General features: G+C 45.3%; 1 protein-coding gene across 1 annotated transcript; it reads right to left on the bottom strand.

Annotated features, from left to right (window-relative positions):
* Window positions 1-52974: 52974 nt before the first annotated feature.
* Window positions 52975-130147, bottom strand: FNDC1 (fibronectin type III domain containing 1). Its single transcript, XM_054822386.1, has 20 exons — window positions 129970-130147; window positions 100194-100403; window positions 98389-98487; window positions 96524-96638; window positions 95176-95363; window positions 94439-94546; window positions 90903-91091; window positions 87787-90162; window positions 85903-86024; window positions 83933-84044; window positions 82619-82987; window positions 77421-77486; window positions 75306-75467; window positions 73043-73273; window positions 71811-71919; window positions 62639-62718; window positions 59884-59913; window positions 57495-57656; window positions 56314-56436; window positions 52975-54840 (listed from the first exon to the last, which is right to left on the bottom strand). The coding sequence occupies exons 1-20, from the start codon at window positions 130055-130057 to the stop codon at window positions 54725-54727; spliced, it is 5055 nt and encodes a 1684-aa protein (XP_054678361.1). The 5' UTR covers window positions 130058-130147; the 3' UTR covers window positions 52975-54724.
* Between the last annotated feature and the right edge of the window lie 14032 nt (window positions 130148-144179).

Here is a 144179-nt window from a genome sequence, read left to right as displayed (position 1 = left end):
TTCTTGCCATTTGGAAGCCTGTCTATGGGGCTAGATTTATTTTCTTTCACCCTGGGGGCTGGAATCCCACTCCCATGTATGATCCTGCTTTAATACCTCAAAATATTCATGGAGATGATAGCCAAAGTATAATGATGATTTCTGAACTCTTGATCCCTCTCTGTTTCTTACTTTCAGGTTTTGGGGGTTTTTTAAAAAGTATTTTAGAATATTGTGATATTGCATCTCTGAATTCTGTTTTGAGTCATAATGCTCCAGTGCTCCTATCTGCTCTTTCAAGGTGCTTCAAGCATTTCTGCAGGCATCAATGCTTCATTCACTTCCTTGCTTTACTCACCCCATATAGGAGATAGAAAAGTGCTTGCCTTTCATTTTCTTTACCAGCCCCCCCCCCCGCAAAGTAAATTCAATAAGTAGACCCAAGTCTTGCTTTCACTGTGTTCATGCTTCATAATTTTTTTAATCTGGACAACCAGCTTTCTTGGTGGTCTGAGCATCTCATGCTGTCTATTCCCATCTGCCAGTTTGTTTGTCTATTAATCACACCCGCTTCCTTGCTGTGGGACTCACCAGGCTGACGGCTACCAGCATGTTCCATATACTGTCTGCTGGCAAACAGCACAAGGGAATTACAATCTTGCAACAGCTAAACTGGCTTTTTACTGACAGAAAAATTTTCCAGAGATGCTATGATCAAGCTAGCGCTCTGAGAAAGTACACGCAAGCTAACTTCCTTGTTTCCCAATAAACTAATCCCATCTCATCCCACCCTTGAAGATTCCATGCAAGCTGTTATGTTCAAGAATGGGGGAGTCCAGGAACCCTGCTCTGAGTGCCTTCCAGTCTGGGGTGGCCTCATGTTGATGTCCCTTGATTTGAACCAGCTCCTCTGGTATTTGATTTCCATTCTGTCCGTGGAGATGGTTGAGAGAGTTTGTGCATATGGACCTGAGACAGTTCTAATAAATCTTATTATTTGCTGTGGAAATACTTGGTGGCTTTAGAGCTGTATAGACAGCTATGAAGGAAGTCTATGGGTCTGATGCCTAAATAAATAGCCCTTTTAAATATTTCACTCAGTTTCTTGGGATGGCTCAGGTTCAGCAGTGAGCAGTTTTACAGCCACTTCATAAGGGAGGAGGGAGGAAAACAGTAATTAAACTATCTCCTTTTGGCAGCACAGGCCCTGTCGCTCAAATTAATAAGGAAATTTGGTGCCAGATGGGAAAGCGCACTGGGAGCACAGGGTTTGCAGCCCTCCCCTGGCATGCACAGTCTGCAGATACCGTCAAGGGACAGGCTGTACCTGAGCTGAGTTCAGCCCTACTTCTCCTCTCCTGCCAAGCCAGAGGAGGAAGCAGATGTTGGGGCTGCGAAGGGGATGAAAGTCTCTAACATGCATGCACACACACTTCCAGCTGTCAGGGAAAGAGCCGTGTAGCTATGGTTTTGGCCTGGCTCTCCAATTTCACATTTATTTTATATCATTTAGAAGATATTGAGCCTCAGAAATTTGTGTTTCTGTCAGAGAGTCACCAACAAGCTGAGAAATGTTGATCAGGTTTCCAAGTGCCGAAGTTTTACTTGCGTTCTTCTAGCCTCTTCGAGCCTGCTTCCAAATCACCCAGACCCTAGCCAGTTCCAGGTTACGGCAATGTTGTGGTGGCTACACAAGCCAGTAGATCTGGAGATATTTGAGTGGGACGCCAATGAAGCCAAACCCCTGCATGACCAGCCACTGGGGCTCTCCAGGGGCACAGGGCTGAAGGGTGTTTGTGTCCGGGCTGTGTGGGCCTGTGCCTGGGACTGCAACCAGCACCCGTCATGGTAATGCTGACAGCACTCCCATAGGAATTTCCCCTTGGACTTTCCTTCATTTACTAGCTGTCCCTAGAAAGCTTAGGCTTTCGTCTTCACCCAGGAGTGCTCACTGAGCTCAGGGCCGCTCTTTCCACTGACATAAGCCAACGCCATTTACCAGCAGAGGCTCGCTGTATTGTGTGCTTTCTGTTTGCGTTACCAGCCAAACCAGCACTGCTGCAACTCCAGCGAGGGAACCGAGCCGCTTCCTGCCACCCATGCCTCTCCTCTTTCTCCCGCTGCTGTGGCTTGTCCGAGCCTGCTGTGCAGCCAAGACCCAGTGCCCAGAAATTGTTGTCAGGTTAGTTTAGGAAATCATGGGATTTCAAAAATAATATATGTGGTAGTTAGGTGTTTTTTTTTCTTACCTCCAGGTTTTTGAGTCTTCAAGACTGTATTTTACCAGCTTGCGTTGTTCTGGATCATTTTTTAATGAAGATCAAGGTCAGCATTTCCTCACTGTCATGGAACTGCGTCTTGAAGAAACGACATTGGATACTGCACTGAAGTAGTGACTGCTCTTTCCGCTCCCTCCATTCATTTTCCACTGTGGAGTTGAGGGAGACATTTGTGGAAGGTTAGCCACATTCTTCTAGTCACCCGAGACCTCTGATATTTGTCATCATTAGCATAGTAGGAAACCTGAATAAAATTGGCAAAAAGGAAAATCTTTATTTTGAGATCTGCGCCCTGCAAACCTACCTAATTTATTGCATCTGGCTTTCCTACTCAAACAGAAGACAAAGACATTTCCAGCATTTCAGTAACAAGTTTATCCAAAAAGCACCAACTAGTTTTCACTCTTTGAGACATTAACTTGTGTGTGACTATTCCAACACACCCTATCATTCCAACAGTTTGTGCAGCCCGGTCAACACCCCTGGTTCCCAAATGACTCTTGTTTTAATCCTCACAGAGTGGGAATACTGGCTTTATTTCTTGGCTCCAGTCACAGGCTCTGTGGTTTTAGAGACATTTGAGTACCAATATTGGTTTTCTCTTTAGCTGTTGATGCTTTCCAAAGACTTTATATACAGTTAAACTGCCATTAAATGTAATATTTTGCAAATCTGTCTTGCTCATTACACTGTAAGATACAAGCTGAAACCATATTCTCTGTGAGAAGGCCGTGTGTCTTCTGGTATTGGGTAATGGAGCATGCTGAAGATATTTCCATGTTGCCAAAAACAACAATAAAACTAAGACAGTGTGTCGCATTTCCCTTACACACAGATCCAGCTGTTCTGAAATGCCTGGAAAATCACAAGGGTGAGCAGTCACAATAGTTCGTCAACACTACTCATTTGGCTGCCAGAAACAGCCTATATGAACCTTTGGTAGCTCCGTTTTGCAGGCAGGGAACTGAGGAGCAGTGGACTAAACTGTCTTGAGTGTTCACGCTTTATGTCCCACCTGACCTGGGTTTCTCTTGCATGAAAACAAGGGCAGGGAGGAACAGGTACCCATTCGTTTTGCCCCAGTCTGGCATTTGGCTATGGACAGCCCCTCTTGGGAAGTGCTTTGGACCTTCCTGGTGCAGAACGCCCTGTGGTGGGCTGAGACTTCGGGTGATCTCTGAGATCCACGGAGGCATGCAGTGTGTGCTGATGAGACCCTAGGTTCACACTCTTGGGGAAGAGTTTACATCACACAATGTTTTCAGGGCATATCCCATACTGCGATAGCAGTGATCAGTGTTCTCACCTCTAACCTGAATTTGAGGTTTAACCTGTATGCCAAATGACTTTCTTTTTTTGGGGCAGATCTTTCAAGGGGCTTCTCATGTCACGTTGCCATGAATTTTGGCAGCATACATGAACTGCAGAGTCCTTCTGCCCAAGGCTTTTGTTATCAGCAATGTTTTTTGGCTTGCAGTGGTTTAGCAGCCAGCCATCATCCTGACGTCTACAGCAGATTATTTCTGTTACGTGGCTGCAGTGGGACATGAGGTTTCTCCTTCCCAACACGAAGCAGCAACAGAGACTGAAGAAACGTGCCAGGGAAAGTAGGGTATCCCTGGATGGGTGACAGCTACTGCTGGCAGAGCAAGCGGTGCAGCCCACTGAGGAGCCCCAGCCAGGCTCCTGTTAGAGCAAAGCTTCCATGGAAAGGCACAAGGTGAGGATGCACCTTCTTAAACTGAGCACCCACTTTGCAACCAGCTGTGAATTGCTATGGTTTGGCAGACCTATGTGATATCATTAGCATTATTTGGACATGCTAAAATTTCCTGCTCTTACTAATTTCCTTCTTTCTTAAGTTTTAAGAGAGACTTCACCAAGAAGCTGTCAACTAGCACAGAAGGTCAAGAAAAGCAGCATGCTTACCACACCCTTGAGAAAAGACAAAGTTGAATAAACTCATGCATAGTTACCAATGCATCAAGAGGCATATGTGTTGGAGCTTTCTAAAAGTGCTACAACCCAGATTAGCTAGTTGTTCATTTAATTTCAGTTAGAGTTGGAAATCAATTCAGACTAAACATTTTAATTGATGAATATATTTCCTTCATGCCAGAAATTGCCTGTAAACAGACCATGACTTTTGCAAAAATACTATTAGCTGAATATTTTCCACAAGTAAACATCTGTCTGTGGCTTGCTCACAAGTTGTTCACCACAACTATTTGTTCACGTATCTAAGATCCAATATTTGAGCTACATGATTAATTAGCTAAAGCCATATGGTATTGCCTATCATCTTTTCAGTCACATCTGAATGCCTACAGGAGAAGCTTCAGCACAACACTTGTTGAAAATACCGTATTTACATGGTTATTCATCACTGCCTTGCCGCAAATGATAGTCAAAAATAAAAGCTTCCTCCTCCCCCACCCCCCATGACTTTAATATTTGCAAACGTAATAAAATCATAATAGATTTAGGATTGACAAAAGTCTTTGAAGAATTCTTCACTCAACTCTGATTTCAGCCTAATTTGCCATACGTTTAACCTGTGTTCATAAAGAACTGAGGTTTCTGTAATCACAATGTATAGGTGTATACCTTTTCATATGTATCTGTAATAACTATTAAATCCTCTAGCCTATTGTCCTCATATTTGACAGGAGACTTTTTTAAGCTTCATGTTGAAATCTGCTTTCCAGTTTTCCCAGTCTTCTTTAAATATTACCATGCTTTTTAACATGCCTGTGGTGCTAATAAAGTATATACATATTCAGATAGGACTTTTGGCAGTTTTTTTGAACTCTGTAGAACTGCCAGCACCACAGGCTTGGATTTGTGAGTGTATGTTCTGAAAATGAAACTTTGATTTGGTTTACAGGGGACAGAAATGTGCCTATTCCAACCCATTAAAGCTAATAGGACAGTTAATGATATAAATAAGAGAATAACTTGGCCCAGAATCTGTTTATTCAGCAAATTATTTCAGGAAGAAGGTAGCTTATATGTTTAAGACATTGTTACCCAAATTATATAGAGGCAGCATCTTCTAGGAACATTCTATTAGTTATGCAGGAAAATGTATATGCTGATGTTAACATTTGAGAGAAAAAGGTATTGCAAAACTTCCAGGGCAATGGTTTTAAAAATCTCTGATTACAAATTGGACTTCCAGTTCCTTGATGACAAAGTAATTAGGAGTGACCATTAATAAAATTACTGTTCGAAACATTAGCAAGTTTATTTTGGAAATTCTTCTCATTTTAGCATTCCTCTCAGAAAGCAACTAAGTTATCTACCTGGACTCGTGCAAAGCATTTGACACTGTCCTGTGCGACATCTTTGCCTCTAAATTGGAGAGACATGGATTTGACAGATGGACGACTCGGTGGATAAGGAATTGGCTGGGTGGTCACACTCAAAGAGCTGCGGTCAATGGCTCAATGTCCAAGTGGAGACCAGTGACAAGTGGTGTTCCTCAGGGGTCGGTATTGGGACCGGCACTGTTTAACAACTTTGTTTGTGACATGGACAGTGGGATCAAGTGCACCCTCAGCAAGTTTGCCGACGACACCAAGCTGTGTGGTGGGGTCGACACGCTGGAGGGAAGGGATGCCATCCAGAGGGACCTTGACAGGCTGGAGAGGTGGGCCCATGCGAACTGCATGAAGTTCAACAAGGCCAAGCGCAAGGTCCTGCACATGGGTTGGCGCAATCCCAAGCACAACTATAGGCTAGACGGAGAATGGATTGAAAGCAGCCCTGAGGAGAAGGACTTGGGGATATTGATTGATGAGAAGCTCAACATGAGCTGGCAGTGTGCGCTTGCAGCCCAGAAAGCCAACCGTGTCCTGGGCTGCATCAAAGGAAGCATGACCAGCAGGTCGAGGGAAGTGATCCTGCCCCTCTACTCCGCTCTTGTGAGACCCCACCTGGAGTACTGCGTCCAGCTCCGGGGGCCCCAACATAAGAAGGACATGGAGCTGTTGGAGTGAGTCCAGAGGAGGGCCATGAAGATGATCAGAGTGCTGGAGCACCTCTCCTGTGAAGACAGGCTGAGAGAGTTGGGGTTGTTCAGCCTGGAGAAGAGAAGGCTCTGGGGAGACCTTACAGCAGCCTTCCAGTACCTGAAGGAGGCCTACAGGAAAGCTGGAGAGGGACTGTTTACAAGGGCATGTAGTGATAGGACGAGGGGTAATGGCTTTAAGCTGAAGGAGGGGAGATTTACATTAGATACTAGAAAGAAATTCTTTACTGTGAGGGTGGTGAGGCACTGGAACAGGTTGCCCAGAGAGGCTGTGGATGCCCCCTCCCTGGCAGTGTTCAAGGCCAGGTTGGATGAGGCTTTGGGCAACCTGGTCTAGTGGAGGGTGTCCCTGCCCATGGCAGGGGGGTTGGAGCTAAATGGTCTTTAAGGTCCCTTCCAGCGCAAACCATTCTGTGATTCTATGATTCTATGATGAAGACGCTGGGTCAGTTGCATTTGCATTGGAGGATCATAGAAACATAGAATCATAGAATGATTTGTGTTGGAAAGGACCTTAAAGATCATGTGGAGCAAATCTTGGAGAACTCTGCAGAGACAAATCTCCAGAAGCCCACAGTAGCAGAACTTGACACTTTCCCCAGAGACATCATTTTTGTTTTGTGTTGTTTCTATTCTTTCTAGGTCCCCTTCCCATTTTCTCCACACCCATGAGGGTAGTTGCTTCTGAGTCATTTTGAGAAGTCTGGATTTCAGTTATTAGAAGTTTCTGTTCTTTATCCTCTGAGAGCTTTGCCAAGGTGCTGGCAGCCTGCAAGCCAGCGAATTTAACTCCACACTGCTGTTCAGGCTCAGCAAACTGCAAGTGTCAGAAAATATTTTCCACCTATAAGCCTATGGGAGTCCAAACCACTCATGGCAGGCAGCCAGCTGAGTTTAAGAAGAGCACAAAAGCAGGGAAATTGTGAGGACCAAGACAGCTTTTTGTCACATGGCATAAAAAAAGTGTTACAGATTGCTCATGTCTTTTGCTGACTTGAGTGGGAGAGCAGTTCCCTCCAGTGTGGGGTGTCCCCAAGGGATCCTGCCAAGGGGCATCTGTAATCCCAGTATTTACTGTTTCTGCTTTCCTCAGTCCAAGAGAAGGGCACAGGCAGGACCTGAGCAGCAACACATGGTCTCACAGCCCTGTTCACATGTGTTCAGTAGCTCCTGCTGCAGGAATCATCCCTCTGCTGCCCTGCCAGCTCCTCCAGGAGTCCCGGTGGGATGGGAAGGGAAAGTCACCTGAGGGACAGCCCGCCTGCCTGGGCTGAGTGGGCAGAGGGCAGCAGCTGCTCCTCACCTTCCTTCTCAGCATGGGAGCCACAAGCATGCCGAGTCTTCCCCACAGATCAATATGTACAGCACAACGGCTTTTGTGGTGAGCTGGGTAAGTACGTTGTACTCGGGTGACTCAGAACACGTCATCTGTGGCAGCAAAAATTGTGTTTACTGAGAGATGCTGCCCAAACCAGCATCTTTCTGGAGAGAAGTCGCTGGTTTGGAAGGACACTTGCAGTAAGCCTGAGATGCCACACAAGAATGCGTTAAGATCCTCTCTGATCTCCGTTTAAGTTGTGGCTTTCTGTTGAAGTGATGAAACAGGCTCTGGGTTTTATTAATTTTCTGGTGCTGGATACCACCACATGCATCATTCTATTCCCTCCTGCTCTTTTGGCAGGTGTTTCACTAGCATCTGTTGTCTTAGCCCCAGAGGACCCAGACCCCTTCATCAAAAGAGAGCAGCAGGAAGCAGACAGTCATATGCTCTTTTAATGACTCAGACATCAGCATGATGTCCATGGCACCATGGCTGTTAACAAAACAATTAATAAGGATTGAAAGAGAATGAGGGGATAAAAAAACATCAGCATGATCTTGTCAAGAACTGACTGCCTCAGACCAACCTAGTTTCTTCCTCTGAAGGGATAATTCACCTGGAGAATAATGGGGAAGCAAGCAAGTTTATCATGACTTGAGTTTTTTACACTCTCCACCCTGATTTTCTTTTGTGAAACAAAGTGAGAGAGTCTCTGTGGAACCACTGTGCACAACTGGTTGTATAACCACGTGCAAGGAGCAGTTATCTACGTGTCATGCTGTCCAGCCCAGCAGATATGACCAATGAGGAAATCCAAAGATCTGCTCCATATCTTTTTCTATTTACAATTTGGACCTGGGCATAGAGAGAATTCCTGCAGAATTTATTGACAAGACAGAAAAGAGCAGGCACCAAATCTAAAATTATTTAAATAAAACAGAGAGACAGTACCAAAATTGCATTATTGACTCATTTTTATTTTTGATTGTGTATAGCTATTTGACCTTTCACTGTAACATTCCTGTCTGACTGACTATTTTCCTCTTTATATCTGTGCCTTTCACTTCTGCCTTGTAGCACTTTTAATTTCTTTTTCATCAGCTTCCCTATGTAGCTTAAAGTAGAGGACAAGAAGAAATCCACTTAATTTGCAGCAAAGGAGGTTTCGGATCAATATGACGGAAGATTGTGTTGGAGAGACAGTGGGTTCTTGTCTACTGGAAGCTCTGAAAAGCAGATGTGATGAACATCTGTCAGGCCTGATCTCCCAGTGCTGAACCAGTCCTGCATTCCTATGGTTAACTTTAAGAGAGCAGCTGTGGAACCCACAGCTGCACCGAGGACATGTGTCTCTTGAAGACCCAGAGCTATTGACTATTTTATAAAATCTACAGCTGGGTTTTATTGAAAAAGACAACATTTCCCATCTCTCCCTACTCAGAGGCAAACAAGTCATTCTGCATCTGTTCTTTGGTCAAAGAGAAAAGCTTCTGCTACCGAAGACTGATTGTATTCACTTAGAAACTCTTCAAAGGCACAGCCATGTGTGTACCTTTGCTCTAGGTACCTCTGGTTGACATTTCAAGAGCAATGAAGAAAAGTAGACATTTTGGACACCCCATTGATCTTTTCACACAGGACAGCTGTAGAACTGGAGCAAATCAGGTCAGCCAGCATTTTCACTGGCTGAACTCGTCGTGCCAAAGCTCCTGCTGGGCTTCCCAGCAGTGGACAAAAATTGAAAGTGGCTGCCTCAAGAAGGAGGGGCAGGTCTGGAGCAATAAGGCCTTATCATGCCCGTCACAGAAGAGAAAAAGGGAGGGAGAAAGAAGAGCAAGTGATGATCCCCACAGCTGTCACCTTCCTGTACCTCCTGTCCCATCCCTCCAGAGGTGGCAGACCCAGCACAGAACAAATGCACAGTGGAGCTCTGGCCCTTTGGCTGTAAGCAGGTGTCTGTCGCCTTCCATAACTAGCTCTAGAGCAAGCCTGGAATCTTACTTGTCCTACGTTGCTTTGTCAGCAAATTATGAATTTATTTCAATTACACCTTGATAAAATCCTCCTGGCACACTTGCATGAGCAGAGCCCGACTGCAGTTAGAGTGTTGAGGGCTGGCTCTCAGGAGAGCCCTGCTGGGACAACCCAGCCCACACCAGCTGCGGGAGCTGGGAACTAATTCACCAAAAACAAGTGCTGCAGGTAGCATGATTCCCTGCATATGATGTGGTGCCTGGCTGAGTGGCTTTCAAATGCTGTATCATGCTCTGGAGGAACCGCGTTTCTGCATTGGGCTGTCAGCCTGTGCCTCACTGGTAGGGTGAGGTGGCCTCGAATAGGAAATCCTGGGAGCAGCAGGTTTTTGGCGACCTGTGTCCTGGGACCGGCAAGAACTCTGCTGTGCAGGAGAGATACCACGGCTTTAACCTCTCTGTAGAAATAAAGAATTCCTTTATTTCCTGACTTGGTTCCTACTCAGCCTGTCCGAGTGCCTGTGATGGCTATTTCAGAAGACATTAATACTGATCACTGTCATTTTACCACTCTTAATGGCAAACCATTCCCATGCTGCTAGGAGTGACGGCATATAAAATACCATAGAACTGAGTCATTGTCGCAACACAGATAAGGCTGTGAAGACCATGTTCAAGTATCTAGTTAAGTTTATAGCACAAGAAAATAGCCTTTAGAAGTATAAATCCTTGTATTCCTACAATTAACAAAAGCTTCATTTATGTCTTGGACTTTTATGGATCTGGCACTCCTTTAGTATCAATCCTTCCCTGTTTTTCTACATGAGCAAAATTCTCAAGAGGCTTTTTAAAACTGAGAGCAAACTGACTGAAGGAAAGCACATCAGGCCAATCTCACTTGTTAAAAATAAGTTTTCTTTAGAACATGGAAAGTCTCAAATTCTCCTATGCAATCCATTTTGGTATCTGAAAATGCTTGTTCATTCATTCAGATCTAAATTTTTCAATTTAATAAAAAGCTTGGCAGCACCTAAAATGATCTAATTTGATCGCATTTCTTTCCTGGTCTGCCATAATGAAATTTAAAGAGGCTGGTGTCTCCATGGCTGTGCCTGTGGGTGACTGGATGTCTCAAGGGACTTGTCAGCAGGTGACGAAAAATCATCATACCTAGATCTCAGCTCATTGCTGAGGTTGGAGTTATGGGAGGACCATTCAGTAGCTGTCACTGGCTGGAAGAGCACCAAAGATGTTGAAGGGATGTTTTGCAGGAGATTGTGTGGGGTTTGGCCATCTTCTGCTCACTATAAACTAAGCTGCCAGGGGAGATACTAATTACTGTTTACTCAGCCTCTTGGCACACTGGGCAGCCCGCTCTGAACCAATGCTGCGAGCTGGCAGCCCCTGACGGAGGCAGGGTGAGGCCAGTCTCAGCTGGTCACGGCGCTGCATGCGTCCCCTCCCTTTGAGACCACGCTGGTGCCTCTGCTCCTACCTAGCCAAGAGCCACCAGCGACGGAGATGGTGTTTTCTGTGCCCTGCTTGTCATCCACTGCTTTAGGTTTTGGAGCCCCACATGCTTGTCTCCCTCAGTCTCTGAGACTTTTGCAAGTTGAGACCAACAGGGACACTTGGAGGGAAAGCTGTACCCTGTGAGCCCTAGACAGGAGAGAGAATTGCACAGCTTTCTTCTGAAACAACTGTCATTTGCCTTTTCCTTTCACTCTGTGGTCCTTCGCATATGGACTGCAGGGGCTTATTACCAAAAGGAAGGCATTTCTCACATTCAGCTCAGCCACCTTCAGCACAGCTTTACACTCCACCCCAGCTGCATGCTTCCCCTCCGTTATTCTTCTGGTATCAGCAAATGGAAAGGTTTAGAGATGACTGCGGCTGGACCTGGCACACAAGCCAGCTTATTTTAGTGGGCTGCTATAGTTCTGTGGTTCAAGTCTGGCAGCCAGACGGGGAGACAAAAAATGAGAAGTATTATTTCCAAATGAATTCCCAAGAGCGCATTCAATTAGAGAGGTTGTTTTTTGACTTTTGCAGGCTTCATTAAAGCCCCTATCACTTTTCCAGAAAAAACAATTTTGAAAACAGATGGGAGTAAATGAAAAATTTATGCCTGCAATGCCACACAGCCCTAAATGAGCAGTCTTGAATGATCTCTGCTGAGTACCAGTGTGCAATTAAAAAGACGCTTATGAAGCCTTCGTACTGCGAAGTACAAATACTTGCCTATAACCTACTGGGAACTGCCTCATGAGAGAAAAAACATAACATACACTCTATTAACTCAGCTGGTATGGACTTTTGCATGTAGACTATAAGTGACTTAAAAAGGGGAGTTTATGGAGGCTGATATTAACCACAATGTGTTGATACAAAGCAGGAAAAATACAGGAAAGCATTATTCCTTAGAAACAGCTTCATAAAATACATAGGAAAACTCTGAGAAAAAGCAGCAAATAGGTTTGGGAAAGACCTGAAAATTTATTTCAGGGGCCTAAAATCTGAGAAGTGCTGGAGGAATAAGACAGTTGTCAGGTCAGTAGTGCAGGCCGGTACTCAGAAGAGGTGCCATTACTTACAAAAATTAAATACTCCTTAATAGGCATGCGTGATCCTGTGTTATTTTTTAGCCCATGTATGACTCTGCCTAAATCCCTTTTGGATCTAGCCTCGAGCTCCTTCTGATATCCAGAAGAGTTGTTTTCCAGCTCGCAGAGCCAGAATGTTTTATTGGAAGCACACTGCATCCCACCTGCGTGGTGCTGTGTGCTGCGCCTGTTACACACTCACGGCTGAGCAATGCTCTCCTGAGTGTATGTCACAACAAGCTGCCGTCACTGAAAGTGAGCTGTGGCCCATCTCTACTTCCTCACTTTGAGATGAACCTAAACTGAGCAGTTTAGACAGGGAATAAATTTAGGTTAGGTTCCTTTAACCCATTGTATCTCTATCCCTATCATATGCTCTACTTAATATATTGTTTGTCTAATAAGCTGTGGCAGAAAGAATTAAGGTAATTTGGACCAGCTCTGCTGAGAAAACTTTCTCTAAGCTACCTGAAATGTGAGAGAGTGAAAATGGTCACAGTCTGTTGCACTTCAGGTAACTACAGAAGAGCTTTTGGATGTCAGAGCAGGACCAAAATGCGCTTTTACTCCTTGTGAAAATCAGTGTAAACATACTGCTATAAAACCAGGCGAATACCGTGCAGTCAGGGCTCACTGAACAAGCTCAGAAGTTCGGTGCTCCCATTACATGGAAAGGCACTGCCTGAGCCGGCCCCGCTGGGACCCTCGCTCAGATTAGTTAATCTGTGGCTGACGACTGCACTGGAAGTATCTAACAGAGGCTGGAGTGAAGGCTGCGCATTTTGCTTGTATAGTCTTTGAGTCTGTGAAGGGTGCATACGTTTGTCTGGAGAACATATGAATCAATTTCCTTGTACCCAGCTGCTTTCTTTAGTTCTCTGCAAATATTATTTTGGAGTCATTAGTGCCCATATGATGGGAGGCTCAGCTAACAATATGACTAAACTGAGCTTCATTTGGAACAAGATTACAAGTGGTTATTTCATTATGCCAGTCGCACTCTATTTCTAATGGGTGAGATGAGTGTACTGATTCTTCTGTCATGACCAACGTTAGATCACGCAGTCCCATAACTCTTGACATTTTCAGCTGTGTCTATTTCTAAATGTCAATTCTAAATATAAATAAATAAACAAGCCCAAGACCATGCCTTCCTATGGAAAAAACCCACTTCTTAACATTTGGATTTTTAAAGATCTTCACTTTATTTAATGTGTGAACATTTGAAAATCATTCCCTGACCTATGATTTCCTCTGTGTACTTTTACAAATAGTTCTTAAGCAAATTTTAACAGCAACATTTTTAGGGGGGATAAGAGAATAGGGTTTAGAGCTGATCCTAGCACCTTCTTCTACTGCTTATTTGTGGCTGGTCTCACCAAATGGACATGCGCTCAGCTGTACATAAAAACAGTCACTTCTTCCTGAAGGGGAATGACAGGGAAGGTGGAAGGAGGAATATTCAAACCTGCTTGTGCCAGGCTGACACTTGCAAAAGGAGATTTCTTAAGCTCATAATAATTTCCTGCTGCTTCTTAATATCACTCTGTAGTCTATCTTTTAAAAGGAAACAAACAACAATAACAAACATAAGCTTATAATTGACAACACCAGTGAAATCTGCTGCTCTGGAGATGCCACAGGCATGTGCTCCCTTCCCCAGCTCTGCAAGTGCTCAGAAACTTTCTGCCCCTCTTATCCAGCTGCGTGGTGGTGATGGGGGGCTGCCCAGGCGCACGGGGAGCTCCTTCGGTCCCACACGGCTGGTTTGCAGAAGAAGAGATCAAGAGGGAGTCTGCCGAAGTCAGTGAGGTCCTCCCTCGCCAGGGGGAGAGGTACAGCCATAGGTGCTTTGTGTTGTACCCCAGACTAAATTCCCAAGAACTTCCTCAACAAGTGTTCATCAAGGAATCCATCTGGAGGCTTGGCACTTCTCTTCAAAACCTTTTCCAGCATATTCCTCATTAGGTGTTTGTGTGTCAGAAACCACTCAGCAGACAGGAAATTTGAAGAGAGGCATTAAAAAAGGTACCTGAAGCTTTAGAGGGTACCAGGCCAGTATTAAAATTTGCACTACTAAGTGCCTTCCTACGCCATCCCTGTTTCTGTTCAGAGCAATATGTGTTATAGTCTAAGAAGGGACACCAGCCACCGCAGACCAAGAAAAGGAAGCTGCTTGCTGTTAGCTGAAATTAGCAACTGAAATTGGGAGAAGATGGAATTTCCAGAAGAAACGTGAATTGCCTCTGGTGAGACCCAATCTCCCTTGGCTGCAGGGGGGTTCCCACTGAGGTGGGCAATGTACCCTGGCCCACAGCTGAAGCTAACTGCAGTGGCGTTCACTTCTGCAGGCTTTAGAAACTCTAGCCCAGTCTCTTCTCTTTGAGGAGAGCACGTGTAGCCAGCAGACTTCCAAAGTTATTTAAAGAAACACTGTACAATAAGGAGGAAAACATTTATTCTGTGCAGCTAGCCATCCAGCTTCGTCCGTTTACATTAGCCAAGACTTTGGGGAAATACCTAAAAATGGAGGTTTATAACTGCATTAAATCCAACAGTGTATCAGTGAGCAGCATAAAGTTATTAACACTTCATGCCAGTGTTTCCCCTCCTTTGCACGCTTCTTCCACATGATCCAGAAGCTTTGGGACAATAGCTATAATTCAGTTTTTCAAAGAGATGACAGGTTACATGGCAATGATATTGTACTTTTTATTAAATCACTGAAACTGGCACATTGCTTGCTGTTGATTCATTTACTAACTCTTGTCTTGAACTGAAACAGATGGAATTAGCACAAATATGGTGCTGTTAAGGTTCAGCACTTGGCGAACAAAGGTGCTTTGTTGCTAGGAGAGCAATTTCTAACAGCACATTTTTAAAACAGAAATTAATGTTTTACCCTTCACATGTTGCGATCCAATGTCATGTGTCTCTAGAAATCCACTTCTCTCCTCAGAGCAAAAAATTCCACTCCTGGAGTCCAAACTTTCCTGTCTGCTCGGGAGCTATGAGAATACAGAATACAGCAAAAAGTGAGGCTCATCCAGAAACCAGCCATTCCTCAATGTTAAGAGCTGGATATTGATTGTCTCCATGCTGAAACACCTCTGCAAAAACAAACATCCTTTGTTAGCGAAAAATCCAAGCCCTGTGTCTCTGATCCTTGGGTGTCTTGCTGGGATAACTATTGGCCCATAATTGAATGTGGCCAACAAAATGTGCTTGTGAGAAGAACTGGAAGAAGTCGTATTACTCCACACTGGAGTAATGAAAAATGCACAGCTCAAATCCGATTATGCTCTCCAGAGCTGAACACAATGAAGCTGCTGACAGGACACGATGGAGGCAGGAAAGTGCTCGATACGCACAAGCTATGTTGAGAAGAAATCAGGCTAAACAGACATACCTATGCATGAGATTTATCTCAGAAACTGGGCATCCAACCCCAACACGGCCACTGAAGGCGATGTGGTTATGCAGCACTGAGAGAGCGTATATGAGCGCCGTGGCAGGCTGCCTAAACAACATTGCTTTGTGATAAATGACTGTCACTAGGAGGCAAAGCTAGTCACTCAAACGCTTTCTGAAACAAGTCCTGATGACAGGTAACAAACATGTCTGTCAACAAATTCTATACAGAAGGAAAAAGCATGTCATAATACCCATTCAATAATGCCCAAGGAGCCGTGCAAGCCTGCAGAGCTGAGGTGTTCACTGGCCATGGCAGGTGGAGGTGCAGAGCATCTCACCGAACTGGGTTTTGGTATCAGCCACAGCTCAGTGTGGGAAGCTCCCATTTCCTGGTTCACTGGGGCTGGCTTTGCTCCCCTGCGCACCTCTTCCCCAGGAGCGCCTCAGCAGCTTGCGAATTGAAACTGGAGGAAACTTCTGCTGCCCCTCAAACTACGCCCCCCACCTCTGTTTTCTGGGAATATTAACGAGGTAACTGTTCAGAGGGAGAACTGCAAAAAAATCTGCTTGCCAGGGGCTGGCAAAACCAGGGCCCAGGGGTTTGCTCCAACCCTGCTGAGTATGGGGCAGCTCCAGCACACAGTGCCACTGCTGTGCATGCAAAGAGCATGGTCATGGTTTTAACATGTGGACAGGGGGTTTTCCTTAGCCACTGAAGCAAAAAAGGGAAAGTGTGCAAAGGCCTTATTTCCAGAAGTGTGGTCTGTTCCTGGTCTGCAGGATGACTGGCACTTCCAAACCGAGGCACCTCTGTGCACAGACAGTAGTGCCAGCCCGGGGACCCCCGTGAGCTTCAGAGGGACCAACAGAACATCCCAGAAACAGCCACTTTGTCACCTGCACAAGTTCTGCGTGGGATAGCAGCGAAATCCTGGCTGTCTTGTACCTCCAAGCTTGTGCATGACACTGCCCATAAAATGCCTTGCCAAGTGAGACAGCTTGTAAGCCCTCTTCCACACTCCCTCTTTCTCCCCGAATCACAGTTCATCTCCATTCTTTGAAGTCCCAGGGGTTTGAACAGCATTAACTCTGCACCTGCAGCTCAGCCAGCACCTTTCATCTCAAAGCCCCCATGGACCCACTTGCTCCAAAAGTGTGGGAACTGTGATGCAAAGAGCTTGCCGGGGGCTTGGACCACACAGGGATGTTGCCATTACACTGTCACAATATAAAAGGCCCAGAACAAAAAAACAAAATTAGGCACCCTGCACAAGCCCGGTAGACATGTTGGAGGTCTCTGCAGGCCTGTGGCGAGCAGTAACCTTCCAATGCATTTTCAGTCGTTATTGATGAGTTCAGTGTGCCTGAGCAAACCAACCAACAACGGGTCTCAGCACTGAGATTGCCAGGGCTTCATTTAACAAAGAAATCCACAGAATCCCTTAAAATGTCATCACATCCAGCAAACTACAACACTAGTCCCATGGGAAAGAAACAGACACCAGCACTTCCCAGATGAAAACAAGCAACAAGACCAGCAGCCCACTGCACCCCCGAAAGCTGCAGGTGCTTGCAGCCTCTGACAGCAGAGCAGACCCCCCTGCTCAGCTCTGCCTACCACCCCATGCCTTGGTGCTGCCCTGGCTGCTTTCCTTATGGCTTTTGATGCAAGACAGCCATGAACTTGGCATTGACCTGCTTTGTTTTGCCACCCAAGTACAGCTTGACAATTGGCCCTGCATGTGAAATTACCTTTTCTGCTCTGGTAACCTGCTTCAAACTGAATCAAAACTTGTCTTTCCTGTGAGGACCTCTCATTTATCAAATTCATCCCGAGGCAAGCAAACCCCATGAGGGAATGTGCTCAACATATAAACACATCGATATCAATAGTCATACATGCCTTGGTACTTCGCAGCTTTTCTCTGAGACTGTATCCAAGATGTCACAAGTTTTGTAAAAGAAAGTTGGCTCCATTTTGCTGAGACATCATTCTTTGCTGTCATGAAGTTGCAGAGTTTGAGGCTCTGAGACAGCAGAGTACTTAATCACTTCCCAAACTCAAAGTACCTGTGTAGTGCTGTACTGAGCCTTGGTAGGTGGCTTCACTGAGCTGAGACCATTTTCTGAACTCAGAAAGGCTCCTCGCCTTCCTTGGGCTGTTGCTTCCTTAACAGCATGAGTCTTCTCTACTATGGAGCTGTGCCCATGTAATTCAGTCAGATTTAAAAATGAAGGCAATTTAAAAATGCACTCAGCCTGACATCTCCCATTTGACTGACCAGTTGAACGCAGCCCCAGCAGGCTCTGCAGGCAGGGCCGTCAGCTGTGGTACAACCAGCACCCTGCCACCACTGCACGTCCCAGACTGGGGCTGTACTGGGAGGAGAGTGGACTGGGACAGGGAGAGAGATGGCATCTGGCACCACCTGGGAAAGGGAGAGGAGGAAAGCATTACAGGGAGGCAAACAAGGAGATGCCTGGAGCCAGTGAAGAGAGAAGTAGAATAAAATCACAATTGAGAAGCTGTGGGAGAAGAGAGGGTGTCTGAGAAAGGGAGGTCAATTTGGCAGGCAATATAAAGATCCTTTCTTTTCCTATCCAATTACTGTCTGCTTTTACAATCCAAAATTAACTACTGTAGTCCAAGACAATTACAAGCTTCATTAAAGCCATGGGAGAATGAGCTGTCAGACTGAGGAGCTGTCAAGCCCTTTAGTCTAAGGAAAAGAGCAGGAGGCTCAGGCTGCTGCGAGCCACGCTGCAGGCAGCCTCAGCAAACAGGCAGGGTTCTTCTCTGGCGATGGGCTGGGGGTGTGTATTGGAAAGGCAAAGCCAGGAGGATTTGTGCACATCATGGGGGGCAGCTTGAGCTTGACAAGCTGCTGGGCCGGCAGGTTTGGGAACAGCTGAGTTGGCAGGCACTGCTGCTGCCATTGCCTCCTTGGGAGATTGCACTGCCATACTTGCCTAGGGATGCATGGAGAGGCCATGTCAGATAGCCTCCATTTGTATAACTGGTTCTTACCCTGATGGAAACCGTCCTCCAAGTGAATTTCTCCAGTCATACCAGCTGGACAGTGTCACTGGTTGGGCAATGCAAGACAATGCCCTTTAGATGCATTTCAGCCTACAAGAATATCTTTATGTACCTTGGGGTGGGGAGGGGAAGGTTGGACTGATCACATATGCTATGCCAATAACTGAAATGTGCAAATAGATGGCTCTACATATTGGCACAGACACAGTCTGGTTTAGCCAGTCTCACATCAGCCAGAAGTGGGTCCCATGGCCTGCACCTGCCAGATAAGACGTTCAACAGCGTGTACTCAATATCTCTGATTACCCGGGGTGCAAAGAACTCCTTGCAACCAGTGTGCAAGTCACTAGTTCCATCTTCTCCCTCTTCCCAGCTTTTGGCCTGCATATACTTCCTCTTCTATGGGACATGGAATGGGATTTGAAGACTATTTAATGCTTAAAAAATCCATGCAGCCGTGTTCTACTTAACAGAGAAGTTTTACATGGAAAATGTGTTGTTTTTTCCATTATGTTAACTTCTCACAGCTCTGCCTGCCAGTTGTAGCTCCTTGCTTTCAAGCTACTGATGAGCCTCAGCATCTGTTCTTCTGGGCATCCAAGTCATTTGCAGATTCTTTAAAAGCAAAAGCTGTGAAAAACTGTTTTTGTAAAATGACTGGATGTCTTCCAGGGTTGGAGTCAATTAGTGAAATGGGCCCTCAACGTATTGCTGACATGATGTTGCAAGAAGAGTAGCTTGAGGGCTTGTCCATTCTCTCTAAGGCTACCATAGCCTTCTCCTGTGCTAACCCGAGCAGCAGAGTTCCCCCAGGCACTGAGAAGGGAGTGGAGAAGTCAGTCCTTCTAGTAAATGGCAAGTTGGAAAAATAGTTTTGAATACTGCAGACAGCCTAACTGCTCTTTGAACCTGCACTAGAACAAAGTCTCCCGACGTGGAAAACAAATCAAACTTTTAACAAGGCAAAACTGCAAGCAAAATCTCTGGATAAAACCCTGATGGCATTTTCCAGCTAGTAACTCTAGAACCTTAAATTTTATGGCTGGAAAGAAAAGTATTCAACAGATGTCTGGGAACTAAGCCAAAGTTTTGTGACAAAGATTGTCACTCCTTCGCTATCCAGCCAAGTTTTGCCTGTGGAGCTTTTCAATCGTATTGCTTTCAGTCTTTAGTGATTCTCACATAGGAAAGAGCATGCCTTAGCCACCGCTGTTAATATCCAGGTAGGCAGGAAAGCCCACACTGAGAGATTATCTACTGCTAAGCTTCTCCAAATGCACTCTCAGTATTTTTTGTGGACAGCGGAGTTGAGGGTTTTTCTCAAGCAATGCACACAGTTCTGCACTTTCATCACTGCTGAAGTGTAGCGGGGCATGCCAGTTTTTCACACTAATGACAATTCTGGGAAAGGCACAATACGATCCCTAAATGTGACTGCAAAGCAGTTTTTAGCTCATTGTTTGCTGTGGCATTGTCGCCTGTTCATCCTGGGCCACAGTCACTTCAGGGACACAAGGAAATGGAAACTAGTATGCCAGGTATGGAGACATAACCTTAAGGTCTGTCAAGGCCCCCTTCCCATCCCTGTGCAGATACCTTTTAAGAAAGCCAAGGGAGGAGGGACGGCAGAGCAACATGTGTCAGTGTAACCACCTTCTTGTCACCGCTGGCACTGCAGCTGTGTGCACATGGCATAAACCGGTCAAGCCCTTCCTCAGTGAAGTGAATGTGCATCAAAATGGGAAGTGAATAGGAATGAATCAAAGCACTTTTCAGTGTACCTGTCCCCTGGCCTGGATACGAATCCATTAATCAAGTTCTTTTTTGTTCTTCTTTTTTTCCCTTTTCATCAAGTTATTCTTCCTCAGACATTTTGTCTCTCTCCATTTTTCCCCTTTTAATCATGCTAGTGACAACAGCTCTAAGATAAATGTGTTTACAGACTAGAACTGGGCTGGTATCTTGAATTCCTCTCTGCTGCAGACAATTGCATGACTTCACCCACTGGCCACACAGCAGAAGGCCGAGGAGCTGCCAGCCAGTGACATCAGGCAGCGTGCAGGCAGTGGCAGCTCCCGCTTCACTTCTGACACCTGGAGAACTCAAATGCAGCAAGGGGCGCAGACATGACATGCCTCTGGTAAGCAGAAAGCCATGGGGAGCAGTCCGGGGATGAGCTGTGCATGTGCATGTCTTCACCTCCCAGTTCATCCAGCTGGGGGGACTCTGGGCAGGTTCAGGTGTGTGTGGCAAATTTACACCATACCTGGGTAGCCACAGCCTGGCATGCGTGCACACATGCTGTGTGTGCCATACCCTGCCCTGGGGTAGTCTAATGTGTAATAAAGTCTTATTCCTGGTCTCTGTGAGACAGCCCTGGCAACTATTTCTAACCTCTGAAGTGAAGAAAGAGAAATGAACCTCCTTCTGAACAGACCGGTGTGGCAGGCAGCTCTGTGAGCATCAGTAACACAGATTTCTTTCCTCCAGGTTTCAAACTTAAAGATGGCAGAAGGACAACAATCTAGAGCCAGGGGAAATGCCCATCTCTATTTTAACTTCATAAATTCTCTGCTGTTGCACAGACTGAGGACACTGATGGTACATTTGGTCTTGCCTTCTGCTTTCCTGAGGCACATCATCATTTTTTGGGCTTCTGGTTTCACCTGCTAAAGGCCTGCAGTCTGCTGTAAGGTGTTGGGCAGCATGCTGTGGCCGCCGGTGTGTGGCATGTGGGGTCTGCCAGCCCTCCCAGCACAAGCATCTCGGCCCTGGCCACCAGCTGGCCCCAGGGACAGGACCCAGCAGCCCAGGTGGTCTTTTTCTGACCCACTGTTGCCTGATTGTCTAAGCTAAGGGCAGATGCGGGTTTCACTGGTTCAGGGTGCCTCAGAGATTTAGCAAGGCAAATCAAGTTGACTATTGCCATCCCAGTTTGGGAAAAAGAAGACATTTTATAAAGGGCATTGTTTTTCTACCACAGCTTTCTTTATAAATGTCCTTTAAAGCAATTTCACATTTCAGGTAGTTTAGGAACATCCAGATTTCATCTCTCTGTTTTCAGACTGTTCTGCCTGCACTGGGGGAATATGATGAAGGTTGGTTTGCATTGAGCCAAACTCGGAGAGCTGAAGCAGGAATTTTTGCTGCCTCTAGTAGATTTCCCCCTTTGCTCTCCTACCTATTTCTAAGAAAATCTTCTCAATGAGAGATGATCTTGAGACAATTTTTTGCTTGGCTTTTCCCTGCTGACTTTGTGATCATTCACAGCCATGCCAGATGTGTGGTCTGGTAGCGTATTTCACCTCCGTCATTTAGTGTGAATTGCCACTTCGGAACATGTCACTGATAGTTGGTCCCCTCACCAGCTATATCTGACTTTCTGAATATATGTCTCTTCCTGGAGAGGAGTTGTGACTCTCACAGTGCCCACTGCTTGGACAGTGCTAGGCCAAATGCACCTTTTAACAGGTATCGCACAAATGCAGAAGATAAACCATGTTAAATTATCGGTGAAATGGGTCATTGTGTATTCTTTCCAGTCCTAGATCTAGTGCTGAATGTGGTGTGTGAAAATATGAAGCAACCACAGAAAGCAGAAACCAAAAGCTCCCAGCAGATGTATACTAATAAAAAGGCCAAATTTGAGATGCAGCTTTGCACATCCCTCTCTCTCAACTTCCCTTACAAGCTTTTAAATAATAAGAGAAACACCTGTGGTTTCACCTGATAAACTTCAGCTTGTCCTAGGGATTTAAAGTGGTCACAGTCTGCGTTGTAGAAGGACAGAACAGAGCACAATTAAAATCGGTATTATGAAAGAGATTTTTTTTTTCTAATCTGTTGTTTCCCCACAGAAAAGCCATTGCAAATGGGGAATAAAGAAAAAATGAAACTTTGCACAAATAGGTGAAGAAACAAATCTAATGGAAACAGATGTTTGGAGTCAAAGAGCCTTTCACAGGTCTGCGTGGCTTTTCATAGATCTTTCACCCACCAATGTGCAGAATCTCAGCTCCACCCATGAGAGCAACTAAAAGTGTTTACAAGACATTTCAGTACTAGGGAACGCAGAGCTCTCATGCAGAAGAGGTCAGAACTCAGCATGAAAATCCTTGATAGCACACTGTGATCAAAGTAAGTATCTATATAAAAATGTGCATAACTCTAAATTGTTGTACTTGTCAACAAATTATAGACACCCTGCTGATAATGTCTTTCCAGTGCCCGTGTAACAAAATGTAATTTGTAATTAATTAAAAAAAAGTGCTGTCATTTCCAATTCAATCTCGTCCAAGTTTTCTTTTCATACACAAAGCATAAAGTGAGAAGGATTTAAATCTAGGAAAGCTGAGTTTCTTTTGTGTACTTAACTTTCTCGTTTTTGCTTTAAAGACCCAAATCCTAACTGCTTTACAAATGGAGCTTCTTGTATCATTAAAACAAGGGGACCCATAGCTTAGTGAACTAAACGATGCTGTTTCTAATGTGAATGCCACAAAAATGAGAGATGACGAACAATATTCAAAAGTGCTTAAGTGACTTGATGATGTCAGCTTCACAGGAGAAAGCTTTAAGTCGCTGTTGACAAATGTTTCTCATAGCAGAAAATTTTTGATGGGTGTGAGCTTGAGTAAGACCTTTCCTTGCTCTGCATTTGAAAGTAAAGGACAGATATAAGCAAAATATTGCACAAACCCAGCAACTTGTGCCTAAAGTTCTAGGAGTAGCTGCTTGATTTGGCAATGGCTTTGAGTACTAACCAGGTTAGAAAGAGGTTAAGCCACAGATGTTTGGAGAAAAGAACTGGAACGTTGCAGTCTGCTCCATAGGTCTGATCTGCACGCTAAGGTGCTCCATTTAGACTGAATGGGACCAAGACTGTAATTCCAAGCTCAGTCTCTAACACTGTTTTAAACCTAGCTTGTTGTCAGTTTGAGTCCAGTAGAATTCCTGGCAGCCATGTAAGAAAAGATCCATGCAAAACACCACGTGGATTTAACTAAACTTGACTAGTATCATTTGCCTGTTTTACAACAGGTTTTTTTGTAGTCAGTTGACAGCTCTTCAAATCAAACATCTGAAGAGTATGGACATGGGCTTAGTGAGAAGGCACCATATTTCATCAGGGATGACTCTTCCCCCAAGAATCACCAAATATTAACAAAATTCCAGCTTGACATTATTGTCCTGTTTTCTGATTACTTCCTTGGTACCGGCACGTATTTTACAGTTACATCAGGACCCTGCTTCAACATCAGGTGAGCCTTCAGAAAGATCCAGCCTGGCCGATGAAAGGCCCCTAAATAATACAGTGCTTTGAAGGGGAATGAACAGTTCAGGGCAGCTGGAGTTTAGTGCAGATGAGCTGGTCAAAAGAGCAGTCCTAGCAGTAAGGAACTTGTCTGCTGTGCCTTTGCATCCTGTAATTACAACACTTCCCAGGAGCTGCAGACTTCATGTAAGGTCCCCAGGGACTTTTGCACAGAAAGGACTTATGTCCACATACTGGCCTCTGCTTTTAGGGAAAAGGCTGATGGGACTGAAGTAGAGTATGTTTGCCCCACAGCCTAGAGGGAAGGGGGAGACATCTCAGCTAGCTTCACCTCAGCTGAGCCACGCATCTGCAAAGCAGTTAATGGGGAACTTCACGCTGCAATGGTTGTACTGTTTCTGGTACTCAGGTCACCTTGCTCAAGGCAAGCTTATGTATCTCTTCACCATACTGTGGTCCATGTAGATGTTCCCCTGGAAATCTTATTTCCTGACATAGGAGAATAAAAACAAAAGCCAGACTAAAACTTTTTTTAAATTTGCTCCCTGGCTATATTTAGCTCTGCATTAGCTTTGCAAAATCTCAGTTGAAACTTCAATTACACACCACCATACCCCCCAAGGAAAAGAAACCAAACCAGAACCTTAAACTATCCTTTGAAATTTCTGTCCCCTTCAAAGGTTTGGCAGGGCTAGGTCTTGCTTGTGAAATGTAACAGTCTCCCAGTGGGAGCTCATTCATTACCACCTTCTCCTCTAGGACTGTGGAAAGTTTAAAGGATCAGGAAAGTTCAATCAATATCAAGAATTTTGTGTTATTTTTCAAGCATTAATTTCCTGTTCTCCCTTCATGTGGAAAGCTACCTGGAGAAAGCACAGTGCATGAGTGGCCTTGTGTGCCTTTCCACATTATTGAAAAATATAATCAGACCAGAAGTTATTCAGGGAGGATTAATACCAACCTAAAAGTAAGGTTTACTGTGGAGAGCATCCAATAGAAATTTCCTTTTTCTCACCACAATTTTATATGGAATTAGAATCATATTCATCAGCACTTTTGCAAATGTTTTTCACTGACATTGCGACTTATGTTTTCTCTTACTATTTTAAACAGCTTGATTGATTACCAAGCACAATAAGTTCTCCATAATTCCATCTGTGTTATAAGAAGGAAGGTGTTTTACCCAGGTTTGGAAATTTCTGTTTACCGCAGCCATCTGTTTGACACAGCCCTCGCAACTTTTGGAGCCACAGTGGCTCATTTTCTTCTTCCCTGGCAGGCTGCCTGCTCATAACCGAGGTTCCTTTGCTCATTGCCCTGTTGGTGCATGTGAGGACTAACACTGCTTGTACAGATTTGTGAAAAACCAAGGTTTGGAAAGGAATGAAAGAAGAGTGAGGCTCTGACTAAGGCTGCAGTACAGTTTGTGCCCTACACAGTCCTCCTGCACCAGGCAGTTGACACGCAAGGAGGTTTCCCTGCCTGGTCCATCCCGAGCAGTGCTATTCTCCGCAGATCATCCCTTCAGCATGGGCAGTAGTGCATTTCTTGCGGTGAAGTAGCATCTCAGAACTGATCCTGTAACGGGTGCAAAGCTCAACACATACCTTCTTTGCAAGGTCTGGAGCACACTCACTAGCTTTGAATTCTGCCTAGTGAATGAATGCTATAAAATGGAGTGAACAGCAAAAACAACCCCACTGGGTAACACTGGCCCTCCTGCCCCTCAATTCTGGATTTCACCCATCCATCCAGCACCCCTGAGCTGTCCTGGGCATTTGCACTTGCACCCTGGTCTCTAATACCCTCTGCAGGGTCTAGCCAGTCCAGCCTGCTGGTTTTTACACTGTGTCCCAAATCCACACGCAGCTGGTCATCATAGAGCTGCTCCACACTCAACAGCAAAAAACCCAGCTCTTAGATAACACGTTTTACTTTATCCAAGTCACAAGCCATACAGAGCTCAGCATGCTCTGCCTTCTCCCCGATAAAAAATGGTGCCAAACAGTGAATGATACTATTGGGGTTGAGGATTTCCTTCACTTACTCTGATCCTTTATTGCACGGATAATTCCCATACCAGTGACATAGCTTTAAGCATGTGTTGTGTGAGGATAGATGGTTTTATTGAGGCATCAAGGCAGATTTTATTGTCTTCTGGAAACTCTGTCAAGATACTCCTGTCTTATTTCTGGGTCGGATGCCCCAAGTTGGATAGTATGAACACCCTCCACGTCTCCCTTGCCCATGAAGCCCTGGGTTCCCCTCCTGTAATATTCCTGTGTAATTCCTCTGCCAGGTGCTGTTGGCTGCAGCTAAGGCCTGGCTCAAATCTGTCTTTAAATTAAGCCGTGACTTTAAGTCTTGACCCAGCATTCATGGCCTCACTATATACAATCCCACTGTGCTCTTTCTAGGCATTAAGTTCCCATAAGAGCTAAATCCTGGCATGAAAGAACTTTGTAATGTGGAAAAGAGACCATGGACCAACCTACTAAAATGAAGCACCTGTCTTAATGAATAACAGCTTAAACAGCCTTCCAGAGTAACTTTGAGAGCTTATGCTCCATATACTGGACTGAATGCAGAAATCCACATCAATTGCCACTACACCACCTCCTACTGCCACATCCACTGCAATTCCTGTTCCTAGTTTTGTGCCAATAGGTAGCACAGTTACTGTATAGTCTCTTCCAAACCCTGGGAAACATTGTCTCATCCTTGAGGTTTGGATAATTGTAGCAAGGAGAAGAAAAGGTAATGGTAACTAGGTTGTGACCACCAAATCCATGAGCAGTTTATTGTTTTCTGGTGTTATATATACAAATATGACCTCAAGCTGTTGACTGGTCAAACTAGAAGAATGGGAAAATGCTCAGGAATGTTACAAGAGCTGTCCAAAAGCAGTGAAGAAGGTTGTCATAAACAGCCCAGACCTGAGCAGAACCCCTCTCTGCTAACTATAATCACCTTCTCTAGGAGAAGTGCATTTGGCTTTCACTTCTTTTCATCTGCTTCTGGAGATACTTTTCCCCTCCGCAGCCTCACGGCTCTCTGTTACTTTGGTCAGTTTTCCAAACAATATTTTTCATATGAAAATAAGATGCATTTTTGATCTCTAAATATGAATCTTGAGAGGCATGGAACAAACAAACAGCCTGATAATATATCATAAACACGGATACGTATGAGTTCAAACAGCATGGAAGCAGCCAAAGACAGATGCAAGCCAGGCCCGACTCCTGGTCTCACCATGCTGGATACAGCACTTGGCATCCAAAGTGCTGTGTGTCTTCAAACCAGGGTACTGGGCAGCAGGCTGCAAGCTCAGGTCCGATCAGTCTTGCTACGAGCTTATTTGAAACCACCATGTGTTGTTATGGCCCTGTGCCCTGTGCTGACATCCTGCTATCCAGCAAAACCAGCTTCTCCATAAAATCAAATGGGAAAGGGTTAAAAGAAGATGTATGATCCTTAGTGTCCTTCACATTCCCATTGCTGGCCTGGCTTGATCTGAAACTGCTCAAAACAGGACAGCCTTCAGACCGCTCTCATTTACCTGCGTTTGCTAGTAGCCCTTCAGGCTGTTCTACAAGCTTGTGGCAGGGCACAGGCACAATGCAGCTCCATACTCTCTGCCCCTCATGATGCCCCACACCATTCACAAGTTTGTAACTGCAGCTTTGGATCTGGAGCGATGCAGGAATAAGCCCTGTGTGGCTTTAGAACAGCTGCTGTTCTTCTATTCTCCTGTGCCTCTGAAAGTCAGAGCCAAACCCTGACCCTCCTCCTTGACTGCTCATGCTTTGCCTTCCCCTTTCTGCCCTGTAAAGGCAGGAGACAAGGTGGACAGCGGCACAGAATGGCTGTGAAATTGGGCCGGAGATGACCATCTGATTCCCAGCACATGAGGGGCAGGATATATCTTCCCCCTTTGGAGTCAGACCCAGAGCAGAGGGGTTGTCCAGTACACCAGCACAGCCAAGGAGGCTTTGTATGAGTGATGGAGGCACTTTGCTGGCCTCGTTCATCTCTGTCCTGGTCACCAGCTCCTCACCTCCGGGGTACCTCCTCAAGCTGCTTTGAGGTAGAAGTGTCCATGGGGCACATAGACCTTTAGGCCTTGCCACTGCTGGGGAGCAGGAAACTGGGAGCAGTGGTGCTCAGATTGACTAACCATGGCCATGTTTAAGTATTCATGTCCTGACCTGCCTGTCCCCTGTCTTTCCCTGAGCCTGCTGCACACCGTCCAGTTGGTTGGAGGGACTCGTGGGAAGCCGGACACACTCTGAACAGGCAAAAAGCTTCACCCAAAGGTTTTTTGTTCTCTGATGTCATTTCCTGGAGCACAGGAGGAAGAACACCAGAAGCAGCTGCGTCTCCTACTGCTAGCAGGGAGACCCAGCCACGTGTTGTGTGGCCACCGATGCTCTGGGGTCTCTGGGCTACAAGGCACATTTAATGTCTCTGTGCCTGGTAAGAGCAGCCAAAATGAGCCGAAACAAGAGTTCCCTGTGCCCTGGCTGAGAGAAGGTCTCACCGCACCCCTGTGGGCTCACCAACCTTCCCCAGGGGCTGCTCGGAGCCAGGAGCAGCCCAAGCATCCTCCCGGCCTGGGCAGCACCAGGCTCCCCTGTGCTGTGGGTGGGCAGCTCCAGGATGGACTGTGGGGCAGGCTGGGTGGGACACGGCTGGGGTCTTGCCGAGGTCTGTGGGGCAGGCTGGGTGTGATGCACAGCCCCTGCACCAGCAGGAGTGCATTAGTGCTGCCATCACTGGGGCCAGGCCGCTTTGTGCTCAGCCTCTGACCGAAATCCCAAAGCCCTGTGCTTCAGGCATGCTCAGGGTTTGGTTTTTGATTCCCTTCTTTTCTTTTTAATCCAAATACCACAGGGTTAGTGAAGTATCGACTTACTGAGCACACTGCTGTAAAAACAACCTGACATTGCCGAGTCTCTGCAGGACTGTTATCAAAACATTTGACAGGATGCTGTGAAACAGCCTGCCTGGCCCGGCCTGCGCCTCTGCTTGGCGTCCTGCCAGGCTGTGCCCTGAGCCCTGCCTTGTGCTGTGCCCTGCTCGGCCGGTGGATGCAAACCTGGGGGGGCACAATCCTGCCCACTGCCCTCCCCAGCTGGGGGCAGGCCCTCAGGCTTTGCCTCTGCCCTGCCTCTCGTCCCGAAGGGCCTCCACTGAGCTGCAAGGCAAGGGTGTCGCATCCCCCACCCCAGCCACACAAGGCCAGTGCTCCTTTCTCATCCAGCTTGAAATCTGAAAACCTGTCTGTTGTTACGTGATGCACATCATTGCATTGCCTGTTAGCAGCAATCACAGTCAATGCATGGCTGCCAGGTGCTGTGCCACCTGCTCTGCACGGCCTACCTGCCTCCTGCCCATGCAGGAATGCATCCAGAAGCCCCTGTGGCATCAACATGGATGTCAGGTATTTTTTGAATCTTCTTTGACTCCTTGTGTATCTTTTGCATTTTTTGCTGACTGTATGTTGTGTCCTCCCCAGCCACACTGCATTCCCCTGCCTTGCCATTAACAGGAGACTTTGCTGCCTCTCTTGATGTTTCTGCTCGATGTTACACATCTCTGGTAGCCTACCAGTCTCTACAGTTCTGTGGCAAAGAAATGGCAGGAGCAACAGGGGCAATGTTTCCTGGAGAAAACAAGGCTTTTTGCCATGTAGAATAAGTGATAGTGCAAAATAATTCAGTTATCAATCAACTCACAGACAAAAGAAGAGATGTAAGTTCATATGGTTGCACCAACTTGAGCACAGTTAGGCCGGTTTACCACAGCTGAAGAAGATCAGTGCCCATAACCAATTGATCTGAGGCCCCAGGGTGGATCTGGATTTCAGACACCCCATACATACAGTGTATAGTGCACAGAGGGTGGGGTATCCCAGGAATGGATCCCAAACTGCCAGTAAGTCAGTCAAGCAAGGCATCCTCCGAGGGCAGTATTTGCAATGTTCACTGTACAGACCTAGACAGCCTCCTACCACTGAGCATTGTGATGGCTCATAAATATCAGAGCTTTTCTATGTGTAGGTCCTTCTGCTTTGAAAGACTGGAGTTGGGCTGAAAGACTAAATGAGATGAAAAGCAAGAAGAGACAGAGTATAAAGATTTAGAGGAATACACAGATGAAGTAGGGCCAAATCACAAGATCAGAGAAGAAACTCAGATGCTTGTACAGAAAAAGATAAGCATAATATAGAATTTCAGAGCAAAAAGTAAAAGAGAGAAAGAATATTTCTGAAAGCTGTAACACGTGCAGAATATCCCTTGATACATCCTAGGTCTATGTGTTTAACAGCCATAAGTGATCATTAGGAGCAGTGTGTCCGCTGCAGGAAAAGGGAGCAAGCACAGCTATTCTTTTCACACAAAAATGTGCTGGCCTTCCCCTGTAGAGCTTGTTTCCAAGTATCTGAAGTAGTCTGTTTGGGAGAGTTGCTTCTCAGTGGCCACATCAAGAGAATGTAAAAGTGTGTGATATTATATCCACTTACCACCAGCAGCAACAGGCAAATGCCTGGGTTCACTTCTGCTCCCCAGATGGAGGGATGGGAGCCAGGTTTACCCTCCATCTCTGTGCATCAGACAGTATGGCTAAGGCAGCCTGGTTATGCCGGGCGTCTGAAGGAGCAAGGTGGCTAGCTCTCCTCCCCTTCTTCCAGCTTGTGTAAGATGACACTCAGAGCTGGGTCAGGCTTCAGGACAACTTCAGTGTGAGACAAATTTATGAGAGCAGGTTTGAATGCATGCTGTGCTTCTGGCTTCCCACCACATTCTCTCGGATGTTGAAATATTTATGGGGAAAACAGTCTTACGAGTTGAAAGAAAGAGATAATGAGCTAAAAACCTACTGATTACCATAAGGACTCATCCTTCTTTGGCTGACTTGAGTTTCTGCCATTAACGTGCAGAGATAGGCTCAGTCCGTCTGGCATGGAAGTGTCTGCAGTCCAAGATTTCACTTGTTTGATGAAATGAGAATAAACACCTCTGAGTCAGTAGCTCTTGATGAAATTCATTTTGTCATTATTGTCCTTTCCAGTTCAGAAGGGTGGGGTATTGTGATAAAGACTGGGTGGGCTCTGCTTAAATGTTTAGGCTTGCTTTCCAAGTCACAAAACTTTCCAGACTTAACATGCCATATCCTCAATTTTTATTTTTTATTTTTTATTTTTTTTGTGGCAGGAAAATATTCCTTTGATTGATAGCAGAACTAAGGCTCCATCAAAATTCAAGCCATAAATTCCCTGTGGCAGCCAAAACCAGCAAGTAAGGGATCCTGCTTTGGAAGGATTTAGGGGAGAGAGGTTCTGGGAACTCAGATTTGGGATGCTTGGAAAATGCTGAGAATGTGATGCAACTCAGAAGAGGACTTTCAGGCTGTAATGAATTGTGTTCCAGAGGAGGAGAGCTGGAGAATCATTGTTTCTGATAGGCAGGTGGATAAAACTGATGAAATTGTTTTACATATCAGTCCAAGATGCAATCTTAAAGCTAAGGAATCCTGTCCTAGGATCAGTTCAGAAAGTCTTTCACATCATTAAAATCCATCAGCTGGCTACTTTTCCCCAAGAACCGAGAACCTTTCCATGGCAGCTCCACATGGTCCTGCAGGCCGATGGACCATCCATTACCAATGTGTTCTCAAATTATACAGCGGCAGGCAGCATGAGAGCAGAGAAGCCCCTGTCTCCACACTGGGTGAATATCTGGGTCATGGCTGTCCCTGAAAGGCACAGGAGGCAACACACGTCTTTTAAGAAGGGTTGATGTGATCAGAAGCAAACTGGAACAGGTCAGGCATGAAACAGGACTGTTGAGGACCATAAGTACCTCCAGCTCTCTCTGCTGATGCACAGCCACTGGAATGAAAATGAGTACATACGGCTTTAGGTCAAAACCTCACTCGCGCATACCTTCTGCATGGCATGGGAGACTGCTTGGGTAGGAGGTGCGGGTCCTGTTGGGTCTGGCCTCTGCAGGAGCAGCCAGTGCCAGCCTGGTGACCGGAGCCATGCCATGGCCAAAGACCCTGCCGCCCCCTGCCTCTAGCCATCCCCACGCCTCACCAAGGACCTGCCACAGCACAAAGCTCTCACATCCGTGCAGGTCCCAGTGCAAAAAGTTTGGGGATAGTTGGAATATTTGGACACTCTGGCATCCCCAGGATTCACTTTCTAACATTTGGAATGGCATTTCCTTTTGAAAGGTTTGGTAAGTTATTTGAGAAGAAGAAACATTTGGAAACATTTTTAAAAGGTCAAAATCAAAATAAACATTTGGAAAATAGAGAATCTGCTCACCCAGTCTGAAATGTTCATTTCCTTTGGATTTGCTGCACATAATTTTTTTTTTCCAAGGCTTCAACATTTCTTCTTTTCTGGTCAGAAAAGAATGTCAGATCCTGACAGTCCTTGTGGGGCTGGAGGAGCCTCTCCCACTCAGCCCTTCTGTGCATGCATCATTCATACTAGAAACGGGCCCTTGGACCGTGAACCAGTTGAGCAATTTGCTTCCAAAAGGAAACCACCACCAGAGTAGAAAAAGATGTTGAGAACAAAAGTTATTGTTTACTGTGATAAAGGAAATCAGTGTTGAAAACAGCTTCCACTGTATCCCATTTCCTACAGCTTTGCAATTTGAAAACTAAGATCCCACTCTCTCTCCTCTGCAGGCTTGACCTAAAGCTTATCTATCTCCCAGTTATGTGTCACTTCGATTCTACAAATTTTACACTCCCTGCAGTTTCTCTGACTTTTCTTGTCAGGTCCATGGGGCAGGGATACATTTGTTAGCTGCTTTCCAAAGCACAGCGGGCTACTGCTCCCTGATGCAGGCACTATACCAGTACAGATAATAAATAAAGAGGAATGTGCCAAGCCATACAAGAGTTATAACTTTGAAGTTTTCTCTCTTTCTGTTTTTCTCATTGCAATTTTAATGTAGTTATTTAGAAGTCAATATATTTCACCCTTGCTGCTCACTAAATATTCTCAGATCAGCAGAGATGTAGAGCTGCTGAACACACTTAAAGCAAGAAGGAGAAATTGTTTGCCAAACAGATGTAGAACATTATTACTAATTTCTTGTTTTTCATCATTCCTCTCCCAGTCAAAAAAAAAAATCAAATAATTGAAGTCTGAAACTGTAACAAACCTTACAGCATAATCTTACAGTACAAACTGTACATCTGCAGTCATCCTGCAATTTGTCCTTCAGCTTTAACATGTTTGTTGTCCTTGGCATTATTTTTAAAACATCTCTATCTCAAAAGTTATCTTCTGACAAGTAGGGATTTCTAAGGTATTGGTGGTGCCCTCTCTCTGACCCTGTGAAAGCAATAGCCTGAGAAGGCTGAGACATCTCCAGGTTTTACCCACAGGGCTACAAGTGAGTGCAGGCTCACTTACCCTGACTTTATTCTCACCGTGCATCTGATATCCTAAATGCAACACAGCCATAACAAATGCTTTGCTCCCACTACAGCACAGGTTTCCCACCAATGCTCCCTGTGCACTAGTGGTGCTCCTCAGACCCCTTGTTCTTTTACTTCTGCTAATATTACGAAACTTTCTGAATCTGTGCCATGTGGCAGGGTTTCAGTGCTTCACCAAATGCCCAGCATCCCTCCCCAGAGGCAGGTATCCTGTGTTCCCCCACTCTGATGGTTCAAAGGACCCTACAGGCTATTGGCCTTGCTCTGAATGCATGTTGGAGCAAGTCCAGAGGAGGGCCACAAAGCTGATCAGAGGGCTGGAGCACCTCTCCTATGAGGACAGGCTGAGAGAGTTGGGGTTGTTCAGCCTGGAGAAAAGGCGGCTCTGGGGAGACCTAATTGCGGCTTACCAGTACCTGAAGGGGGCCTACAGGAAAGCTGGAGAGGGACTGTTTATCAGGGAGTGTAGTGACAGGACAAGGGGTAATGGCTTTAAGCTGAAGGAGGGTCAATTTAGATTAGATGTTAGAAAGAAATTCTTTACTGTGAGGGTGGTGGGGCACTGGAACAGGTTGCCCAGAGAGGTTGTGGATGCCCCATCCCTGGCAGTGTTTAAGGCCAGGTTGAATGGGGCTTTGGGCAACGTGGTCTAGTGGAGGGTGTCCCTGCCCATGGCAGGGGGGTTGGAGCTAAATGGTCTTTAAGGTCCTTTCCAACCCAAACCATTCCATGATTCTATGATTCTGTGAACTCTTCTAAAAGAATACACACAAGGGTCTTTCTGCATGGCCAGCCTCTGATGCTGCAAGCAATTCACTTTGAATCACCAAGCTCTGATGCCCAAGCATGGGGGACTACACCCTTACTTGATTCTGAGGTGATGGCTAAGATTAAAAATAGACTGAAGAGAAGCCAACTGTGGGCTGTGTAGTGATGTTGCAGCAGCTGCTAAGAGGGGCCGTGCACAGGTTAGCTTGCAATTCCCAGGCTGCAGCCTGGACCTTTCCCCAGCTCTGGAAATGGGCTGAGGGCAAGGTGCCCCAGAAGAGCTACCTTCTCCATGTAGTCTGCATCACTCCAGGCCTGGATCAGGACCAGATATAGAAAGAGTTTGACCTCAGGTCTCCTCAAAAGACACTCATCTCACCTAACTTGAGCTATCTGTTACACTGCTGACTAAAAGTAATTTTGCACAACATAACTTCCCTGCACAGGGCAATAGAAAGCAGCAGAAAACCTTAGGATAAGCGCCATCTGACAAACTTAGGCATCTAAGGTGGGATTTATCTCCAAATATGGGCACGTAAATGTTTGTGTCCCCATGTAAGTGCCTGTGGTAACATTTAAAGCCTTGAGTGAAGAGCTACCCCTTGCAGCCAGCAGAGCCTACAGAGCCATGCAGTTCACCTTCATTCCCTTGCCTAAACATAGGTGTCTAAGGATAGGCACCCCATGGGGCCGGCAGGTACAACATAAGACCTGTGGGTGACCCACAGCCTTCCATAGTCGTGTCTGGAGACCACGCAAGATACGCTATTGCATATTGGGGAGAGGCCTGCATTTAGGCAACTAAGTCCCACCACTAGAGAGCATGTAGGCACCAACACTCAGGTGTTTGCCTAGAGCTAGATCCTCCCACCACTTCAGGGTGAGCTGAGTCTTCCCATAAAAGTGGATTTCAACACTGACTAGCATGCATTTCTTGCCCATTTCAGGTTTGAAGCCTATGGAAAACTTTGTGGTTGTACACTGGTCCTTCACAGTGATGTTAAAGGCAAGCAGCACTCTGGGATGAAATCTTGTCCAGCCAGAAATGATGGAAAGTCTCCTTTGAACTTCAGGAAGGGTAAGATTTTACCCCTAATTTTCATGGTCAGAGTATTTCCACGGGCTTTTGTTCTTCCCCAGCTGGAGTAGGTCAGGCCACCACAGGGAAAATTCAGACAAGTAGCTCTGAGATCTTGAAGTGGGGCAGAAATCCCCTCAAATTCTGTGCGCTTGCACAGAGATGCTACAAGGGGATTTGAAAGCAGCAGAACAATGAAGAGCCGGAGAAGGCTGTCAGGAGTGGAAGTGGCTTGGGAGGAGGTCAGAGGAAGGCAAGGTGAAGACTTTTCTTCAAACTGCATGAAAGTGCAGCTTGAAACTGGGTGAAAGTTCAGGGCTGTGCTGCCTTTATCCAAACCAGATTTCCTAGCTTCACTCTCTGTGTGCAGGGTTATTTTTTAGTTATTATTTCCTAGCTTTCCTGTTGCTGTGTGCAATCACTCTGAGGAATGTTTAGCTATTTTCAAAACTCAGCACTTCATAACTGAGGTGGATTTTGAGGGAGACCACGGTTTCATCTGCACTGACAAGTTGGAGCAGATCTGTGGAGTGGTCGGTACTGAGGACCTGCCTCACCTCCTTGGGGTTTTCTTCAGCACAGCTCCAGCCTGGTTTGGGTGCCCATGTAGGCGGCACACACTACGAGCACTCCAGGAGACCACCTTGACCCTGGTTTTGCCTGGCAGGAGCCCAGTTTGAGCTCCCCAGGACCACTCTGCTGTACAAATCCTTGCAGGTTGTGCATGGGGAAAGCAGATACTCACTTTAAAAGCACATTCCTGCTCTGACCTAGTGCTGGTGTCAGCACAGCCCCAGGTAGCTGGAATGCAGGGACAGCAGAATAATAGCTCCTGCCTTTGCTCCCATTAGAGCAACACCCTGCCTGAACCAGGGTGCTCCTAGCTACAGCAATACTGTTTGGGAAGTGCCAGTGTGGCACCAGATGGGAAATGAACCTGCAAGGCCAACCATGGCTGCAATCAAGGCATTAACTATAGGTAGCTCCAACTATTTTTCCTACAAGCCACAGCAAACCATGATGATCCATCCAGAGTGCCTGGGGGTACAGAACTTAGTCTTTAGAAAGTGGTTAATGAGGAGTTAAACACTAAGCTGGCACTATTAAGAAAGGGAGAGGGAGAAAGCTCCCTTCCACTAACCTCTCCCTAACTGGTGCTAACAAGCTGGGCTGAAACCCACCAGCTCAACTTGTGCTCAGGTGCTGACAGCTACCTGTTAGGATGTGAGTAACACCTGCCGGGCTGTTTGCAGTTCATCCAGCCTGTAAAAAACATAAATCACTTAATCTCTGGACTGCGCTTGAAGGGAGTCACTAGCTCAGGGTCATTTTAATTGTCATTTATATGATTATTCCTGCTTGGAGGAGCAGGCAGCAAAGAGGGAAAGCACTGAAAGTCCCTTGTCTCCGTGATTGCTGGCCCACCTCTAGTCCTACAAGGGTGACAGATGCAGTCAGCACAGAGCAACATCGAGCTGCTCTGTGAGAGCATGGTGCTGCCCAGATGCAGCACTGTCAGCTCTTAAGGGCAAATTTTCCCTCTTTGAGAGCAAATCTTGTGCTTGGTGTTCTGCTTGCCCTGTAACTTCTGAAATCAAGATAGCAGGAGTGTACCAGAGGTATTCTATTTCTTGAACCCAGCTTTTTGTGATCTCAGAGGAAACCTTGTGAGAGCAAAATGCTCCAACTCAAGAGTGGAAATGAAGAGAATTCTAAATTTGCTGTTTAAAAAAAATGCTTAATTGATACAGCTACCTTCGGGGTGAGAAGTACAGTGGCACACTTGGTGATTTTGTGTGAGTTGCAATAATTAGACAGCACGCTCTAAGGCTAAGGGCTAGCTAAACTCTTCTCTCTTTCCAACCTGTCTTCTAGATTACGTCAGTATCTCCCATGTGCTTGTTGCCTCCTTGTCCGGGAACAGATTCTCATCCCTGACAAGAGTTCAAAATATTAATCTTGAATGACCCAAAACCTTATCCTGGATCCATGAAGACATAACTCCTGGGCTTAAGTGGGAAATTTCTTGAATGCCAAACAAATATTTAATGATCTGATCCTGCAAATGCCCATGAGTCAGTAAATCTATGGAAGCTGCTCATGCACATAAGTGTTTGCAGAACTGGGTCCCCAAAAAGGCCCTTTTTAGCAATGATGAGCAAAATCCCTAATGGTTAGGGGTCCAGTGCAGAGATTTGGATGCTTATTACACTTATGTAAACTTTCTGGATCGGCAAGACTTGGCTGCAAATACAAGGAGTAAGACAGCAGAAAAAATTATAGCACTTCTACTATTAGTCAGACCCCTGAAGAGCAGAGAGCATCATGGAGAAGGAAAAACACTGGAAATGGAATTACCCAAATTTTGCTGAAATGGCAATAAAAGCTTGTTGCGGATGGAAAGAGTATGATACATTACCAGAAACGGCTAGCCTTTCCAGGTCCATTCCAGTCAACCCTTCAGCAGATTTGTAACTTGAATCTTCTTGTTTTCTGAAATGCAGCATGTCACCACTCCAGGCCCCTGATCACAGTAATGCCACTGTCAGTGTCCTGCTGGCTGGTGGCATCTGTCCTCCCAGGCCTCCAGGATGCTGTGGGCAGCTGACCTCAAGCTGGTGCAGATGTTTCACAGGGAGTACCATGACTATAAGTGCAAAGTATGTGAAGAAGGAATCACAGATCTAAACAGGCAGCTCAGCTTGACGAAGGAATACAAAGATTTTCCTTTGGCTCTCACCAACTTCGTAAAGCCAGCATTTCACTGCATCTCTGAATTTCCCTATCAGTTTCACCTTTTGCAATAATGGATACAGGTCCCCTGTGACCAGGGACTCTGTACAGTTGTGCATCCGGGGACATGACCCCCTTGCAAGGGAGCATGGATGCCCCATGGGGCAGTGCTTTAAAGGAAAATTAGAGGGGTAGTACAGGTCCCTTAAGCCTCAGCAAGCTCATGGCTGGTGGTGTGTGCGTTAGTCATATGGGTGTAGGAAAATGGATGAGCAGTTAAAGAGTCAGGCTGAACTTTGTGGACTTTGGTCTGGTGCTAGGTGGGAGGAGTTGCCTGCACAGCAAGGTCTTAGTGTATGGCTGGGAGATGGATTTAGCTGTGTGGATCAGGTAACTAGCAGTTTCCTCTACTTTCATCTCTTGAAGTTTTAGTAGTTAGCAGTTTAAAAATTCATTGGGTTTTGTGGTTCAATGTATTTTAGTTATTTTTAAAAATGGTTTCTGCATCCCTCTGTTGTTTTCCTCCTCAGCTCATGATGGGAGACAAAGCTCAAGTACTGAGGCTGAAAGCTATTTAGTTTGGTCCAAATTCTGCTCTCAGGTCCACCAGAATAAAATTAGTGACTAATTTAAGTATGAGCAAAGTTGGGACTGTTCTCTGTGCCCTTTCCATCCAAAGGCAGCAGAGAAGGCCAGCAGCTCCCTGGGCTACATGAGCAGGAGCACAGCCAGTAGATCGAGGGAAGCAACTGCTCATTCTACTCAGCACTCAGTAGACCACATCCAGAATGCTGTGTCCATTTTTTGGGTGCCCCAATACTAGGAAGACAACAATACACTGGAGAAATTTGAGCGGAGGGTCACCCATATGACCAGGGCTGAATCCCTTGCCTTGTGAGGAGAGGCTGAGGGAGCTGAGTCTGCTCAGCCTGGAGAAAAGACAGTTTCAGGGAGACCTGACAGCAGCCCCTACAGGGAGGGCACCCTCCATCGAGGACGGAGCCAGGTTCTTCACAGTGGTGTACAGTTGGAGGATGAGAGACAATGGGTGTACGTTGAAATAAAAGAGGTTCAGTTTGGATATAAGGAGAAGCTTTTTCACCCTGAAGACAGTCTGGGAGGTGAACAGGTTGCCCAGAGATGCTGTGCAGCCCAAAGCAGTTTGAGGACAGAGTGCATTCTGTCAATGGACCCACAGATCAATGGACTGGCAGACAGGCATATTGCTAAAGGATGGGACACAGGTGGAATCCTTCACTCCATGTCTGTGCAGTGCCTGTGCACTAAGGCAATGCCCGTCTCAGGTACAGCAGCAAAACCTTTATTAGCACTGCTTTTGTTCTGAATTAGGCTGCATAATTAATTAATAATGTGAAAAGTCAGCAGCTTCCACTGTTGTTCTAATGAGGTGGGTAAATAGGCAAACACTGTCCAGCTCTGTGTCTACACCAGTTTCATGTCTGTGAAACTTAAGCTTCAGTGGAAGAGGAAAGGAACATACCATGAGCCATTTGCATCTGATCATGTGCCCGTGGTCGACATATGGCACATAGATACATCACATACATCAGTGGTTTTGTTGCTCCTTTTGCAGATATTTCTTATCTGGCACTTGCATGATACATGCCTTCTCTCTCCATGGGAGCAAAGTCTTCTGACACAGACCTGAGTGCAGAGTAACACAAGCTTTGGGCCAGCAAATAGTTACAGAGTAAATAAAATGTTGCCTTCTGTTCACAAAAGGTTTTTTCCCCCAATTAATTTAATATAATTACATATCAGCAAATACTTTATAGACTAAGCTTTTAAAATTAGCCTGGTCCACATGATGCTGGGAAGCAGGGATAATATTTATCACTAGGGGAACAATGACAGCAGAGCCTTCTGGTCTAATTTGTGAAGGAGGGCATGGGTGACCAGGTTGCCCAGGGAACAATTATGACCTGTAATATCATTCTTATGGTCCCCAGCCATCTAACTTCCCTCCAGGCTCATGTTATAACATTACTGGATATCATCAAGGGACATGGCCTGCCAAAGTTCTAGGACCTATTTAGCTCTCAGCAAGGAAAATGTTCCTCACCTCTGCTCTAAAGGAAACATCACATTTCAAAAGTTTTCTGTTAGCTCAGCATTTCCCTGTCAGAAGATGCTGAATTCAGATCATGTCTTTGGTGAACAGTGGATTCATGGTGAAACTTGACAGAGAGGGGGGAGCTGGGGCTCTGCTGGTGGTCTCTGTGCTCCATGAAGATCTAAAGGGCTTATTATAGTACTTTGAAGTGCCAAACAGGGTATTTAATGTGGGTCTACATTACAATGGCATTCTAGTTTCTGCATTGTATTTCTAAAGTGGAAAATGAGCTGAAGTTGTAGAAACTGCTTACTTTGGAAAACCTACCTGTGGCTTCCAGGAGTCAAAGGAGACCTGGAATAGGATGTCTCAATCACAAAGGGAAATGATTGGGCTTGAAAAGTGTGGTGTTAGAGCTGCTGCATACCAGGCTGCATTGTACTGGCAGTACAGAGCAGACACAAACTCATCCTGGCCAGCCACGGTCTGGATGCAATGTGTAGGTACCTGCCTCAGAAATGTTCTGGCTCTGTTAGGTCTTCAGGTTTTCCACTCTTGGACTTCTGCTTCATGTTTGAGAAGAATCTTTAAAGCGTGGGTGAGGGAGCAATGCTCTGGCAGTGGTGTTAGCAGGAGCTGTGTATTTTGGAATGCCTTCTCAGCACAGGCCAAACAGTGAAACCGCTGAAACCCCAAACCAAGCTGATGACTTCATTTCTTGAGGGATCTCTGTCCCTGTCCCCAACATTCTGGAAATGGCAGGGCTTAGGAATGTAACATTTTTTTTTTTCAGTTTAAGATTTCCAGCGACTTCTGCAGTGTTCTTTAGAAAAAAAATATTTTGTCACTTCAGTGCTTCAAAAGCTTTATTGGTGGGGGGGTGAGGGGGAAAAAGCAAATATTAGCCTATTGAATAATGTGTGGATTACAAAAAGGGTAAATATAAATTGGGTTAAGTATTTTTTCTTATCTGCAGCTCACTGTACTTTTGTCCTCTTTCCAGCTCAGCAGAACTTTTAGACGGCTCAGATGTTTCCTCAGAGACCCATAAAAGCTCTACAGCCCAGAGCAAGCCCCATAAAATAAGTAAAACCTCCCAGTGTGATGTTCTGCCTCCTTCCCACTCAGCAATTAACTCTTCTTCCTCCCACTTACATACAAGTCAGCTTCCCACACACTGAATGCCAAGTTTTCTGCTACTCTTCTTTCACACCAACCTCAAGGACTGAAAGGGATTTTTAACCATTCTGTCCTGGGGCTCTGCTGGGTCCTTCTCATCTCCAGGTCTCTCCTGGGACAGCTGCAGTCTGCTATGAGCCTGTCTCAATTTTCTTGGCCATCAAAGGACAGTCAAATCTTCTTGCTTTCAACCATTTCTTATACAGGAACGTGCCTTATCTGTACCTATATGCCTTCATCTCTCTTACTACCATCTATACTACCGACTTAGAATCGCTCTGGCCCCTGAAAGCAAAGTTCCAGTGAAGGTCTTGGCATTTGGCAGCTCTTTTACCTTGCACCACTAGCATAGGGAGGTTACAGTAAAACAAAGCCCCGTGGCTGCAGGTAACTCCCACATCTCCCTGTGACACAACCCCAGCACTGTCCTAGCTCACATCCTTCCTTCTCTGTTGATGGCAAACCTTCAAAAGGTCTCTTTGAACACCCACATCAGCCTTCTTAATTCATTTTTTGCCCCTGTTATTTTCTGGAGGATAGAAATCACTTCTACCCTCCATTTCCTTCTCCTGCAACTGTAGATTATAATTACTTACTGTCTGAGCCTGTTTGCTCAGCAACTCTGGAAGTACAGTGCAGTTTGTTTTAAAGATCATTTGCAAGAGCAAAATATCAAATGTTGGTAACGGTGCCAACATTTATTATATGGAGTTCTTTCTGTAGCTAGTTTATACGAAGCATTCATCGTACAACATTGAAAAAGTATGTGATTGACTGTTTTCAGAAACAGGAAAGTCTCTTCTGTAGTTGACTTCCAGCCCCCCTACAGCTGGCTAGCTCCTGCTAGTTTCACAGGGACAAACTGGATAGGTAAATACATGTGCCTGAATGTGGCCTATTTAAGCTCTGTATAAAATGCTGAAAGCTCTGGAAGACAAGTCTAAGCAAGCAAGACATGTTCAGACGTGGATGCATCATTCCTTGAGATGCTTTCCAGAGTTCAGGAGCAAGTTAAAGTGTCCATGTTGACACAGCCAGCAGCTGGAGCATCCACACAGCAAGGCAGCCAAATGTAAACCTGGCACTGCTCTGCTGGCTTCTCTGAGGTTATTCTAGATATTAAGATACCCATTTCCTACCTAAGTGGAAGAATTTCAATTCATCTGGGGTTTGACTGTCTCTGTCAAACTACGTCTGTGTGTTCTGCTGTGTGTTATTTCCCATTAGATCTGCTCAGATCTTGGAGGAGAGCTACTTCCCAGTTCAACATCATAAAACACAAAGCAACAATAACAGTAGCCAGATAAACGTTTTTCATAAAATAGGGGCACACAGCAATAATATGCATGTAAAGAGAGCCGTATTTGCTGTGTGACTAGAACAGACTCCTAGAATCAGTCAGGAACAGGCGAAATGGCAAACAAGACCTTACACGGCACTGTTCATGCTTTCTAAAATACTATGATGTTTTCTATAGTCACTTCCAACCCTAAACGTACTGAGCTTCATGGGTGAAGCACAACAGAGACATCTCTGCTGACACACCGCGTGGGCATATTGTCATGGCTGCTCTGCCCCCCTGGCAGCACATGGAATCAGAAATGGCAAAGTGAGCCCAAACACAAGCATTTAGTTTATTGCATCTGTAAACAATTAGTTGTCCAATTTTATATACTAGTTCAAATCCAAGACCACTAAATCTTCTTCTCCTAAGGCTGACAACGATGTGAAACCATAACTTGTCTCCAACCCAGTACTGAGGCAATGAACTACTGCTAATTAATGTCTTTTTTATAGGAAACCTCAGCTTTCAGAAGGCAGATTTTGCATTTTCAAGAAGTGAAAAGGTTTTCTACTGAAATCTAGGGAAGGCAGTAGAGCATAATCAGTTGGTCTGGAGCCTCCAGCTCCAGCCTGGTTCCTTGCAGCTGTTAGCAGCTGGCTAACCCACACCCTGGATATCCAAATGACAGAGGAACCTGCAATTCTGGCTGTTAGTTGAGGCCCTGAACAAGGACTACAGACCCAGGTGTGTGAAATTGTGGATCCTGTACCAAAGTGGCTTTTCACAAAGTTTTTCAGGCTCAGTGACAACAACAGAAACAAAAGGTGGTGGAAAAGACACGAGATTGAAAACAAGGTCCCATACTGAGGAGTTTTCCCTATAACTGGGCTTCCTCAACAATGCACAAGTCTCCTAGGAGCACTGAACCTTGGAGAAACCCATGGCCAGATTTTGTCCCATGCTGAGGGATCCCCAAGGTATCTGAGTCCAGCCCTGTGAAGTATCAGGAGTCAGTGGGGATTCCAGAAGGTCCCTTTTATACGTCTGTAATTGCATAAAGCAACATTAAGACAAGGATAATATTTATCAGGGGATTCTCTGATACAGGAAAACCCTCAGAGATGGCTCCACTGACACTCGTTCTAGCTCCTTTCCTGTTATTCCTTGGCAGGGTGAGATCCAAGAGGACAGAAGCAGCCTTCGTTTGGTGTGGTGCTATTGAATGAAATGCCAAGTAAGACGACCTCAAGTTTAGTTGCATGCCAAAGACGTATATTATCATCATAAAGGAATAAATGAGGGAGACATGGCAAAGTCAGCAAAACCCCAGAGGACAACTGGCTATCATACCGATTCTTGCCTTTTTTTCTGTTTGGAAAACAAATGTGTTGTGTTTGATGTGGCTGACAGCAGTTGATAGATATAGAAGAATGAATGCACACCATGCAGAAGCACACTCCCCTCTACAATGACGGAGCCAGCAAATAAAGCCCTCAATGTGGAGTGGCAAATTAGGCAATATCTCACTTGTTTTACACAACAGCTATAAAAATCCCAATATTCTATATGCTGCAGAGATTAACCTACTTTACAATATTTTTACCTCCCAACTGATACATTACATGATTATTTCAAGAAAATGTTTTTCATAAGCCTGAAGCTCTTCTTTGGAGCTGCGAGCCGTCAGGTGCACAGAGTGTTTGTACAAATGAAAACTTGGATGACAGGAATGGAAAACTGCAGTTAGGCACCAGGATGATAGGAACACCCCTCAGTGTGGTGAAAGTACACACCTGCCTTCAGCAGCTTGCTTTTTCTGATGACAAAGATCCCCGAAGCAAATATGCTTGCATTGGCAGCCCGTGGTTCAGCCCTCCCTTTCTGCGAAGGAAGCCAAGGCCTGGGAATGTCAGAAGCTTGAAGGATCACAAGAAGTGCATCCCATTTTGATCACTCAGCTGAAGTGACCCCAAGCTGTTTGGGGTCATTGGCAGTAGCAAGGGACATTGCACAACCTCTTGAGAGTGCTGTGGCAGGTGGACCAGTGAAAGATTGCCAAATGTTTTCAGAATTTTCCAAGTTCTTGCAACTTGCATGCGGGTTTCACATCAGTCACTCTCCCACTGTTGGCACTGGTGAATCTTTCCCTTGTTTAAGGAGGATATTTTTCCTCCCGCTGCTGGGATTCTAAAGCAGGTTCAATAATCTTGCAAAGTCTGCAGAAGTACACTGTGGTGGGTCTTCAGCATGACAACAACCCCGTGCCCTCTCTCTGTCCTGGGACACAAACTCAGTCTTGGGCAAAATGCAGAAGCATCATAACTCCTCTAATATGTATGTAATCCACTTGTCAAAAACATTAGCATATCACTAAGACTAACTAAGAATTTTCTATACAGAAACATGCATTGTAAATGCACTCTATACTTCAGTGCCATACATTTTTCTCCTCAGATGCAATTCAGGCTATCCTTATAAAGCTTTTTGTCTCTATATCTTATATGATGGCTTTTTGAAGCAATCCTGTTTTCAATACAGGTTACTCAAATGTAATATTATATAATATATTGATCAATGTATCCATTATCATAATATACTCCAGATATACACAAGACTTCAATAACTGCATGAATAAATGGCATTTGAGTTATGCTGAGCAACAAGTTTTTTCTTGTTTACGAAAGCTTGGATTTTTAAAGAGAAAGAGTACAAGCAGATTTCTCAGCACACTCTCCAGAGTAATTTTCAAAATAAAATTTCAAAAGGAAGAAAACAAAGCAGATTTTTGTTTGTAACAAGAGATCTTATAGTATATTTCTAGCAGGAGAGCTGAAAATCCAGAAAAATAGTATAACTTAACATGTAAAATGAGAGCTACAGCAGCAGCAGCAAAGACAACTGGGAAATGTCTGGTCAGTTATAAGAAGCTCTGACCTAACCTAGACCATTTCTGTGCAAAAAAGCAAGTGGGAAAGCTGGGAATTAGCAGCTTTCCCCCCAGAGGAAGATTCCCCATCACCTTGAAAGTCATGCTGTGTTTGTCGGAAAGATCAGTTTTGAGCCTTTACAGACAGAGGACTAGCAGAGTCCGTGGCAGGAGACCTGGTGGGCTGCAGCATGACCATGGACACCCTGTGCAGGACCCCAGGCTGATGCAGTACGGCAGACAATCTTATCAGTGTGTGGTTTGAAAAAGTAAATATTCGGAGGAGGAAAGTACCAAAAAATTAACTGCAGAGATAATAATAACCCATAGGGCTACTTGAAATTAATGGACAAGTACTCATTCTGGTTAGTTACTCCTGTGTTTTGTTTAGGTTATGCTGTCTAAAGCTGGCCTTGTCGATACCATTCATTTTGTAGGTCCTGGGTTTTTGCACATTCAGGGAGAGGAAATGGTAACATATTCACAGCTTGGAATTGTTTTCTCTTGTTTGTTCACTGCTGATTAGCAGCATAAACTAAACACGACCTCAGCTGACTTGTATTTACATACTCTGCCGTTTGAGTAGAGAACAGAAAACCACATAGCGTATCTGCTCTTTGCAGCCTGTGGATCTCTCTCATCTGTGCCTGTAGGCAGCTCTGCCTGTACGGGTGACCATGTGTGGTGGGTTGACCCTGGCCAGGTGCCCACCAGAGCCGCTCTCTCACTCCCCTCATTCACTAGACAGGGGAGAAAAGGCATAATGAAATGCTTGTGGGTCAAGATAAGGACAGGGAGAGATCACTCACTAATTGTTGTCACGAGCAAAACAGACCGAACTTAGAGAGGGATTTCATCTAATTTATTACTAGGCAAAACAGAGTAGAGGAATGAGAAGTAAAATCAACTCTTAAAACACCTCCCCCTACCCCTCCCATCTTCCCGGGCTCAACTTCACTCCTGCCTTCAACCTTCCCCCCCTCAGCAGCACAGGGGGACGGGGAATGGGGGTACGGTCAGTTCATCACACGGTGTTTCTGCCGCTTCTTCATCCTCAGGGGGAGGACTCCTCTCATCGTTCCCCTGCTCCAGCATGGAGTCCCTCTCACAGGGTGCAGACCTTCAGGAGCAAACTGCTCCAGCGTGGGGTCCCTCCCACAGGGTCACAAGTCCTGCCAGCAAACCTGCCCTGGCGTGGGCTCCCCTCTTCATGGGTCCACCGGTCCGGCCAGGAACTTGCTCCAGCGTGGGCTTCCCACGGGCCGCAGCCTCCTTCAGGTGCCTCCACCTGCTCCGGCATGGGGTCTTCCACGGGCTGCAGGTGGAATCTCTACACCCCCTCATCCTTCCTCCATGGGCTGCAGGGGGACAGCCTGCTTCACCATGGCCTTCACCATGGGCTGCAGGGGGATCTCTGCTCCGACGCCTGGAGCACCTCCTCCCCCTCCATCTGCACTGACCTTGGTGTCTGCAGAGTTTCTCACATCTTCTCACTCCTCTCTCCGGCTGCAAAAGCTCTCTCTCTCTAACTGTTTTTCTTCTTCTTAAATATGTTATCACAGAGACGCTGATTGGCTTGGCCTTGGCCAGCAGTGGGCCTGTCTTAGAGCCGGCTGGCATTGGCTCTATCAGACACAGGGGAAGCTTCTAGCAGCTTCTCACAGAAGCCACCCCTGTAGCCCCCCCCACTACCAAAACCTTGCCACACAAACCCAACACACCATGTCACACAGGTTTTGCCTCTCACCCTGCCCTTTTCTGGGCATTGGGACGCCAGTGTCTGCCCAAGGAAGTCTGGTGGGAGGAGGGGTGCAGCTCTGCAGATGGCCTCTGCCTTTCTCAAGGCTCTCCCAACCAAAACCAACGCAGCCAGGATCCTTTGAGGAGCCACCTGGAGCAGCCCCTTCCCTCCTCTCCGCAGCTGGTCTATGAATACCAACCTTCCAAGGCTGGTCAAAATGGTCCTCATCACCCAGTGTGATGGCATGTGTAGCCTGGGGTAAGAAGGTGACTCAGGAGTGCCTGAGTTCAGCCCATGAGCTTGCTGCATGCAAGAGACATGATGGCAACACTCCTGCTCGGTAGGGACACCCATGGGCAGCACAAGAAGGGCTCATACAGGAGACATTTTGCAGCCTGGGACAGGCAGGACAGGGGCCAGCAGGAAGACAGAGATGCTGGGTGAGCTGCAGAAGTGGAGAAGATTCAGTCTGAGGTCCTCTCTTGTCTTTTATTGCCTCCATTTCATTCCCTCATTATGGTACTGTCCATAGGGAAGGGGAAAATGCTGCTACTGGGTGTTTTGGGGGGACTTACAGAGTTGTGGCATTAATATCTGCCCTGTTCATGCAGGAGAAATGTGTGGGCAAGGCACATTAAACATGTGCTAGAAGACATTGAGTGGGACAAGACAGATCATGCTCATGGGTGCCAGGAGGGACCACCAAGCTCTGAGTGCTCCATTGTGAAGCATTTTTGGACATAAGTTAGACCATAATTTCAGGACACAGTCAGTGCTTCATTCAGCTCCAAGAAAGACTCTCCAATTATAGAAGGGAAAAGGTCAATGAAGGGAAAAAATGGAGGCTAATGATGGAGAATCAATGAAGGCTCATGGGGATTTTATTAGCAGTTTAAAGAAACACAGCCCGTATTTTTAATGGCTGAAGAGGACCTGCAGCTCACAGGACAAAGACTCCCCTAAGGATGAAGTGTGGAAAGCAATTAGGTGGGCAGAAACTGTTGCAATTACATTCACGAAGATTTTGAAAGCCTCTGGGAAATGGTAATGCTTTTACTCCTACTGCAAGATAAACTGGTTCTTGCTGCCCACAGTACTCCAGGGAAAATCACAGTGCCTGCAATTTTAGAAGAAGTATCTCCTGAGAAAACACAGTAGGAGCACATTGTGTATTTGCACTTTGTTTCTACTTATAACCTTCCAAGCTGGAACATAGCAGACTGCAAGGTTTGCCTTCTGAGGGATGGACTCTTTCTTAGAGATTCTCTAAGAACTGGGAATTGATTTTGCTGCTTCTGAACCAAAACTGCACTCTCATTAAAACAAATTTCTTGCTACGCGGGTGCAACGCTGAATGTATGTGCTCGTGCCACTTATTCCTTGCTGTAGGGGCCTGCTGCAAGGCCTGGCCAAATAGCATCTCCTGCCATCTAGAGGCTTTTTGCATAAGCATGAGGGTATTGCCAGCACTCACGTGTGACCTGATCCCCAGATGCAGCTGTGAGCTTGCACAAGTCACATTTGGGAAGCATGTGCAGGAACTACTCGCAGCAAGAAGCCAAGGTCAGAAATTCTTCACAGGAGTCTAGGAGACTGGTCTCCTTCCCTCTCTTGCCCTCACAGCCTTCCTCACTCCCTCACAAATGGTCACACTTTCATCTGGGAGCCAGCTTGCAACTTCCATTTAGGGGAAAAAAAAGCAAACAAAAGCAGCATTTTTTTTAAGGTATTCGTTTCCAAAAAAGGTGATCCTTCCTTTTTACTCCTCACTGGTGAGGCCACACCTAGAGTATTCTGTGTTTAGTTTTGGGGTCTCCAGTGCAAGAGAGAGATGGATATACAGGAGAGAGTCCAACGAGGGGCCACAAGGATGATGAAGGGACTGGAGCATCTTTGATATAAGGAAAGGCTGAGAGAGCTGGGACTTCTCAGCCTGGAGGAAAAAAGGCTCAGTGGGATATTATCCATGTACATAAATACTTGATGCAGGGAGTAAAGAAGATGGAGCCAGGCTTTTCTCAGCAGTGTCCAGTGATGGAACAGAAGTCAATGGGCACAAACTGAAATACAGAAAATCCCATTTAAACAAAAGAAAAATATTTTTTGTTGTGGGATAGTGGTTAAACACTGGTACAGGTTGCCAAGAGAGACTGTGGAGGAGAGAAACGTGAGAGGACATGGTCCTGAGTAACCTGCTGTAGCTAACCCTGCTTTCAGCAGAGGGGATTAGACTAGACGATCCCCAGATGTCCCTTCCCACCTCAGCCGTTCTGTGAGTCCATGATAATTTTTTTCCCAATAAATAAATCCACTGTGAAAATTTCCTGGAGTCTGCACTTTGCTTCTGTGAAATTTGGGTTCTGGTTTTGTCTGTCTGCATGGCGTAGTGGTTGATATTGTTCATAGACTTGTACACTACTTCAGGTTGGAAGGAACCTTTGGAAGTCAGGTCCAACACACTGCTCAAAGCAAGGCCAACATCAAAACTAGATCAGGTTACTCATGGCCCTCTCCAGGCCAGTTATGAGCATCTTCAGGGATGGAGTTTCCCCCACCTGTCCGGGCTCCTGACCATGTGTTTGATCACTTCCATGATAAAAATATTCACCTAATCCTTCACTGGAATTTCCCATGTTGCAGTTTTTGTCCATTGCCCTTCATCCTTTCCCTGTGTGTCTCAGAAAAGTATGGTTCCACCTTCTTTACAATCCCATTAGGCTGTTGAAGATACCAGTTCAATCCACCCCCACCAACCAAGCCTTCCCTCACCAAGGCTGGATAAACCCAGCACTTGGCCTCTCCTTGTACATCCTGTGCAGCAGCCCCCAAACCATTGTGGTCACCTTCTGCTTGATCCACTCCAGTTTGCCTTATACTGGTACTCCATGTGCAGGCTCACTTGTGCTGAACAGAGGAGGGTAAGTACAACACTGCGCCCACTTGCTAACTTGTGTCCTTGCTAACACAGGTCGGTCTGTGGCTGACCTTCATCACTGCAAAGGCGTGCTGCTGGTGCTTCCTCAGCGTGTGCCATGTGGAGGTTCCCCCAGCTCTTCTGCTGGCCAGGCTGTGTTTGGTGACACAACTGGCACTGAGGAGTTAGGGCAACTGCGAGCACCCAAGGACCTCGCCCCCAGCCTGTGGCCTTTGGCACTTGACTTCCCAATGTTGACACCATGAGTATCACACCCAGCTATGATTGTGGTGTTATTCTGCTCTGAGTGCTCGTTCCCACCAGGGCCGTACTTTTCACTGACTGTAGTGGAGTAACTGGCACAGAGATGTGGCACAAGTCCTGCGGGAGTTCTTCCTGCTTTATGGGACACAGAAGCACGATGAGAAAGGCAGCAGTAATACAAGGCATGGCTTTGTTTTCAAATGTTACCAGCTAAGGGCCCTCAGGCAGACTGGCGGCTCTCCAGGGGCGGGATTTTTTAGACATCCTTGGATGCCAGCTTTGCCCCAGGAAGCAGAGCGGGGCTGCTGCAGCATTGACCTCATTCCCTTCTGCACTTACCTCATTCTCTTCTGCCAGAGGAAGGCAGCTCTTCTCATGAATAACATCTATCTGCCTGGCAAGAAAAAAAGACATGGGTTTTGGGGACAGTTTCTTGTAGGGAGGAACCACAAGGAGTGTTTCACATTGTTCAGTGGGTTGGGCTACCTCCCGCGAAGCCCTTCAATTATCTTTCCGAGTGACGCCCAGTGCTCCTTCATCACCAAAGAGCTCCTCTGTTTGCATCCCGGGTCCACATGCTGGGCTTCAGCTGCCCCTGAGAGCCCTTGGCACTTCTCACATGCTGGCGATTGTTCCTGCTGCCTTTGAGGCAGAAATCCTAATTCCCACAAAAATATGGTACAGTGGTGAGATTAGCATCTGGAACTGACCAGGGCCAGACAGTGCTTCGAGCAACTTCTTTGCCTGCCTTTTCCTCCCCACCCCTTCCCCGTTGTGTTTTTCTCCCTTTCTTTTCCAGCTCTGTACAATTCCCCAGCAGGCAGGGCCCTGGCATCCCTTCACCCCACAGAGACTTGGACCAGAGGTGATGCAGGCACAAGCTGTGTGGATTTTCTCTCTGTGGGGATCCTCCCTCTCCTCCATCCCATTCCCTCAAGGGTTGCTCTGACAAGAAGGCAGGGTTGGTGCAACACCCCTCAGAGCCTCTGAAGGGACACGGCATTCTCCAAGCTGGCGCCAAGGGCTTGGACACCAGATGCAGATGTGGCTTTACCAGCAAGGGGGCACAGCAGGAGAGCTGATGGAGCGAAAGACCTGTTGCTCTCCCATCAGCACTATCCACCACAATCCACCTGGATTTTCCCTGTCATGCAGCACAGTCACAAAGCTGTACAGCTATTTCGATGGAGATGGGGTTTACCTCTAAGTGGGCATGCTGCTTCTCAGATCACCTCATACAGCAGAGGACTTTTACCCAGACCTCAGAGTGAACAGACTGCATACCATCGGATTTCATGTGTTTCCCTGACGTGTCCTACTGCTGACTGCCTTGGCTGGCTTAGGCTCAGAGAAGATTTACGCTGGAAGGGAACAGTGTGCAGTGCCCTCCACCCCTGCCCCCAGCACCCCCCAGTTCCTCCTCAGGTGAGGCTGCAGGAAAAACGATGGCCTCAGCTCTTCACCCATGATGACATGGGACTGTCCCACCCAAGGGTCTTTCCAGCAGGGAATGAAGGAACCACCACATCTCTGCAGATAGACACATCAAAACCCACCTGTGGTCTGTGAAGGTGAAAATGCAGAATGCACTGGCTGTAGGGAGGGAACATCTACCTTTAAGCAACAGGCCAAACCATGACTGGTGAAACCAGGCCCTGCTCTTTAGAGTCAGTGGCACAAGTCCCACTCATGAGTGCTGAAGATTGGGCTCTGGACCAAGGCATGACTTTGATTCAATAAAAGAAAAAAATACATTTTATTATTGGATGTCTCCTCTAGAATCATAAAAAGTAACTGAATAATTTAGGTTGGAATGGGTCTCTGAAGTCTTCATATTCAATCTGTTGTCCACAAGAACCCCCAAGTCCTCTTCTGCAAAGCTGCTCTCTGGACAGTCACCTCAGCCTGCATTGCTGCAAGGGGCTGTTCCATTCCACATGCAGGACTCCTCAGTTCCCTTTGCTGATTGCAGGAGGTTCCTGACAGCTCATTTCTCCAGCCCATAAAAGTCCCTCTGATCAGCAGCGTGGCCCTCCAGCACATCAACCACTCCCCAGCCCCAGGTTAGTATCAGCCACAAGCTTGCTGGTGGTGCACTCCATCCATGCACTCCATCCCATATTGCCCAGGTCATTAGACAGTATTGGCCCAGTTCTGGCCCCTGGAAGTGGCAGTTGCAAGTAGCTGTCATTTAGACTTTGCACTAGTTTTGATCACAATGCTTTGAGCCTCACGATGCAGCTAACTTTACATCCACCTTAAAGTCCAATTATCCAAGCCATATCCCACCAGTCTAGCTACAAGCACACAGTGGGAGACCATGCCAAGTACCTTACAAAAGCCAAAGTGAATGTCACCTAATTTTCTCCCCTTGTCAACAGAGCCAGTCATCTCAACAAAGAATATGATCAGGCTGGTCAGGCATGATCTTCCCTCAGTAACTCCACGCTAGCTGCTAACCACCTTCGAAAGGGAACACCACACTCTCACGTGCTTCCAGTCCCTCAGGAAAAGCTGACATCTACTCCTCTCCCAAGGAAGACTTTTTGAAAGCTAACAATTTTTCACTTTGTCAGATTACTTGACACAGATGACCAGAAAGGATGAAATAGAAATGGAACCATGTATCATAGGTTTATTAGGGAAAAAAGTTATACTTCAAGACCATATATTTAGCACTGTACTGAAGCAAAAGTATGTGAGAACAATTAAAATGTTAAAACCCAAATCACCATGAAAAATAAAATGCTCTTTTAATCACTTTAGTTCCTTTTTTGTCCCCATACAATTTACAATAACTACAGGAAGCAACTGAAAAGGTATTAGTCCTACACTACATGTAAGCTGGAATGAAAGTGAGGGACAGACCAGAGACCGGATCCGTCCCCCAGGTATGCTGTTGCTCTCCCAGGCTGACAGAACAGGGGAGTCTTACTAACATGAGCAAAGGCTGTTGAGATGTTACCATGAAATGGTAAGACCATGAAAGTTACTGAGTAAATCATTAATGCTAGATTTCCCAGAAGGACTACTAAAATCCTATGTTATTGCAAGCTTCCAAATGCCTGCTAAAAAAATCATCATTATACCTTTCATCCATGTCAGTTGTTGCTTTCTGGTCTGGATGGAAGAGATTTCGGTAGTATTTTAAATGAACTGTATCCCAATTTGTCCCCAGGACGGATCAAAATCAAAGGAGTTTCCTGCTAGTTGACACTTGTATTAATGGCTTGGGTTTATTTTTGGAGGGCAAATAAGTTAAAAGCAGTTTCTAATTTGCAAGTTACTCATCCCATGCCTCCACACAGTGAAGTGAAAGATACTGACAAGGAATAAATAACATACCAAATAAGATGAGAATGGATTGAAGAAAAATTGCATTAAGAGTTTTAAATAGTAAAGGATAGAAAGTTTAACTCATGCGGATAAACTACTGAATATGTGTTTTTGCTGGACTATACAGTGCCACTCTAACATGGATAGAGGTGTAGATTCCCATGGAACATCCAGTCCAAAGGCTGCCAAGGAAGTGGGACACAGGTCTTTGATCAATAATTCAAATGTTAGATCAACAGTACTCACAGAGAAGAATATAGCTCTTTCCTTGATTAATATATTGTGCATAGCAATATCTCACAGAATTAACAGCACCTTTTACATAAAAATTCCAAACACATTTATCTAGTGAACAAGAAAAACTCAGCATCTCTAAGCAGTACTTCTGCAGATGTACAGTACTGTATTTATAAAGATATAGATATATATATATCTCAAAGTGAATTTACACTGTGACCTGGTGATTAGTCCAGCAGTGGGCAAACCCACAGGGTAAGTCTTCAGGTGAATATATTGCCTTTGGTGGGCGGCCGATTGCGTGGCATGATTGCATAGGGGAGCCCTGGCAGGCAGCAAAGGACAGTTTAGCATCCCATTAAGCAAGCACAGCATGCTTAGGTCGTTCCTGCAAGATATAAGAAACTTCCAAATTTTCATGGCAAATACAGTTCTAGCTTTCAGAGGCTGCACATTGCAACGGCCTCTCCATGCCTTAAACACCCACAGGAGGAAGGTAGGACACCAAACTTATATCCTGTCCCTGCTTCCAAGCAGAAATCAAGCAGCACCACAGATTTAGGCTGGTAAACTGGGGACCATGTTTGGCTTCACAGGGGTTTCTTGAGCAGTTGGTCTTCACTGGTTTGCCTCATTTCTCTTTTCTTTTTTCTCTTTTCTTTTCTTTTCTTTTCTTTTCTTTTCTTTTCTTTTCTTTTCTTTTCTTTTCTTTTCTTTTCTTTTCTTTTCCTTATCAGTTGCTTACAGTCCTCCGGTAGAAATCATTGGAAAAACATGGTCTGCCTAAGATAGGAAAGCAGACTGCTACCATTTCCCTGGGATGGGCACACCACACTCATACCAGCCCACATAGTAGTAGGGTGTTGTGTGTCCAATGCGTCCAAATGATACAGGCTCCTGGCGGTACTGGCGGTAATACCCTGTCAGGAGAAAAATGCTCGTTTGCATTTCAAAACAAAGACACAGTAATTTAACAAAAGTAACAGATGCAGTGAGAGTCAGTCCCACAGCCCAAATGGAAACTTAGAGTTTTGTCAAAAGGGTATTTGCTAGCTCTGGTATTTGCTTAGATCTTTCCTGAATGATTTAACTCCGGTCCTTTGTATTTCTTGTAGTTTTCATAGAATTTACTGTCCAAAATCTCTTGAACTACTGTGTAATGCTGTGATCTGCCAAAGCACTTCTGCATTTCACTCCAAGAGGTGGCTATATTTCAGCTGTGTTTATGAATTTTGCAAGTCAGTTTAAATATATGAAGGACTCTGGGGCAAAAAATACCATCAAATCATATTATCTCATAGGGCTCAAGAGACTATCAACAAATATCAGCTTTTCACAAAACAAAAAGGTATCATTTCATGTAGTAAATATGGAGTTAAGCCCTTTCTCCTCCTTTTTCTTCATCTGCAGAAAAAATATGACTGCTTAAAGCATTAGGAGAGGTGCAGCATTCTTCTCCGCATAGCTTGTGCACTGGAACATCTGAAACACTCACGTCTTGTGCCAATAATATAATTTCTGCGTGCTCTCTATCTCTGTCTCCTAGACCTAGTAATACACATCTGGATTAATCATCCCTCTTTTGAACTGAAAAATGCAGTACTTCCCAGTGATATATAAATATCAGTGACTATTTCAGTTTCTTCCTGGTAACGCCACCATGAAAGGAATATCAACAAATAATTTAACATGGAAACCATTAAAGGCAATGGAATAATTTAAATCAATAGACTTATTGAAAAGATTGGCTGACTTTCACGATTGGGTTCATTTTGTGAAGCAAGCCATCACATTATTGGCTATGTGAGCTGAGCAGTTTACTCAGAGGAACTCCTTCAAGATGAGAATTTTCACTTGGAGGGAGATATCTACCAGGTCAGAATAAAAGTCCTGCAGTCCGAACCTAAGTCACTAGACATACTCCTATGTGTTTTGCACTCACCAAACTGGTCAGAAAACATTTGCAAAAGCTATATTTGCAAAGATGTAGCTAGTCCTTTGTGGCACATGGAAGAGTTTTTGCACCTCAGTTCAGTGAGGCAGGTCCTATAATTAGGAGTAAGGTTTCATAGACCTATACAATCTTTTTCTTTTTGTTTTTGCATTTGTTCCTGTAAATTATTTGCATTATAGGCAGGCCCCGTCTTTCTGTCTCTCGCTCTGTCTCTCTCTCTCTCTGTCAACACCCACAAGTGTTTCCAGGACTTTCGTAACCTGTTCAGCTAGGCCTGAGTACAAGACCATCTTACCACCTACTGCATCAGCAGGACTCCTCAGAGAGCTGCCAGCAGCTGTGGACAAAGACCCTCGCTCTTGGCCCTGCTCCCTACACATTAAACCTACGGATGGGATGACAGGCACCTGGCCAGCACCCCACTCCTGCATTGCCATACCTCGGATGGTGGGCAGGGCTTCAACGTATGACTGAGGTCCCGTTCTTCCATCCAGGTGTGAATCCACAAACTGGCAGTGGTCCTCGCCCCTTCCCCAGCTATCCCCAATGCTGTAGAACGTGTCTGAAGGGTGATACAGACAGATTATTTGACTCAGCATTGTTTTTGTTTGGGATGCTTTTCACTGCCAGGAAAATAGATGTGGGAGAAAGCAGGAGAAGTACTACAGTGACAAACGGTATTATCAACGAACAAACAGTGGTTCAAAAGAGGGAGAATGCTACCTTCACAGTATGGAAGAAGAAATTATGGAAAAGAGAAATGGGTTATAGCTCAGTAAGGAATATTCCCCATTTTCAAGTTCATGGACGCTGCACCACAGGTAACAGGTGGAGAAAATTTCAACCAAACCAGTCATTTCAATATGTCATGAGAAAGTAAAAACCACTCCATTTGTCAACACCATCAGTTTGAGTGCAGTCTCAAATGAAAACTAAAAACTGTGGACCTCTCTCTCTAGCAGATAAGGTGGGTCCTGCTGCCCTGATTGTTTCTTACTGCATATTCAAACACTGCCTTTAAACTATACAAACACATTGCAATAAAAATAACACATCAGCATAATCTGAAAAGCCCATGAGATAATCCCAGTACTCCAGACCAACATTATGGCAAGTTTCCTTCATTCTCTCTCAGCAAATACACCCATGTAAGAGCTACTGTTAACCCTTAGGAGTACTGCTCACCCAGTCACTGTAATACCAGTCTTTCCTTCCCTGTTCCCCACTCTGATCTGCCCTGGGGCGCTCTCGGGTGTATTGCTCTGACTGCGTGCAGCTGGGGCTCACCCACCTGTGGAGGAAGCATGGGACTTCCCACGAAGACGTGTGGGGAGCAGAACTTTGTTTTCACAGTACAAAGCACATTGCTTTCTCAGGATACAAAAACACACGGGCTTTTCAAGAGAAAACTTCCTCCTGTCCTCTGTCTAAGGAACCCTGCTTGAAAGCTAATGCCAAGGCATGAGCATAATGCAAAAGCAGGGCAGCTCAGCTATCACATCAGACCTAGAGAGGACTCCTGGATAACTGTCACACAATTTCTTCACAGACAAGGTGAAGAAAGTGAGAAGATGGAGATGACAAGTAATCATATATCAGGAAATTAGTCTTGGTGCTTACCTTTTAGGTCATCGCTGAGGTAAATCTTGTACCTTAAAGAGTTGCAAAGAACCACTCCTACAAACTTGCGGTACCAAGTTCGTTTCACGTACTGCTTGCCGCTGCAGTCTGAATAGGTGGGGTCATATTTAAAAGTGAAGGGGATCCAGATAGGCTCACCACCTTGGAGAAAAAAATAATTCACCACTAAGGACAGACTTTAGCATTTCAGTCTGAGTTTTGCTGAGGTTAACATCTGATAATGTTTTAAAAGAGATGCTGCAGCAGATTAATGCATGACTTTTCTCTATCCAGAAATACTACTTCAAGAACAAATACTATGAAAAAAATTTAAAAAGCAAGGGATTTGATTAAATCCCTTCTAGGCAAGAGAAAATAGTAGCTGTTAAAGTGATAAAAAAAAATATATTTCATGTACTGAACCACAGTTTTAAGTAAATAGTCTCACTGTTTTTAGTAAGACATCTTCTCTACCTAGTGATACTCAGTTTCTTTTCTAAACAGAACTTGATCTTAGGTCTGACAGTGACATTCTCTAAATGCAGTCACATGAATTTTAACACTAAGTACAAAACTTAATCCTTTTGCTAAAAAATAGATGTTAAAAATTCTGCAGTAACAGTCTGTGATGTGAATTAAAGTCTATTCTTGCTATTTGGTTAAAAAGATCTGATCAGAAATGTATTTTTCTGTTTTGTTTTCCCACATTACATCAAAACCGATGAGGTTCCAATAACAGTCAAGCTGGACCTTTCATGGGGAACTCTGTCCAGAGCACTGCCGCAGAGGAGACTGCTTAATTATCACAAAAGACTAAATATTCTTACTGGCTTGCCTAAATGTTTGCTTTATACTAACCAAGACAATATAATTTCTTTTGAAAATGCTGTTGTAGGAATGTATACATAATTACACAAAAAGCTTCCAATGTGATAACTGGTATTTTTCTCTCTAGCTACAGCACAAAGTCCTGTTTTTACTGTGCTATTTGAGGTGGCTTACAAATGAGAATGAAAGTTTTTTCTATTAGTCATTCTTCCTCCCTTTCCCTAGGCACATGGACCAAATCCCGCAAACACTTGCATGTGAGAAGCAATCACTCATCAGCAGTCCTCAAAACTCCACTGGTATGGACACAAATGTAACTAGACTGACTTCACACAATTAGTCACACAGTGACAGGATTGCAAGATTGTGGCCACAGCTTTCTCTTTAGAATAAAGCAACAAACTATCTATTTCTTGAATGTAGCTTAATTGCCGTGAATAGTCTGGTTTTGTCCATCACTTTTGCCCACCTCCAAAAATCCTGAAGGATAAACTTAGCATGTCCTGTAAAAGCTGTGCTGGATGTGCAGAAACTCATCATTTCCACAGGTTCCCAGAGGTCTGCCACCTCTTCTTGGTCTATCTTATCTCTACCACTGCAGCTACACAAAAATATTTTCTCTTTGTCCAGTTGCAGCAGAAACTACCATTGCAAAGCCATCACTTTCCAAAACCTCCTTTCCATGAACAGACCCACAAAATAACTGACAGCAAAAAACCTGAAGGTGACAGGTGACACACTGACTGCCAGAGACATAGCATGCTTGTTCTCTCCAATAGCTTTGCATCAGCAGAGACATTGGAGAGGACACGGAAAAAACAGACTAACAAGCATAGTAGAACATAGAAAGGTGGGAGACACTGGACATTGTTTTCATGAACAATGTAGTCAAAAAGCCCCAGAACTAACCAGCTGCTTAGGAAAGCTGACAGAGCGTAATAACTATGAGGTCTTTTTCTTGCATGTCTTCCGAGAGCACGTGCTGCCTGGGGTTACCCTACCGACCTGTACATGTCAGCAAGGTTGGTCCCAGCACCAGGAAATCAGCTCTTCTGATGAAGGGCTGAACTGCCTTATTGCAAGTTTGGAAATGCAAAGCAAGCTCAACAGCTTCGTGGCATATCATTCAGGTCAGTAACAAAATCTTTGACTTTGTTGGTATTTATAAGGACATGATGATCAGTATAGATGAATATAACAGCTAAAGACAGGAAAATTTGATCCTGCTGTTTGAGCTACGCTCAGGCAACTGAAGGACACAGATACCGAAGCGGTATTGTTTAGTGCTTATTACTAAGCAATTAAAGCTGTTGTACCAGGCAAAAAATGGGCCCAAATCAAGTGCTTATTCTAACATATATTTACAAGATTTCTTTTCAAAGAGCAGAATAAGAGGTCCTAAGAAAGAAAATGTTTTGTTAATTAGCACAATAAATTACTACCTTTTCCTGCTTAAAACTGTAACTCAAACTGTGTGATAATGTTCTTCTAACACCTACATTGTAACTGTTTTGCACAGGTTTTATGCACTTCATGAAAGAAACAGCAGAATAAGACTTACCAGGTGGTCTGACAATGAGGAGGGGATTGTCTAGAAGAATGAAACAAATAAAAGATTTAATATTTGGTTCTAAACATTCTTTTATAATATGAAACATACAATGTCACTCAAGACAATCTCAGTTGCGGAGTAACTGCTTGTAGCTACTTTATGAATGTGGGATTTACCTGTCTCGCCAATTTGCAGAGCTAATGAATGTTTGTTATTCCACTGTTTTTCTCAGTTGATGAAACTTGCCACAGGATGGTATATTTATTCTGGTATCGTAAAAAACTGCTGAGATTAGTACCAAAGTTCAAAGCCAGTTTTGAAACAGATTTCCTCTTCTCAGAAGGTCCTCAGAGAAGGGGGATAGTTTCACTGTAGATTTCTGAATATATAGTTTTAGTTACACCTGCAGACCTACCTTCCAAAGGGAAATGTAACCTACTTCTTGTATGCAAATCTCAGTCTTGGACATCCATCATGTTTAGCTCAGTTGTTTAGTGCTATTCCTAAATACGTAAAATTTACCTTTTTAACTCTTTTTTGTCATAGTGGCAGAATTTTTGCGGGAGCCCCCTGGGCAGTGCAGAGACCACTGTACACTTCCTCAGGAGCTTCTGCTTGCTTGAAATACTCTCTTTTTTAAATAAAGAAGGATGGAATAGGTGTGGAGTAAGGATAACAAAACAGCATGATCTAATATGGTAGCTTGTCTGTATTCATTACATTGTAGTTTCTGTAATCTCTTAAGTAGCCCTTACTGCACACAAAATACCTGAAAAAAAAGCATGGTGCTTGTCTACCAATGGGGAAGAAAAATTCCAGGGAGTTTTTACCATTTGATGAAAGAGAACAATGGTTTTCTGTTCTCTTCAGAGTGTTACTAGGGGTAAGATTGAACATTTTCAATAAGCTGCTTTATCCTGTGATGGAATTCTTTACTGAATATTCCCATCAGTTCAGACCTTTCAGTTGCACTAGAAGAGCACTCTGAATTAGCAAATTCTATCTCTTCTGACCTATTCCATCACTGTAACTATACCATCTGGCTTTAGATTTAGCAACTGCTTTTGTACTTGTGCCAGCTGGAAAGCCAGCATTGGCCACATGACAAACGAAAGATCAGTGCTGCAAATAAAACTTTAAATTTGGTGGATTTAACCTGTTAAATAAAGCTTACAAGGTAGCTGATTTTGGATGGGAAAACTAGGCATTCAGGCCCCTTTACTGGCAGCCAGCTAATAAGTAAATCTCCCTGCAAGGTACAGTGCAGAATCATGTAATCATTTAGGTTGGAAAAGACCTTTAAGATCACCAAGTCCAACAGTAAACCTAACACTCCTAAGTCCACCACTAAGCCATGTCCCTAGTTGCCACGTTTACACATTTTTAAAATACCTCCAGGGATGGTGACTCAACCACTTCCCTGGGCAGCATGTTCCAACACTTCATAATCTTTTCGGTGAGGAATTTTTCCTAATATCCAATCTAAACCTCCCCTGACACAACTCGAGGCCATTCCCTCTTGTCCTATCGCTTGTTACTTGGGAGAAGAGACCAACACCCACCTGGCTACAACCTCCTTTCAGGTAGTTGTAGAGAGCGATAAGGTCTCCCCTCAGCCTCCTTTTCTCCAGGCTGAACAACCCCAATTCCCTCAACCGCTCCTCACAAGACTTGCTCTCTAGACCCTTCACCAGCTTTGTTGCCCTTCTCTGGACACGCTCCAGCACCTCAATGTCTTTCTTGTAGAGAGGGGCCCAAAACTGAACACAGTACTCGAGGTGCGGCCTCACCAGTGCCAAGTACAGGGAGACGATCACTTCCCTAGTCCTGCTGGCCACACTACTCCTGATACAAGCCAGGATGCTGTTGGCCGCCTTAGCCACCTGGGCACACTGCCATATTTATCCAATGTTAAATATCATGCCTGAATTTACACTTGAACTTCTTACTCCTTTAAAAAAAATCTGAATATGTTATGCAGGACCATTTACTTATCTTGAATTTTTGTCCCCCTACTGTGAAGACTTACTTCCATGGATCTTAATGGAGCTTCTGAAGCAAGCATTACAGGGCGAGGTCAAATGAGCAAAGGCAGAGACTGCGTAAACCCCATGTCATCAAAAGGGCAAAATTTGCAAGACACAAGAGACCTTTCCCTCAAGTGAAGACTGAAAAATTTGTCCTTTATTATTCAGTGGAGTCATTGGCCTCTGGGTCAATGGAAGAAGAAAAAGAAGAAATGGGTAAAAATAGTTCATTTAACATACTATTTTTAGAAGGGGGTGTTGCTCTTGAATGCACTATTAGCCCTGTGAAAGTGCAGCGTGCCATGTCAAAAAAAGAACAGAGAACTTTGCCCATTTGATGGAACAATTGTTTCCTATATTTCTTCCAGAGACAATCGCTTCCAACTGTTCAGCTGTTCACAGTTAGAAAGCTAATTTACTAAATGTTTGGTCAATCTATCAAAGACATCAAACTTCCCATTGCTTCTGTATTATTGAACATTAGTAGTCTTTTGTATTTTAAATTCAACTTCTTGTTCCCCTAAAGCTCACTTTAATGTCACGTATTTTCATAGTGGCATTAGAGGTGCATATTATTTTCCTAGCTTTACTGAAAACAAATAATTAACCTAAAAAAAACCCTCAAAGCAGCCAGTTCAGGATAATCACCATTGTTACCATGCTGGTTTTAGTCATTGCCCTGCCACATCTGTTATTAGGAATTCAGTTTTGAGATGAAAATAAAAAGCAAAGCATACCAGATTCTGTGATAAATGAGACTGAAGAGCTAACAGGCCCATAACCAAAGGGATTCTTTGCTTGGACTTTAAAATAATACCTGAAACAAAAAGAGAGGGACAATAAGGTTAGAACATTGATTCCACTGCAATGGCTAAATTATAAATAATATTAAAATAGAGTGAGAATCAAACCAGCCAAATTCCGCTGAGTTCACATGTCCTTTGCATTAAATGGAGTTGGATACTCAGCCAGGATACAAGCTGGCTGATACAGACAAATTTCTCCTTTTTACAATTGCTCCCATGCATATTTTTGGATCATTTATTTTTATCATCCCCCTTCCAAAAACCACACACATCTACATCCACTTTATACAAAACAACCAATAGCAATAGACTAAAAGTTGCAAGGAAATTGAATTCTGATCTCAGGAATAGTTTTAAACCAGATTAACTCCTACAAAAACAGTGGTGCAAACCGCAAACTAAAACTGGATCAGATTTATTTGAGATCAGAAGTTAAGCTTTTGACCTTTCTTTAAAAACTTCAGCAGCATTAAGATCACAATACTTGAGTAATATGAGAAAGCTTCACATGTTGCCTTATTGATTCCCCAAAGTATTTAAATCACATGCTTAACTTGAAGCACATGACTCGCCACTAGTACTATGTTTGCTCGATAGAATCAAAATTACTCTCACTTTTAGAGAAGTGTATGTGTAAGCACATTTTATTTCATTTCCAAGTACAATGATTTTCAGTTGATGCCTAACCTGACATTAATGTTTTCTTCTTTCCCTTTTTTCTTTGTATCCAGTTCAGCAGAAACCAATTAGAATGGAAGATTATTGTAAGAAGTTCCAGCACAGCATTTTTAAAGTGCCTGAGTTTAGGTTTTCCTTTCTTGCCTGCTTGCTCAATTTCATTCTTGTAAAGAAATGAATTAAAAAAATAAAATCACTGTGCCTCTGTAAAATCCACATAGCATTTGGATCCTGATTTAGCTTCTCATCCAAAAGCAGACATCTCCAAAGGTGCCATGCATGACCCACATAACAGGGCAAGTGCTTACTTACAGGGATGGTTGCCACCAAGTGTTGGATTACCTCCCATGGCAATGTCCCATCTGCGTGGCAGGCCTGATGCTCCTCAGCTGGTGGAAGTGAGCCTGCTCCATTAAAAACATCAGGCTGCTCTTGGTGGCAAAGCTCTCCCCATCCTGCACAGAAACCTGCCTGCACTGCTCTGCCTGCATGGCCCGCACTGGGCTGAGACAGCATGGTTCATAGCAAGGGCGGTCTGATATCCCTGGAAGCTATTGCCACCTGGCACAGTTTAGGCACCAAGTGTGGACACCATCCATATTAAAAACTTCACTCCCTTCTCTTTCCTTCTGTCCACGAGAGATGACAGTAGTCCTTGCAACATAAGAGTGTAACGTGTGGTGTAATGCCACATAAGATGCTCATACTTTACAGCCTACCAAGTAGCAGGAAAATTCAACATGATCCTGTTGTAGGAGCTTTGATATTTTTAGCCTGCCACTGAATTTTTACCATGTGCACTTTCCTGTACCATAAGATACCTGTTCCTCAAGCCAAAGAGCAGTGCCTGGAGGTGGCTCCTGAAAGGAACCTCTCTGGCCAAAGCACCAGCACCAGCACACAGGAACCTATTCCAGATGAACCAGCACTTTGGCAAAGGTGAATCTCTTTTTTCATTAAAAGGAATGCCTTTTTTCATGAAAAGTGAACTGCTTTGCTTCAAAATCAAACTGATCTCTATGAAAAGGCTGAAAAGATGTGCAAATAATATCCACTTCTTCAGCAGAAGGGTGACAGTCCTGTGAACACTGGGTTTTGCTATGAAAGAAGCTGGTTATGTCCAGGGTACATGCCAGGTCATCTTGTTCACTATGTAAAAAATACAGGTGGGTCTTCTAGGCAATCTACAGGAATTGAAATATTCTGGCCTTCATTTGTGGCACAAGCTTTACCTCGTATTTGTGCCAGACCTAGAGCACACACATGGTCAGATGCTCCACAGGACACATTCCCACCCCTGGACATGCCTCCTGTCCAAGCTACATCCCACAGCTGATGCCAGAACCAGCTTCACTCCTGCTTTCTGCAGCCAGTTCACCTGTAATTAACGACTATACAAAGGACTCAGCTTTCTGTTACAAGACACACATACTATGGCAAAAAAGAAACCACATCAAATAGTGAAATTTAGCACAGCTGTGTCTTTTGCTCATTCCTAGCACAACTGTCTTGCTGGCAGAAATATCTGCCTGTGGTTTTAACTATTGACCTTGATTTCTTGACTGCAGCTTCTGAGTGTTTAGCATGGCTGGAGAAAAGGAGAGGGGAGGCAAAAAGCCTCCCGTGTGCTCCTCTACTTCTGGCCACCTGAGCAGAGTACAGCAGCCTGAGCACTGCGTTAATCCCCAATAATTTGCCAATGCTCTCACGGGACACCTGCATCCATCCACACCTCCTTCACTCACTGGCACCTTCTCCACCCGGATCGGGACAGGGGCCGGCAACGCAAGGCTGACCACAGGGACGGGACACAAGGCAGTGATTCCTCATACTGGCTCCTGAAATGGCCACAACACAGCTCCAACATGTACTGACTTAGCCCAACGCTTGGTGTAACTACTTCAGAAGAGCAGGAGAAAAATGTTTTCCAGCCCACATCTTTTCTGTAATGCTTCAAAGCATAGTGAAAACATCTGTACAGATGCCTGACTTCCCACTGCTTCCAAAGAGGTATAATTAGATACCACCTTTGCAACACAGCAGGACCTTCTGAGCAACCCTTTCAAGGCACTTAATATGTGTGTATTAATGCTAGCTGCAAAACATTCACATCGTGCATCCCATGTGCAATGATCCACATCTGAAATAGGAGAGAGCAGCCCAAGAACCTTGTGCACCTACGTAAGTGGGGAAAACCAGTCAGTTTTGTATTTAATGCGCAATGCAGGGACTGATTACCTATGCCATCAGGGCAACCGTGCATTCAGGTGTCCTGTTACATACACAGAAGCCTGTCTGGGACACATGATTGTTCAAGTTGCCTGCCTGACTGTCTGGAAAAAACAGCGATGAAGTTATGAGTACATTTTTCTTCGCTAAATTGGAAAATTAGTTCCTAAGCCTTTATATATACAAGAAGCCTCCAGTTGTGCCAGAAAGAAAGCCAGGTCTTATGACTTGCTGACCTGTGATTTAAAACATAGACGATGCTATGATTGCTGTATTAAGAATGTCAATAAAATAATGCAGTCAGGATATATTTCTTTCTCAGACATGACAAATAAAAAAGAAATTGCCAAAGCCTTTCTAGGTCTGAGCATCTGACATTTTCATTAGTCAGAATCCTTCAGCTGATGAATTTGCCAGGAAATCCCAAATCAGTATAACTCAACTGTTCTTCATCACATAAATACATGAACAAAATTTGTAATATATAAGTTGATTGTGCTTTGATCACACTTTAGTTAGGCAGAAATGCAATGAATTGTTACCAAGAGGCACAGAAGAATCACAACTGCAACAGATGCAATACCGTTCATTGATAATTTTCAATACAGACAAGGAAAGAGCTTTTTCTCCTAAGAATAAACCCCCTTTGAGATTTTATACACCGCTTCTATTGACATGTCAAGAAAGAACATAGTAAACCATAATGGGGCAATGAATGTGTAATATTTTTATTCACTTAGACTATATGACTAATTGTATCATCACACCTGTCACTTTGAGCAAAATGATTTTATGATTTAATTCAAGGTGTTTCCCTTCTGTTGGGAATAAATAGCTGGCACTCACAGCTACAAAGTGAGATAATTGCTCCGCAGGCTAATTAGGGAAGCAGCTGGTTTTGAAAAAATTAGTTAGCCATAAAATCCTTTTTCCAGCCTCTCCGAAGGCATGCCTGCATGGACCCCCAGCCCTGCGCTCCATCCAGCAGCAGGCAGGGATGGCAGGACGCCAGACGGCCATGGTATGCAAAGCGGCACCGTCCACACGTGCCACAGGTGGCAGGGCAGGAGCCCGTCCCTGTGACCTTATGCCAGCCATGGGGATGGTGGGATGGCTGCTGCCAGATCCTTGTGAGCACTGGGTGAGAGCCAGGGTGGATGTGCAAAAGGTACACGCAGGTGTCCAGGAGGGAGAGTCGCACGCTGCCCAGGAAGGGGAGGGGACAAGTCGATGTGATAGCACCCCACAGACCCACCACCCAGCAGGACTGGTGGATGATGGGGGAAAGAGGCCAGGAGGGGGTCGGGAAGGACAGGCAGGTTTCCTCCCACGAGCACGTGGAGAGGGCAGCAGGGGCTGAAACCCTCCTCCTGCAACTGCACCATATGTGCAGAAGAAAAATACGTAGATCAGCTGCTTGCAGGTTCAAAGGCTAGTGCAAAGCATCTCCCGCCATTTAAAATGGCCTAGCATTACATCCATCATGAATATTTACAACAAATATTATAGTATGACACTAGAGCACAATTGGAAGAGGAGCTTTCTACACAGCTGGTGTGAGGTATGTATGTGCCACACAGGCCTACCACTTGCATAGGACAAGGGTTTCATTGACATCTTACCTCTTTTGTGCTGTCTGGTGATACACAGCAGCCACCTGTGGCTGATGCTGCTTGTTTGAGATACTGTGGCTTTGCTTTAATGGAGGAGATACAGAAAGGCAACAGAAATTTTCGGTGCATCTGGCCCCCAGAGCCAGAAGATCCAGGCTCTGTTTGCAGTTGTGAGCCCTGAGAAAATGTTTGAGAGCCTCCTATGAAATGCTCTGTACAGCACTGGAATTGGTAGCTGGCACTGTGGGATCAAAATGTCCCTGGAGGGAAAAAAATCCAAGTGGACAGGGAAGAAGATTTGATAAGACATGGAGATACAGTGGTGAAGGATGGTGTTTTAAATCACGAGAGTATCTAGACACTCCCATCAGGCACTGCCACAGCTTTCCTGCAGAAAGGCAGGAAAAAGCCTAACCATGCTCAAGTAAGAGACTGAAATGTTTATGACAAGGATTATAATGTATGTGACTGCAGGAGACTGGATGTAGCAGTTCAGCGGATGCTGTCCAGCCCTTTGCAGTAGTCTTCTGTGATGGCTGAGAATTAAGGTTGGGGAAGGGACACTGTCAAGACTGCCATTTTTAAGATTTTGTAAGGTTTAAAGTCATTTTAGCATTTATATTCACATGTCACAAGGAAGCAGCTTCTGTGCCTGCTGAAGCTGACCAGAGTTTTGCTAATGGAAAAACTTCCACTTCTCAAATGGAGGTTAGATCAGGCCTCGGAAGAAAACTTATGACATGGGTTAAACACAGACTTCCGTTTTGTTTGTAAAACCTAAACACCAGGCAGATGTTTTCCAGGAGATGCTGACAGCTTCAAATCTTCTCTAGAGCTGACTTCTGCCAAGATGCCAACCCTTCTCTGATACGCTGCACATGCTGTAAGATTGCACCACCCCTCATGGGACACCACACAGTCAATAGCATCTGCATACAGTAAATTCAACTTAATGAATGCAAACACAAAATTTTTAGACTAACTTCAGATTTCACACCATATTTTCTTAGTTAGGCATGGGGTCTTTTCCCAGTGGTTTGGGAGTTATTTTTAAGACAAAAAAATATGCAATCAATTCAGTCTGTGGATTTGGAGAATGTAAATGAGATTGGCCAATACACATAATTTCTCTGCTGTAAAGAACCCTCCTTCCCCACCACAAACCCCACATGAAGCCTTTATTGCCTCCCACAGCGTACAATAGAGGCCAAAGGATTATACCGTTCTTCAGTAAGATGCTGGGGAAATAATATGCTTAAAATAAATATCACTTGCTTGAACCTCCCTACTTTGAAACAGAACCTTAATATTTGACACGGGAATTACTAGGTTCATGGACATGTATGAACCTATAACCTTGCTGTTCCTATAAAACTCCATTCAAATACAGCCAAATTGTGACCTTCTGAAGCCTGGAGTTAACGTACGTCTCAGTAGATGTATCACAGGCTGGCAGCTCAATTCCCACCAATTCCCCTGCACCGACTGTGGCTGGGACAGCAGTTGCAGGGGTCCTGGGGGCTTTCACTGCAATTATTCTTTCTGGTGACCTGGAGCCCTTGAGATGTTGGGCATGAGAAGCAGAGAGCTATCGCTGGCCTTCAACACTGTCCTTTGGGCAGCAGGAGAGGGAGACTGCACTGAAAGACACTGAAGAGGTGGAAATGGCAGAGGAGCAAGAGGTGGAGGACCCTCGTCAGGGGAAGCTGGGGCAGACAGGCAATGCCTCCCTGGCCTGCGTGGGGGACAGGGTGAGAGTGGAGGAGTAGAAGAGAAGCTACAGAAAACTGGTGAAGGGGAAAAGGGTTGGGGATGTACAGGAGTCTGGGATGTGGAGGCAGGAACTGGGACTAGTGGCAGGAGGAAAGAGGTTTAGGGAAAGGCGGTCCTAAAGTCACAAGGACGTGGATGGGTCTGCACTCACTTCCCTCACTATCTGGAAACAGAGTTTAGGAGATCTCAGACCACTTCCATCTTGTTATAACAGGTGAAGCCCATAGGTAAACTGTGCCCCACACCTCCCTCCATACTTTTGTAACAATGATGTTTTATAACAAAGGCACTAGCAGATGCAGAGCATACAATTGCAGATCTCTAATGTGCAAGTAATATTGCTTTAACGCACCGTGAACCATTCTAAAGGACTTGCACTGAGGTCTAGATTATTAATCTTCAGAATAGGTCACCTTTTTTCATCTCTTGGATATCTAAGAGAAAGCTTCATGAAGTGTGCAACTGACAGTGCTGTATACAGAACAGGAGAGGACAAGATGGCACAATGTTTTTCCTGTAACATCTTATTTCTGTTTTTTTAACTCTTTGGGTGTCCTGTGTGTGCTTATCCTGCCCCTCCACACACCTTTTGCTCGATAATTTCCCGAGTCTTTGATGCTGCAGGTGTCCTCTGGTGAACATGTCCCTGGTGCACCTGCCTAAGGAACTGCTGCTGAAGTTGTTCCGGTGCTAGCTCTCCCAAAGAGATGCCATGTCCCCAGAACTCTACAGGCTACAACTACAGGCTGGATGGAGAATGGATTGAGAGCAGCCCTGAGGAGAAGGACTTGGGGATATTGATTGATGAAAAGCTCAGCATGAGCTCGCAATGTGGGCTAGCAGCCCAGAAAGCCAACTGTGTCCTGGTCTGTATCAAAAGAGGCATGACCAGCAGGTCGAGGGAGGTGATCCTGCCCCCCTACTCCACTCTTGTGAGACCCCACCTGGAGTACTGTGTCCAGCTCTGGGGGCCCCAGTACAAGAAAGACATGGAGCTGTTGGAGCAAGTCCAGAGGAGGGCCACAAAGCTGATCAGAGGGCTGGAGCACCTCTCCTGTGAGGACAGGCTGAGAGAGTTGGGCTTGTTCAGCCTGGAGAAAAGAAGGCTCCGGGGAGACCTAATTGCGGCCTTCCAGTACCTGAAGGGGCCTACAGGAAAGCTGGTGAGGGACTGTTTGTCAGGGAGTGTAGTGACAGGACAAGGGGTAATGGGTTTAAGCTGAAGGAGGGTCAATTTAGATTAGATGTTAGGAAGAAATTCTTTACTGTGAGGGTGGTGAGGCACTGGAACAGGTTGCCCAGAGAGGTTGTAGAGGCCCCATCCCTGGCAGTGTTTAAGACCAGGCTGGATGAGGCTTTGGGCAATGTGGTCTCGTGGAGGGGAGATGGCAGGGGGGTTGGAACTAGATGATCTTTGAGGTCCCTTCCAACCCAAACCATTCTGATTCTATGAACTCTTTGGTTGGAGGGAAATCTCTGGGGAGGAGACAGGGGAGCAGCAGCCCCTTCTTAATGCATACTGTGACTTCTTGGTGCTTGGACGTTTCAGGGCCAGCAGGAGCAACTGCAGGGGCAAGGTGTGTGTGAGGCTACTCTCAAGTCAGGTCTGTGCGGAGAAGGACTCTAATGTGGTCAGAAAAAACATGCCTGGTCATATTTGAGACCCAAATGCTACACTGCACTGACTTTTCATAATTTATTTATTTTATCTTATTTTATTATTTAATCTATTAAGATTTTAGATGAAGGCCATGCTCAAACAATTCTCGGTTTTCTAGGTTGAGGTTCTCAATCAACTGCTTTTAATTTGCAGAACCTTCCCTTCATCTATAAATCATCTTGGAAAGAAAAGATTCTTTAGGTGACACTGCTTCTTTCTTTTGTGCTGCTGTGGCACAGAGCCTACTGCCTGTCCTAGGAGCAGACGCTCTGATCCTAGGATAGCTCATCAGCAAGTGAGGCATGCTAGTCCCAGACCACAATCCCAGTGCATCTCCCATGTTACCAAATACACGAGCAACACCTGCCACCAGTGTCTAAGAGACTGTAGTCATCAGCACCTGAAGAACAACCATCTAGCCCAAGGCAGCACCAAAAGTATTTCACACTCAGACTTTGAGAGAAAAATATGAGAGCCACCAAGCATCTGTCAAAAGAAGTACTTTTTAATGTAGTCCCTCTGTGGCCATTTACTTCCCACCGAATTACCATGAATGATTCCAATATCATGCAAAGCATGAATTCTCGTTCTGCCATTTCAGTGAGATTTTTGGCAAGACTGAAAGCTCCTGCTAAACTGACTTCTGAGCAACTGCCACAGCCTCATTATATACGACCAAGACTCCTCTTGTGGCACAACTAGTGTGAGCAGACCAGTGAAAACAGACCAGAAAGTGGCATCTCTCCTCACCAGCCCTTAGGTATCAAATCTTGGTCGTGTCAGTACGTGGGAATGGCCACATCACATCACATGAAGGGTATACTTTAGTATACTCTCCCCCCTCCCAAAATTTGATTCAGTTGTGCATAAGACTTAAAAATGCATTTTTAAAATAATATTTTCTCTGTTACTGATATGTGTTTTTATATACACAACCATATATGCATGTGCAGTCATCTGCTCCAGGGTTGATATGGTAAAGATATCATGTAAGTAGCTGTGCGGTTTATAAAAAAATTTGCTGTCAAACAGAATGAGTAAAATCTAGATCAGATGTAAACATATATACTAAGGCCAAGAAAAATGATTCACAGTTCTCAAAATTTGTTTTACTTCCCTAAGAGAATTGAAGAGTGGATCAAATCCTTACCGTGTGTTGGGCTTCAGGTTCTCAATTGGCAAATGAGTAGTCCCTGCAGTCCTGGTTGACCACTTATTCTTTAAAAAGTCATCATAGGATGCACTGTAAACCAGATAGCCTGTAAACAGGAAAGACAAATAGTTGTGAGGATTCTAAATAAATTTTAAATAAATGACATCCCTAGGTGTTGTGGTAGATTTTATGGGTTAAAAGGAGTGACAGCATCTTTGAATATGAAAGTGATTTGCTGTCTAATTCTCCCGGGAAATCCCAGGCTACGAGAATTTCCTGTCATTAACTAATAATAATGGAGCATCACATAGGAGGATGGTACTCAGGTGCAAATACTGATTTAAAACACAGTGAAGGCGAAAAGATGACAGAGGCAACCTATTCACTGTTTTACGTGATGCACTGACTGTACAGAAACTAATATAGTTAGAAATACTGTGGGGGTTTTTAAAAAATGTTATGCAAGCTGCACTCAGTAAGGTACTAGATCAACAGCCTTGAAGAATGAAACACTGTGGGACAGACACCACATAGCCTGTTCAAGTACCACCTTCTCCCTTCCCAACCATTATCGCTGCTTCGGCTCTGTCAGCTCCCATCCCTCTGCCATTGCTGTCAGCTGCAGAGCTGGGCGATGCTCCTTGAAAACTGGACGTTAGCACCAAAGCAGTGGCCTTTTCCAATGCTTACTTCAGATCTTCTGGGTCCACTGACAAACAGGGGTTGATTAATTTCTAAAATATTTTGGTTATTTATTTACTCTAGTGTCTTTCCAGCAACTTTTGAGATTCATTCTTGAAGTCAGTTGCACACTCATGGCTGGGCAGGACCCAGACTGGCTCCAGCCACACAGCCACCTTAGCTCGGAGCGGCCTGAAGCCGAGTGTGAAAGATGCTCCAAAGGCAGGCTGGGGGCAGAAGCACTCAGTCGAGCAAAGCGCTATCATAGCTACTATCCAGGTGAGAAGCGGTGCCTTCAGAACTGCTGGCACACAAGCAGCGCCAAGATCTTTGAAATATATGGACCAGCACGAGCTGGTCAGTCTGGCACTGAGGGGATGATAGAGGGACCTTTCTCTCTCCTCAGAAAGTAGCTCACCTCCCTCAGAAAATTGCAGAGGAGTGAGAACTTCACGAGCTGTTGGCTCAGTTTAAGGTAAAAATGGTCACTTAAGAAAACCTTCCCCTTCCCCACTACCCCATCAGGAGAGCAACCCTCAGGAGACTACCTGTTACCATGTCTCCTCGAGCAGGTTTGGCCCAGTCCACGATGACAAAGGAGTGACAGCCTTCGACTGCCACGACAGTGATGTTGTGAGGGGCTTTCAGGGGACGCAGCTCTTTCTCTCTGAGGTCATTTGGGATGATTTCATCAAGGCTCTCCACTTGGAAGTGCTCCAGGGCCTCTGTCAAGGAGCAGGGAGCTGCTGGATCTTTATTGAGATAGGTCACATACGGAGCTGGAAGAGACAGGGTGGTGTTCAGTTAGCAGTTTGTAGCTACCCCAGAGTAGCACACAGGCTCGCAATTTCCTGAAAAGAAGACAATGAAGTTTTCTGATGCATTTTAAAATTCCTCCCCTTACAGCCCAGAGATGGTTCACCGCTGCCAACAAAGCGTGCTCACACTCAATTTGATTGATCAGCAGTGGGAATGGGATGCCAATATTCAGGTCTACCCCACACTCACAACCGTACCAAATCATGCAAAGAGAGAAGGATCATCTTTGCTATGAGCATCTGAAGAGAGTGGTTGGACTGCAGGACCCTCTGCTCACTATCTCCAGCTGCTCTGGAGCTGGGGTGGAAATGTCACCCAAACTCTCTGCCTTTCCCATACAGGAACAGACCCCTGCCAGGGCCTTAGATCGTCTAAGACTTTACCAGGTCTTTGTGGTTGGTTCTTACACAAACATCCTGAAGCTGGGGTGAAACAACAGAGAGAACAAGAAGAGTCATTCCAAGGTGAAGTCCGACCAAGTTAAATGAAGGGATTATTGCTGTGGTTCCCTGGGTGCTAAAGGACCAGGAGACATGAGTCCCCACCTTCCAGGCATGTGCTCCCAACCTTCTATTTTTAAATTCCCAGATTTCTATTTTTAAAAGCTTTATACTGACCAGAATTGCATTTCAGTTCAGGAAAAGATTAAACCACCCTTTTATTTCCTTAAAAGTCACTGTAACATTAAAAGTAAGGACTATAAAACTTGCTTTGGAAATGTTTATTCAGTTGCAATAATACAATTCATTGAAATGGTAATATTATTTCCCTAGTGCCTTGAAATGTTCATAAACCAACATTTCTTGGTTTATCTTATTGGATTTCATGCCCTAAAGGGATTTTTTCCAGATCTTGCAATGAAGTTAATTTTAGCCTCTCCAGCTAAATGAATCAAGAAGCACTGTCAGTGAGAGAGATGAATAGAAACATCATGAAATCGTTTGGACAGAGAAACTGAAGATGCACTGGAAAAAGTCTTGGCATATATAAAAACAAATCTTTTACTCCAGCAGTAGAGCTCCACTCTAAGCCACGTGAAGCTTGTGGATATTGGAAGGGAAGGCAAGACGTGAGTCAAAGCTGACTCTCCATCCCCTGAATTCCCATCTGAAATGCCAGGTGAGCCAGCAGCTGACCTGACCTCAGTTCAAATGCCAGAGGTTTGTAAAGGGCTGCAGGGGGGGTCACCAGTCTGGGGTGGAGGCTGGAATGCAGTGCCTTACCACCTCCAAATCCCTCCACTGGCCCCCAGCTGCTTCTCTGACAAAGAAACAAAGCAGCTCTGAAGTCAGAGCTGCAACACCTACCCACACACTTGAATGGCTCACGTACACAGGAGCCAGCCTCATGGCTCATGTCAATGTATTGGGCGTTCCTTCACCAAGTTCCTTCTATGGAGCAAGGATACAAATAGCAAAGTCAAATTTATCTCTATTGGGTTTACTTTTTGGAAAGTTCATATCCATACCAGTTCATACCAGTAATTCCTTGAATTTGACACACACCTTTGACGTACATGCTTGTGCAAGGTGGGTGAAATCACTGGGGTTGTATGGGTCAGTGGAAAAGAATTAGGTCCCCCGAGGAAGACTCAGACCTACATGGAGACTGGCACTGATTGAACTACTGGTGTAAACTTCAAATTATGCGGTTCAGCTGAGTAGAGCTGAGTAGACACTCTTGCTGTCTTACTGACTTTAGCTAAACGGAAAAAAATGCAGAACACAAAGCAGAGCATTTACACTGAAAGAGTACAAAGAGGTTTGCGCTGCTTCAACAAAATCGGTGTGGGTCCACACATAGACATGCAAGCGTCAAAGCTATGAACAAAGTACTGCTGTTTGGATTCCCCAGGTGGCAGTCCTTGCAAGGACCACACACTAGTGTCTTGGACATATTTGGCAATGGTCTCAGCTTAAGGGATGACCTTGCTAGAACAAGAATTCTTTGCAGCACAAGTAGTAAGCTACATAAACCAAAGGACATCCTTACCAGTAAACCGTTTCTTCCCAGCAATGTCATATTCCGACATAGGGCCGGTGCCAACAATGCTAGTCTCTGGATAGACAACTTCCGATTCTGTCATTGTTGAAGCAGTGGTGGTGGTGACAGTGGTGGTGGTTGGTGGCAAAGTGCTCTCAAAAAACTCATAGTCTTCAAAGGAAACATAAGATGAAAATGTTAGCTTGCTTCATGTTATTTTGGCTTAACTATGAGAAAGGAAACATTTCTGTCACCAGCTACTATCCCAAAGGAGTGCCATCTACCCTGCCCTAGGTGCCACACACTCCTTATGGGCCTCTAAGTCAGGGTCAGTCACACCTCAGCCTTGCGAGGGTTTCTACCAAACAAAGGTTTCTACAGTGAGCACAAAGTCTTCGCCTTAGAATACTAGTGTTGTTGCTGATTTAGACCTCGCTTACACAGGTAAAAAGGGTGACAATAAACAAATGTATTCATACAGCAATATCCTGAATGCGCTCTGTCTGCCACCTGCCCTTACAATCCCCAAAGAAAGACAGCATAGTAATTGAAACACTGGCCACAGCCCTCAGATGCCAAAGGAAGGTGATAAAGGAGTGAAAAAAATGGCTTTTTAAGAAAACTCTGTGTTATTCTTCTAAAATGCTAGAGCTGGATCATACTGCTCTTAAACTTTCCTGCAACTTAGAAGCATGGAGTTGTACTTGCCATTCGTGGTCCCATTAGGGCCATGAGGGAAGGCAGACTGGCATGCATCTCCTGGTATTCAGTTCTCCTTGATTAAAGTCCCATTAAATCCAGTGCTCTTTGAAAAGCTACTGTGCTACCAGGTTGACACACAAAAAGGAAGGGATCCAGGCTGTGGGACTCTGCTCATGACTTTGAGTGTTTTCTGCTTAAAATGCTGAATCATCTCTTTTTTGTAGGTGACCCGCCCCTAAGAGGAGGCCTGGCAAAAGACCTGTGCACTGAGGACATTCCGCTTCCATGGGGATGGGATGCAGGACTTTCAAGGAACGTGGGATGCAGGACTTGTGAAGTTTTTAGTTCATCCTCTCCTCCCCACATTCTTTGTTGGCCTCAGTATGAAGCAATCAGAATAAAAAGCAAAAAAGTCTATGATATCTTCCTCTCAGCTGCTGCACTCTTTTTTTAAATGTCTTTTTTTTGTTGTTAGTGGTGGTTTGTCTTAAGATTCCAGCACTGCATCCACAAAGAAAAAAACTTTTATTACTCTAGAGCCATAAATTCTACTAAAAAGCTAATACTAGAACACTTTTGTTTAGCTGAGGTCTGTACTTATCTGCTTTAATATGTGGGGGGTAGGAACAGGAATCTGAGGATTAAAAGCAGCGGAACATTCGAAGTCAGTGATGGTAGAAAGCAAATGCTAGTTCCAGTAACTGAGAATTTGCATTCCCTGTGCAAATTTATAATTAAATGCTGGGACTTGAGGCTTCCTCTTCAGCTCAGTTTTGTGTGTCCTGGATTATAGTATCAAGATGGTATGAATATAACTGCAAAAATCTTTCCGTCTTCTCCTTTTATCTGATTTCAAATTTCTTTAATTTAAATTCCACATTAATTCAGCAGATTAATTATTTTAAATGTAGGTGATCTCATTCAGTATGAGCATGTTTTATAGTCTAAATGCAGACTACACATCAAAAAAAAAAAGGCAAAAAAATATATTCACAGTGCTGTAAAGTGCTAAAAACTCACTAAGGTATTTCAAGTTTCCAGGGCTCTGACAATATTTTGGTTTTCTATTTTAGAAGAGTTCATTGACTGGTATGGAGTTAGAAGTTGTACCAGAGAAAATAAGTCTAAGATTGAAGCAGTGAGTGTCTGACCCAGCTCTGAAAATAATTTATTTCCACAGTAGGTTCCTATTAGACTGCAGGACCGACAGAAAGGGACCTTCAAGCTCAGAAACAGCTGCCTTTGCACCCTTGAACTTCACATGTGATGAGGGACTCTGGAAAGCTTTTCCAGCTCACCACTGCTCGCTTAAGCTCCCATTCACCAACCTACCTCCTTGAACCAAATTCCAAAGAGAGAAGAGGGAAAAAAAACCAACCCAAAACATGCCACTTGCAATAGACTTTTACAGTTAAACAGTACCATCATCATATATCACATATGCCTCTGGAGTTGCTGTCACATCTGAATCCAGTCCTGAGAACATATCTATTGAGAGAGAAAGAAAAAAATGCTGTAAGAATGTAATGGTCTCATCCCCACCCTCCTAGTAAAATACTTCTGGAATAAAATTTAAAATAAAAATCTTTAACCAGCTGATTTGTAAAGACATAAGGCAACTGCCTAGTTTCCAGATAACACAGCGACAGTCCATTCTGCATATTTAGTTATTTACTAGCTAACTGCAATAGCCAGGAGTTTTGCTGAGGGAAAATGGGTTCAGGGTTGCTACTCAAAATCAAGAGCAACACACCTTCCAGGAGCTCTGCCCTGGCCTTGGGAGCTCTGGAGCAAAGGCAGGCTGCCAGCAACCGTGTAACACTCAGGTCAGGATTTGTCAACATTTTATAGTCTCAGAAGCAGCAAATGTGAGAAATTTATATGCAAAAAAAACCCCAACCAAACCCAACCAAGCAATTCAAATAAACTGAAAACTTCTATTCAAATACTTTTGTGGAATAAAAATCAAAGAACCCAGAGAGCCACGACATTTACAGAGTGTGTCTATGCTAGCAGGTAATGCAGCCCAAAAGGAATGGATTTGTAGAATTAAGTAAGTAATTTGTGCTGGATTTCCCAGGGTTTTACTTTGCACTAGCTCTAGTCTGATCCTGTGGACTGAATGCCCATTAGAGGTTGGGGCACATACGTGTCATCCCGAAGCACTGCTTCTGCTTTAGTTTCATCCAACAGGAATTCAGTTTGTGCACACCGAGATTGCTCCACGAAGCAAACGAAAGCATGGCAAGAAGAGATGATTGTGAGGTGCGCATCAAAAACTCTCTCCCAGTCCACCCCAAAACCCAATGCAAATGCACCCACAGACTTCCCAGATGCCCATTCCTATGTATTATCTCAATATCTCTGCAGGTCATGTATCAAGTACCAGATACATCAACCATCAGGTATGTCATCTTGTGAATCCTGGAGGCTTCCCTGCACGCTCTGAGAAACGCATTTCTCCACATGTTGTACAGGGAAGCCAAAGAGTACACAAAGCTCAGATTAGCCATGAAAAGCAATGCAAAAAAAGCAAAAGCATTGTGCTGGAACCCATTGCAGGTACAATCAGAAGTCTTCGATGAAATGCTGGGGCTGGGGAGAGGCCAGTGTGTGAACAAAGACAAGAGAAAGACAGCTTTGACCTCAGGATACTACACAGAAACTGATAATGTTCCTGTAACGCTTGATATGGAAGCAACAAGGTTATTTTTAATATAACAATAATACAAACAATGCAAAATTTCAATTCCCAATGTCAAATAGTTCACGAATATAATCTGAATGATACGTTTTTATATTGCAGGGTTTTTTTTTTATTTAGAACCAATAATTATTGTACAAGTGATTTTTTTCTACTACAATAAGTATCTTTTAAATATTAATTCTTGTCAGACTTTTATATAGCGAAATCTGACATTTTCTCATGGTAGACTTCTGCAGACACTCTTCAGGAGATCATCCACTTCGAAGCCACTTGACTTCTCTGATGATAGTCAATGACAAAGTAGATCCTTTGTTGAATTCTGCAGATCTTCTCACCACAGTTGGCCAGTATCAACCAATGTTTACAATGTATGCACTTATCTTTGACTACATCCAAGTAAACAAGAGCCTCAGATATGCAGAAATTTGAAGTCTTTCACAGGTAGATTTCAACTTCACAGCTACTAGCTAGTCAGCTTTTTGTCTACGTACAATGCAGCATAAACACATTACATTTTCTTTTTTTGTACTTGTTCAATCTCTTCTAGTTCTCTCTCAGCAACAGCTGTGGCATGAAGATGATGAGGGTACTTTCCAAAAGACATCTCACTTTATAATTTTTCCCATGTATACCAGCTGAAGTACTCCAGCTTGCCCCATCACCCTTCACTGCAGCTCTTCAGTGAACCCTGCCAGTACTAGATGAGGCTAAGTCTTGCTATGACTGCTTGCCTTAGTCTTTTGGCATCTGTAAGGACAGCAGACTGTACAACCATCACTTGATTTTATCACATGTAACAAGTGGTTAAGACTCCACCTCTTTCTTCCTTGTGAGTTCATGAAAAAAGCTTATCTGATTTCACTGACGAATCATGCTTGTGTGGCCAAAGTCCTTCTTGAAGGTTAAAGACTGCTGAATTTAGTGAAATGTTGACAATAAATTCTGCTGGGTTGAGCAAAAATCCTGCCAGAGAGTAAGCGAATTTGCCAAAGCTTAAGTAGAACGTTTGGTGGTGGGTTTTGGCACTTGCAGTCCCTGGCTGTTTGGAAGTGAAATATTTAGCAACAAAATATCAAGTTTTGGCAGATAAGTATTTAATTAAATGATCTAGAGTATTTTCCAGACTTGGATTAAAGGGAAAGACAACATAAAAAATATGATTTGGAAATGGTCAAGGGAAAACTGCATGAAATATTTTGATAGTTCAAGTAGTAGTTGTTTATCCCTCTTGAAATAGACACTGCACTTGTTAAACAAAAACAGCCATCATTAAATAAATACCCTAAAGATGCTTTCTTTTCAAGCCAGTTCCTCTGTGGAACAGGCAGGCTGTTTTGCTGCATTTGTCAAATGTTGAGGCAGGTCAGCAGGATGAAAAAAAAAAAAAAGGAGATCAAGAAAATCCTAATAATTACTCTTCAGAGAAACTTTCATAATTGCCAGGCAGGGATTAATATTGGTCAAGATATATAGCAAGTAAAAAGTAGAAATCCAGCACCATCTTGTCCTTTCAGTCTTCTACTTTGATGCATTTGCAGACATACTGTCAAAATGCCAGACAGTTTAGGAGTGACATAAGAGCCATTCTCACTGAACAAGCAGCCTGTGTAAAATAACTAGTTTTCATTCATGCCTCTAAGAAAGCTAAAGGATCCAGCAAGCTCATCTGGTAGAAGGCAAAAAAACCCAAGCAGAATGTTTTCAAATGTTCATAAAATCACATGAAATTTCCCCAGCCCACAACTCTGCTAAAAATAATACTGCAAAGCTTTTTGTTGTTCAGCTTCTGGAGCTAGCCAGATTTAATTCTATCAAGGCTTTAGCTTTCCTAACCTGATCCCTGGCTGCTTGGACAATTTCTCTGTACTCCTTCCCAGGCTACCTGTGCTTGCTTCCACCCTCTGTAGGCCTCCTTTTTGTGTTTGAGTTTGTCCAAGAGCTTCTTGTTCATCCATGCAGGCCTCTGGGCATTTTTGCCTGACTTCCTCTCTGTTGAGATGCATCGCTCCTGAGCTTGGAGGAGGTGACCCTTGAATATTAGCCACCTGTCTTGGGCCCCCCTTCCTTCCAGGGCTTTGTCCCATGGTACTCTACCAAGCAGATCCCTGAAGAGGCCAAAGTCTGCTCTCCTGAAGTCCAGGGTAGGGAGCTTGCTGTGTGCCGTCCTCAGTGCCCTGAGGATCTTGAACTCCACCATTTCATGGTCACTGCATCCAAGGCTGCCCCTGAGCTTCACATTCCCCACCAGCCCCTCCTTGTTGGTGAGAACAAAGTCTAGCATAGCACCTCTCCTCGTCGGCTCCTCTATCACTTGGAGAAGGAAGTTATCATCAATGGATTCCAGGAACCTCCTGGATTGCTTATGCTCTGCTGTACTGTCCCTCCAACAGATATCAGGGTGGTTGAGGTGCCCCATGAGGACCAGGGCTTGTGAACGTGAGGCTGCTTCTATCTGTCTATAGAGGACCTCATCCGCTCGGTCTTCCTGGTCAGGTGGCCTGTAGCAGACCCCCACTATAGTGTCACCTGTCCCTGGCCTCCCTTTAATCCTGACCCTTAAGCTCTCAGCCAGCTCCTCATCCATCCCCAGGCAGAGCTCCATGCACTCCAGCTGGGGAGAAACACCTGGGCACTCCTGCAGCCTGAGGTCTGCACTGTAGCCTCTCCCTTCAGCAGCTCTGTCTGGGTGGGGCAGATGGTGCAGATCCCCCAGCCGGAGCTGCAGCCTTTGCTCTCAGATGAGTGCCCACCATTCTACCTCAAAGGTCTGGTAGGATGGGTGCCCTTGGCCTGTCACAGAACGGTGCTGGTTGCTGGGTTATGTGTACTTCAAGTCTCCCACTCGGCAGTGGAATGCTCCTCCTTCGAATAGGCGCCCTCCCTGCACACCCTCCTGTGCCAACCACCATGCCAAGTGCCGCACCAACTGCCGCGCCATGCCCTGGCTGACGTGCCATGCCCTGTTTGCCCGCTCTGGCCGCAGCGTTCCTGGTGTCTGGCGCTCCCTGGGGCTGCCTTGTGTAGGTGTGGGGAGGCCGCCATGGCTCTGGCAATGCCCAGGCCGCGTCAGCGCCTCTCGTGAGAGCTGCCAGCTCCTGGCGGGTCTCTTTCCTGGCCTCAGGAAACCCCTGTGCTCCGGAGCAGCTCCTTTCGGTGACTGACACGGTTGGAACAACTGACATGGTAGGAACAGGCTCAACACCCATAGACTCAAGTGCATTTATATTTGTTTACTTTGGATTTCAGTTTGGCACTGCAGCCTAAGCTTGTATAACTGCAATAGGGAAATAATGACATGTACCGACACTGTTTTATATTTTCAGATGAGAAAGAAATTAGTCTACAACTCTCAGCTTTATCTGTGCAGAGCCAGAGTTGTCGTTCCCCAGCTTCAACCATGCTGTGCTACATTCTTGCTAGACAATCTCTATCTCTGAGGGCTGGCAAGAGAACAAGAATCTCATTTTGCAAAAGCCGATCCCCCAGACTTTTCAGAATTTATTGTGAGAAATGAACACAAAACAGACAAAATGTATAGTGCCTTCAGGCCCTTCCCTGGCCTGAATTGGAGGAGGACTTCATTATAGGTGAGTGCTTTGACCACAAAACTACTGCCTATACTTATGCTCATGTGCATGAATATATGTGACAAGACTTGGATCCCACACAAAGTGAGATTTTTGCCAAACTCAGCATATTTCCATGAAAAACTTCAGCTTTGGGGAAAGTTGACATTTTCCAATCAAAAACCATTTAATGCCCAAACCCTTCTTCAGCTGCTCTAATCTCAGCTCCTACCTTATCACATTGACAAAAAGCTTCAGAGGCAGATTCTTTCCTGTTTTACATTTGTGCAGCTGCTCTGTACAAACAGCACAACCAAAGAAGTTCAAACAGCACAAAAGGAAGTTACCTTCTGCATTGCACTCTGGCAGGCCATCAAACCCCAACAGCAAGTTGCCCTCATCGTCATATTGTCCATAGGTGCCTGGAGGACAGGTTGGGGGTGGTTTCTCAGTGGGTGGTTCAGTGGTGGTCGGTTCAGGAGTGGTGGTGGTAGTTGTAGCAACAGTTGTTGTAGTGGTTGTGGTAGTTGTTGGGGGCATTGTTGTAGTAGTAGTTGAGGGAGTGGTTGTTTTCTTAATCATTTCAAGACCAATCAGAGGTTTTCCTCCAAGGCTTATTATTGGTTTATCTTGTGCACTTGCTACAGGTTTACTAAATCTGCCATGTCCAAACAAAGGTAATCCATCAGGACTCACCATTGGAGCACCCTTTTCATCTGGTAGAGGAGAACAAAACCAAAAAATCTCACCATTAATCCATTTCAGGCTGATAGCATGGTATTTATCAACAGTAGATACCACAAGAGAACTGAGAGCGTGATTACAGCTTCCTGTAACTAAGCAGACAAAGAAGGTTGTTAACTAGGAAAAAGCCATGGCTAAGGAAGCTGCAAAATGGTTCAGAAAAACCTCAGATAAACTACAGTGGTGTTTACTTTTATCAGTTTTTTGATAAACACTTCTTCGGAAGACTGCAAGGAGGTTTCACTTTAGAATCACAATGTGTCAGTCTTGTAACTGTTGATGAAAGGTATGATGAATCCATATTCTGCTCCCTAACGTCAAACATGTGCAAGGAAAAACTGGGATGAGCTGGCGAGATGCTGTCACTGCAGATAAACTTTTGTGCCAAATTCCAGATACTGCAAATATTCATGGTAACCAGTTTGACAGCAGGCACTGAATTTGGATTCAAGAGATCTATACAGGTGCACTGATATGCAAACAGCAGTGTTTTCACAGATCACACACAGGGGTTTTTTTACTATTTGTGCTCAGTTTCAGAAGAAAAAATAAAATTATCACATACAAATGGCTGATACAGTGCTAGCGGTGGGAAATAACTATTTCTATGTATACAAAGATATAAACAAGCATCGATCCTTATCCTGGCTCAGTTCTGCAGTCCTTTCTAATGCTGATACAAGTGAGATGGACTTGGGTGATTCTTGCTGGCTTGTACTCTGGAGCTTCACAGGATGCCTCAAAGCCTCCCCAGGTCCTGCAATGTGCTGACTGCCTGATGGAGACTTGAGGTACAAGCAACTCCAAATGGCTTGCATGGGACCTGAGGATGCCTGAAGCATTCAACAACTCAAAGACTTGTACCATGCGCACAAAAACTGCAGATTTTTTTCTGTAAGAAGGAAGCTGTCACTTACCAACAATTGTACGTCCATCCCCTCCTAATTTCACTCGGAGAGGGTTGCCTTGGGAATCTTGGAGGTATTTTCCTTCAACATTTAACACTAGCCCTCGGTCAAGATCTACAATCTAAAAGCAATAGAGGGACTCAAGTTTAGCTAACACAAGAGGAGGTGAAATGATATTTCACAGCAACAGAAATCCTTAGGAATTTCAGATGCTAAATGTGATGTTCAGGAATAGCTACAACATCCACAGACTTTTAAAAGTGAGTCACTAATTGTATAGTAATCACTGAAAACTCACTGCTGAAGAAAGCAAATCCCCAGGAGCTGGGCTCCAAAGTTGCACAGCAACCATATTCATATTGCATACTGTAGCTTTCGTGTGCAAAGGAGCAAATGCCTCAACTTTCCTGGGCTGCGCAACTCCTAAGATGGATTCCTGTAATACTGATTTCAGTATGACCCCAAGTCCTTTAGAAGACGGGATTTAAAAGTATGTCTACTAATGAAAAAAAAAGGGAAAATTAGTTAATTTAGATCGAAATGGCAGTGAGAACAAAGTAGCTAATATTTTAATTGGGGTAGGAGACTGAAGAAAAGCCTCTGTCTCATAAAGCAAATCTGTCTGAGAGCTCAGATTGATTGCAAGAGGTAACTGCAGTTAAAAATCCAGTCCTCATTGCTATTTAAATCCAAAATAGCTGAATTGCATGCTGGTTTAACCAGAGGTAACAGACACTGAGCCACAGAACACAAAAATGCAAAAGGTGTTAAGAAAGGTGGGAGAAAACTGGGAAGAGGACGTGAGCAGCAGTTCCAGGTTGGCCAGACAGACTTACATTTGGTGCTGGGGAAAAGACTGTAGCAGGAGGGGCAGTCGATCATGAGATCAGTCTCTGAATGAGATGTTGACATAGATCTTGCTTTACAAGCAAAGCAGCTTTACAAGCTTGCAGCAAATCCCTCCTCTCATGGGCTAGAAAGAGATGGTCCACAGCCTCCCAAGGACCTTTCTAGCCCACTTTCTGGAGTCTATTTAAAGGGCTTTGGGCATGCTTTTCAAAATGTCTCCCTTGAATGTGACATAGAATCATAGAATGGTTTGGGTTGGAAGGGACCTGAAAGATCATCTAGTTCCAAGCCCCTTGCCATGGCAACTTCTCTGGGCATACATACCTGAAGCATCTTTTTATGTTCCTCTAATGCAAACAGTAAGATTGAAGTGGCCATAAAATAAATGTCCTTATGTGTCACGCTGCGTGTGAGCAGCTCTACTGATGCCAGGGAAGCTGGTCGCAGTCTCCTCCTGCTCAGTGTTTGGGCAAACACAGAGGAAACACCAGTTTCTTCCCTGCATTCATTGGTTATAAACTTGCTGGAAAGGATTTTAAAATACAAATTCTGGGCTTGTAGGCACCTACCGGGGCTTTCCTATCAATGGCATCTGAGCTCTTCTGAAAATACCCCTGGAAACATGTCTGTATGAATGGGAAAATGCTTAAAGATACCTACATATGTGCATTTAAAGCATCGTGACACTTATGGAGTGACTTTACATTTCAATACCCTTGCGCATGAGCTTCTCCCTGCAGTGTGAGTCTGGGAGAAGCATTGCTGAACACATCGTTCATGGCAGCTATCCTGGGCAGTCACCACTCATGCTGCACAGAAGACAAGCTCTGAGTCACTGGAGAATGTAAGCCCCACTGATTGTGACAAAAAATGTTTCACTAAATCTATAGGAGTAATACTGTAGTTGAAAATTCAAGCCATCAGGCTTTAAAATAGACATTTAAAGTGTTCAAATAATGAAATGCAGAATTTGTCATTAGATTTCAATGGAACAGTGGAAACTAGATCGCTAAGTATAACTGCACTTTACAGCTTCATTGACTGAGGGCACTGTTCTCTCTTTTCTTCATGAAAATGTAAATACAATAAAAGGCCAAAGCATCTTGAATTTGGAGAGAAGGTCACCCTACCCACTTTGTTCCTTGAGGGCCATTGATTACTCTCTGTCCACTTGGCTTTCCAGTATTACCAGGTAGTATTTTTCCATTTCCATTTCCATTTTTCGTTGTAAGATTAGGTCTGCCATTGTAACCTGAAACAGAGAAGAAAACACACTGTTCTGAAGAAAGCTGTGCATACTACAAACCATATTTTAAAATGCAAAGAAATGCATTTTCTGACTGATCTGGATATAAACGAGAGCAGAAGGAGCCCTCACCACACTCGGCAAATCAGGCATTTTATTTCTGCTTGGAGCAACTGTCGTGACAATGTCAGGTCCCTGCAGCTGAAACAAGCACCTGAAATGGTTTCTTCTGAAGAGGTTAAACAGTCATGGTTTGTTTCTACCATGTTTATTTGGTCTCTTTATTCCCTCTTCGTTTTTTAAGAAAGCAGGGCAACATTTCTAGGTAGCACTACAGCCATTAAAATGTTTGTGATCTTCGTAAACATTTGAGGAGTAGGGTGAGGAAAGAAACCATTATTAAACACAGCCACTTGTTTAATCCTATCTTTATACAAAGCTGTAGCAACAAACTGAAATGAGAGGGGATGGGAAGTACCTCTTTTTTTTTTTTTTTTAACATGTAAAAGGAAGGACTCTCCTCTAGAAGAAAAATCACCCCTACCCAGAAGCACACTCAGCTCAGAAGTGGAGAAGCAGTGGCACTGAGCTGCAGGCACTCCAGCAATTTTCACATCCTAGCTCAGACACTTGTCTCCAGAAAAACATATATGAAAATATATACATATATTAACTGAAAAAAAATATATATTAACTGAACACTCCTTGCCTATTAACTTCCCGATTGCATGGTTAGCAGTAAGCTGGTATACAACCTCCATAGAGAAATCTGGTATTCTTTCATGCCATGCATCCATGGTATTATTTAAGGTCCCTTCCCATCTTAAAGCTCCGCAAGCTGGTGGACCTCTACACAACACCGAGTCTGACTAAAGCACAGCAAATACAATAGCCCAGCTGCATGCTCCTTACTGTATAACTGTGAGGCCACATTAAACAAAACATTGTTATCTACATATAGCATAGAAGGTATTTACTAAAACACTCAGGTCACTCAATACTATTTTGGATGTCCATGCATTGGAGGAAGAAAAACCATTTCTATCTAGCAAAATCACTGAGACTGTCTGGGATTCTCCATAGGTGGCATGGGGAATCAGCAGGTGACACACCTTGACATGTACTGGACCCACTGTTCTGCTACCTAGGGTCAGCAGATATTCTACCAGAAAGCAAGCTTCTAATATTTAGGGTAAATCACAGCCAGGTATTAGAGGACCTGACTGTGATGTGAGCAGTCCTCAACAGGAATGTGCAACCCTAAGCTGTCACTTAGAAAAAAGGAAAGTGGCTTAAAAATTAATTAAAGAAAACATAGAATGCAAGGACAGCATGAGGAAACACCTTACTGCCAAGGTGTGGGCAAGGTAGCACTATATAACCTACAAAAGCCTTTTAGTAATCCATATGATGAAGAGCAATATATCTCAGAGGTTGTCATATTCTGAGTACAAATGTACTTTCAGTGAGAATTAAGTGAAGTCATTGCTCAATAAGGAACATATTTTTCCAATTTAGTACCTAACTCTGTCATTTCTTCTGTGGATCACAGGATCCTGTGCAGATCAGACAATGAGACCAAAGGTCTGGGGCACCACATTACACCAATTAGGCAATGTCCTCAAGAACCGGGCTCCCTGAGAACCACCAAAATAAAAAGTAATACATTATACTAAATAACTGAACCTGCATTATGACGGAGGACTTTTCATCCAACTGCTGATCTTAGGAAAAACACATTTCAGTGAGATTACTACCACAAAGATACCTTGTCTATAAGGAGGTCTAACAAATTGCCGTTGGGAAGGGCTCCGTAGCCTGGAGTTCAATAGTCGCTGTCGAGGGGACAAAGTAGAAGAAGAAACTGTTGGAGAAACAGTGTGTGTGGTGGTAGATGCAGAAGAACGTGGCCAGACAAAGCTTGGTTTAGATGAGGTATGCTTGTTAGAGGACTGAGTAATCCGTGATGCTATGGCAGAGCTTCCTGGTGATTCGAGTGAAGATATTTTTAATGTTGGAGTTTTTTCCTTCTCTTCCTCTTCAGAGCTTACTTTGTGAGGTAGAAGAGTGTCCATAGATTTCCTTTTATTGCTCATAGTGTCATCATATGTGTTTTTGTTACCTCTAGAAACAGAAGGGGACCATTTTGCTGCCAAAGATGAGGGTTTATCTTCCACTTCTTTCTGATCATATTCGCTGTAATAATCACCCTCTTCATTAGAAACTGACTGACGAGATTTAGATGAAGGGGAGGAAGGAACTTTTTGAGGAGGTTCAGCTTTGGACATTTTTGAGGGCAACAAACCATATTTTTTCTCTGTTTGGGACACTGTTCTTGTAGCAACCATTGAGCGATTAGGTAATGAAGGACGAGCTTGTCTTGAAGAAGTAGATGACCACTTTGGATTATACTGGTTGTCTTTTGCTGTATCACTGGCAGAACTGGAGTCTGGCTGAGTAAGTTTTGGTTTGTAGGAAGGTACCTGAGAACCTGGCTGCTGTTGCTTTGATAGAGATGGACTTGAGCTTCCCTGAGAGAAAGATGTATGCAGTCTCCTAGAAGAGGACACATCTTTAGGAAACACAGAGCGGCTGCTTGCTCTGTGACTGCCTTCTGTTACATCCTCATCATCATCTTCCTGTAATTCTTCATTACTCTGGGATGAGACATGAGATGGGAGACGCCGGCCCCTTGAATGCAGTAAGGAAGGATTGGTTTGTGCCCTCTGCAGAGGGTCTGAGCGGGAGGTCTTCTCCAATGGAAGATGAGAGGAGGATGTCTTTTTAGGCAAAGATACACTTGGTTTTGATCGAGCGAGGGTTTCTTTTACCTCTCGACTGTTCTCCTCTTCAGGCTTATGTTTAGAAAGAGAAGACTGCAAAAGAGAATGCTTTTCTGGAGCAGCTGCTCGACTTTGTTGTTCTTCTGAGTCAGAGTGGGGTGACTTTTCACTGTGTGTCTCTCTCACATGAGAATCAGAATCTACGTGAGGATTTCTTCTCTTGGAATAGATTGCTGAAGAAGACTGCCTTGAAGAGGGTAAAGAAGGAAATAAGGGGTTTGCATCTTGTGAGTCCTCCCTATAATTCTTATCAATATCCTTTCCATCAGATTTGGCACTGGTGGAGGAGCGAGACTGAGGTGAAGAGTGACCAGAAACAGCAGACCTCGAGGAGACTGCCACTGCAGCTGATTTTGAATCCTTCCACGTGCGAGAACTAGAGCCTGAGGGAAGCCTTGCTTGCTGTGACCTAGAACTGGGCTGTCCTGCTCTGTCCTCTGCTTCTTCACTGTCAAACTCATTATGGCTATCATGAGCATGGGAATCTGCTGATTTGGAAGAGGATTGATGCGAGTGACCTAGAGAGCCAGACCTACTGGGATGACTTGGGACAACCTCATGAGAGATAGCAGACTGCCGATTTGATGGCAAAACGAGGCGACTAGGCTCTGAAGTTTTAGAAGACACCTTCATCAGCATGGGGTGTGGCTTTCCTTCCACATTACCTGCAAGATCATTACTTTTGGCAGGCAGAGGATGGGAAGAGGTTTTAGAAGGCACATTAGTGTTGCTTTGCCTCAGTTGCTTTGTTTCATTATCTGTGTATTTAGGAACAGACGAGGCAGAAGAGTGTTGTGCTGACGATGGTAACAGTGCCAGTGGCTCATGTTTCTCTGTGCTTGTCTGCTGTGACACCTCTGATGTCTGAGTTTGAACAGAGGTCCTTCCTGAGGCAAGGACAGGGTGGACTGGTCGACTAGGGGACAAAGGTCTTATGATCCTCCTCTGATCCTGGGCTTTTGGTGGCATCATTGGAGTTTCTTGGGAGGAATCACGATCGTCTGTCACTTCGGTGGATTGGAGATCAGGTTCCGGCTCACCTGTCTTTCTAGAAGGTAACTGAGATTTACTTAGGACCCCTCCTCGAGTCAATATTTTATTCTTATATTCAGAAAGAAGACTCTTTTTATCACTAACATTAGGTGAACGAACAGATGACTGCTTAGAGGAAAGCGACGGCTGGACTTTTGAAGAAACAGAGGAAGTTTGAGAAGGAGATGAGCCAGCATTCCCAGGTTTTTTAGCCTCTGAATTATCTTGAATATTTGGTTTTTGCTGAGCAACTGAATCCTCATGAGCAGCTGGAGGGGAAAAAAAGTGTTTATTCAAAACTATAGAAGAAAAGAAAAAAATCGTTTATTCATAATAAGAGAAGAAGCACAAAAAAACTGACTAAGAGAAGAAACCAGCCAGATAGCAAGAACAAGACAACTTACGAGAATGTGAGACTAATTCTGTATTAACCGGCCTATGTGGAACTATTGTAACTTGGGTAAAACTAAGAGCAATTAAAATCAAACATCTAAAAGCAGGGACTGCAACATCATATCAGTGTAATCAAATCTTCAGCAGAGCTTAGTCATGTTGATGACATGGTGCTGCATTATCCCGTCTGAGGCTGTGGCCCACATTCTTAGTTAACTGAGCAAATCTTCTGTCCCCACAACAGCATCTTTTTGGCAAGAAGCAACACGAGGAGTAGTACCTGAGTACATCAGTCTAGCTGACTTTCAAGAGCAGCAGTTGTCAGGAATAGTGCAACCAAAGACCCAAAGGATTGTATTCTTTGGCCTTTGGATAACAAGAGCACACAGTGTTTTCATGCAGGAAACAGAGTACGGTACGCATTTATTTAAAATGTTAAAATGTCCATAAAATGTCCTTTTACATGCTGCAGTAACAGAAATAGTATTAAGGAAGTAAAATCCCATGGGTTAGATGAAGCACAGAGGAAGCTAAGAAAAGTTGGTAAGAACGAACATAACTGGGACCAAGGCAAGAATGGGCAGACTACGCAATCGGTGCAAGGCTTGGTGCTCACCTGCTGGGATGGCGACACTGAAGGCTTTAGACTGAGGACCTGGTCCCCTCCTGTTTGCTGCACGAATTTTGAAAATATAGCGCTCCCCGGCCTGCAGACCATCTATTATGGCTGATGTTGTAGCTCCAGAGTAGGTGATGGACTTTGCTCCAAATGGCTTGAGAGCCGGGGCGTATGAAAGAATGTATTCTGAAATGATTTGGCAGACGGTTGGAAGGAGGAAACTGAAAACAGTCCTGTTTCCAGCGGACAGACTGTATGGGTAGGATGAATTAGAACGTGCATTACTAAAATTAATACACTAGCAATGCACGCCGAGTCAACAGCTGGAGTATAAGGACATGAGAGAGATATATATACATATATATGTAGGTAAGTTGAATATTTGTTCATCTTAACAGACAAAATCAAATCACATCAATGTCCTAATTATTAAGGCAGAACATGTTAGCTATACCTTTGTAAAAATACATAAGCAACAATGCCCATCAGAGTGAAGAGTCACCAACAGGAGCCAGATGACAGCTGTGCATTCCAGAGAAGGTGTGGGGGACATGAGAAAGTTACAGCACCAACTACTGCACCAGGAGACCTTTTTTTGTTTCTAGACGCTGACTAATTACGGGGAAAAAATGAGTCCTCTGAAAAAATTAACTGCCCTAAATCAGAAATAACAGAGGATATCTACAAAGAGGAAACACACTGGAGGCAGAAAACATGTATGAACATTGCCGGGAAAATACACACAGTCCTACTACTTGTGGAAATCTAGTCTGAAAGACTGTGCAAATGTTAGGTAGTGCAGATTGCTAAAATCAGAATACCCATGCTGTTACAGCTGATGGACCACAAGCAGATTTTATACTTCCCAAGAAAAAGAGAAATTTTGAGCTTACTGATTAGCTACCAAGATAATTTCAATCAACAATGCATGATCCAGAGAATATTCCTCCAAAACATAACTTGCTTACAATGGTGGACAACACACAATTGCATTGCTGACTGTAGCTATGTCCACAGCAAATAAGAACATTAAAAAAATTTCTTTCCCACAGAAATTATGTGAAAGAAAAACAAAATGCTGTAGTCACATAATTATCATTCAAGACATCAGTATTAAAATCAGGTGACATTATTCATTACTATTAATTATTTATCCTACATTTCCAATAGAGCCTTGACACAGCTATAATTGCACTGTACTTTAAGACCCTAGTCATGCAAAAGCAGGTCTGCCAGTCCACTGTGGCGAAACTCTACCAGCTCCAAAGCTTATATACTCATTCCTCAGCAGTGCTGGAGCCTGAGGAGCATACCCATGAAAACACCAAAGGACTTACTTTAATCTTGGAAACAATATTACTGCAGTCACATATAAGTGTTTCCAGCTGAGTCTTTGCTTAGAAGGGTTTTAGCTGTAATCTACAGGCCAGTAGGTAAAATTCATGCCTGCATGATTGATGTTCTTATTCAGAAAAGATACTTCTACCAGGAAATAACAGCACTGCATATTGCCAAATGGTAGCAATAGCACGCCTGTCCAACAAAATCAAAATCTGACACAATGTGCTTAACTATAGCCAGGGCCAAACGCCACTGCAGAGAGAGCAAAGCAAGGTCTTGTTGCCACTTAAGCAACTCACCCTTCTCTCACCTTTCAGTTTAGGATTACTGTGGTACCTGTGTTCTGTATTAGCTTTCTGTATTGAGAGAAATTTCACCCCTGTAGGAATAATTGTAGGCATGAAGAGGAGTCTTCCCATTACACTCCCAGGGAGTGTAGGTAAGATCTCAGCCATGTGCAAGCCTCCTTTTTTCAATCCTCTGTAAGAGGCACGGGTATCGGACCAAAACTGGATTTTGAAAATAAATTCCAAGGGCTGCCAGTTTTCTCTCTCTACACAAAGAAACAAAATAACACTTGAGGAGTCACAGTGCCATGATGGGAAAACTCTAGAACATAACAACACCTTTTAAAACAGGAAACTTAATGTTTTTCTGAAAACAAGCCCATATTCATTGTGTTAAGAAATAAGCCATGTATAGGTCATCAAAATCAAGGAAAAAAAGTCATCAATATTTTATATGCAAATGCATTTAATGCTCAGTTGAAAAAAAAATCAAGGTCTTAGAAGGCATAGTAAGCTTTGGATTTGGTTTTTTGGGTTTTTTTGGTTTGGTTTGGTTTGGTTTTAAGATGCACAGGAGTTGCTTTAATTGCAGAAGCGCTGGTGTAACTTCTGGTAACTCTCAAATGGCTACTGGAGCCATTACTTAAAGTAATTACCCATTACTTTAATACATGGTATAAATATATAAAAGGACAGAGTTGAAAAACAAAAGCACCAAAAGACAAAATATCCTGATTACTATGTGCTGTCAAAACAACAATAAAGTGCTAATCCAGTGGTTTCATTTAGCCAGTATAAGTATTATTTTTGTCATTTATTTAGTTTAAAAATAAGACCTCTCCTGTAATACTTCATACTCAAGAAAAGCAATGATATATTAGACACATATAAGTGTTCAGCCCTTGAATATCAGGTATTTTTAAAATGATTGTCTTGGATGAATCATCTAAAGATCAGCAGACGAAAATGGTCAAAAGGCTACAGACTGCTCAAAATTAGGAGCAGATTTGAAATTTAAGATAATGTCCCTGCATGACCCTACTTTAAGAAATAATAATTCTTGGATACAATTGCAGCTCCATTGAAGCAATTGGCAAGACTCCTACTGACTTCAAAGAGGAAGGAATTCCACCACTGCCCTGAAGAACACTTAAAGTAGGTCTTGTATGCAGACACGGTACACTTCCCTCCAGGCCAAAGGTTTTTTAAATCCTGAGATGCTACAGTGCTGATAAGGCACCTCCAGAAACTGGTGTAACTCGAGAACACAATCCCATCAACCACCAGAGAACAGGAGTGGCTAAAAAATCAGCCTGTTCATTTTCAGAGGAAAAAAGGAAAAAAAAAATATCCCAGAAAGCTTTTTTTCTTTTAAATCCTATGCAAGTAAATAGCCACTGACAAATTACCTTTATGACCATGTACAATAATGCTATAGTACCCAAGGTTTATGCATGTTATCTGTTGAAATCACTATTTGCACTTGCGTCTTAAGCTGAGGCTTTCCTTCCACGATAAACTAGAAATAAAACACAACATAAACCCACTCACTTTCTTGGCAACTACCCAACTTCTCCTTCTTCGCCTAACTGTTACAAATCCTTTGGGAAACTTCCTTCTTGAGCTTCATTTCAACCTGCTTAATAATGGAAGAAGAGATGAGCGTGCACACGTGACACCTCGGGAAGCTCTGTGACATCCCAGGCACACGGTGACGATGGCTTCCCAGCAGCAGTGTGGAGACGCTGGGCTGGAAACAAGAAAATCTTTCTTGGGTATAAACTATTAACAAATGAAAAAATCCTGGCACCGTCAACAGTTCCAGCTTGTTGTGGAGCGGCAGACTGGCTTCAAGAAGACCAGCTCCTTGTAGGGGTTAAAAACTGACAGTGATGACTTACTTACCTTTGACTTTCCCTTCACTCTCTGGGAGAGCATCCCAGGATGCTGCTACAGAGGTTGGTTTCCCCTTTAGTGGCCATACGTCCAAATTTTCAGGTGCGCTGGCAGGAGCTGTGAAACAGAAGAGGCAAGTAAGAAAAGGTGGCATACACAGCATACACCTTTTGCTCCTTCTCACAGCAGAAATTCTTATACGGCCATTTCAAAGGTAAATGTGAAGAGCGCACATGGCTCAGGGCCATGTGTGCCTGTATTACATCTTTGTATCAGACTCCCCTTGTGAAATTTTATTCCATACTCTTAGGAACAGGCTGTCTGCACAAGACTGCTACTGTGGCTTAGCTGGAACAACATGGTGTTTTGGTTGTTATGGACCACTTCCCTGTACCAAAGGGGCCCCACAGCTTCTCCGTGGTGGAGGGAGGATTTAAATTTGCTGTCCACAGAATGGGACAGCAGCCAAGCTGCTCCTCCCAAAGGAATGGGCACATCCAGCTGCAGGGGTCCAAGGTGCTGACCCATCCCCCAGAAACACCCAAACCATCTCCCCCTGTTCTCCTGGTGCCACAAGAGCAGCCCTGGTGTGCAGGGACATAGGCAGCAGCACCGAGGCTTTTCCCATGTTCCCAATCCTCTGCTGCCCCAGGCAACCACTTATTCTGGCTTTCCCTCAAGTCAGCCCTACTTCACAGCTCATACTGTAAGACTTGTGTTACCCCAAGGACCTTCTGAACACATACCCGCCTCCGGGGTCCGTTGGTAAACAGACACACTCCATTTGCCTTCCTTTTCTCCCTCCAAGATTTGGACGGCAAATTCATACATGGTGTCTGGCAGCAGATTCTCCACCAGCGCCCGCCGGTTGGACACCTGCTTGTAATCCCACCTTGCCGATTCCCCCTTTTCCCGATAGCGAACGCTGTATTGCCTGGGATCAGAAACACACAAAAATAAGAATTCACATGTCGAAACCTAGCGTTAGCAGGACCGGAGAGGGACGGGGCTGCTTTCCCATCAGCTAGCCTGCTGGAGCTTACTGGGGAACCTACCAAAATGCAAACAGCAAAGTACCACCACCACCACCACCAGCCAGCATCTTTTCAGCAAACATTTGTGCCTTCCTCTAATGGAGTCTGATTGCTTTCACCCCAAGGGACGGACTGCTCTTTCCAGCCTCTTACTCAAAACACCCTCTGCCCCAGGGGAAGCTGTAGGGCTTCCCAAACCAAGCCAGGTGTCCCAGGGGCTCCCCGCCACCATCTCGCTGCCCCATGGCCATGAGCATGGCTGGACATCTGGGAGCCCCTCAGTCCCAGAGCAGCACTGGTGGCTTGGTTCCCACGTGTCTGCCCAGATAATTGCTTCCACAAGGAAACTGAGAACATCTGAAATTTCCACTTTTTCTACTGTGCCCCTTGGGGTGTTTCAGCATTGGGTTGCACAGCCCTTCGCTGTTCCCAGGCTGAGCAACACAATTCAGAGCTTTCAGACCTTTGGCAGTTTCCAGCCCATTTCTCTGTTTACTTTGGTCTCCAACTGCTGCAATATACTGCTGTGAGCCAAGCTCTCCCACTCACAAGAGCTCCCAACCTGCTCAGCCTCAGCTGCACAGGGTTTCTGGAGAGTCAGCAAATGCAGGGGGCACTTTCTCATTGCAGTGATGCTTCCTTCACCCACTGTGTGATCCTTCTTTCCCCAGGGGAAAATTGCCATAGGGATTTGCTGACCATTGTGATATACCACCATTTGAACAGCAAAATATCCCCAGTTGATCCTGATGACATTCCAGAAGGGCTCTAAACCCCTGTAGTCCAGCACTTACACAGACCTCTAAACGCTAGAGACCAGGGTGCAGGGAGACAAGGAGGGTACATCACCCCACATCCACCCACATCAGGTTTCTAACAGCTTCTCTGAAGCATCCCCTATCAGCCATTGTCATAGGTAGGGATATACAAATTCCTATGCCTTAAGCTAAATTATTCTCATAATCAACTGTAATTAAATAAATGCAAAATCAATCAGTAATGCTTTGGCAGCAGTTCACCTTCAGTAGGCATTCAGAAAAGAAAACACAAGGCTAACTACCTATTCGCTGCAACCTTCTGTTTTTCATACAGTGGGTCTGTCCAGGCAACGAGCACAGACTGAGAGGACATAACTCGAACAGTTATGTCTTGTGCCACCTCCACCTCTTCCTCCTCTGAAATGGCAAAACAAAATAGCATATCAATAACAACATCAGAGTTGTCATAAAAACCAGTAACTGCCTTCAGCTGACCTTATAGTATGTACACAGCACAGATGAAAAACAAATACAGCGGTAGTGGAAAACCAAGTACTGATGGTACCCCATGGAAACATAATTTCTTCTGTTAGTTGTCTGCTTAAACGACCAGATTACTATTCTACAGTCTGGCAAACTCACTGCTAGAGCTCCCTGGAGAGCAGAAACTTTGCCTTATGAAAAATTTTTAGATTTTAAAATTTGATTTCTATTTTGAAGGGCAATAAAAGCAGGGACCATCAAAAATTCTTCACAAGGGAGAATTCCTCCATATTTTACATTTTTGAGTGCTTCAAACAGGTTGTTTGAATTCAGCTTTTCATTTTTTCTGGTATATAAGGCAAAAATAAAAAAAAATGAAAGAAAAAATTATTGAAGTGGGCTGCTTTGACATATCAGAATATCTTTTGCAAATAATTTACAAAACTTTGTGAAACTAATTTTATTTTTTTAAGGTTTTTAATTTTGATGAAGCTCCTTTTTCTATCTGTCCATCAGACTTTTTCCAGTCTAGTCTACCTACTGCTGCATGAAAGACTTATTACTCTATCAGTGTCACAGCAACTACTTCCAGGTCTCCCAGAGGCACAGAATGCACAAGATGCAACCTTCCAGCCCGAGTTTTACAGAAGAGTAACACTGGAAAACTATTGATGTCTCAGAAAAGGAAAAGGGCCAGTAAACTCTGGAGTATGATTTCATTCTCTAGGGACCTTACTCATGTATGACTGAAGTCCGGGGAAAGATTGCCCTTCTCTTCAGTGAGTGGCACATTACCCTGAAACCCAGCACTGCCCACACAGAAGGTAGGCAGCAGGGAAGCACTTCTTTCAATCAGGTTTTTAATGCAAAGGGTTCTCAGACAACTCCAGGTTTTCCAAGCCAAACAGCTACTACACAAGAGTAGTGCGCTGAGAGGGCCCATCTACTGCTCAGATGTGGCTTACAGGACTTATTCACAAAGTTTTGCAATGGGAGCACCTGAAGAAAGTGAGCATGAGAAATGGATTGCATCACCTCCCCAGAAAAGGTGTGAGGTGGGATTTCAATACACTATGGTTGTCAGTTCTGACAAAGGTGTTCACCACCACCATCAAAATATCTGAAACATTCTGCAGCCCCCACAGTATTCTCTTTGCAATGCGAGGGGGTGAGAAAGTGGCGCTGGCATGGAGATGACTCAGAATCTCGCTCATCCTTTTTTAAACCTGGCAGCTGTATGTAATGCCTTCTTTTCAAAAGAAAGTGAAAACTTTTGCTGACCAGGTTTAGGCTTCTGGAAATCAACCCTTCAGAAAAGGGGGTGGAGATCTGACAAGAAGGCATACTGTTGTGAAGGTCCTGGCTTTGATTTTATCAAGTCTTCTCACACAGTTATTGTAGTGCATAACATTTGCCAATAGCTAGAGAGGAGATTAAAAAAAAATCCCAAAACCAACAAAAACTTCAACAACAGAAACCCAATCAATCATGTTGCACAGTTGTATCATTTTATTAATCCTGCTTGAATTACAGAAGCAATTGGAGACATCCATTGAGCTCTTTAACACACAGAGAAAAACCTAGCAGCTCCAGTACTAAAAGACTTGCAGTCTAAAAATCACAAAGCTATCTCATTGCATTCAAATGTCTCCATGAACTGGCAGCAGATGTGAAAGAAACATACCTGTGACTTTTCTTTTAGTTAAAGATGACCTATAGACAGGTTGGCTCCGTCCTTGGGAGCTCCTTGATGGCAGTGAAACCACATGAACGGACTCAGAGGCTGTACATGCAGGGAAAAAACAGAGGTTTTCCTGTAAACATTTTCATTAAAAAAAATTTTTAGTCTTTTCAGGCAGAACTCTGTTTTATTCTTTTCTGAGATACAAAAGGAGAAGCTTACTTGAAAGTTAATTTACTTAGAGTCACAGCATTTATGTCAGAGAGTTCAATATGCATGCAGTAAGAACAGTAAAATTGGTATTTTAGAAGCAGGAAAGCAAATTACTAACATGAAAAGACCATTACAAGAGTCCTATATTTTAGGATTGACTTCTCCTGATAATTTGATTATTTAAACAACATTTGTTCTCCCTCTTTAAAAAACCCCATAGTATAAAAGTAATGAAAACAAGAAGTAGATACTCCAAACCATGTTACACAGTATTTCTCATCAAGATTACGTTCGTTACTGAACTCCCACTAAGTTTGTGACAAGATTTCCATTGACTTCTGTACTGCCTGGACAGACTCTCAACCTGCAGAGCAGCGGTACGTGCTGGGCATCAAACAAACAAGAGTGTCTCCCACATGTACATGTCTCAACCCTAGTACAGATGCCAGGCTGTCTCCTCCGCAAGCAGTGCATAGGAAGATGAAAAAATGAATATTAGAAAAGGGTTGAGAAATAAGTATGAAATTTCTGTTAGGAAAAGGGGGAATAACTGATAAAGGTGACTGAAGAATTCCCTCCCTCTGGTGAAATGGAGATAAAGATGTGCGCTTAATACAAAACCCACAAAGCAGAAGGGGAAATAGACATTTACATTGCAAAGCCAGGAATTCTGGAAGCCACGTGTGATTTTGCAATCATCGCCCATTTTGTAAGCCAAGACCAGACTATCTGTGGGACGGGCTTCCAGGCTACAGGAGAGATTTTGAGAGAAAGAAGCCTAACCTTGAGCAAACACACCCAAACAGCACAGGATCAAAGTAAGGCTCCTGAGTGCAGACCTAGCGCCCGCTTGGGCAAGACGAGCTCCGGCAGCAGGACAGAGACAGGTCAGCCACGACACAGGCAAGTGACGCAAATAGCGCAAGGGGAAAAGCTCGGCCTCTGGGGAAATTAAACTGTTGCAAACCCCATTGCTACTGTGAGATGGGAAATCAAGGGCAGATGATCTAGGGCATGAGTGCAAACCATCACAGCACAGCAGGGCAGGGAGCACGGAAGAGGCCAACCTGACTGTCTCAGGAGCCCTTAGTGACCAGGACCTCATGAAGGAACTGGAGTGAACACAGACACATGAGTGTAACACTCCAGCACAGAGCCCATGAAAAAGCTTTAGTGGGAAGTGTGGATACATTTAATTAAACCATTAATTTTTTCTCCACTGGCCTGAAATAACATAGGGAAACAAAGTGTAAGAAGAGGACAAGAAACAATGGATTTTATAGCTGTCCCACCGCATTCAAGGAGAATCTGAGCTATGGCTCTTCTCCCCAGCCCTTCCCTATGCTATTAATATGAATAACTTGCACGTGGTGTCTCTTTAACACAGCATCTATTTCTACTACAGTTTCTACCCTGGTCATTGTATTTGTCTGTTAAGAACATGTTACGGAATGCAATTATAGGGAGCATTTTCATTTATAGGAAGAAGTAATGTTGATGGCTACAAGAACATGTAATTTGTGATCACCTAGGAGCCACAGGGGATTACAGAAGTGTGCTAGCTCAGCTAGATGCTATCAGGAAATCTGACTCACCTAGTTTTCTTGATTCCTGGTTTTGTCGCTCTTGCAGCAGCGGAGCATAGCTCATCCTTCGGCTGCTCTCTCCATACCCACGGAGGTAACCTTGGGATCTGCTGCGTGGACCCCTGAAGCTTGCTCCATAAGGTGGCTTCCACCGAAAAGATAACTTGCCATCTGGAGACTGGGCACGCACTCTCAGAGGTCTGTTTGGCATGTCCTTCTCTTAAAAAAATAAGCAAACACACAGAAAACCCATCACAGTTATCATGAAGCACGTGACATGTACAGCAGCCTACATATGTCTGTTGCAAGCACATCTATTAAATAACATCAGCATAAAGGACATAATTTTATAGTTTTTTAATTTTGCTATAAAACCCAATTGCAGTAACACCAAGTTTTCCAAGCAGGATGTGCAATACTCAATAGCGTCTTTTCCCAGGCTCTTCAGACAGACTGGTGCAAGACACTGAAAGTGAAAACATATCGTAATTCAAGGACTCCTGCCAGAAACTGGGGATGTCTTGTAGCTTTCCTGTTTAATCTTTTCCTTTTTTATTTTTTTTAAATCCCCTTTCTCTAGTTCAGGCACACCAGTATATTATTTTTCTGGCAAGTGCTAAAGGTCCATGTAAAATGAAGCACAGAACTGTTTCACTATTTTTAAACTTTCTTGTAGAAAGCAATCCACATTAAAAGCAGGTTCTCTTCTCCTAAACCCACCACTAATGGTTCTGCTCTCTGAGCGCCTCATATTTAACAGGTCTGTTCTGTACGGGCTTCAATTCTTGACTCCCCAAACTCCCATTATACGATCCCTTAAGCATCCAGCACTGTAACAGGTACTTTTACATTCGCTGGCAAGTTGGCAGTGTTCTTTTAAGAAGTGACACTGATGCAAAGATTACTCAAGCAACCAGTTTAGTTGCTCTGAACAGCATCTCCAGTCTTTGTGGCATTCTCCATTGCATATGACCTGCACCACGCTACTGCGCAGGCTGCAAGCAGAGCAGACAGCAGGAAGAAAGGTGCTGGCAGCACCAGACAGGACTGAGATCTCCCACAGCTGTAGCGTTTTTTGCCTCTTATCTTTTACATTTCGCACTCAAAGCAGGTCTCAGTCTCTTCTAGCAATGCCATTCCACCAAGCACAAGGTTGCGTGAACCTACCAGAACAGAGGTTACACGCTGTATTCAAACCTTCTCACTCGCTGGCTAAGCCAGTCATTGCAATCCCAGCAATGTCAAAAGGACAAAAGACTGGGACAGCAACAGCTTCCAGACACCTGGAGAGACAACGAGACACAATGCACCAAAGGACCCTCTGTCAGAGCAGTAGTGAGATCCGCTTTCCAGCACCAGTTCAGGAGCTCATATTTGTTCATCACAGCACTTAAACATGTACTGTAATGTATGTACTGATGTCTGTATGTCCCTATACACACCAAAAGCAGCCCCTTTTCTGGTATTTCTGCTCAGTGAAACTTTCTATAACCAAACTGCTCACTGGTCTTGATCTGCTGACAAGGTTGTATTTTCTTACACATTCCCAACAAATGTTCTTCTATTAAATTACCCTTTGGAAAGGATCATAGTGAGTCTCAAAGCAGTCTGCAGAGCTTCTCTTGAAATCCCTCTGAGAAATGTAAGATTTCAGTGCTGATGAGGTGTATAACATATGCAGAGAACCGCACACTCCCAGAGAACTCTGCTTTTCTACTGAAACACTGGGCAGCAGCTCAGCATGGTAAACTTTGCCTTTTTATTTTTCCTACAGACAGACAGATCATCAGTTTGAACACACAGACTTCAGCAGCTTCTTTGTTCTGGCTGCTCCTCACCACCCCAGAAAAACAAAGCAGCTATAAACCCAGATTAATCAGCCAATTAAGCTGGTTTTACAGACACTTTGTGTTGCCAGAGCAGTGTATACTAGCTGGATCACAGCAGTGGATCTGGTCCTAAGTGTTTAACAAACAATAAATGCTTTTTGCTATAAAATAAATATGGTTGCTTTCATAAGTCTCCCTGACCACTTTTCAAGGAATGTTCTAAGTTACGCAGTCTATTAAAAAAACCCACCTGCTCCCACACGGTTTATTTTTCTTGCTCTCCTGAGCAGTTGCTCAACACAGATTTCAAAAGTCCATTAATCACTGATAATATAGGCACATAGCCTTGATTCACAGCACGACCATGGAGAAAGAGTGTAAAATTCAAGTTGGAAGGGACCCCTGGTGGTCTCTTCTCAACCTTCTGCTCAAAGACAAACCTTCTCCAACACTGTGTGAGGCCAGCCCTGGCTTTCCCTAGCTCAGTCTTCAAATCCTCCCAGGATGGAGATGGCACAGCCTCCCTGTGCACCTGCTCCAGTGCTGCACCAGCTGCCTAGGGTGAAAGCTTTTATAATAGAATCGTAGAATCGTTTAGGTTGGAAAAGACCTTTAAGATCACCAAGTCCAACAGTAAACCTAACACTCTTAAGTCAACCACTAAGCCATATCCCTAAGTGCCACATCTGCACATCTTTTAAATACCTCCAGGGATGGTGACTCAACCACTTCCCTGGGCAGCATGTTCCAACACTTCATAATCTTTTCGGTGAGGAATTTTTCCTAATATCCAATCTAAACCTCCCCTGACACAACTCGAGGCCATTCCCTCTTGTCCTATCGCTTGTTACTTGGGAGAAGAGACCAACACCCACCTGGCTACAACCTCCTTTCAGGTAGTTGCAGAGAGCGATAAGGTCTCCCCTCAGCCTCCTTTTCTCCAGGCTGAACAACCCCAGTTCCCTCAACTGCTCCTCACAAGACTTGCTCTCTAGACCCTTCACCAGCTTTGTTGCCCTTCTCTGGACACGCTCCAGCACCTCAATGTCTTTCTTGCAGTGAGGGGCCCAAAACTGAACACAGTACTCGAGGTGCGGCCTCACCAGTGCCAAGTACAGGGGGACAATCACTTCCCTAGTCCTGCTGGCCACACTATTTCTGATACATTATCCTAATGTCCAACCCAAACCTCCCAAACACAACTTGTGGCTGCTGCCCAGCATTATAGCATTACATGCAGCCGGGCACCACGAAGAAGTGGCTTCCTTGCAGCTCCCAATCAAGTAGCAGTTGGCTGCCTTGGGATGTTGCCCTATCCTCCTGTTTGTCAAGACTGGGCCAGCCCCACTCCTGCAGCCTCTCCTTGTAGCCTACGAGCTGTAGGTAGCCACCACCTCCCCAGATCTCAATATTTCTCCTGAGCAGCCCAGTCCTGGCCAGAGGGGAGTAACACCTCCCCTCGACCAGCCATGCTCTCCCGGGTGCCTGCAGCTTGCTGGGCTGTGGTGCAAGCACGCCAGTCAGGTGTCCTCTTGGTGGCCCTGTATGCCACGGAGCACTGAAAGCCCGCGGGCCCATGGTGGCTGGGAGGGATGCTTCAGCCCATCAGCTCTGCTCCCCCAGTCAAAGCCACAGCTTCCAACTTGAATTGAAATAGAGTTGTAAGGGACAAAGGATACAAAAGGAACCAGCCCAGCCAGAGAGCCATATGGAAAGTATTCAATCTAAAACAAATGTGGCTTTAGGCAAAGAGAAGTTTAGCGACCCTAATGCTGAATGCAGGGGATCAGCTGAGATTTTAAACCCAGAGCTTTCTAAGGCTTCGATTGCTTTCCTCATGGTGGCACCACACTTTACTGCCCATTGTTCCCATTTCACAAGTTAGCTCTAGTTTCTATTTATCTTCCCTTGTCACAGCTTGACCGGCAGAAATCTGAAGGCATCCAGGATGGAGCTATCAGGGAATGGTTTAAATGGCTTTGCTGGTAACTGCTGATCCATCAAATCCAGTATTTTTGTGTGAAGTCTGTGCCAGACTTGACAAGAAAGGGATTTCTCATTAAGAACAAAGAGCAGCAGCAGGAGTTTGCCCACCCCACTGTAGCCCACAGCCTGGGAGCCATCAGCGTGGTCTGGGATATGGCTGAAGGCCCTGACCTCAGCTACATGGAGGAAGAAGGTGAAGCAGGGCTCACACCACCTCATACGAGCACCTGCGGGGCTGCTGTCCTGCCGGGCTCAGCCATGCTGTAGGGTCAGCGCTCCCCACTCAGGATGTTTCCCACTCCTCAAGTGCCCCACGGGACAGCAAGTGACTGCATCCTGCTGTCACAGCCCCTGCACCTGAGCACTCTCCTGCCCGGTCTCCTTCTCTCATCTTGGCTCCAGGAAATAACCTGGATTTCCACAGGGAGGATAACCCTGGGACTGTGGAGGTTGAGCAACAAGAAGAGCTTACGGTGTCCTAAGGACCAGAGTTTGCTCCTGCTGGCCAGGCTCATTCATGTTTAAAAAAAAAAAAAAAAAACAAAAAAACAACAAACCCCCAGACCCCCATTGTCCTAAACAAGTTGCACTCATCAAGGAAGGGGTTGGAGGAGAGAAGAAATAAATTCCATGCAACATTTAAGTCATTCAATTCCCAAAGTAGCCCCTGCCTGTGGGGACACTGAACTCCCCATGAACAATAGTCTTGAACAGCTCACAGCTAACAAAAAAAGAATTAGATGATGCTGTCACCACAGGTCAAGCACTGTGAGGACACATCCCATCACATTCCTGCATCACTAGGATCCCATTCACTGCACATCTAGGTGCTGGATGTGAACCTGGAGATGGCAAGATCTGAACCTGCTCAAGAGACTATACAGTGATTTATTTATTTATTTATTTATTTATTTATTGCCATGCTGGGCTAAAGAAAGCAAAACTTCTTGAAAAATGAAGGCATGATTTCAATCCTAGACCAAGGGAGACAAGAATAGGTCCAAGAAAAGGGGCATGGAGAGGAGGAGTTGAAACAGGGGAGATCAAAGTTATTGAAAGAACTGCTATAATATTAAAGGTGATGCGGAAATAGGAACAGACATGGAAATCTGATGCCGACAGGGAAGAAACATAGTGATGAAACTGAGAAAAGGCTGAGTGAAGTAGTATGGGTGGACATGAGGGAAGAACTAGATAGAACTGTAGCCACTGGATGCTGGGCTTCATCCACCTTCATCAGAACCTTGCACAAATCCCCCAGCCTCCTCCAAACAGATTAATGTGACAATAAAAATTGACTCACTGAAGCACAAATATCCACTAGGTATACAACAAGTACACCAATCTCTGCAACAGTGGTGCGGAGATCTGTAAATAAAACCTCGTGCTCCCAAAGGGAGAAAAGACACACCAGGTTATATCTGGGAGTTTGCACTCCTAGTGATGCAGGAAGTGGTAGATTTACCAATAGGAGGACAAAGCACAAACAGAAACCCCAATATCTTGCTCACTACCTGACATAACACATCCCCACATCACAGGATGGATACGTTGCACTGCTGCTCAATCTCAGCATCAATACCACAGCTCCATCCAGGCCAGCTGAGTCCAACCCAGATAAATGGGCATCCAGAAATGGCTCAGGATACCGATCACTTTTAGGGCCCCTGAGCACTGGGGAACACTTCCCCCGCTTCCCTGGGCTGCAGTCTGACCCTGCCAGGCATCTCTCCCTACCTTTTGCAATGGTCTAATCTTGGGCAGGTTGCCTGAATCCTCAGCAGAAGATGGCTCTTACAGCTCCCAAGACAAGATTTTAGATCAGCATGAAAGCTGCACAGCTGACAGCTACTACAGTGCCTGTGGGTTCTCCTATCAGAGACAGTTGATACGACCTGTATGAAAGCGTACAGGACTGCAGCTGTCTGGTCCCCATTTAACACCTACTCTGACACACCAGGAACTCAACTGGATTTCAGCAAACTCTGGATGAGGTCCCAATGAAATGCAATGAAAAAGTTAAGTCTTCAGATGCATTCACTCTCAACTCCTTTTTTTTTTTTACTAAGTTTTGGGAACAGCTACCAAGTGCTTGATTGAACTGAAGGTTGATTCTTCCCCATCTCCCCACTATTTGTCCCTGTAAATATCACCAAGGTTTGTGGGGTTTTTTTCACTTTTGGTTCCAAAACTGATTTAACAGTTTTCTGGACCTCCATTCTGGCCAAACTAAATCAACAGGTAAACATCTTCAGACCTCATCTAAAGAGCTACCTGCAACTAAAATAAAAGCAAATCCTTTTCTATGTTCTGGAAAATGAGAAAGAGTCACTCCCTTGTCCTCTCTTCAGTGTAGAAATCCAACATTACCTACAGCTGCAAGAATTTGTGTATACTATCTTGGCTCCAAAAATGCAGGGCTGATTAAACCTTCAGTATTGACTTTCCACAGCTGAAACATCCACTAGTATTGCCAAAGTTTCTGTGCGTGTCAGGACTGCGGGAGAACATTTTACAAATGATGTAAGCCCAGAGCATGAGGTCTAACCTGAGGGTGAAACATCCTCTAAACAACCACACAAGGAGGCAGCTTGCATTTGCCAAATCAGATTCTTCAGAGGGCCTCATCAAATTACCTAGCAAAGGAAAACAGAAAATAGCTCCAGAAGAAAAGGGAAGTACAACCCCTAGTAATCAACCTATAACCGTAGGGAAAAATATCCCAAGCAAGTCAAACCTATTAAGATATAAGTGCAAAAAAGTAGTTGAAATATGACGTCACAAAAAATCAGGCACTTCAATTCACCACCACAAGCCTAGGTACAAAAAGTTTGCTTTTGCCTTCCCTAGTCAGCAAAAACTTTTCTGTATTTTCCTTCTGTGTGCCATTACTTCAGGACTGGAAAACTGGACCTATAAAATGCTTTCTGCTGCAGAGAGGACACATATTTGGCACAGTCAGTAGACAGCATTCATATAGTCTATAAACATCTACCCACCTCTCTTTTTAATTCAGCCAGAAGTTTGGGAGGCTAAGCACAGCCACCCAGCCGCGGGCAAAGCAACAGCTTGAAGAGAAAAGTTGTAGCTGCTTAGAGATAATGAACTCATCAGAAAGTGATCAGCTGCCTTCATTAGAAAAAGCCAAAAATGCCAGCTGGCAAATGAAATCCTGTCATCCGCAACTTCACCAAAAATCGTTATAGTCTACACTGCAACAGCAAACTGGTGGGATCTTTTGCTTATTTTGTTTTTCTGGGTTTTTTTGGTTTTTATTTTTATTTTAAAAATTAAGTTCTAAGCATCAAATGAGTCTGACTGACTCTGTACCCAGGATTTGAGACTACTCGTGCTTTACCAGACAAAACACTATGGAAGAGTAAATAAAATGTACCAAACTTCTCAGCTCATTCTCCCTCCTCAAAGAGTAGATCCCTGTATTAAGAAGTCCTTAACTGCTCCCAAAGCACAACCAATTGTCCTCTGAGGCAATAACCTTGCACCAATGCCAATCTGCAAGAGCAATCCAGTTTCAGAGCTGAGCAACTCAGCTTACAAACACCCTGCAGCATCCCTCCCAAAACCCACCACCAGGGCTAGAAAAGTACCTGAGCCAGCTGTGGTTCCTAGATCTCTGGGCTATTTCTTTGGGATATAACACTCCTGTATACCATACACTCTTGTAAGTGTCCGAGCCCTACCACCATGAAGATATCAGCTGTACTTGTAGCAAAAAATGATAGATAGTGAATAAGTAACAGAAAAAAAGAGGCACTACATTTTGATTCTTCAGCTGGCAACTCTAAAATTAATTCCATTTCTGAGGTAAGACCCTTTGTAAAACGTCCATAGTCCTAAAACCTATCGCATTGACCTCTCCTAAATGCAACTGCTTGAGTGGTGATGCTCAAGTTCATAGCACATGTGGCAAACACATCCTAGGGCACGTCTACAATTGCCCTTGTTTGGCAACTTGTGAAACCAAGACAGGCATCTGCCCAGGGGTGCAGAAAGACTGAGGGACACCGGCCCCACAGAAGACACCAGGGAAGCCCAGGGGAAAGCCCTGTGCTCAGGTGGCAGTGTTCATGCACCAAGGGCTGCATCATGGCCAGCCCTTCACCAGGAAAAGACTTTATTGTTTTCAACAGTACTTTGCAACATGATCACCCATCCCTTCTTCATGCCCGCAATAGGCATTGTTTTCCACATGGTGCTCTACCATCTTCCAGCAGGTAAATCACTTTGTGTGTTGGCTTTAAGGGTTAGGACAATTCCGATACACCACTTTTTTTTTTCACCTGATTTGAAATAGATTGCGAAACAGTGTAGTTGAAAAAGGAGAAAGCAGAGCTTTACTAGCAGAGCCAGGCATCTAAAGCTCTGGAGTCCTTTGTGCAACTCAAGGCTTTCAATCCAGTTATTCATGAACAGGAAAAGAAAAATGGCATTTTACCATAACTGAGAGGCACAAGGGAAAGAGAACATCCCACCTTTCTCATCCAGCAATCCACACAGGGGCGGCTGCTTTGCTCCTCACCTTCACATACTCTCACTGTTACCTATCTCCATACAGCTATCCCAAAGCCACATCAGCAGAAAAGTCAAGAAGAAAGACAACAGACAAAATACCACAGGAAGATACTTGTTTTCCACCCAAAAATTAATGCACCGTGTCACTTTGGCAACGTATTACTAGATTTATTTTTTTTTAAGTTGGCAGTTTGATCCAAGCTCTGTTGAAAAAATGGGAGCAATTCCACCAGCTTCAATGAGGGCTGGATTGGGGCCATCCTGAGAAGAGTTCACTCTGCAAAGTGCAAAGATATTTCCTGCAGTCGGTGAGCCAGCTCAAACAGTGCTGATGTGGCCCTCTGAACCGAGATGTGCTGACTGCTCTAACTCCAGAAGACTCTGGGCTCAATGACTTACTTCTGACCAGCCGTGGCACAGAGCATAGCACTAGGTCTAGTACGGCTCTTCGTAGCATTGCAGCAGTTAACACGTATAAAAGCATAAGTCTACGATCAGAGAAGGAAGGACTGAAATGGGAGAACAAAATTCTTACCGGGTTGGTAGGTCCCCTAGCATTTTAAAACACACCGTCAACCTTGTGCCTATGTGGGCTAATCAACATTTTTAACGTCATCAATTTATACGCTCAGCATCAGATCTCCTCCTGGAAATAAGCCAATCAGTTAAAGCAGTGGAGGCAAGTGACACATAAATCCTTTGTTTCTCGCAGAAAAAAAAAAAAAAAATCGCTCAGCACATTTCCACACACTTCTGCTTGGCGCAGAAAGCAGGGACTGGAACACTTTGGTTCCTGCAAAGCACAATGGAAAGTGTGCCATAATTCACCGGGCTCCAGCCAGGAGTTTTGGGCAAAGGACCAGTATCCAGCGGTAATGTCTGATTTAAGCAAAGCGATTCATTATACATCTGTAGAGGAGTTACCTGGCATCCGGAGGACATTCTTTAAATTGACAGCTTTAACAGAAGTTTCCAGTGCTCCCTTTGAAGAGCCCTCTGAATGCTAAGTACAGTAGGACTAGGGCATTTTCCAAGCTCATGATTAATACATGTATTATGACTTAAGAACAACCAACAGTGAGTTATTGAGGGCTTCACGTTCTCCCGCTGACGTCCATGTACAGGTTTCCTTCTGCATCAGCACCCTTTGAAGGGAGCCTGCCCAGCCCGGGCTACCCTCCTCTCTCACACATGCTGCCTGCAGATGCCTCCCGTCTGGGCTTCTCCAGTGACCAAACCACCGTGGTGGTAAAAACCCCCCGAAGGGGCTGTGAGAGCACACCGCAGCCATGGCCCTGGTCTGCAAGTGTCCATCTGGGGTGTTGTCCAACACCTGCCCCTTCACTGAGCTGGAGGAAAGGTGGTACTGGAGTCACATTACCTTTGGGGGCTCCTTGCAGGGACAGAGCAGCTGAAACCAGCTGGCAAAGGTGCGGGGATGCCCTAACCATGGCCAACCTCACCACTGGGCTGAGCTGGGGGATTAAGAAGCACTTCTGCTACAGAAGCAGGAGGGCAAAGGGGCTGTGACCAGTTTATTTCAAAATACTTTCCATCACAGATCCCCTTCTGATGCCCCAACTCTGGCTGTTACCTCCGTTCAACACATGCATGGCAGAGCAATCATGTTCAAAGTCAAAATTCGTCTGTGTCCTCCTCTGCAAGCTTCATGTCTCCATTGTCAAACATATGCCCTAAAACAAGATGTTTTCCCAATGGCTTGACATCAGTAAGCCTGGAGGCCAAGGCAGAAGACCTGCAAGCAGTACAGGATCTGTACGGACAACAGCTTCATCTCTGCCTTTCCTGATGCATCCAAAATGATAGATGTACATAGTTTTATTATGATAGTATTTACAAGCAAAAATCATTCCAAATACTATTCCAGACCGGGTAGCTGGTCTATAAATCATAGTAACAATTTAGCATTTACCCTCAACTGACTTTTTACTTAACTAACTGACCACATGAACAGGCTTCCACGAGCGCTGCTGTAGAAACGGTGCTGGGCTGTTTCCTCTCATGCAGGCAGAGGACTCAATATTCCCAGTTCCTCTGGGACAGATTTCAGCACTGCCGTGGGGACAAGACTGCAACTTTAACTTGGAGTTTCCTTAATTTCTATTGTTTAAGGCTTATTAACACTAACATTTGTGAAAAATAAGATATACATGTAATAATAAAAACATTCTAGTAATACACATGTGCTTGCAGGCTTAACATTTCCCTATAGTTATATATACATGGATATAAAAAACAGATATATGACTCACAGGCGAAATTTAGAACAGACAACATACATTGGAAAAATCAAAAAAAGACACCACAAAGAAGTGGTGAATGAAGAATATCATGCAAAGCAGTAGTAATCAAGACAAGGATCTAGTGGTTGTAGTTGCTCACAGATTAACCAAAATAACAATGCAACATCGTCCAAAAAAATAAATATAATTCTGGCTGGATCAGCTGGAGATTATTCTACTCTACTGGGCAGTGAAAACTCACTGCTCTAAGAACTGTGTCCCATAGCCAGTCGCTATGTTTTAAGAAAGATACAGGCCCACTGAGGAAAGACAAGAGGAGAGTTATAAACACAGTAAGAGATCTAGAAAACATGGCCTTGGAGCTAGAAGAAAGGAGAAGCATCACAGCACCCAGGGACTGAGGCACTATGGGCTGTCTCTGAAAACGTAATGCCAAATGGATGCTGGAGTTCCCACGACGAGCACTGGCAAAATCTTTGCAAAGAGCACTTCCCATTGAATCCACGTATTTTCTGAGGAGTTACCAGCAGTCTTCTACTACTCTATACAGCACACCCTATTCCTTAGATCTCCTCGGCAATGCAATGTATTCACAAAGTTATGAAAATATCTTTCCTTTTCAACTGCTCATGTTTTGATTTCATATTACCTACCAACAATAAGTTCCACAGATACCCTATGTGTTGTATAAAATCCTAAGTCTTCTCATGGGTTCCAAAAATACAGTTTTCCACTTAAAGCGTTATCGTCTCCTTTGTGTTGTACAGGGGTAGTTAAATACAAATTATTTAGTTATGCCCTTTACCATATCTACTATTGGTGACTCTAAGCCTCTTCATTTCTTTCCTTGGTAATTTTTTGGGAGATTTTTCCTCTGGAAATTCTCTGCTTAAAGATTATAGCTTTCCAGGCTTACCGAAGACGGTCTGTATCTCAAGCTGAACATGATTATCTCATGATTAACAACTAGCGCCTCTCTGAGCTAGCAGAACCAAGCTGGATGCCAAGGGACAAGCACAGAAGGTGGCAGATTGCTTTTCCATACTATGCCCTACAAGGACCTGGAACTGACTCATACGCAGTGACAGAGAAGTCACCCCTTCACATTGATTTATTGGGTTTTAATTGTCTGTCTGTTCTCCCTGAAGACTGTGCCCTTGGAATCTTACTCCTAATCATGATGTTCATCTAACTCTGCTAGTGTATTTATACAGCCAAAAACTTTAAACTGCAAGAAGAAATCAGTGACCATGTCACTCGTCAGGCAGGTACGGGCACTACAAAGAACACCAGCATCACAACAATGAAGTGCACCATCACTGCAACCACACACGAGGCAGAGACGACAGGTATCTGATTTGCACAGTCCTTGGCAGGACATCCTCCTCTTGTCAGTCTCCATGAGGACAGAGCTGCCCTCCGAACCTGCTGCCTTGTAGGTCTGACTGGTTGGCTTGAAATGTCACCGCAGGAGAAGGAAAAGCTTCGTTTGTATCAGCGCGGCCATCCGCAGCATATGCCTTGGTAAGGGCTTGTCATCCAAGAAAAGGCATTGATAACGTCTCACAAACAGCCAGCGTGGTAACGGGGTAGAAACATGACAGTTGGCAGGGGAGAACTGAGACTCAGTAAGTTGTGCTTTGCTGCATGCATAAACCAAGCTACAGAAAATCCATGGAAACAGTTCCTTCAACCGGGCCCAGAGCACCAACAGCAAAAGCCATCCATTCTGAGCCATACAGTTCCCACGTTCACCACTGTTATAACTGTAAAAAAAAGGAAAGCGTGTATTTTCCTTCTTTCCCTTTCCACATTCTTCTTAGGAGATGCTGTGGAGAGCTATGCCTTAAGAAAAGCCCCTTTGCTTTATTGTATGTAATTGTGTCACTACAGCATGTACTTTTCACTTACGATCATCCCTTGGAGACTGACGTTTGTCTCATGAGCACTTTAAAACATCCCTCACCACATGCATTTGAGTTCTTTGATTCAAGACTTCATCCAAAACTCTTTGGCGCACTCCAGCTAAAGCCTTTGTAGCACCCTCTGTCTCCAGCTTATTTGGAAACCCACTCCCACTCTGGAAGGAGAGGCATCAAGTCATTGCTCCTTCAGGTCCATCGAGATGACAAAAAAACCCACCCAGACAGTCCAGAAGAATTGAGCAGGAGGGTTGCGAGCTCTCCTGAATGTCACCCACAGAAAGCACGCGGCCCGGGCTCCAAAACACATGGTTTACATCAGGCACCTGTCTCAGTTCCTGGAGAACTACAGCCCACCGTTCGACTCAGCAGCCACTTCTGGGAGAATAAAACATGAAACCCATTCCAGCACCAGGCCTCCTGAAGACTTCCAAGCCTAAGGCAGTGACATGGAGAGGGATGAATATAGCACAGACTGTAAAATCAGGTACAGTATGCAGAGCTGTAACCCTTCTACAATAAAATCTTCAATTGCTAAGAGAAAATGGAGCAACATTTAATGAGAATGCATAAAAACTTTAATTATTCTCCACTAGCTAATAAACAAAACATGGAAAAAGCTGAACATTTGGCAGACCCATTTCGGAAGTGTTTTTAAAACCAGCTACTTCAAAAGCAGCATTGGAAAGTGGCTTTTAAACCCGCCACTCGAAGTATCCCTTTGTCTAGATACATCTCCTCCACTTGGCTAATACTAACTCACGTTGGTATTACTCTGTCCTTTTTGCTAGAACTGCTCTTTCTAATTTTCCTTTGGGATCCTCTTCAAGGCATCTTTCAAGGTCCTGATATTAGCTTGCTTACATTTGAAGTATTTGAAGTTCTTCATCTGGCAAAACCAATTTCATTTCTGCTGTATTGTTCTCTCTGACATGGCTGAACCGTATCGGCGAGAGGTACTGCCAAAACGACTGACAACGTAAGGATTTGTCTTCCCGTGCAGGACAGAGCCACAACTCTGACCCTGGCTATTCCGCGACAGGCCGGCGAACAGTCGCAGGATGAGAGCACAGCTGGATTAGGTGGCACCATCAGCAGAATTAGGCTTACAGCCTTTAAGCTTTTGATAACAAATGAATGTCAAATCTATAATATTTGAGTGGGTTTCAAATGTATATGCAGGTATCCTTTTAATCTTTGTTTATTGACTTTATGTCTAACCTTTTCTGGGCTTAAAAATGGAAGGGGGTAAGGAGGGACTGGACATCTGTGGTACTCCAGGTTTGACCCAAAGCTCCCTGGCTTCAGTGGGGACCTCTCCTTTATCATGCCTGTCACTGGAAATTTGGTTTGCAAGAAGGGAGACTCACTGATTTAACAGAAAAAGAAGTTTATAGCAAAGCTAACCTATTTATTTTACACCGTCCATAGGACTAAGAGGAATAATATGATCTGTCAATGGGCCCGATAAAACCATTGATCCCAACCACTTCCTCCACGCACATCCCTTCAGTCCCTCGTCCTTAGGAAGGAGGGAATATTAGTGCTTCTCCCCTGAGATGCACCTGAGGTTTCCCAGTGCTGACACTGCACCACCCCACAGGACTCCTGACTGTCTCAGCTGGCAGCTCCTGTGTCACTCAGACCTTTCCTTATGGGCAAGAAACTCACATTCCTTGGCTTCGGTGGATGTTCAATTGCAGAAATAACACAAATATCAACTTACAACATCTTAAGCCCTGTTTCTGAGATAAATCAGAGCCTAAGGGAACTTTAAGTAGTGAAGTCTGAATTTAATCTGAATGCAATCACAAATGTGACAAAAGCACAGGATAAAGATAACTGAGCTTGTTTTCCTCTAGATAACCCTTGTATAGGCTGTTTTCTAGCCCTAGTCAGATGTTCAGTGACGGGAAGGAAACCTGCCTGAGAAAATGAGAACGTGAACCCACATCAAGTAACTCATGCCATGGCAAGACATTCTCTGGAACAAAACACCCCCTTCAAAGCTTGTGTCTTTCCACACTATGTTCATTACCATAGTCTCCACATTATTTTCACCTCCAATTTGTTCTTCATATTTTCATTCTTTATTTACTCAAAAGTGAGGTAACTTCTGTGTTTCTCACAGTCTAAAATGAAGCATACTGTACCTCAAAACCCTGTCAGGAAAGCAAACAGCAAACATAACATTGCCACAAAGCTAACAGACCTACAATTTTGGTTAGTCTCCTCTTTCAAATCAGGGTCACCTGACTCGTACTGCTTTCTTATGCATATTTTGCTGTCAAATCAGGCATTGAAAATACACTGCCCATTGAAGAGAAGAGGTGGACACCACAGAAGAGAAATCTGCCAAGCAGTGATGAATACTTGGAAGCCACGTCTCTTCTGGGGTGTCCCTTACTTCCACCTGTATGCGTGGACCATCCCTACGAACTTCTCACAGCCGCCCCTACAAAGCCTGCGGTCTTTAACTGCATTGGCCCTGGATGCACGGTTTACTTGATGTTAAATCATCTTGTTGGTATCACAAGAGGTGATGCTTTCCTGAGTGGAGGGAAACTGGCTTTAAGCCCACTTTGCATTTCTCTGAGTGCAGGAGAAGAAGGCAGGAGAAGAAATGACTCCCTGAGAGACTCCCGAGGCAGCAGGATCCTCCCTGAGCGACTCCTCAGGGCAGACCCAAGGGCACACACGTGTGAATATCTGCCTGCATGGGCAGGATCCATCTGTCACTGGTGCCCCAAGCAAACCCGTGGGTTTCAACCAGCCTTCCACTGCAGGCTCCTGGAAAGCAGGGCTCCCCTTTGCTCTCCACTGCCCCGGTCTGCTGCTCGTCCCTCAAACAGTTCAAAGGCTGTCAGGGGTGTGGGGCTACTGGAAGTGCCCCTTGGAGCCCAGGCAGGATTTTGGCTGCACGACCCATGACAAGCAGCAACACTCTGATTCTCCTCTAACAACCTGGCAATTTTGTCCACGACAACAGGAAAAGAAGGCATGAAGATAATGCAAAGCTTGCACCAGGATGGATTGTATCCCTCTTGTAAAATAGACTGACTCCCCCACTGCTACTTCTGAGCCATAATCTCTCCATGTGTTTCTACAAGAAAGAACTCACCCCTGGTATAAATGCACATGGTGAAATCCACCATGACAGTAGGAAGAAATGACATCATCTGCTAGCACTGCTCCATTTATTTTAAATTTCTGATGGTTTCATCCTGAAAACACGAAATAAAACAAAGAATTTGCTCAGACTGACTTAATCTCAGCAGATTTCTCATATTCTGTTAAACTGCCACTGAGGAAAAGCTTTCTTTAGAGATTTCCACATGAGGCAACATATGCAGAGCTTGCTTTAAGTTGAAGATGAAAATGTCATTTCTCCACCCACAGCTGATGCCCACACACAGGAAGGGTGACCCAGCTCTGTGCAGGATCACAAGCCCACGGATGCCCTTCTCTCCAGTACTGACACCAGCATGGAGCTTGCATGATGCTGTTCTGCCCAGCCTGGACGTGGGGCCTGGGTCTGGGAGTCATTGCAGCCTACCCACATTTATCCTCACCCCCGTACAGATGGCTTAAAGGTGAGCCAGCCTATTCCCCTCCAGGTGGGCCTCAAATGATGTCCGCAGGCGAGGTAGTGAAAAAGAGACAGCGTTGTTCCTAGGCTGTCATGCATCCCCTCCACCACTGCTCCCCCTCCCCGCGGCCCAGTGGCCAAGGCTAGCTTTGATGTGGGTTGGCAGGGGACACAAGTCAGAGCTGGAGCACGCACTCCTGTGAGCCAACCTCTGTCCTGCTCCCTGCAGGTATGGCCATAGATCTCCAGGGAGGAAAACACACCTACTAAAATTGCACTGCTCATTAGCAAGCTAACTAAACCGTGGCAGCATCTTTATGATGTGCACCTGGATTACTTCTTATGAACCTAAATCTTCACTCCATTGTTCTGCTTTCATGTTAGCGCAATCTTGTTAAAACGAATGGCACATTACAGAGGCAGTCAAGTGAAGAATGAGGCCCTGAATCTTTCAAAGGCTGAAGAAAACATTATGTGTAATTATCCTGATGGGAAATACAAACTACGTTTATGGAAATTCACAGCAGGCAGCACAGTTCTCTATCTGCACTGGCTTTCGCTCCAACCTCATCAGGCAGTTGTTACCCACATCCATAAAGCACAAAGCTTTATATGCTTCATATATGTTCATATTATTCATATGCTTAGTTTCATTTAATGAAATACTCCTATTCAAGGACCTAATTTCCTTCCAAACCTTGTGCAACTCGTGGCTGCTGGGATCCTCAAAGCAGGAGACAAATACTAACCTTCTCTGTACTGACTTGGGGCGCTGGGTTGTGGGGAACCAACAACTCTCAGCCACCTTTACACCCCAACTCCAGAGCCTCTGAAACACTCATTCATCTCGGGCTCTTCAACACTCAAACACCCACTAAATGGATTACTTCAGTCATTTGTGGGAACAGTGACAAGCGGTAACCAAGACACAACTAGACAAAACCACATGGCTTCAAATGTTCTTTAGGTACCTAAGCTGGGATTTTCACCCCCCCCCAAAAAAGGGGGGGGGGGGGGCGTGTCAGTGAGACATCTCTGAAGCAAAGATTAGCTTTGGATCCAAAGCATTGGCAATTTGGCTGGTGTGGCTCTGCTTTTGGTTCATTCCTTTATGCATATCAGAGACTTCACCAAATCATCCTCCCTAAGGGCTCTGATTACTTGCGAGGGTGTGGGTTGGTTTACACCTCTCTCTAAAACCACCTCAATATATCTAAACCTGCTCCCTTACCCTGTAAAGTAGCACAGATTTTTTAATCTACCGAAGATTCACATGTTTATGTAAAGTCTTTCCATTCCATCTCTAGTTGAAGTGCACGTTCAACTTTCCACTCAAAACTGCCAAAAATGCCTCAGACTCACATAGTCAGAGAGTAGGAATTCAAGCTTCATCATGCATTGAATGGAAAAAAAAGTTAAAACTCTCATTTTTTATTTCACATTGCAAACTTTTCATAAATCAGAAAACTTTGAGAGTTTCCCAAGGTACAGGTTTGCTAAGATCAAAACACTGGCTCAATATTAGTCTCTGCTCTTTCATTAGTAGCTCTCAGATTAAGTTTCTTCACAGGGATTGGAAAAAGTACATCCTAAAATAACACAGTCTTTGCTTCTTCCTCTTCACAAAAAATGCAAATAAAAAACATGAAGACATTATTATCAACCTGTAATATAAAACTGTTCACAATTCATGTCTTGAAATAACACCATCCCTGATTCTTCTAAATAACTTTATTCCACATTATTTATTGTAAAAGATCTTTCAACAAGTACATATGTAGCTTTGTACCCTGGAAAGGGAAGCTGGCGGCACACACTCCACATCTCGCAAAGTTCAAAACTCATAGATAGTAGATAAAATGCATGCCAAGGAAATGGCCAGAATATTAATATTGCTGTTCTTAGGAGCTTTGCACCAGGCTGGGCTCAGATAAGAAATAGACACAAATCTTCATTACTGATATACAACCCTCTCATTTAATTTCATTTTCAAAAAGCAAACCTCTGCAGTCATATTCAGAGCAATGGCTTCATGTGAAGCCCTGGGCTGTATTACACATTATTCTATAACTAGTCCTATCATAGCTGAGCAGATGCGACTGAGGCAAACGGCAGCAGCCACTTGCAATCACCACATCAGTTTACACACCACGGTCTGTCAACTACCAGCTGGGATAGTCAGCAAAGATTTTACCCAATTAATACCCTTGAAAAGCAGCTGAACATATCAAAAGATGCACTCACAGCTCTGCAAGTTTGTAAAAGAGAATCCATGCCATCTTCCTTGGTTTAGCCCAGGGATATCTAGAACTGAAAATACAAATATCTACAAAGCAACTGATGGTTTGGCCTCCAATGTTGAGGTCCAAAACTTGCAGCTTTTCCCCACACAGCATAGAGCACCCCTGACCAGTGGGATATACAGCAAGAGGGACATCTGGGGAAGAAAATCAACCCTTTGTGTCAACAAAGCCTCTGCAAAAATCATGACAGGAAGTCTCAGGAAGGACCATGGCAGACTTCAGAGTCTTTAACATGGGATAGCTAGCAGCCTGGCAGAGCCACACATTACCAATGTGCACAGACTCCTATTTTACGTTATTCATGTATCCTTGTTTGAACACCCAAAGCGGGAGATTTGGAAGGAGAGGTGGAGTGAAAGGGTGCACTGATACAATACGTTCTCTGCTAGGTGACCCTCTGACACAGAGTTGGCACCAGTGCCGTTCAGAAGCAACAAAGTTTTCAAAACACCCATTCAGCATTGTCTGCTTTGTTTGTGAGCTCTGAACATCCCGTCACCAACATTGGCTGGTCCCTGTAATGAGCTCCTTTTGAAAATAACCCTTATTTCTATAATAGTAACATCTTGTATCATCACAGTACTTCGACTAGACCTGCAAAGCATGCAAGATGTTGCTCAACATAGTTATGGGCAGCCTGGATCTGGATGTTCTGCATGGCCAACACCGGGGAAGCAGCCCTACAGTGGCAGCAGAGACAAGCTTGGATCCCTCAAACCAAGGCTAGCTGCTACTAGCAAGGCACAGAAATTTGCACCAGTTTACAAGCAGCTTAAGCAACTTGCTACCATCTTCTGGGCCGGCCATCTGCTACCATTCAGAAGCACAAACATTTTGTTATAGCAGCAAAGCTTCCTGAAACACAGTGATTTTCTTCCATACGAAGGGGCCCCAAATTACTGAAACGCTCCTGCAGACATTTCAAAGTTTCACTATTTGCCTTCTCAGTTTTTACAGGGACTTCTTGTAACCATAATAAAAGTATTTTTTTTAATATATATTTATAGAGCACAAGCAGCTTAAAATATATATTTGCAAGAGGCCCCTCTTGCTACAAAAGCCAAATGGCTCCTTTCTCATTGCCGAAAGCCTTGCAAACCCTATGGCTAATTTTATGGAGACTTATGTCTGGATTCATAGGGTCTGTTTCTGCCACCCTTACTGCAATTGTTAGCAGCTTGTTCTGCAAGGCTCCAGTTGTAAGAAAAAACTTGCTTCTCCCCAAGGAAAGCAACAGGTAGAATGCTGGGAACATGCTAAAAGAATCCCCCCTCTCTTAAGGCACACCTTCTTTCAGCAACATCCATATTAACTCACCAGCTACTCTGATGCTTACCCCCACCATTGGGTAATGGTTCCCTCCATTTCCAGTGGGGAGTGTGGAAACCACCCTCTCCCAGACACGCTCCCAGTGCACCGCTGTGCGGATGCAGCCGTGCCCACGCCAACCTTCCTGCGTAGCACTGTGCTAGTGCAATGCAGGACACCCGGCCTGCTGCCACTGCAAGGAAAGACTTAAGCCAATGCAAAGGCCGTTTCTCTTTTAACTTTACTAAAGTGGTGGTATGAAATCTATTTCCACCCCTCCAAGATTTCACACTCATTCCCATTGCCATGTCACATCATCAGCTGCAGGCTTCCAGTCCGATCTGCACCAAACACGTAGTACCAAACACGAGCAGAACCCCACAATGTCTCGTGCCACTCATCATCCCTCCCTGAGAATAATTCCAACAGCTGTTTTTGCAGAGGACAGCGAGCGTGTTTGCAGAGGTGTCTGGCCCTCAGCAATCAGCACTTCCATGGGCACAGCATGTCCTGAGCTGGGGACCGAACTGCTGCGAGGGCGCTTGGGGAGCATGTGTGGTCTGAGACATCTCGTGGCAATAAACAGGTATTACCTTGCACTCCGCAGCTGAAACCCAGCAGCTCTGGTCCTGACTGGGAAGGGCGTTCATGAAGACGCACACGGTGCCCACTGAGCGGTCCCGACACCAATTAAGCGTGCACTCACGTTCTCAGAGGACCAGCCTGATTTACGGTGGCCATAAATAGTGAAGAACAGGAACTCAGCACTGTGGCACAGCAATCGTCATATTGCAAACAAAAAAGTACATTAATATACACATCTAACAAGAAAATTTGGCTTGCTGATATTGCTATTTAAAATTTAGACTTTCTAGGTTTTCAATACTGTAGCTGTGGCATCACAGAAGAGCTTATTTTTCTGTGTTACTTCATTTTCTGTTGGGTTTGATTTTTCGGGAAGAGAGCAATTTCTTGTGTCTGCAAGCACCAGACACTTCAAGATGCGGATGCCATTCAGTACTTCATGGACCATCACGGTGTGAAAAGATATTCAGGTTTTTACAACCACACACTCCAAGTGCAGCTCTTCCGCTCTCCTCTGCATACAAACACCTTTGGACCTGAGACTCAGGAGTAGGGCTCCAGCATCACCAAAGATGCTGCAAGATCGTACAACGTAGCAAGTGTCTAGATTGATAGTAAATAATTTCACTCGCAAAACAAACAAGTTAAGGAACACAGAAGTCAATAAAAACTACGAATTAAAAATCAGTTTCTAAACAATCCAGGTAGACTCTGAAGTTTACCGACTGGAATAAATGAAAGCTGGGATGCTCTACATTTTCAGGCTCCCCAAGCCTGTGCTCACAGTCTCTTTCACCAGAGAAACGTGACCTCATCACTAAGCTGGATTTATCCTCAAGCACCTCTCTGTGGTACAGATGGATTAACATCCCCAGATTGCAGAGGCAGACACCAAGCCACAACAGTTTGCAGGCTCGATCCAGCAAAATAATATGCATGTAGTTCCTTCAGCTATGTCCAGCGGTTTCAGGGAGTGCCACCACACACGGCAGGTAAGTCTGTGTGGAAGCATATCACAAATCACAGCACAATACACAATAGACAAGAGGGGGTCTACAGCAGGGACCCGTGTCCTGAGTTGCAGAGGGGAACACAAGCCCCCGCACCTTTCTCCTCCTCAGGGGACAGTCAGCTCTCTGCTTTGCAGGGATGCCATGTGTGAAGATAGTACAAAGCCAGCAGCCTCTTACCGAGGTTTGATAAAACCCTGCAGAGATACTACTGAGCATCTCACAAAAGATTTCAGTCAGTACTTCTTGCCTGGAAAGTTTGAAGTAGAAGAGAACAGTGGTTTATGTTGGGCAGTTCTCTGACACCACAGCATGGAAAAAGCGTTCAACTCATTTTTAAAACAGGGCCAATGGAGCCCAGGAAAGGTGAGACATCACTTTGAAAGTTTCTCTCAGACCTGTGAATGACACCAGGTCTTCTGATCCCCAGCCCACCTCCCCAGAAGTAAGACCTCAGACACTTACCAAATACATATATTAAAAATACATGCAATCTGAAATCAGGCTGAAGTCTCAGTCCAGCCGAGCCAGACGCAGCCTTTCCATCACTGCCATTCACTCTTAAATTGTTTATAATACATTTACTTTGGGAGACCAGAAACGTCAAACCAATGGCACAGCTAGGAGAAAAGCTGATGCGAAGCTCAGCTGACACGGACAGCAAGGCTGCGAACACACAACCCAGAGCACCCGCTCCTGCAAAGTGCAGCAAGCCTTCTGCCAAGTCCACGGACGCTGCTACAGCCTCTCCGTGTGCGAGCTGCGGGGCCGTCTGCAAAGCATCCAACGCTAAAGACCACACAATTATGTCACCAAACTCGGCGTGGCTTCAAAAGGTGACGAAAGGGAAAAACACTCAGACTATGCGAAAGCGCAGCTCAATTGTTCACGCAGGGCCGGATTCTGGTGCCGTTAGGTGTTTCAGTGGGGCTGCCACGTGAAGCAAGACACTACCCAGCAGGACTAACTGCATCTGCGTCCAGCCCTCCATCTATCTGGCCACAGCCTGCGTGCTGCAGTGCTCTCAGAGCTGGCCCAAGGACCTCAGCAGCACAGGTAAAACTAACGCTGGCTTCCCGAGGCTGCAAGCACCAGGCCTGGCTACTTCTCAGGCTGCCGGAGGGGCAGCAGGGGTGGGCAGGGGGTGCTGCTCCCGCGCTCCCCTCCCTCGGCAGTGGGAGCATCCGGGGGCTCTGCGAGGGCTGGCCAGGCAGGTGGCAGGGCTGAGGCTGGGCACTGGCATTGGGAGCCGCCAGCCACGGCAGCGTGATTTGCCAGTCACATCTGCTGCTTTCTGTGATGAGAGTTTTAAGGTAAACCCAGTAGTTGTTTCCTGTTGCCAACTAAACCCTTTCCCATTCTGTACACACTTCCAAGGATGCCACTCTGAAAGGAGGGATAAAGCATTTCATTACAGAATACAAAACCAAATTACGTTAACTATTCAATTTCTCTTATTTTTGGTTTTGGTTTTTTTTTTTTTTTAGAGACAAGGAAAAACTCCAGCTCCAACAGTTCTACACTTTTTCCCCAAAAATAGTTTCAGCCAAAATATTGCAGCCAACTGTATAGTAAACATGATGACAAATAACCACTTGAAGAGTTGCCTCTTATTTTACAGCAGATGTATGTATAAAGAACGACTGACTCCTCCAGTGGAAAAATAATCAATTTAACGCCAGAAGAATACAACAGTTGGAAAGATTTGCTGGAACCGGGACCATTACAAGATGCCCAAGAGGACTTGATGACTGAGTAATAGTGAAATAGCTGCTCTGGAACAATGAAATGTGAACACACTCCACAGTCCTCAAAGGGTAATTTGCTCTGTTTAATGAAGATCTGATTTGATGATCAAGTTACTCACTGAAGAGGGGTGATTTAAAACGCACACTTCTCCAGACCACTTTCTAATACGTACATAGTTAAATTTGGATGTACCTTTTAGGTTTTCTTCCAGGGCGAGGAGAAACTTGGGCTGACTTCCTTACAACAGGATTTCAGTACTTCATCTGATGTAACTAACAATTTCTCTTCGGTTAGGAAAAGCTCTCTGTTTAGAGCACACAATTTCTATGTGACTCGGGTCTTTCTTCCACCTTTCCTTGCTTCTCAACTCCTTGGGGCTATTTGCTTTAAATATAGATCAACTCTGCCAAATGCAAGCACCTACACTGAAATGGAGCCACACATGCGGACCGATTTCAGAGGCACCGAAGCGCGGTCAGCTCTTACAGCAGCACGGGGGTGTGACGCAGCCAGGGTACGCTGGCACATGGGAAGAGCTCCCACGTCCCACGGTGCAGACGTAATTTATAAAGAGCTAACGGCAGGCCAGAGGTTACGAGTTCAATGAGAGTGAGGTACGGTGACTGCTGCTCGAGAAACGTACAATATAACCTCCACAGATTTTAACTGTCCTGAAAATGCTGTGAACAGTACAAAATATGTTGAAGCTTGAACATACATTTGCAGAAACTCTGAGGGACAGACAAGGAGAGAAGACCTTACATTACATCCAGTCCTGGGGAACCGGGGAGGAGGAATCGGTGTCTGCAGAGCTACGTGTGTCAGAAACCCAGAAGCCGTGTGCCTTAGGAGGGCAGGGCACGGGACGAGAGGTCTGGAGAGAGGTGGGTACCAGGATCCTCTCCAGGACGAAGGAGGTGGAGGGAGCTCAGCAGCCTGCACAGATGTTGCAGTTGTTAACTCTGCTACCAGTAGAGTAGTTAAGCACTCAACCGTGTGGTCCACCATAAAAAAAGCTCCTTTTCATTACAAGCTGGTCTAAAGTTTAAAGAGGCACCAGGGAAACCTGACACTTTCCAGGTGCTTGTACGTCCCCAAAGGAAATGAATCCAACTAAGGAGGTGCTGCAGGCAAACGCTGCCGGTGCACGTAAGTAAGAATAAATGTGAGAGACGGGATGAGAGTGTCAGGAGTCCAGCCAGCCAGGTACAGGGTCAGTGCAAAATCCCCTTGCTGGTCTAAGTGCCCCTTTGGAAAGAGGCAGGCAATGGAGATGCGGACTACATCATACTGTCCCTCTAATCCCTAGACATCCAGGGTGTGGAGGAAAGCTTAGAAACGTGTGTCCCAGAGACTCAGAGAACAGACAGCAAAGCGAAATATCTCAGCAGTTCTTGTTTTTTAAATCTTGTGCTTTTTAAGCCACTGTCTTGATCTTGGCAGTGCTTATTTTGGCACTGCAGTTTGTGAACATTCAACACAGACTGTTGGGTTTGCAGCCAACAGCGCAGCAGAATAAGCGGCAGTATAGCAAACACATACAACAAAATGTAAATCTGAGTTCAACGCCTTTATACTGGGTCACGCATAGCAACGGATCTTCCAGACAACCCCCCATTTCTTCAAGAGACCCATCACTCCTTTATTGTCCTGAAGACATAAGCCATACCTCTCCTTAGAAGTTATAGTGTCAGTGCAAACATAGCAAAAATACAGGTTCTCAGCCCACGTGGAAGCAAAATACTTGGGCTCCTCATGAGACAGAGAGAAAGGATCTCCCCAGCTTCAAGACCTGCTGCTCCCCTCTGGATTTCACTGCCTCACCCCCAGGCGGTTCATTCCTCTCTCACATGCTGGGCAGGGGCACGGGCTGCAGAGGTGATGCAATTTCTCATCTTGGGGAATAATGAAAACACTCTAGTTCCCAGCAAATAAAATTTTGGCTGCACTCAGAGGAACAAAAGCAATCCTGCAGTGCAACACACTGGTGAAACCATTGGTGCTTTAGGGGGCTGTAAAACAGAACAGACAAGTGGCGATTTGGGGGGAGAAAAGCACAACAGGGAGCGCTGGTACCTGCCTGAGGGATCAGCGCAGAGTCTGCAGGGCTGGGACTGCCCTCTCAGGGCTGCGCGGTACGCCTGAAGCTTCGGGATGAAAAAAGCAGCACGGAGCTTCCTGAGAGGAAGGCACATCAAAGTCTACGCCGTTCCCTCTGGAGAAGTGACCGCTTCACCTGCTGGGTCCGTTATCGGTCTGTGGGAGGCATAATGAAACATCCACGCTCCCTCCTCCCGCTCAGCAGAAATCACACGCACAACAAGTGGTAAGTGTTCCCATGATACATGCACGCGCCTAGTTATGAACGGCTCCCTTGGGCAGGTGAGGGAGGAGTTATGGAATACTAATTTTATGAAGACTGGTAACTCAAGTTAAACAAGATAAGCAAATCCCAACATTTCAAAACTAAAAAAAAAAAAGGTGCTGGTTTGGCTGCAGGTTTTCGGATCACACTCAGGCCACCAAACACAGGCTCATTCTGGAGGTCTTTGGTCAGGAAAAGGTTCCAGTCCTGGTTATACCTGAACTGCAGCAGTGTAAATTTAAAAGCCCCAATGCCTGATGCCATCATATCCCGATGTCACTTTAACTACACACCTGAGCACTTCCCTGGTGATGGAGAGAGCTGGATGACACAGTGACACAGCTGCCAGCTGGAGAAACTATGGATCTGTCCTGGTTTTGGCAGGGACAGAGTTAATTTTCTTCCTAGCAGCTAGTATAGTGCTGTGGTTTGGATTTAGGATAGAGAATAATGTTGATAACACACTGATGTTTTAGTTGCTGCCAAGCAGTCAAGGACTTTTCAGCTTCTCATACTGGCCTGCCAACGAGAAGGTGGAGGGTGCCCAAGAAGCTGGGAGGGGGCACTGCCAGGACAGCTGACCCAAACTGGCCACAGGGATATTCCATATGATATGATGTCATATAATCTTCCTTTTCTGTCCTATTAAACTGTCTTTATCTCAACCCATGAGTTTTACCTTTTTTTCTTTTCGATTCTCTATCCCATCCCACTGGAGTGGGGGGAGTGAGCAAATGGCTTTATGGTTGGTTCAGCTGCCGGCTGGGTTAAACCACAACAGGGTCCTAGAAGAGCACCAGAAACTGAGCCTGGTGAAAATATTGCTTTGCGTCATTGATCTGAAGATGCACCTGCAGATGGCTACAGACAACTTGCAGCAGACATGAAGTCCAACTTCACTTATCTTGAGACTCAGAAGCCACATTTACTATTTCAGTGTCCTGCATGAGAAATGTCCATGTCATTTGAGCAGTGAATGTGTCTAAGGAGGGAGCTATATTTTTTAGGCATATGAATGCTCACTCAATGCACTGGATCATACAGACAAGCTCCCATTCCCTCTGCAGGCACAGAGAAAGCATGCCATGGCTTTATTTTGCTTCATGATCTACTCAGCCCCCCTGTATTTTCTTTCTATACAGCTCAGCTTCTGAAAGCATCTTCTTAACCACATGTCCAGCCAGCCTCGGTCCATGTGCTGTCTGAAGAGCTGGAATTACAGAATTGGACAGCACAAGGGCTTTCATACCTCTGACACACCCAGAGGCTGGTACAGAGCTATACAGTTAAGACCATTACAGCATTGTCCTAAATAACTGAGAAGATACATTCCTTAGAGCTAAATGAAGTGGAAAATTCCTTTGGAGATCCTTCTGCTTTCTCTGTTTATGTCACAAGGTCTAGACAAGGAGGGAAAATGAGAGTTACTGCTGCTGTCGGCAAGTCTCTTGTTTTGAGCTCAGCTTCTTCCTAATGTTCCTCCCAAATTTCTCCCCCTGGCCACAGGTGGTGCTTGAATTTTGTTTGTATAAAAGCAACCAAGGAGGGTTTCTACAGCTTTCTGCTGTCAGTATGTGCTCTACATCCTTCCACACGGGGGATCTGGCTGCAAGCAACAAAAATCCCTCTTGGCAAAACACAAATGGGATCTGCCCCTTAAACTGGCTCCAGCACAACACCCTTCTCTTACGCTTCCTTGGCCCGAGAGACTGCACATGGCAATCCCGGGCACAGGCCCCACACTGACTTTCCATTTTGATAAACACAAGCAAAGTCAATGACAGCACCAGCCCAATGCCAGACCCTCACTGGGGAAAAATCTTTTCTTCCTTTCTTTCCACAGACAAAAAAATCAAGGGCTCTTTCACTTCATTTGTCGGAGCCCTTCCGCTGAGCCAAGGCAGCCCCCCCGTCTGCCAGACACAGCACTCGGGCAAAGGCTCCGAAGTGCAGAGTGAGCTTGGGACAGGTCACCCAGACAGAGCGCATGCTGGAAAGGCGAGGAAAGGAGAACGGGGAGGAACGATTTCAAACACAGCTAGAAGATGAGAAAGCAGGGACAAGTGCAGCAAAGGCACTCAGCGATAGCTTTTAACCCCTGAGAAAGGACTCCAGCACCCACTATGCCTCCTGCCTGAGACTGCACTTCTTCAGGGCACAGTCTGGGTTTAGTGGCTTATAAACCACTCTCTAGACTGGAGAAGGAAAATGGTGCCCACTCAGCATGGCTAGCACACCACTAGGGACAAGGAGCACACGTGCAGCCCACACTGGAGTCCTGTACAGCCCCTCTGGGGGTTAACAGTGCAGTGTTCCCACTCGAGCAGGTTTTGGTGTGCTCCAGTAGCTGTGAAGCATGCAGTGCTCTGTGCAGCTCTATGCCAAGACATTTGGGTTTGTTCAGAAATTGGCTTGGTTTTACAGCACATTGGTGTGGGACTGCAAATGAAGAAAGACTGTACCGAAAATTTTGGATGTAGCTTCCATAAAGTTTCAGACTCCTCTAGAATCACTTTAGACATTACACAGTCAGAGAAGCAAAAGCCTGCCTGTGTTCAACAGCTAACACTTTTCCTCAGAGGCTATGACATTTCCCATGGATGTCACCTGTGGTATCAGCACACAGACTCCCCTGCTCCCTTCCGGCTTTCTCTCTCTTGCCAGCAGGCAGCCCCAGGGACAGCAGATACAGTTCCCCCTCCATTTCCCACTGCCATGGAGCAGCGCTACTACAAATCCACTTCCAGGAGAGTGATCCCAGGCTTAACCTGGACGGGCACAGCATGTCATGGAAAGAGACAGCAGTGGATATATGGGCACCTGCCAGCAAAGCTGCTCTGCGCTCAGCCTCCTGCAAACACACCCTGCAACTGTGCACCCCTGCAAGCCACGCACCTTCAGCAGCCCAGGAAGAGAGGGCTACACAGGGTCTTCAAACCAGGCTTGAAGATCTTTCCCTTGTTCCAGGTTAAGCAGATCTTTCTAGTTTGTTTAGCTGCACATGAAAACGCACCAGGAGCCACGGGGTGACATCAGGTCCTGCCCAGCCCTGAGCTGCCGAGGGGATGAGATGCTACCATCCTTGACTGGCTCCTCTGCAGCTACAGCATCGGCCTGGAGACGGGGCAGCCACTGCGTTCAGAGCCACGGAGTAGGCTTTCCCGTACCGCCCTGGCCACGGTAACCCCAGCAATTAAAATCTGGTGCTGAAATGCCACCGTATGTCCCTTTATGCCCTGCCTCTAGCCATGCTCTGGTGCAAAGACCTTGCGGGCACAAGCTGAGACAGATCCAGGTACTCAGCATTGCCTGCGGTGCAGGCAGTGCCGCGGGGGGCTGCAGTTGCCGTACACCGGTTCCACGCGGGAACGGACGGGGAAGATCTGCCACCCCACGATCGAGAGCAGTTTAAACGATAGGATGAGACGCCGGGGAATCCTGACAGCAGCTCCAGCCTCGCCCAGACTCATCCGGGGTGCGATCCACGGGGCTCCGGCGGCGGGAACGAAGAGGGATCTCTCCTGACTTTCAAAAGAGATGCTCAGCGCGGGGACTGCCGGGTGTCAACGCCGTTAACCGGCTGAGCGGGACTCTTCAGCCGACCCCAAACGGGACGGAGGGACGGGCACCCGGTGCCAGCGGGAAGAAGGCACACACGGGCTAAAGGCAAGAGGGAAGCAGCCCTCCGTTGCCCTCCGCTCACGTTTGGCCGGGAGCGTCCCTGCGGGCTGCAGCCCCGCGCCCCGGAGCTGCCCCAAGCGCAGCGGAGCCGCAGCGGTCTGACCTGCGGAGGGTCCTGGTGTCCTGGAGAGCTGCGGGGGGTCTCCCAGACCCTCGGTGCCGGGGCTTGACCCGGCTTTGCCGACTCCCGTCCCCGCTCGGGTCTCCCTCCCCAGCCTCGGGGAGGGCAGCGCTGCAGCGCCCGGCCCGCCCGCCCCGGCGGAGAGACCGGCACAAACACGGAGCAGCGGCAGGTGCCTCTGCCGCGGCGACGGGGCCCGGGAAGCGGCTCGGCTCAGCACGGCCCGGCTCGGCAAGGCGGGATGTCCCACCGCGATGCCGCCACGGCGCCTGTCCCCGGGCCGGGCGGCGGCAGGGAGCGATGCCGCTCCGCGTCTCCGCGCCACGACACGGCGCACCGAAGCACCCGGTGGCCCGTCACCGCAGCGCCCCGAAACAGCTCCCCAGCCCCGCGGAACACCTCCCCGCCACGCACCCCACAGAGGCGAGCAGGGCACGCCGGGCACAGGGGCCGGCAGCGACACGCGTGGACCAGCACAGGCTCACCCACGCGCGGCAGAGCGGAGGCACCTCCGGGCGGGCGCCCGGGGCGGCTGCCTACCTGGTGCGGCGGCGGGCAGCAGGGCGGCGAGGAGCAGCAGAGCGGCCCAGGGCCGCGGCGGGGCGCGGGGGGCGGCGGGCCCCGCCATGGAGCCGGGGGTCGCGGGGCGCGGGCGGTGGGAGCGGCGGGGCGCGGAGCTGCCGCCCGCCCGGCGTCCGTCTCCGCGGGGCTGCCCCGCTGCTTCCTGCGCGCCCCGCCGTCTCCTCCTCCCGGGCTGCCGGGAGACTGCAGCGGGGCGGCCCCGCGGAGGCGGGCGTCGGCCCTCCGCCCCCCGCGGCGCCCCGCCGCCCCGGCCCCGGCCCGCCCGGCCCCCGCTGCCCGCCCCGGCCCTGCCCGCGCCCCGGCCCGCCCCGGCCGTCGGTCCCAGCGGCATCCCCTGCCCTTGCGTGCGTCCCACCTGGCTCCTTCAGAAAACTTCTCCCCGGGACATCACGAACTCTGAGCCCGTCCCTGCGCACCCATGGGAGTTTCAGCTGGCCCACGCGCGTTACACACGCACCGTGCTCCCTTTTGTCTCGTCCCCTGTGGCATTGCGCCCTCCCAGCCGGGGTGGGTATTCAGCCCCGGGCAGGCACGGCCTGCCCACCACCTTGCTCCCATGCAGGGGTTGGGTGTCCATCCCTCCCACCTGCACCTCAGCTCCTGCCCGAGCAATTGAGAGGCGCCTGAGGCTGGGCTCAGGCCTGGCTGTAGGTGACACGGTGGACACCACGTCCTGCCCAAGCCTCTCCTCGAAGAGCACAGTGGCACCGTGGTCCTGCACGTGCAGCCCTGCTTTCGCTGGGTTTGCCCTCCTTCACCCTGGCCCATGGGTGCTGCTCCCTCAGCAGCTGCCTGGCAGGCACACGGAGGTCACAGAGCTGTAACCATTGGTTCTCCTGCTGCAGAGGAGAGGCCCGTGGGTATCCCCACCACCACCTTGCAGCCCGAATACAAATGTCTGTACAGGACTTCTACACGGTGTTGTCTGTTCATCATATCATCTTTTATTCTTTCTGAAGTTCCGCCCAACATCTGGCTGGTGTTCTTTCTTCAGTCCAGTCTTGCACTTCTTAGTCAGACTTCTCTGGTTCCCCCCCTCCCATCTACATTTTGCTGCATCACTAAAGGTGACCCATATTTTTGCAACAGTCAATAATGGGTCCTCTGCTGTGGAAACTAACAAAAAAACCCCCAAACAAAAAACAAGCAAACCCCAGAAAAGGGAGGGAGACATTACAGTTCTTGCCTGCTATGGAGGGAGAAGTAACATACAAGAGTTTCTGCAGGCACTAGGAAAACTAAACACCACATTTCCTGGCAAAAAAACCCAAACAGACCAAACAAGCAAAAGCGCAATTCAAAGAAAGGTAAATAACATGGACCAGCTTTGCACAGGAATCTGACAGGTGCCAGCTCCGCACCTGCTTCTGCCCAGACACCCGTCCTGGCATGCTGCTGCACAGCCCCGTGGCTGAGCGCATGGGGGACCGGCACAGACCCAGCTCTGAAATCTCAGGCTACATCTCTGCTGCTGGACATACCTGCTGCAGGCTGCACTGGCCCTCCCACCTGAGCTGCTCAGACACCCCTGCCTCCAGGAGCACACGGGCGCTGTCTCCGCTGCTAACAGCAGGCACATGGTCTCCTTTGGGCCCTGGGTGTTGCATGCGTGTGTTTTCATCAGTTTGTGGTGTCCCAAATGAGGGCATAACGGTGTTAACTGGTAAGCTGAACAGTGCTTTCATAGAAAAATGCTGTGGTCTGCATACCCTGATGATGTTACAGTGGGGGTGGTGCTGGAGGGCTCTGTGGGGCACAGGGAACCAACTCTGGCATTCGCTCATCCATACCGGGTACGGGGCAGCACCCTGCAGAACTGCATCTGGGTTTTGTTTCAGAGCAAGGTGATCACTGCACCCCAGCTGGGAGCCTGCGAGTGGGCTGAGATTTAAACAGCTAGGCACAAGGCGGGGACTGTAGCCCAGAAGTGAAGGGGCGAGCCAAATTACACGATGGCATAGGCATGCTGTGACAAAGGAAGCCGGCCCCAGCCCTTAGCTGTGGGGGTCTCCAGCAGACTGTCTTTCAACACTCCCGGAATATTTCCTCCGAGAACCTGACTGCTACAGCCTGGGAGAGGCTTTTAAAAACAAAGCAGCATATTGAAAAAAAGGAGTCTCGAGATGACAGGGTTTCAAACAGCTCAAGGTAGGGCACATCTGTAATAGCACACGTTCAATATATTGCTGCCTGTTGCAGCCTGTTGGCCCTGCGTTGAAACGAGCAACATCGGCAACTTTCTCCTCGCTTTTCACCGTTCTCCTCACTGCTCTGAATGCTGTCCTGTTGCTTGAGCATCACTGCTTCATTATCCCACTTTGGCTTCGATTCTCCCCTTCCTGAGGGGCCTCCTCAAGGATGGGGCCTGCAGTGCAATAGCGGCAGTCGTGCAGTGGGGTATTGAGCTTAGCTAGCCTTGTACATTAAATGCCACCTGCACCCTGAGTCCAACTTTAAAAAGCTTTTTCTGGATTATGAATCAAGGACTGACTTGAACACTGACTAGTTAACTGCATATGCAGTTCTCATGTGGGGAAGCAGCTGTGCCCAAAAGAAGGTAAACACCACTAGCAAGGCATGACAGCTACAGGGAAAAAAAACCCACCCAAACCGAGAGATCTGAATATTTCAGTCAAAAGTTTTAGCAAATACAGCTGGCTAAGGATCTGTTAGAGCCTGGGATCTCAGCATCACAGAAATCAAAATCCTGCCTAAAATCAGTAGCAGAGCATTTCTGTGTGAGGAAGGTATTCCTGAACATGGTGCCATTTGGGAATTGCAGTGGATGTAGGTACTGGACAACGTGGCTATGCCAGTACTTCCTGACAGGGACGTCTGAGCTTGCTCTCAGGAGCAAATGGTAGCTGGCAAGGCAGGAGGCACAGTCTCAGCATGCCTCTCCAGCACCCACATGTGCCCCCATCTCCCCCAGGCTGGTCATGGGTGGCAGAGGCAACGAAGGGGACCCTCCGTGGGTGCTGACATCACTCAGCAGGCTCAAGCCCACTTGCTGCTTTTTAAATAATAGCTTTGAAAAGGGCAAAACACTGCAATTTCCAGCTAGAGGGAAAATGATACATAGATGTATCATAAAGGGTGAATTTTTACAAAGTTCCCAAATCTGAAAGGTTTTACGTTTCCCTTGGTTGTTTCTTCACAGCTCACCCAGTGCAAGTGCGTCCTGGGGAGACAGAAGATTGAACATGCAGGAGTGCAACCACCCATCTGGATGAAACTACCCTCCCTGCTCACCCGCACGTGCTGTGCAGCCTTACAGGTTTTTAATTTAAAAGGCAGAATTCCATCGAGAATGTGAATAACTCAGGAATCAACCAAGATGCCATATTTCAATGAGCATGGACTTGTTCCTATGGTAATGTGGAATTTGGTGTTTTTTTCAGGAAAGGCATTTTCTGTAATTAGCCCAGCTGACATTAGTGTAACATTTAAGATTAAATTATAGCCCAAACCAAGACAAGGGATATTTGGGATTGCTGATACTTTCTCTCTTGCTTATGTAAATGCTTCTCTTTCAAGCCACGAGGCCAAACAAATAATCACTGTATGCTGGAGAATCCCTGAGCAGAGAAGATGCAGCACACCAGCAGCTTGCTTTCTGGATTTCTAAAAAACTCATTGGAGCACGTCCTCAGCTGGCACAATCTAGCAGAGCTTCTTGCTGCATCTCTTTCATTCTCTTTTGAGCTCTGCTAATTATACCAGCTAATGAAACAACTTTTTGCATTTGGCGAACAAACTTACTTACTCACTCTTGACTTCTAGAATGTTTGTCATTAATGCAAAGGAAAGATAGCTGCAGCCTCTGGGGTAGAAATGGTAATCCCACCAGTTTGCAGAGGCAGGTTTACGAATAGAAGAGATGGACAGAGGCATGTGAAAGAAGAATTTTAGTAAGCCAAATTGCCCAGATATTTATAGGCAACCTCAAGGGTTCTGTATAGAGAGTTTCTCTCCTCTGAAGTCCAGAGCGCTGGCTGCAGCTCACTTGGACATAAGCACGCAGGATTCGGCCCCAGCATCAGTTCCAGGGATGGATGTGGCAGCATGGGCTGTGATACGGGCATGGTTCAGCACCCAGCAGCTAGAGCCACATCTGCCGTGATGAGTGTCTAAGAAAGCTGCTTCCACACTAGCTGCAATCACAGCTTTGGATCCAAGTGAAAGCAGAAGCCTTTCAATAAATTCCAGTGACATTTGCTTTATTTATGCACAAGAAAGTACGAATGCTGCATTAAACACTGCCAAGGGAGTTTCTGACCACTTATTCTAATGGCAATCATTGCTCAGCTCAACTTTGTTTAAATGATTTGAGACCCTTGTCCTGTAAACATTTTGCATCTGTTTAACATTAAACCTGCACAAAGTGCAAGGATTATTTATATGCATACGCATCTCTTTTACTTCAAGATGAACGGAAACATCAGTTTTCTGTAAACATAAGAGAAAAACATAACAGTTTTAAGCGTGTTAATCATGTAACACTTTTGAGTTGAAGTGTATAATTCTGTTGAAGGCCGCTAACACAGAGAAAAGGGCTGAAAGAGAGCCAAGAAATGCCTTCCAGCCATGTAAAACTCCTACAAGCACCTGGTAACCACTCCTCTTCCTTTCAGGTTGTCCTGTTTCAACGTGAGCATATGCACAGGCTGGTAGAAGCACAGATAGCTGTGTCACATAAAATAAATGCTCATTTTTTAAAAAGAAGACAGTGTAGAATATATACTTGTTATGAGCAAATCACTAGTAGCCAATAATTCATTTGCTGAATTTTGCCTCTTCTTCTGGAGATTGATCACTTGCTGCAATTTCTTTAATGTATTTGTTAATTATTTCCATTTATATGTTTTGATAACCCTCCCACTGAAACCAAAAGAAAGATTTCCATTGTTTTAAAAATAAAATAGTTCAGGCCCATATTCTTGAAGCTATTCGGGGTATTTATCCAAACCAGCCTCTAGATACAAGTTCAAAAAAACCTGTCAGAAGAAATCGAAAAGTTAAGTTAAATGAAATTACCAGACAAATGTCAATGCAGTCTAAATTGTTGTGTGCCCATCTGGTAGACTCTTTTAAACAAACACTAAAGAAGAGGAGATTATGTCATTAAAGAATGTCTGCACACAAACAAGGAGCAAGTAAGGTTTTTCAGGCGGCTGTAGAGTTAGCATGTCTTGCTTCTTGAGTCGTTTATATCTGAAACCGTATCTTTTCCATGCCATTCTCCTCCAGAAATGTCGATGCTTTGACTTTGGTTGGACTCAATGATCTTTTTTTCAGGGTCTTTTCCAAACTAAATGATTCTATTATTCTATGACTTTTAGGGGCAAAATGCCCAGCACTGCTTCTGTTGGGCTCCATTTTAGCAGCTCCTCCTTCCCACAAAGCCAAGGCAAAGCGGTTTGTTTTCCAGCCCTGTGGCACCAAATACCGTGACATGAGCTGTAACTTTCTTCCCCAAGCAGAGACCGTTCTGCCTGCACGTCCTGTGCAAATACAGCTTGGTCCGGAGAACAAAAAGCCCATGAAAATGGCTGTTGAGACAGCTGGTCAGGCCACCCAGCTAGGAAGGTTTTGGTGAAGGCTGAGCCGACCACACGAAGCAGAGCAGCGTGAGCAGAGCAGTTGGGCAGCACCGCAGCTTCGTTCGGGCCGATGGTTTTACGGTGAGAGCGCGCTGGAAGCTGGAGGTTTGTGGAGCTGCAGCCTTGGGAAGATACGGCACCCCAGCCTGCTGCCTCCAGAAGTTAGTTATATTAGTCTACTTATTCTAATAATCTTTCATTTGGTATTTTTCTTGCTTTTTTATCAGCCTGTCTCGGGAAGAGTGTCTCAGTTATTACTATGATGGTAGCATCTGCCTCCAAATCTTGATTCTGCTTCTTCTCTTTCCAGTACTCTGCCTATACAGACGCTAATTATCTGACATGATGACAGCGGGTGTGTGGTGGGCTGACCCAGGCTGGAGGCCAGGTGCCCACCAAGCCGCTCTGTCACTCTCCTCCTCAGCTGGACAGGGGAGAGAAAATATAACAAAAGGCTCATGGGTCGAGATAAGGGCAGGGAGAGATCACTCACCAATTACTGTCACGGGCAAAACAGACTCGACTCAGGGAAATTAATTTATTGCTAATCAAATCAGAGTAGGGTAATGAGAAATAAACCCAAATCTTAAAAACCCCTTCCCCCCACCCCTCCCTTCCTGTTGGGCTTAACTTCACTCCTGATTTCTCTACCTCCTGCCCTGAGAAGTGCCGGGGAACAGGGAATGTGGGTTGTGGTCAGTTCATCACACGTTGCCTCTGCCGCTCCTTCCTCCTCAGAGGGAGGACTCCTCACACTCTGCCCCTGCTCCCCCCACTACCAAAACCTTGCCACGCAAACCCAATACAGGGTGGCAGTAAGAGATTGCTGCTCCTCTCCATTAAACAGCCTCAGGTTCTAGAGCGAACGAACATTTTCCTTTGAGTGTTTACGGATATGGAGATAGCACTGTGTTGCTCTACAATGTGATTTTGTCAGAACAGTGAGTGTAAGCATACGATGGCATGATCCCCCATTCCTCATCTCGTGGTGAGACTGAGTTGATGTAATTCAGCCACACAGCCTTTGCTGCTTTACCAGACGCCTTTCAACACTGCAACTAGTCAGCAATAATATAGCAGCATATAAGTGCCGCTTATGAAAGTCTTTGCAAAATTTACATTTAAAGCCTCAAGAACAAATTTCCTGTGCTCTGGCATGGTGTCACAAAACCTGAGCCCAGCTCTGGGACTGACAAATTAATAAAAAGCAAGGTGGGTAAATGAAGCAAGCCCCGAGGATTGTCAAACCTGGGTGCTGTTGACTGCCTGAAGCACACAGTCCCTAGATGTACGGGACCTCTGCCAGTGTGATGCCTCGACATCAGTGCTCGCACTCTGGGAACTGTCAGGAGAAAGACTGACAGGAACTTTGATGATGGGCAGAGAAGCAACATTGGCTGACCAGGTTCAACTGCTAAAGCTCAAAGTATTGAGTCCTGAAAGCTTCGTCTTGGCAAGCAGCAGTCTAGCAAAAGGTGTGTCAGCTTGGCCACTCTTACCGTGGGTTCTTCCAAATTAAACACAGTTGTGGCCACTGCTAGAACAGGAAAAAAAATGCCTTATCCCTCTGCACCGAGCCCCCCACAATGGAAGATCACTGAGCTGAAAGGCACATAGAGTTTCAAAGCTGCAGCTCCTACATGGCTCTTGCGTGTCCACATTGCAGCTGGTGCTAACATTGAGACACAGCACTGGAAAAAGCCTCAAGTGGAGACAGAGGCTGGGGCTCTACACAAAACCCTGACCTGTGCCACTTTGCCAAAATAAACTGATTTTCATCACAACTCCAAAGGATAGAGGGCATCTGAGTTGCATGGACGGGCCCTGCAGCACAGTCTGGCTACATGACAGAGAGTTTAGGACTTCTGCACCCCCAGTTTCATCCTCCTCCCCATAACTCCTACAGCAGGAGCTACAGCACTCTGCCAGAAATTAGCAGCATGGAGGATACATGAGGGGCTGCCCTTGCTGCTCCTCTTTGGCTGGTGACACCACGGCCTGCAGCTCAGAGCAGCGATGGCAGGGAAGCTCCCATGTTGCCGGCCCAGGGACGGTGACCAGGATGGGGACAGGGACAGGGAGCTCTGGTCCTGCAAGGAAAGGGCTCTCACCAGACTCGGCACTCGCAGGGACTGTGAGAGGATCAGGCGTGCTTCGTGAAGATGAGAGCCTCAGAGGATTCATCTCCCAACTCTAATAAATGTCTGCTCGACCCATATAAACTCTGCTGATTTAGAGATTTGTCCGGGCTTCTTTTCCTTAATGGTCCCCCTGCTCCCCCATCATGGAGCGAGAGACAGCCTGTTCCCGATAGGCACCTCCAACAAACTCGTGTTCCTGGAAACTCAGGAGTGAGAAGGCACTTCTATTTTTACAGCAGTCGATCATATTCCTTCTCTGAGGTCCTTCTGCTAAAAGAGCAGGCTATTGTTATGTCTGTATTTGGCAAGAAAAAAACTAAGATTGATCAATGGCTCGGGGTTACTTTTTCCTTAATGACTGCAACTGCTTTGCTCTCACAGTGTTTTTTTTAGGGATATTGTTTACTCCAGCCCCACGCAGAACAATTCAAATAAACTGCATTGCCTTGCATTTTCTGGCAGGCACCCAGTGCAATGAATTTCAAACTAGTGTTTGATTTTGTCAGCTACAAGGCAGAGAGGCATCTCACTAGTCAAGACTAATCCCTCCAGTTGCTACACAGCACGACCCCATGAATTTGCTGCCAGTCACATTGCTGAGGTCACGTTATCCCTCAGTAACAGTACCCCAAAAAACATGGTAAAGTGCAGATGGTGATCTGCAGAGTTAGGAGACTTTGAACCTGTGGTATTTAATACCTGGAATTAACTGTGGGTGTATTTACTGACATTTGGAAGAAAGACAAATGATTTTCAACCTTTAGGGTGATACACAAAGACTTAAAATATTTTGAGTTATTTGTGGTTGCAGATCTTAAATAGATAATTGAAAAAGTGTTGACCAGACATGACTTTTTGTTAATTAGATAGACAAGAAGAACAAATTAACTTTTTCTGAGGTCGAGATCTTCCCCAAAACACGATTCCCCCCCTCCAAACAAACAAACAAAACAAAAAAAAAAAATTGATGTTGTATCTATTTTCAAGTCAAGGTTTCCCAAAGAGCTTTACAGCATGCTACATGATGAACATGAAAACAAAGTATCACTCAGACCTATTAAACACTCAGACCCACGCACAGCGGGGGCTATTTAATGCCAGCTTTAAAGGGGGATCCTGGCCAAGGCTGCCTCCCTCCCACTCATTTTGCATACAGGAATTAACTGGAGTCCCCCTCGCTCCTCAGATGCTTCAAGCAAGTCTCCTGCAGCACTGAGATGTTTGCGCTTCCCCTTCCTCTTCAGAAAGAGCCCTCCCGCCAAGCAGCCCGATTGCCTAAATCTTCATGTCAGCCTGGAGACGAAACAATACTGCTGTTGCACAAGCCGACCCCCAAAACATTGAAGGGTTGTGCCTGATTTCTTCATGAATGGTCTTCCTGTCACCAGGGCCATGAGGAAGGCCAGATCCCCACCCCAAGCCCTGGCTGCCACCCTTCAAGAGCCGGGTATTTCTGCTACAGTGCTGGGCAGCAGATACTGCTGATATTTGGCTCTTAGGACTCACTGCCCAAAGGTTTCCCTGAATGTGCAGTTACCATCTCCATGGGACCCGTAGGCTCAGACGGATGGCCCCAAAGTGGCACAGCGTTGCCTGGCTGATCTCTTGGGGGACAGGTCAGAGGGCAGCGTGCCCGCCAGGCATGGCTGGGGGTGCTGCCGGATCGGGGCTGGAAGATGCTACCGACACGCTCCAGCCCTGCCTGCGACCTGGGAACAAGGGGGATGCTTTGCTGAACATGAGACTACTGCACTGTGAGGGGCACAGCGCTGCTGCTGCCTCAGAAGATTTTTCCAGCGTATGATGGTTCTGCATACTTGAAGCACCAGTTTGGAAACACAGCATAGGGCCACCCTGGCAAAACTCTTCTGCAGTATTCGTGTCATTCAGGGTGTTTTATCCTTCAGCTTTGCATTGGTGAAGTTCTTCTCTGCTTCAGGGACAAAGTACTTTTATTTGAGACACCTGGCCTGGGACTGTGGATTATGGACTGTCAGGATCAAGGTGCCACAAAAGGAGAGGGAGCTCAGCCTGGCAGAGGTAGAGCTAGTGATGGTTTGAGCATGCTGCGGCTGCATTTCCCTCCATTTCTGTTAGGAATTACAAGCAGCCTGGAGCCCAAGTAGCATATCCAAAAGGTCTTCTCCAACTGCACCCACCTCCCTGTCCTCTCTAGCACTGTTGCTTTGTCCTCCCTCAGTTTTAATTTGCCTAGTCATATTTCCCCCTTTTTACCTTTCGTCCCTCTTCCTCACATAGCATCTCATAATTTCTTCATCCTTATGGCCTTCTTACTCCTTCCTTTTCTCTCCCACATCTCTCATAATAACTAGGTCCAGTCCTCTATTCCAGGGAGATCAAGTGGAGGGAAGCTGCTGGGCTTTTCCTCTCATTATTACTAATTCTAGCATGTCCCTGCTCTTACTCACCCTCTTCCCATCATCACGACTTCATCCAACTCTTCTTCCTGCCCCATCCTAACATTGCTGTCCCATGATAACTCTTGGATGACCTCCCCTGGACTTTAACTTCCCCTTACATCATTACCTTCCAACCACACCCTTGCCACCTCTCACCTCTGCTCTGGCACCCATTTGATTACCTGACATCTTTCCTCTTTTCCCTTGATTTGCCCTGCAGCTGTGGGCTATGTTTCATACTCTCTGAAATGGATCTCGCGTTTGCCATGGACAGCTCAATCATTGGTCTGCTTGACTGCGATGTCAATACTTGCTTTAGCACTGCTCTCTGTGTCTGACAGGTCAATACTGGCTTCCTCTAAGTCCCCTCAGTCCTTTTCCTGGATATCATCTTTCACTTGCTCCCTCCTCTGGATATGACTATTTCTATGTCTCAGTTTTCTTCATCTTCCACAGCCTCTCTAAAATCTGTCATTGCTTCTCGCATAATTTCACAGCCCTCCTCCTTTCCAGTTTTGTCTGCTCTTGCACCCACTCCCTTCAGAGCATTACTCAAAGTCATTTTCTTAACTCTCTATTTTTGCCCTCTTACTTCCTAGCATCCACTGGCTCCACCTCATCAGAGGCTTCTCTTTTCACCTTTCAGACCTTCCCTAGGTGACCATTCTCAGCCTTTACCATCCTCCAGCCTTTGACGTTGCCTCGCTTTCTCCTGTTTAGACTTTCTGCATGTGACAAATTGCTGTGAAGGGCTGGTCACTGCTCAAGCCTCATCTCTCTAGCAAGGTGCTCAGCTCTCTTGTTTCTGACCCTGTCTAAGCAGAATGACTCTTCTTCCTTCCATCCTTCCTTCCTCTAGTGCCAGCTTGGAAAAGAGAGTTGTACCATGGCCTGCCCACATGCGGACACTCATAAAAAGTTACTGGAATTCATGAAAATTGTGAAGTGAAACTGGCTTAATAACATCAACCAAGTTATCTTCACTTTGAATGAGAACACCCATGTAGACAGATGGACATGAGATTTAACTAATTCCCTTTGCATTTATACTTCCAGGTAATCTAGATTACCTCTGCATGCACCCACCTTTGAAAAACCCTCACCACATCATGGTCATTTCTCACCAATCATCTCCTGTACCTGGGTGTCATATGTCTTTCCTTTTTCTGCCTGTAGGCACTTCTTGGCAGGGTTCATCTCTTTTCTCCTGCTGTATAACAGCCAAAAGAACAAGACCTCAACCTCTGTTGGGCTCTGTCAGCACCAGGTCCATAGCTGCTCTGCCTCAGAGTCAGGGCTGCGCTGGGTGGCAGTGCCCCATCCAAACCATACTGCAAGGGGAACTGGCATCCATTATCTGGCAGGATAAGACGTTGCCTGAAGGGAAACCACCGCTGCAAGTAGGATGCAGAACTCAGCGTTTCCTCATAGTTAGGATACTTGGCACAGAAGTTATGAAAATAAAGGACAATCAACTCTTTTCTAGGGAAGTGGGTACAAAGATAATTTGGATGCAAATTCTTTTCAGAAACCAATTTTCCCCATGAGAATGCTGGCATTTAAATGCATTTTAAGAGCTAAGAAAAATGCTTAATTTGTTCTCTGCTGCCAGACAGGAACACTGTGTTTCAGATTTGTCTCAAGAACTTCCTGAGCAAGTGGGTTTGCCTTGTTAACCTCACCCTTAGTTGTGGTTAACTTCTGCTAAGTGCCTATATTGCTATGACTCTATTGATTGCTTTTCAGGGTGCAAAAGAGAGGAATGTTTTGAATACGCAGTGGGACTTATCTTCACTGTTAATAAACCACCCACTATTTGAAATGGAGATAAGACTATTGTTTTGAAATAAAATAGGCAGAAAATTATTCCAAATTCCTTTTCCTGAGAGGACACTGAACCACTCATTCTGATTCAATAGGTCAAATTTTTGGCCATCCCTCTTGGGTTTTGCTATTCTGAGCAAATGGGTTTGTACCATTCATCGGAATGGTGTAAAACTGAAAGAACTGAATCCTCGCTACACAATGCTGCCAGCACCTAGATGGCTAACCAAAGGAATATGTTGCATTCAACACTGAAGTGATTTCCAATGGGTCCATTGCAGCTAAACATTTTTCAAAGTGTCTCTAAATTGGTGGGAATTTAGCCTTAAGACAAACAGAGGCTAGGAAAGCTGCCCACTAGAACTGACCAAAGTCTCTAAAAGGGCAATCAAACATAAAGGCATCATGTGTAGTTCAATGAATCCCTCAGCTGGAAATCACTGCTGGTCAAAGGAGTACTGTAGGGAACAATCAGTATACATTTGCTCTGTTCTTATCCCCTTCCCAGGCATCAGCTTTTGGCCATTGCGAAAGACAGGACATTGATCTAGGTGAAACTTTGGTGTGACCCAAAAAAGACATTTCTGTGGCTGTGATGTGAGTTGCCACTACAGAGAGCAGCTGCCTTGGGCACCCAGTTTCAGTAGAAAGTTCACACATGGGGATGGTGTCAACATCTCATCCCATCCACATCCTCCAGGAAAAGGATATAATGAACTTGCATCAAAGATACCTGAACCCAAACTGGTAAAAGAGGACCATGAACAAGGGCTGTTCTGAGTCAAACACTCCCTGCATTGTGCAGAGAAGGCACCTATCCTTCCTGACAAACTACAGCTGAGGAAAGCTGATGGAGATGCTGTTTTCAGTCAAGTACTGTTCAGTATGAAGAGTTAGTCCTAAGCATGTCCATAAGGCAGCTAGCCAAAGCTAGCCAGCTTCCAGTTATCTACCTAAACATGACCTAGCATGACCCGGAGTGGACTTAAGCAACATTGTGTACCTAAGCAGAAAGCTCCTTTTCATGCAGACCATTGCTGTGCAGCATCCTAGTAACACAGGTCACTGCAGACACCCTCATCCACCCCAGCTGCTCTGTCACAGCCTCACAGAAAATTGATTCAAGTTTAATATCTGAGACACTTGTCCCCGTGCCACTGTGGGCTTTGGGTCCATGCTATCCAAAAAGCCTCCTATTACTGAAGCGTTAACGATCGCAGTTGACAAGTTAACACCTCGGTACAGAGGCACTCTCCACCACAAGGCAGCAGTGGTTTGGGTACCAGAGAGAGACTTCTTGAGAGCTCGCGTGAGACCAAGATTGCCAAGAGGTGCATGGAGGACAGCATCACGATCCACCATGCAGGAATCAAGCTGGCCAGCTTCTGGCCCGCAGGTACGCAGGGAGCACGCTTGGTGCCTGCTGGCACTGGGGCAGAAACGTAAGGCGAGTGCTCCTCTCTCTCCCATTCATTATTTTCCTGGTAATCCCGAAGAAAGTCAGTAGCATCTCCATGGACACAATGATTCTCTGTCTTGGTACAAGGACCACACAGGCTGGGGCCACTTAAGACTCCCGAGTTTGAGGTTTTATGGCCTGGGGAGCTGTCATGCCAATCCAGAAGGATTTCCTCTGCAAAACAGGGAGGAGAGAAGACACATTTCAAGACCTCGAATCCAAAGGACTTTGTAGAAATTATTTCAATTCTAGTTCACTTACAAGACATTAAGCCCCATCTTCTGGTGAATGGCTAAATTGCAGGAAGAGACAACACTAGATCAAGTAAAAATGGTGAAAAGTTTTCAAGACGAAGTATAAAAATGCCTTAACTACACTTGAAATATTTCAGGAGAATGTGCTGATCTTCATCAAAGTGTCAACAAAATTGTTTTTAAAGGCATTGCAGTGTTTTATTTCAAGTGGTTTTATTATGTTGGATTCCATTTTCTTCACTTGGTGTAAACTGTCATACCATAAAATAAACTTTATGTTTCAACTATCCCTAACCAAAACAGTTTGGAATACCTTGTTGCACAAAACTTTTCAGTATTTTGTTTTTTTGTTTCATTGGAGTGAACAAAAATACATGTTGAAATGTTAAAGTTTCTCTGAGGACAGGGGATAGTCCCCAGGCAACACTCCAGAGCCTTGAGTTTTGCGCTGCTCATGGCCAACCCCT

This window comes from Grus americana, chromosome 3, assembly GCF_028858705.1.
Source record: "Grus americana isolate bGruAme1 chromosome 3, bGruAme1.mat, whole genome shotgun sequence".
Classification (NCBI taxonomy): domain Eukaryota; kingdom Metazoa; phylum Chordata; class Aves; order Gruiformes; family Gruidae; genus Grus; species Grus americana.
Note: the sequence above shows the minus strand (reverse complement) of the source record. Positions and strands in the feature narration are given on the sequence as shown.

Coding starts and splice junctions, on each gene's coding strand:
- FNDC1 (XM_054822386.1), bottom strand. CDS start 130,057: ATGGCGGGGCCCGCCGCCCCCCGCGCCCCGCCGCGGCCCTGGGCCGCT. Junction 62,719..71,810: donor AACCTGAAGCCCAACACACG/GTAAGGATTTGA, acceptor TTTTTGTTTCAG/GTATTATTTTAAAGTCCAAG. Junction 59,914..62,638: donor CTCATTTATCACAGAATCTG/GTATGCTTTGCT, acceptor TCATTCTTCTAG/ACAATCCCCTCCTCATTGTC.